Source organism: Cetorhinus maximus, chromosome 5 (assembly GCF_964194155.1).
Source record: "Cetorhinus maximus chromosome 5, sCetMax3.hap1.1, whole genome shotgun sequence".
NCBI classification, from domain to species: domain Eukaryota; kingdom Metazoa; phylum Chordata; class Chondrichthyes; order Lamniformes; family Cetorhinidae; genus Cetorhinus; species Cetorhinus maximus.
In genome coordinates this window covers 16,442,685-16,586,863 of record NC_135883.1, presented here as the reverse complement: position 1 = coordinate 16,586,863, position 144,179 = coordinate 16,442,685, and the positions used below count along the sequence as shown (strand labels likewise).

Genomic DNA, 144,179 nt, shown 5'->3' with positions numbered 1-144,179 from the left:
ACTGTCATGGGCAGATGCATCTGCCACAGCTAGATTGGTGAAAACAAGCTCAAATAGGTGTTTCCCTCTTATTGGTTCCCTTAGCACCTGTCGCAGACCCAGTCTAGCAGCTATACCCTCCAGGACACGACCAGCTCATCAGTAGCAGTACCACCGAGCCACTCTTGGCGATGGACATTGAAGTCCCCCTCCCAAAGTTCCTCCCTTACCACTTTCAGTGCTTCTTCTAATTGGTGTTCAACATAAAGGAGTACTGGTTCATCAGCTGAGGGAGTGGGGGCAGTAGGTTGAAATCAGCAGAAGGTTTCCTTTCCCACACTTAATCTGATGCCACGAGACTTCATGGGGTCTGGAATCAATGTTGAGAACTCCCAGGGCAACTACATCCCAACTGTATACCACTGTGCCACCACCTCTGGTGGGATGGTGATGATAGTGTCTGGGACATTGTCTGTAAGGCTATGATTCGGTGAGTATGACTATGTTATGCTATTGCTTCACTAGTCTGTGAATCAGCTCTCCCAATTTTGGCACAAGCCCCCAGAGGTTAGTAAGGGGGACTCTGCAGGGTCGACAGGGCTGGGTGTACTATTGTCATTTCCAGTTTCTAGGTTGATGTTGGGTGGTCCTACTGATTGCATTACTTTTTGGCTTTTTTGTAGCAGTTTGATACAACTGAGTGGCTTGCTAGACCATTCAAGAGTCAACCATATTGCTGTTGGTCTGGAGTCACATCTAGGTCAGACCAAGTGCAGATGGCAAATTTCCTTCCCTAAAGGGAGTGAGTGAGCCAGATGGGTTTTTGCAACAGTCAACGATAGTTTCATGGTCATGATGATAGTTTCTTTTTAAATTCCAGATTTATGAATTAGTTAAATTTGAATTCCATCTGCCCTTGTGGTCAGACTTGAATCTGTGTCTCCAGAGCATTAGCCTGTGCTGCTGAATTGCTATTCCAGTGATATTACCACTATGCCACTGCCTCCCCATGCATTATAAACTCACCAAAGTAAACAGGGAAATGGAGGCTACTGCATCAGAATACAAGCATGTGCTACTACTGGTGCATCCCAGCACCTGTTAGAGAAGTTGCTGGCTGCATTCTGGGCTATGGGGTATCATGCAAGTGTCTCAAGACACTATAGTCACTAGAGGCTTATTTATATATGCCAAGTGTCTAACAATTGTTTCAGGCACAGGCCCTAGAAACCTTTATTCCCCTATACCAATGTATGTACTTTCAACTTGTAATAACTGTGTGCTTTCTGTCTGCCATATTGGAGATTTACTCACCCACTAATCCCATTTGAAAGTGGGTGCTGTTCCATTGAATTTCTAGGCCAATATGTTAAAGATTGTGCTATGTGAAGCAGTGTTATATCTGAATGGGCTCTGTTGCAATTTGTTCAAAAAGGGTTGTCATACAATATGTCAAAGCATATTAAATCAGACCCTTAAATAAGATATTTATTTCCTAAAACATTTTTATGGACTTTTTAAAAAACAAAATAGAAAATTGAAAGCTACTGTTTCCATATAGCTTGGTTTTCAGATGACAGCAACAAGTGGTCAGTAATATCAAGCCTATCATGGTGCATTTTAGTTTGTGAATGCTGGGCTTTTGCACTATATCAGGAAGCAATTGACCAGAAGGCACCTCACAAAAGAGTTAGACTAGAATCTAATCTTTCCTACAAGGCACTGATAGATTTTGATAAAGATTTCTGTTTACTCAGTAAGAGACAATAATTCATCTACAACATAAATAACTTGATGTTCAAGTTTTCTTCCCCAGTTCCTATGTTATCTCACTACATCTCCAACAGTGGGGTTAATACTAAATGAACCATGGATCCTTGTGCTATTATACACTGTTTTTTTTCTCAAATACAGTTTTCTTTTTTAAAGAACAAATAGGTTTAACAATTCCTATTATATATTTAAAAATTCCTCAGTAATATGAAAAGATAACTCATTCAGCTAAAAATAAGTATTGGAATATTTACAGGACACACTTCATGGTTTAGAAGGCCAATCTCAAGGGGAACTAAAACCTCAATAGCTCAGGTAAATGTGGACCCTCATTTAGGGAGCTACAGTACAAAACAAAAAACATTTTAAATGAAAATGATATAGCTTTTCAAAAACCATTCACTTCACACTCCCAAATTAAACCTGATGCCTTTTAATTGTGTTTTTCTGTATATCAGCCGACAGTGTACAATTTCTGCGGGCATAATTGATCTTTGGTGATAGCCCGTTTTATAATTCACCCGACTTCATCTTTCTATTGAATTTTCACTTGTACCATTGAGTGGAAAACTAAAGGTAAGAGTGAAAAATCGCTCCAGTTGAAACAAAAATCAGATCAGATGTAAATTAGGTGGGTGATTGGATGATGCTTGTTTTGGCTATCACAGAATACCAATTCCACCCTTATAATTAATTCATCATTTACTTTTCATCAATTTTATTTCAGTTGTCTTAATGCATAAATGATTAGTTGTCATTATAGTATGAGGATCTGGCACACATTGGGTTAATGTGCAACTGAGTACTATCCTCACAGTGATGTAAGAAGTCACATGACCCAGACACAGGGGTCAGTAAAGTGTTGAGCAGAGGCATGTGTAGACATAAACATGGAGACAGCTTCTAGCTCGTACCCATTAACTTTACATGTGTAATTGTTCTAGCAATTAATAAAGACTTACAGTTAACCTACGGAAGACTATGGAGACTTTTCTCGGACACACCGATTTGTAACCAACACCCCACAACATGGTGGCAGCAAGGGAATAAAAACCCAAAACTTTGCTAAAATTCTGAGACAAACAGAAATGCTGGAAGGCTGAGAAAAAAAACTCAATAGAGCATTCTGACCTGAAGGAAGCTCCAGAAAAAGTAAAGGTGTAGAGGGAAAATCACCAGGCAAAGCTCCAAAGAAAGGCTTGGAAGCTGAAGGCAAAAATTTAAAATCCCATACTGCAGCATGAATCTCCTTTGGAAGTCCAGCTTCGGATTACAAATCAATAGAACGTGTAAGGTGATTGAAACCTTTTAAAATTCTAGGCTGCAGAAAGCTCTCAGAGGTCTTTAAAGTCATTCAGTGTCAGAATTGCTATTTGAAAGAAGCTTATTGCTAAAACCCGATCTCCGAGTCAGAGCCTGAATGCATGATGTCCAAGCTCATCTGAAACTCAAAAAGAAAGGTTTAATTAGATAGTCCTGAAATGCCTTAGTAAGAAAGAAGGTAGAATCTCCAATTCAACTGACCTAAGAGTCTAAAAAGTGAAACGCTGAACAAAGCAAGTTTGCAGCCAGCCATTGTTAATTTGTTTTTAAGAAGAGCACCATTGCCATTGTGCAGAGCTCACCAACACTGGCAAGCACAGGGATTCCCTTTGTTTCTGAGTGAATGACGATGTCGTGTTGAAATTCAGAAAGCTGAAACAAGGGTCCACAGCCAGCTCCATAGTATATGGCTGAGCTCATTTGAGTGAAAAACAAAAGCTTACAAAGCTGAAGGCAGGGCAAAAAATTGCCATCAAATTGAGTTCAAAAGCTCAGTGGATCAAATCGCTGGTCAAAACTATTAGTTTCGAAGGTTCTGCAGAGAGAATAAGTTTTTAAAAATGGCCTTGTCAGTGCATCAGGAGCCTGCTGAAACCCAACAACCCCGGGAAGAAGACCAGAGGAAAAAATGGTTACTGCATAGCTATTCCTAAAAGGGCAACAACATTTAAAGCTATAACTGGAAAAATATTAAATGATTATGGATCAAAAATCCAACTTACCAGATCACTTTGGACTTATCCAAGGGTCAAATCTAATGGGAAATATTGCATCCTTGAGAAGATGATTTTTGAATTACTGGAGTACATCAGGCCTTGGTAAATAAATCAGAAGAAGTCCAGATTAATACTTTTTTATACCGGTTTGGTGAACTTGCAGATGAAGGAATCCTAACACTTAGCATTGATGAATCCTCAACCAACCTTGTGGAACTATTAACAGCCTTTGATGAGTGTTTTAATCTTCGAGCGGAGGAGTGTGCAGAGCTTAAAAAAACAGATAGGAAACCTCCAGCAAAACGATGCAAGGATTAAAGACAGTACCCAAACAAACCACATGAGGGTGCCAGAGAGGCAGGGAACTTTACAGATGTCCCAAAGGAATACCTTTTCGGCGACCCCACATGTTTCTAGAACCCCACATGTACCATCAGCTGGCGGTGAATGGCAAGGACAAAATCCTGCTGCAGGTGGAGCAAGAAAAAGCAGAAGTGAAGTCAGAGCATGTTTTGTATCAAAGCTAGATTGCAAGATTTGAAACACAAGATTCAAGCTGCGTATAGAACTTTGAGAACGTTTGATAAACTCAAGCTTTCAATGAACCAGACTGTTCAAGATCTGAACAAACAAATTTCTGAGACATCACAAAAATACCAGGGGGAAATAACAATGCTAAATTCCACAGTTGGCAAATAGAAATGGGGGTTGGAAAAACTCAACCAGATATACAGCCAGGCTCAACAAAAGGCAGAAAAGGTACTCAAAGAAGTTGCGGCCTTGACAGATTCTTTGAAGAACTAATACATGCTCCTAGAAAAACAGAAGGAGTTAAGAAATAAGTTGAATGCCACTCTAGAAAAAAGCTACGTTGGAACTATCAGTAGTGACAAATCAATACACTGAAACACAGAGTGAGAAGGCAAGGATGGAACAAAAAAAATATATACAGTTGAAAAAACAGCTAATTGTCCTTCAAGACCAAATTCAAAAACAGTACTCACCCTTCAGCAACATGAAGGAATAAAGACTACCTTGAACAGCAGAATGGCGGAACAGCAGAACAAACTCATTGAGGCCCTGTTAGATTGCAAGGAAACTCAAGATGAAGTAATTGAGCTTCGCAAAGAAAAGGAAAACCTGTTTAAGGATATTCACACGCTACAAGGATCCCTCAGGCCAGAGTTTGTTTCTCTGGAAAATTACAAAGTGAAACAAAATGAATGTGCCGCTCTGAAAGAAGTGAAGAACCAATTGACAGAGAAGGTTCAGAAGTATTCTACATTCTGGAAGGAAGCCAAGTGGTACAAGAAAAAGAGACTGCAGCACTGAAGAAAATGATTGCACATTTGGAAGGAACCTTGGAAAAACATGACATTTCCGAAGAGATATATGAAGAGATGAAAATCAAGAACATAGAATGGCAAGTAAAGGTAGAAGTTATCACTGAAGGGTGTGAGGTGTCTCAAAAACAATTGGCAGAAGTACAATTACAGAACATGAGCTTGAAGGATAGCTCAGAGGAATTATACTCTGCTAAAGAAAAACTGATCAGTGTAGAGAATTAACTTTCATGTACAAAAGATGAATTTGTTAAGGAAAAACTAGAACCGATGAGAACACTGGAGTGTCGCTCACAGGAAGTGGAACACTTGAAAGAGGACTTGAAACACTTAAATGATAAACTTAAGCCAACAAATGCAACAAAGATAAATCTTCAATTAAAACTTGATGAACTCTAAGCATCAGATGTCTCTAGTAAAGATCTTGAAAATGCCTGGAACACGAGAAGAAATTGCTGAAGAATCAGAAAAGCTGCTTGAATGCAGAATTAATAACCAAAACTGATCAAATTGTGGAATTCCGATCCAACCTGAACAACACGATGGACGCATAGTGTGGAAGGCAAAATCCAGACTTTCAAAGCAGAGAAGGAGAATTCGAAGAAGCACATGGAGGATCTAACAACTGAACTGAAGGAGCCGAAACAGCATCAATGACCAGGTAGGAAACATTCGGAACTGATCTGAATGCCCAGGTCCAGTTGTCAAACTTATATAAGAATCCCACAGATAACTCTGAGACAAAGACAACTCAACAGCCAGGTTGTCCATTCTCATTACAGGTCCTGGAACATCCTCAGTGGCCAGACCAGCCAATCAACCAGGAGATAACCACGACTCCCCCAGTGGAAGAAGTAAAAGAGAGTGATCAGCAATCCAAGGAGCCCCTACCTCCGGCCCCGATGATGCATAGTACAACCACTGTGCACGCTTTGGAACAGCCATCTTTCATGCCAAAGCCACAAGGGGAACTGGAACCTGGTAGTGGCCATCCATGGCTGACAATGAAAAGCAGAATGAATGTACCATAAAACTGTATTCTGATCACAGGAACGCTCTTCCTCAGCCACAGAGGACATCAAGATGACCCACACAACAATGGAAAATGCGAAAGAAGCAACAAGGGCACAAGAAGTGGGTTAGAGTAGCAGTAACCACCAATCAACGCAACAGCCGAACCGACTATGTGCGGTTTAACACGACAGAATGGAAGAAAAGAATGAAAGCATCCCCAGATACCAGCTCAATCTCCAGATGAACAGGAAGAACCAGCAATGACACAGCCTACCATGCCTCTGATAGAACAGCAAACAAGATATGGAAGGGTTGTAAGGCCTCCAGACCGTCTGAACCTTTAGATTCAAGGACTTGAAAGGGGTAGATGGAGTGGCGATAATATAGTAATAACAATGGGCAGAATTTTCTGCCTGTTAGGCGGGTGGTGCGGGAGAGGGTGCGGGCAAGTGCAGACCTGATTGCCGCCTGCGACTGGGTCCGTGCCGACATTTTACGCGGGGGGGGGTGGGGGGCGTGGCAATTAAGTCCCGCCCAATGTGAATCGCGGCTCCTGAGGACAGCGGGAGTGGGCAGACGGCGGTGGGACTGCAACGACTGACAGGTCCAATGGCGACCCGACGGCCTGTTTTAAAAAGTTGCTGCAGCCTTTCCAAGGCTGTGAATCATGGCCAGTGGAAGGGCTTCCAGAGCGCTGCTGGTGAGCAGGCCAGGCAGGAGAGTGAATAAGGGGGGCACTTTGCCCCTCATTTTTTGGAAGATTGCCTTGCTGCCCTCCTTGAGGAGGTGGCAGCACAGCGGGATGTCCTTGTATCCCAGGATGGGAGGAGGATGCCCCCCCCAAATGACTAAACCTGCCTGGGAGGAGATGGCGGAGGTGGTGAGCTCCTGCGATGTGGTGCGACGCACCTGGATCCAGTGTCACAAGCGCTTCAATGACCTGTTGCACCCAGGAAGGGTGAGAACCATGTTGACATTGTTCACTTAACCCAGCAGGTAGGCTTTCCCCCTGGTGACCCCCACTCTCCCTCAGTCTGAGTGCAGTGACTGCACTGAATCATTGATGAAGGCATGTGTCCTTTGCTGGGTGGGTCAGCAGATATTGCCCATGCCTAGGTCACCCTGAGAGGGCGGTGAAGAGATGGGTTCTGCACCCGCAGCATGTGGCACACTGAGACCCACATGACTGTTCTGGAGGCAACCTGAAGAATCTGCACCCAGGCGCAGTGCTGGAACTCCAGGACATGTCAAAGTTAGGGTGATGAGATGCTGGGAGGGGAGCTTCAAGGTGACGTGGCACCAATCGATCTGCTCTCCTCTGCGCTCCACGTGCTTGTGCCTCCTTGCTATGGAAGGTTAGACCGTGTGGTGCCTAATGTGATGTAGGCAGCATTTGGCAAAGGGTTGGGGAGGGGGGAGCAGGGACAGGCCTAGCATCTTTGTGTGAGTGTTCGGCAGCAGCGGGTGAGGAGACACTGGAGCCCTGCAATGTCCCACTCTGGTTGGGGTGGGCCGTCCGTGAAGAGAGTCGAGATACAAGTGGCACTGATCAATGCTCTTCTCTCCTTTTCAGGAGAAGAATGCACATAATACAGCCGAGCGGGTGAGGACTGGTGGAGGGCCGGCCCAGGGGGCGATTCTCAGCCACTTCGAGCAGGAGGCCCTAGATTTGGAGAGGCGCCATGTGCCCAGGTCCACTGGTGTCGATGAGGCTAGGGTGCCACGGGCAGGTATGTTTGTCCAGCAGTGAGGTCACCATTGTACTTCCAGCAGCCATGGTAGTGCTGAATGTTCAGTGATTGAAGTTTGCACCATGGCTTGACCATTGCTTATGGAAGGATGAATGCATAATGATCTGGGGGACAGGGATGCAGATTGACATTGTCTCCATGTTAACTAACCCAATGTCCTTGTTCTTCCTTTCAGTATCAGCAGAGCAGGGCTGGGAGGAGGAGCAGCAGAGGTCTCCTCTCACACCTGAGGGCCCTGAAGTCTCACCAATGTCACACCATCTCTGCCAGGCAGGCACCAGCACAGATACTAGCACCTCGGTGGGAATTAGAACATCGGATAGTGTCCTGGGGCACAGCGATGAGGGCACTTCACAGTCGCTGGAGGAGCTGGCAGAGACAGAGAGTGCCCATGGTGCCAGCAGTCAGAGGACTGCAGGGGACCAAGCACATGCTCAGTCAGTGCCTGATGATGTGCCTCTGGAGTCGTCCGCAACGCAGCAGCTGCAGGAAATGCGGCCGGGTGTGCGGGAGCATCTGGGGGAGATACATGAGGCTATGCTTGGCTTGGTCTCCGTGGTGGAGGAGTCTAAGCGGACAATCGCCGATGCAATGAGCCTCATGTCCGAGCGCCATGCGTCCTCCATGGAGAGAGTGGCGACTCTCATGGAGAGGCTCCTCCAGGAGACCAACCAGGGCTTCCTGGGGATGTGCTCAGACCAGCAAGCCCTCACAATGGCATTCTTGTTAAGCTGAAGACTGCAATTGTCCTGCTATTGCCAGCTAAGTATGTGGGGCTTGTGGATGTGGTTGTGACAAACCACTGGGCATGGACAATCCAGCTCCAGTGTCTCTGATCTGCTTGATTAATTCCTTCATCTTGCACAACTTCAATCATGGGAAGTTGCCTTTGTGTTGCTTTAAAAGAACGTCTCTATCAGTAAATTTTAAGCGCCACAAGTCTCTGAAGCTTGTTCTTAGAGGTCCAGAGACTGCTTGCAAGTTTGTATATATGAGACTATGTTTATTTATCTCCATTTTTTATAAGTGCTCCCTGATCTGCTGAAGGCTTATTAATGCCCCATTTGTAATTAGCTGCTTTTCTAGATATTTGTCTATTTTATACATAAATGCTCCCTGTAGGCTCTGGGGGAGAAAGGTTAAAAAAATGAAAGATTAAAAAAAAGTTAAATGAAAGAATTCCATTAATACACATTACATTTTAAATGATACTATAATGTGTGTGCTTTCCATCAAACTCGGAGTCTCCCTTTTATGCCCATTCCAGAGAGCTCACTGTATGATCCTGCTCTAAATTGACAGGGAATCACATTCGACCTTATTTGAATATATTTAAATCGACATTAATATTCAAATTAACCTCTCCCACATTTTGTGCTTGAGCACTTATGCCAGCATAAGTTTTTCAAGAGACGCGACAAAGCATTGTGCAAATACAAGGCTTTTTATTTCTGGGACCACTAAATAGAAATTAGCTGTTTTTATAAAAAGAATAATTCATGTTATAAATAATCGTTTGGTAGTACAGAACTTGAGTATTGCTGGAAAAAGAGTCATTTTTTTTGTCAAATCTTTTCATCTTGCACTCATCAGGACAATTCGCAAGAATACCAAATGTAAAGGGAATAACAACTTACACTGCATGAGAAGAGAGTGCTGATTGGTTGCAGCTGAACTCTTATTGGTAGAGGCATCACCGTGGAGGATGCACCAGTTGGTGGTGACTGACAGTTAACTGCCTAGCATTATTTAAAATTTAAGCCAGGCAGCTTGACTCTGATTGGTCAAGGCATTGCCCTGAGGAATGAACCAGCAAATGGCTGTCACTTATTTCCTGATAAACAAATTAAGTGCCAGCCATTGTTCAAATGACTACGAGCTAAAATTAGGTTTATGCCATTATTCAGGTGCAGGAGTCGCAATTCACAACTTGCCTGAGCCAGTTCTGGTGGTGGTAGACAGCATGCATATTTTGGTGCTGCCACTTCTTTTTTACGATTGTACTATAGGACCGTACATCCATCATACTACTGGATGCCTCTCCATTCAACAGGGAGCCGAGAAATGTTCATTGTTAGCTCATGGTGCAGCCAGCCTTTTGTTCTTAAGGGAAGTTACACTGCATCACAGGAGACTTCTGCTGAATGCTATTGCTGCAATTCTAAACAATTAGAATGGAAAAACAGGGCAGAGACAGGGCTCCAGGACCACACATGTGGCGTTGCAGACTTCAGTGCTGGCTGTGGACAGAAGAGACATCTGCTTTTGTGGGAGGCCAGAAGGACCTCAGAAGGGATTGCGAGCAGATGGCCTGGGAGTCTCAATTCACGACATCTGGCCCAAGAATCTGGCAGCAGTGCATCAAGAAGTTCAATGACATCACACAGGTGGTCAAGGTCAGTGAATTCATCTTCACATGAAAGCTCCTAACCACCTCTCCACCAGCTTCTAATTCTGCTCACCATACCGCATCCCCATCACGCAGCCAACACACATTTCTGGCACTTAGGACTCACAGATAATACCCGGATATTCACCTACCCTCGCACCCAACAAGACTGCAAATCTTATGCTCACCTTTCACTGCCTCCACATATCTCCAGCTATTCAGCAATGGCAGGCATATATCACCCAAACACAGCAGCACACCGTCACTGACATTCTACCCTCTTTCTCACAGAACAAGGTTGCAGACAATAGGATGGAGCAGAACAGAACTGGTGGGGGACAAGTTTGCCTGCACCCTCTGAAAATTATGGTGAAGATGGTTCTCAGCATCCTGGGCCTGGCTGTGGCAGAGCCCATAGAATTCAGCAACACTGAGGCATTCACATTGATGGTGTATTCCTGCCTTATGCCCCTTCTCAACTCCCAGATTCTCAACTCACCATCATCCTGCTACCTACCATGATGTGCAAGATGCAGTTGGTGTCACCTTAGACACCTTGTTCTTATCCCAACCACCCTCCGTCCCTCACCCCAATGTTCTCCCTCTGAAGAAAAATAGGGCAGAGAGAGGGGTCCAGGACCACGCATGTGGTGCTGTCAACTTCAGCAGTGGCTGTGGACAGGAGAGACACCTGCTTTTGTGGGAAGCCAGAAGGTGGCCTTCTGCTTTCCGCTTTCCCTTCTGCTTTCATACACCCAAGTACTGCCACCTTTCCAGCCACAGAAGCCCCAGGAGGAGAGACAGGAACAGCACAACATTGATGAAGAATTCCCATCCCTTGATCTGAAACTTATAGCTACCAGCTCAGAATTGGCACTATACATCACTTAAAGGAAAGCACAGAGTTGACATCAGCACATGGTGTATCACTGGGCACAAGTGGGCAGCAGCTAGGCCAAGGGCAATGGGATGTACCAGCTCATGAGAGCGAGGCCACAGGTACGTTCAGCTACAGGGGGACTCAGCTGAGTACCTCAATGTGGCATCATACAGGATAATGACGATGGGCATGGCCAACGAGATGCTAGATGCTTTGGCTGGAACTCACCACAACACCTCCAAAAACACTTTGCAATATTCGTGTCAGCTGTGGCTCAGTCTTCCATGGTTCAGGTTCCACTCCATATCTTGGGTACACAAATTAAGGCTGACGCTCCAGTACATTACTGTGAATGTGCTGTACTATTGGGTGGTGTTGTCTTTAAGATGAGACATTAAACCGAAACCCAATTTACCTGCAAAAGTTGGATGCAAAAGATCCCATGGCACTATTTTGAAGAAAAGCAAGGAAGATATGCCCGGTCTCTAAACCAATATTTATTACTTATTTAATATCACAAAACCAAAACTAGAACCGGGAAACGGACCACCGACTGCAGTCAGCCACCAACCACGATACCGCGCTAGCTGGCCGATTAATGGCTAGCCAGCATGAAGCGCGCGCTGAAAAGCTCAGCGCTGCCAGGGTGGGGGTGGGAGGACAGCGGGCGATGATGTCAATGTGGGCACGGGCGAGCACTGGCAGAATTCTCCCTGAAGGCAGAGAGCTGCCACGGGGGTGGAGCTGAAGACCCGAAACCCAGGAAATAAAGTTTTTTACAATCAGAAAAAAAAAATGTCCAAGCATCACAATCAGGCACCTGAACATATACATGATTAGAGCGCTGTTTGCATTTTTATTTTATTTAATCACTGAAGCCTCATCCCGCCCTTGGATAAGGTTTCATGAGAAATGGACGATTTGCCCGTCCGCCAGCCATAAGGTTGGACGGGCAGCGTAAAATGACAGACAATTGCGCCACAGTGGGCTTGATTGCCCTCTTAATTGTTGGCAGGCACGCTTCTGGCTTTTACGTGTGCCCGCCGCCCGAAATATTGTGCGAGCGCGGGATGACATCGGGACACTCACCTGATGTCATCTCGTGCGCTTTCACGCCCAATTGATCAGGCGCGTGCCAGGCCAGTGTATAGCTCAGCTCAATAATTACTTTATTGGTTGTAAAGTGCTTTGAAATGTCCAGTGGTCACGAAAGGGCCATATGACTTTTTTTTTTTCTGTTTTATTCATTTACGGGATGTGGGCTTCGCTGGCTGGGCCAGCATTTATTGTCCATCCCTAGTTGCCCTTGAGAAGATGGTGGTGAGCTGCCTTCTTGAACCGCTGCAGTCCATATGGTGTAGGTACACCCACAGTGCTGTTAGGGAGGGAGTATCCCTTTTTATTGACTTTTTAAGCAGTTTGATACAACTGAGTGGCTTGCTAGACTTAAGAGTCAACCACGTTACTGCAGATCTGGGGCGAAATTTTACAGCAACGGGATTTTACGTTCCTGCCGAAGCCAATGAGGTTTAGAATGTCTCGCCGCAATTTATAGCCCCGCCCCTGCCAAAACGGGGCCGTAAAATTCTGCCCTTGGAGTAACATGCTGGGCCTGACCAGGTGAGGACAGCAGATTTCCTTCCCTAAAGTGCATTAGCGAACCAGATGGGTTTTTATGGACAATGGGCAATGGTTTCATGCTCATCATTAGACTTAGAATTCCAGATTTTTTTTATTTTATTGAATGCAAATTCTATCTCCTGTGGTGGGATTGGAACTTGGGTCTCCAGAGCATCACCCTGGGTGTCTGGGCGACCAGTCCGGTAACTTCATCACTGCACCAACGACTCCCACTTTCTTTTTTTTTTCCCCCAGTCACTTTATAATAGCAGAACTTCTTCAAAATGACCTCACCTCCACATTGGGTAGCTGGCCCTTTAAGTGATGCCAGTTTGGCAGCCCCTCTTCCAGCTGAACACCTGATCTTTGGTGCGTGACGTGCAAATTCGTTAAATAGACCACCGCAGGCCATTGTAAAAATTGGCATCCCGCCGTGCGATTTCATGACAGTGCTGCTTCACCTGCCCCCGGTGCTCGCAACAGCCTGGGTGAACACCCTTCTTAAGATGGAGTGGCACATGGGCCTCGTCAGAAGTGGTTAGTGACTAACAGTGAGGGCGATTGATTTCAGTAGCTCCATCTGCATTGGCATTTCGGATCCAAATTTATTGTGCTCCATTCCTTAATTAACATCTTGCTGTTGTCTCACCTAAACTACAGATCCACACAGCTCCACTGCCAAATATATATATATATATTTTTTTAAAAAAGCTACAAATGGAAAATAGTCTGTGAAAGCTGCCATTTAGCCTCCGTTGAGAGAGTGCAGCCTGCAGCTGCAAACTCCCACCCATGGTTCCCAGCCAGCAGTTGGTACAGTGACAGATGTGATTTTCTCCTTCACATTTCCTCATGTCCCTGTTGTTCTCTGTCTCCAGCTGATCTGGACACAGGATTGTGAGAAATGGGACTGAATGCTTTTAAGCGATCAATGGACTACTTGTAAAGCAAAAAATGCGGTTCAATAATACAAAAGGAGGGACGAAAACAAACAAAATAGATTAAAAAGTTGAAAAGAATGAATCCAGCTCCTGTAAACATGAACGCTGTTCTTCCATGCAGGAATGAAGTTCATTTAAAGATGTTCAGAAGAGTTGCAGTCATTTGTTTTTTAAATTTTGTCTCGTATGCGTGGTACTGTAGAAAGTCTTTGACAAGTGTTACCAAGCCCTAAGTAAGTTAAAGGGGTCTGTATTTTGGATGATATTGAAACAGCACAGATAACAATAGTGTTCTTGTTAAACATTGCCTAGGAAAAACTCTGCATTCTCTAAATAGCTTTCCCAGATTTTTTTTTAAAAATTCATTTTACGGGATATGGGCATCGCTGGCTGGGCCAGCATTTATTGCCCATCCATAGTTGCCCTTGAGAAAGTGCTGGTGAGCTGCCTTCTTGAACCGCTGCAGTCCATGTGGTGTAGGTACACCCACAGTGCTGTTAAGGGGGGAGTTCCAGGATTTTGACCCAGTGACAGTGAAGGATGGTGATATATTTCCAAGTCAGGGTGGTGAGTGGCTTGGAGGGGAACATCCAGGTGATGGTGTTCCCATGTATCAGTTGCCCTTGTCCTTCTACATGGTAGCAGTCATGGGTTTAGAAGGTGCTGCCTAAGGAGCCTTGGTGAGTTTCTGCAGTACATCTTGTAGATGGTACACACTGCTGCCATTGTTTGTCGGTGGTGGAGGGAGTGAATGTTTGCGGAAGTTGTGTCAATCAAGTGGGCTGCTTTGTCATGGATGGTGTCAAGCTTCTTGAGTGTTGTTGGAACTGCACTCATAGGGGCAAGTAGAGAGTATTCCATCACACTCCTAACTTGTGACTTATAGATGGTGGGCAGGCTTTGGATAGTCAGGGGGTAAGTTGCTTGCCATAGGATTGCTAGCCCCTGACCTGCTCTTGTAGCCACTGCATTTATATGTCTAGTCCAGTTCAGTTCCTGGTCAATGGTAACCCCTAGAATGTTGATAGTGGGGGATTCAGTGATGGCAATACCATTGAATGGCAAGGGGCGATGGTTAGATTCTCTCTTGTGAGAGAGGTTATCCTTTACTGTGCAGTGTATCCATTTTGTTATATTTTAATCAAGCTGGACTTGATTTGTAATCTTACAACGCACAGATATAAGATTAATTCTATTTTGAAATTCATCTGTTTCTCAATATAAAATGAATGACAAGTGTCCTAATTGTCAAATTTCCACATGCTGTCATTTCCATTCACAATATTATTATTACATTCTTCCTTGCCACTGTTCGTTTACACATGGTGTTATTATAGGGACAAATGAAGTCAATTTTATTCAGGCAGCGCCAGAGGCACAAAAGAGATAAAAATAAATGATTGGAAATTTGAAATAAAACACAGAAAGTTCTATAAGGACACAATTAGAATCTGGAAAGAGAAAAACGCGCATTAATGTTTCAGGGTAGACACCATTCATCTACCTGAAATGTTAATCCATGTTTTCTATTGCAGGTGCTCACTGAAATTCTTTTCTGAATAGAAATGGGAAACTTGGTTACAATGGATAATGCAAAAAAAAAAATCATAGATCAAAAGCTAGCTTAGCACACAGTCATATTCTGCTTTGCTAACAGATACCAGAAGCCTGTGATGCATTGAAGTGTCCAAGCATACACAGTAGGTCACGACTGAAATAGCATAGCAGCCCAGTTATTGTGCATATAGAGCACTTTTTCAATAAAGGGAAGAGATACCCCTACCCAAATTGGTTGAATTGTTCAAGTATCTGCCATTTCCTCTTATGTCATGCACAAAACTTTGATTGCCAGATCATACACATATATGCACATGTTTCAGCGTTATTTTCTTTTTTCCTGCTGGCTGCCCATTTGGTATTACTTGTATTTCTTGTGGCTAGAGGCAGAAGATAGAGTAAAGAAATCTATACAAAATAAATTATTAACTTGGCCATTTCCAAATCAAAATCTAGTAGTCCTTCGTAAAAAAACAAATATTGCGAAGATATCCTGTTCCTCTGCACACTGTTCTTTTAAATATTGGTATTCTGAGGTATAGAAGGATGTATGGAGCAGGGTGGAGAAAGAGGTGATTAATTTAGGAAGAGGCTTGCATGGAATATAGATATTGGTACAGACCAGACGGGTTGAATGGCTTGCTTCCATGCTGCAGGCTCTACACAATATGTAATTCTATGGTTGCAAAGTTTGGTTGCAAAGCGCCTGTATTTTCAACGCTACCGGTGCAGTTATGGTTCCAACGTGGCATCTGTGGCATGCACATACATCTAGTGTGAGCTGCGTTGGATGCCAACATGCTAAGACATTAAAGTGGGTGCAGGGAGCATGCGCCAGAAGTATGCAGAGTAGGCAGATTGCGATGGCAGTTGACGTGTAATGCTGATTTGGTGCTATTAGAAAGTAAAAATATGCTTAGAATAATCATATATCTAGAAGTCAGCCCGAAATAGGTAATGGAATAGGTTAGTGCAGTAAGTTTCATTTTACTAGAAACTGTTCTAGGTTTAGTTTCTCTAGAAACATATCAGTGAAACGGTTAGGTCAGCAGTTTCCAAACTGTGAGTCGCGATCATTTTGGAGCTCAATGCTCTTCTTAACTTCACGCAATTCAACCTGCATTCAGCCGCAGAGGGGCCTTCTACCAGCATTATTTAACTATCAAGTACTTTCAAACAATATTTATTTTTACCATGGACTCCTGGATTTTGATTTGCTAGTTGATTTCTTTTGGCTGTTGCTGAGTTAGTAAAAAAAGTTTGCTGGTTTGTAATGTTGTTTAAGGTTGATGAAGGCTGCAGGGAATGGCTTAGCAAATGCTGAAAGATTTGGTCCTGCTTTCAAGGATTCTGCACAAACCACTTGCTCCCAGGCATGGATGCAGTAGTATGCATCCCCTTGGACCATATGATGGTGACAATGTGCAGAGGAGACACATAGCAGGACAAGCTGCTAGAAAAAGGAAAGAGGAGAGAGGGGCAAAGGGTTGTCAGTAGGAAGCCACATCCAGCCAGGGTCTTCAGGGAGCAACTTTCCCATCTGAACCACATTGATGATCAGTGTGTCAGAAATGCCTCTGCTTCAGTAGGGATGTGCTCACTGAAATCTACTAGCTGCTGAAGCCACAACGATACCCCAGAGCAGGACAGGGACAGCATTGTCAGTGGATGTAAATGTGACTGTGGCCATGAACTTTTATGGGTTTGGCTCCTTCCAAGCTGGACTAGGTAACATTTGCAACCTCTCCCAGTTCACCGTACATTGTTGCTTAAGAGAGGGCACTGTGGTTTTATATTCTAACAGAGTTTAATATGTTTCATTATCTCTTGCCAGATGTCTCTCTGCAGGCACTACATGTCAGTTTTGAGATGTACTGCAAGTGACAAGGATTCCTTTCCTTCAGCATCCAGGTGTAGTGCAGCCATACACAGCATTTCACTAGTTGGTATCATGACAATGGTCATGATGGCTTCATTCTGCATTTGAATCACCAATACAAACCAGAGGGCTGGATATTGGGTGACAAGGGCCATCCTTTGACTGCATAGCTCATGACCCAAGTGCACAACCCAAGCAACATGCATATAGTGAAAGCCATGCTGCAATGTGAAATGTGATTGACTCAAATCATTCGGGTGCTTACACAACGGTTCTGCTGTCTGGACCACTCTGGAGTTGCACTGCAATACTCAGCAGAACAGGTTTGCTGTGCCTGCTACATGCTGTGTAACCTTGCAAGTGCTGGCCACCAGGTGTATGAAGAGCAGCTGAGGAAAAGGAAAGGGAAAATTAGGAGAAGTAGGAAAGAAAGAGGCAACCAACACATCGTACTCCTGGCCAGGCTATCCATAGTTGACTCATCCAACTGCATATTCAAAGAAGACAACCCTAATTCCCCATTCACCTGCAGTCCCAAACCTCGGGGCTGGATTTTACAGTTCCCCGGGATGGGTTAGCACTCCCAAATTGGATGCCACGCCATTGGTGCCATTCCCAGCGCCTGCCTCACCCCCCCCACACCCACTGATATTCTACCAATGATGGGGAAGGTGTCAGGAGGTCCATCTGTCAATGGGCCAATTGAGACCTTTAAGTGGCTAGTACTAGGTGCTGCAGGAGAGAGAGAGAGACACACACACACACACAGGTGAAGTGGAATTTACCCTGCTATGGGCACAGAACATTTCCTCCACCAGGAGCTACATTGCTGTATCCAAGAATCTCTACACCCTCTTCTAGGCCCCTGAATCATCATCAAACATGCTCCTGTGTGCCAGGGAAAGCATTCTACAGCTGCCATGGATGTCAGTACGAGCAGCCCGCGTATATGGCTCCACTGAAACTGCATCTAATCGGCTTTTGAGCGCTAAACTTTCAGGTTTCTGTTTAGCACCTCCAAGCAAGTACAAATTATGATGATCCGCAATTAGGAAAAAATGATGTGTTGAATCTATAGTTTTAAACAGGAGTGTCTTATTAACACTGCATCCATTTAGCACCAGTTTTCACCCGTTGGTCAAAATAACGCCTGCACATTTTCCATGTTTAATATATGAAGCAAAATGATTCTAAAAGAGTGCATTTACATTTTTTCTACAAATGGTGGACCGGGTTTTCTGCACTTCCTATGCTAACTTCTCAGGAGAAGACCAGCAGGGCTGCCTTTCCTTGACCCACTTTTCCATTGCTTTGATTTCCTGTCACAAGTGATGACTGACACATGGTATGTCTGTTCATATACAGCCTTAGCACCATTGGATCCTAGGGATCAGCAGACAGAACATCTAATCTAATGGCCAGAGAAAACCTCCCCATTATGTTTTTTATGGCTAGGTTAGATCTGTTACTATTGCAACGTCAAATCAGTGATGGTGGAGCTTTCAACCACCACAAAGATGCTTTCTGGCACTAGGTGATGTCATGGCCTTGGGGTCAATTACATAACTTTTGTAGGCTCATGGTCTCTACGAGGGAGTCCATCTATGATTTGGGGGGCGAACCAGGGGATTGAAAATGTCTGTAGACTCAATTTGGTCTGACAAAGGGGCTGTTCTGCTGCCAGTTTGAAAGCTTTTTTATTCATTCATGGGATGGCTAGGCCAGCATTTATTGTCCATCCCTAGTTGCCCTTGAGAAGGTAGTAGTGAGCTGCCTTCTTGAACCGCTGCAGCCCATGTGGTGTAGGTACATCCGCAGTGCTGTTAGGGAGGGAGTTCCAGGATTTTGATCCAGCAACAGTGAAGAAACACCGATATTGATATAAGTCAGGATGGTGAGTGGCTTGGAGGGGAACTTCCAGGTTGTGGGTGTTCCCATCTATCTGCTGCCCTTGTCCTTCTAGATGGTATGGTGTGGATTTGGAAGGTGCTGTCTAATGAGGGTTGGTGAGTTGCTGCAGTGCATCTTGTCGATGATACACACTGCTGCCACTGTTCATCGGTGGTGGAAGGAGTGAATGCTTGTGGATGGAGTGTCAATCAAGGGAGCGAATGTTCATGGTTGTTAAAAAGAAATGTAAACATTTTTAAAATCATGCTGAATCCAGTGTAATCATTCACCTTGCATGTCATTACAACAGCCTTCTTAGGTTTGAAATATTAAGTTACTCCATCCTCTCTGCTCCCATAGCAATGGTGTATGGCAGAGGCTATTGGTCAGTCATGTATAGATGCAAATGAGAGGAAATATGTCTGCTGGAAGTCATTCCTCAATAAGAAGAAGCCATCACTTCAGCCCAGGCAAAAGTACACAGAAGTCAACTCACAAGTAGTCCCATTACTCTTACTTCCATGAAACAAAATAACTGTAGTTCTGAAATTCCATAAGACTTCTCCTCGTCTAACTTTGGCAGGGCTCTAGCAGAAACCTCAGAGAGCCATTTACACGATTAGGGGGGTTCTATCAGGCTTCTGTCAGAGTTATGATGGAACAGTGAAATGGTGGAAGAACCCTTGCAAAATTTCATGGGCCAGAATCTTCCATTTGGCATGCGCCGCTCATCATTCTGACCCTCAGTTCGGCGGGTGCGCACCAGAGTCATCTGCGTTCCCGCTGAACTGCCAAAGGCAGTGATTGTCAGGGCTGCCCAACCAACCTTAATGTTGCCGGGCAGGCGGGGTGCCCAGGCGGCCTTTGCATTTATCATGAAACCTCATCCACGGGTGGGATTAGGTGATTTATTAATTAAATAAAATGTCTTCTGAAAATTCGTAGACATGTCCCAGCTCATTTGACAATGTTACAGGAGGGGACATGTCTGAGTAATTTTATTTTTCTTTTTTTCCAATGTTTTATTATTAAATTAATCTCCCTGAGGCAGTTCCGTGCTTCAGGGGGATTTCTGCGCTCCTTCGCGCACATGCATGAAAGAGCGCAGGCCACGACTCTCCCTCCTCCTCCCGCCTGCATAGGTAGCATAGAGCGCTCCTGGGTGCGCGCCACGCTGGGTGGGCCTTAATTGGCCTGCCCACGTAAAATGGCGGCGTGCAGCTGATTGCGGGTGGCGATGGGCTCTGTGCCCACCTGCGCCCGCTCCTGACCAGCCTGCCCAAGGGGAGAAAATTGTCCCCATGTCTAGATATGGACAAATTTTAAAATTCTGTCTTGTCATATCCATACTGTATATAGACAACGAATACAACAATGGATTTTACAGTCAATCCTCATTGCAATACAAATATTTCTGTTTAACACGTTGACCATGTACACCTCCTACAGCCAAGGGCTGTACATTGCAGAGACTCCCTCTGTCTTTATGACTTCAGGGAAGGTATTGAAGCCTCCCTTGGATGAAATTCCATGATTGATCTACTGCTCATGCATTCAACTATGGTGAAGGAGCCAAAGATACCCCTGAAAAGGTACAGACAATACGGGCTGAATTTTCCCCCCCATTGGGGGGAAGTTGATGGACGGGTGCATGCGGGCGTGCTTCCGATCGGTGCCCCCAATCGAAGGTGCGGCGCCATTTTACGTGGGTGGGCCAATTAAGGCCCGCCCAGCGTGACATCCGCAGGGAAGCGCTATGAGCTCCCTGTACGGGTGGGGGGGAATGCCTAAAATCGAGAGTGCGCTCTTTCGCACATGCGCACAAGAGAGCGCACTCACCTCCCTGAGGCTAAGTGCTGCCTCAGGGAGATCGCCTCCACTTTCAAGAATATTAAAAATAGAAAAAAAATAATTTCCCTTACATGTCCCCTCATGTGACAATGTCTGTGGATCCAGGTTTCATATTTTTTCTACTTCCTGCCGGGGTTCCTGGCCTGCCCACCAACCTTAAGGTTGGACGGGCAGGTCCTTTAATTGGTTAAATGATCTCGTCAATGGCCTCAATTGGCCATTGACAGGTTGGCGGGCGCACAGCTGATTTTACGGCGTCCCTGCCTTCCTGAAAATTTAAATGGGGCGGGGTGATGCCAGGAGTTCCACCCGACGTCACCGCGCGTCATTTTACGTGTCGGCGAGCGGGCCCCGCCCCCACTCGCCATCGGTAAAATCCAGACCCACATGTTTTTTTTTCTGTGGTTTCCATGTCTCCTCCATCAGAGTTACATTGGGTGAAAACAAAAGCTCCCCACAGACGTTCAGCCCACATCCCTTGCCTGCCCAGTTACTAACAATATATGGGGTTAAAGGCTCAGGAAGTAACATTTGAATAATATCCTATTTCACAACCTACCATATATTTCATGAGTTGCTGCATTTACAATGGAGCCTCATCCAATTGACCAAATAATCTACAACAAAGGCATTTATATGAGCTCTCAAAAAGGGTCATACGGACTCGAAACGTTAACTTTATTTTTCTCTCTGCACAGATGCTGCTGGACCTGCTGAGTTTTTCCAGCATTTTCTGTTTTTATTACATGTAATAACTCAGTTGTGGCTTTCTCACTTGTGAGTTATTAGATGTTTCTCAATCATGGAACAAATCACTTGATTCGCAGAACCTCATTAGGTACGCTTGGATTTTCATACTTCAATCACTATTACTTTTTGTACATTTGCTGGAATTTTAAAAATAATACCTGAAATGTCGACTGTACTGCTAAATGATACAAGGTACTATAAAACTAAAAGCCTCAAATAATTCACATCAAACTGCAATATATTATTTCTGCTGATATTTGTTCATGGCAAATAAGAGTTTCCGTGAAAAACTGTTTGGCAAACCTGTTTCTTTTATTTACAAAACATGTCACAGTGACTGAAATCTCATTGAAAAACACAACCATGTCACTTGCGGAGATATTGCCCTCCTGAAGAAAATGATGCATGACCCTTCTTTCTTCCAAACAAAAAAAAGGCAAAGAGACAGATCTTCTTTAACACAAAAAGACTCTTGTTACATTTTACTCATCATTAGAGAATGCTGAATGTATTGATGTGTACTGCAGCTGACAGATTCATGCACCCTCCCCATCTGAAGGCTGGTTTTGATTAACCAGGTTAGCCCGGAAAACTCTCGGCGGAATAGAAGCTTTTAGAACTCCTGAAAGTTTAAAGGCTTTTGACACACAAAAAAACATGAACTTGTGAACTTCCCTCCTGCTGCTTTTTCCAACTGATATTCCGAGTTTGCTTCAATCATCAAAGCAATAAAGGAGCACTGTTCTGGAGCCAGCTGGTACACCAAGCAAAACAAGTATTTTTAGCATCTTGACTGACTGTTATTACCAGCGAAAAACTGCTTCCTCCATCATCCATTTATTGATGTTAATTATAACTGTCAGAAAGTTTGTGCCCATTGTTCTCAAGTGTTGGTGTCACCAAGTGACTTGCCAGATCCTCCAGCAACTTGAAGGGTTCAGTTCAGCAGCATCTCAAAGAAAGGACAAATTCAGCACCACAGCTTTACAAGAGCAGACCAACATCATTGAAAGGGGGCCATAACTATCCTATGCAAGGCTAGAGAAACAAACTCTATTACCCTGCTGAGATTTATCACCCGCATCCAACTACAGACAGCTGCAATCAATTACAGTTATGATACATTCAATAGATCACAGGAGTATCCTTAGTTATATAAAAGGGTTGTTTTTAACTTCAGGCCTGAAGCTAGGGTTGTATGGTTTGAAGCTGATGCATTAATAAGACCAGGGAATGGTTTTCATCCGGATTCCTCAATTCCCACTCCCATGCCTACAATGTAAGGAAGCTTCAGGAATTGCCCCATGCCTATATCAGGAGGGGGCTGTAACCCAGCACCATTATAGCTCCTTAATCAAAAAGGCAACCAGAATCTGGTCCCTCTGTGACAGCTGCTTCTTTGAGAGGTAAGTAACCTTGAGCCTCTAAGACTCAATGGAGGCATCTCATACAACCAACCCTGGGCATCATGTCAATCGGAGAATCTGCAAGTAATAGTAGATTAAAAACTTGAGCAAGTAAGTCAGCTGGCACATCTCTGAAATTTGGTAAATAATAAAAGATTTCAGGGGAACGTAGACTAGTGAAGTGGGAGGTATGTAACAGATGAAATTTTTCTTACAGCTAAGGGGAGATATAATAGAGCTGTTGTAATTCATGAAGTGTTTTGATAGAGTAAATAGGGAGAAATTGCGTCCAGTTGCTGAAGGGTAACCAAAGGACACAGGTTTAAAGTAATTGGCAAAACAGCAAAATGGAAAATGAGATCCTTTTTTATTAATTCATGGGATGTGGGTTTCACCAGCAAGGCTAGTATTGATTGCCCTTCCATATTTGCCTTTGAGAAAGTGGTGTGAAAGACCTCACACTCTATATGTTTATAAAATATATACAGATATCCTCATTGCTATTTTGTAAATTTTAAAACTGAACAAGATCATTAAAATGGCTGGACCTATGGGCAGAATTTTCCCCCCGTTGGTGGATGAAGTTGAAGAGCGGGCGCGCAGAGGCTTGCCCCTGATCGGGGCGCGCCACCATTTTATGTGGGCGGGCCAATTAAGGCTCACCCAGCGTGACGTCTGCAAGGAAGCGCTATGCGCTCCCTCTGCGGTCCCTAAGTGCTGCCTCAGGGAGATCGGCTGTACAATAAAAAATATTTAAAATAGAAAAAAAAATTTCCTGACATGTCCCCTCATGTGACACTGTCACAAGAGTTGGGACATGTCCATAGCTTTTAAAAACACTTTAATTAAATTTTAAAAAACCTACATGCAACCTCATCCCGCCCGTGGATGAGGTTTCATGCTTCTTCTAATGCCCGCCAGGGCTCCTGGCCTGCCCGCCAACCTTAAGGTTGGACGGACAGGTCCATTAATTACTTTTACAATTGTCCATTGACAGGTCGGCGGGCGCACAGCTGGGCCCCCGCCTACCTGAAAATTTAAACGGGGCGGGGTGACGTCGGGAGTCCCGTCTGACGTCACCGCGTGTCATTTTTCGCCCCCCTGTTCACCGACGGCAAAACCCTGGCCTATGTCTCTCTGTGACCCCTGAGCAAAAGAAGTCACATTGCAGTTTCCGGGAAGCTCACACCTTATATCACAGTATCACAATATCTTTACAGTGCAGAAGGAGGCCATTCAGCCCATTGAGTCTGCACTGGCTCTCTGAAAGAGCATTCCACTTAGTCCCACTCCCCTGCCTTATCCCCGTAACCTTGTACATTCTCTCTTTTCAGATAGCAATCCAATTCCCTTTTGAATACCTCGATCGAACCTGCCTCCACCACCTTTTCAGATAGCTTGTTCCAGGCTTCAACCAGCCTCTGGGTGAAAATCTTTTTCCTCACATCAGTTTTACTCCTTTTGCCCAATTATTTTGAATCTGTGCCCTCTAGTTCTTGATGTTTTCTTGAGTGGAATCAGTTTCTCACTATTTACCCTGTCCATACCCCTCAGAATCTTGAATACCTCTATCAAGTCACCTCTTAGCCTTCTTTTCTCCAAGGAGAAGAGTCCCAATCTCTCCAATCTATCTTCATAAATAGAGTTCTTTTGCACTGGAATCATTCTTATGAATCTCCTCTGTAATCTCTCCAAAGTCCTTGCATCCTTTCTCAAGCATGGTGCCCAAAACTGAATGCCGTGCTCCAGGTAAGGCCTAACTAGTATCTTATACAAGTTCAACATGACCTCCTTACTCGGACTCAATGCCGCTATTAATAAATCCTGAAATAATATATGCTTTATTAACTGCTCTCTCAACATGCCCTGCCATCTTCAATGAACTATTTTCGTATACACGGAGGTCCCTCGGTTCCTGCACCTCCCTTAGAGGCTCTCCCTTTATTTTATACTGTCTCATCATATTTTTCTGCCAAAATGAATCACTTCACACTTTGCTGCATTGAACTTCATCTGCCACTTGTCTGCCCAATCCACCAACATGTCTATGTCCTTTTGAAGTTCAAGACTATCCTCATCACAGTTGACAACATTTCCAATCTTCGTATCATCTGAAAGTTTTGAAATCATACCCTGCATACCATAGTGTCGGTCATTAATATGTACCAGAAAAAGCAAGGATCCCAACACTGAACCCTGGGGAACTCCACTACAAACCTTCCTGCAATATGAAGAACAACCATTTATCACTACTCTCTGTTTCCTGTCACTCAGCCAATTTCTTATCCAAGTGCCTACTTTCCATTTTATTCCATGACCTAGAATTTTGGTCACAAGTCTGTTGTGTGGCACTGTATCAAATGCCTTTTGAAAATCCATGTACACCACATCAACAGCATTTCCCTTACCAACCTTTCTGTTATCTGCTCAAAAAACTCCAACAAGTTAAATATGATTTCCCCTTAATGAATCCATGCTGGCTTTCCTTAATTATTCTGAACTTGTCTAAGTGATTATTGGTTTTATCCCGTACTATAATTTTCAGAAGTTTCCCTACCACTGAGGTCAAACTGACTGGCCTGTAGTTGCTAACTTTATCCTTGCATCCCCTTTTGAACAAGAATTCATAATTCTACTGTCTTTTGGTTCCTCCCCTGTGTCTAAGGAAGACTGGGAGATTAACACTAGTGCCTCTGCAATTTCCACTCTCACTTCCCTCAGTACCCTTGGATGCATTTCGTCTGGTACTGGTACCTTATTTATTTTAAGTTAAGATAGCCTTTCCAACACCTCCTTCCTCTCGATTATATGTTCTTCTAATGTACCAGTTACCTCCTCTCTTACCTCAGCCTGGGTAGCATCTTCTTCTTCTGTAAAGACAGATACAAAGTATTCATTCAACACCTCAGCTACTTCTTCAGCCTCCACATGCAAGTCCTCTTTTTTGGCCCTAATTGGCCCTACTCTTTCTTTTTCCACCCTTTTATTATTTACATGCTTATAGAAGACCTTGGGATTCTCTTTTATGCTCACTGCCAGCCTCTTTTCATGCTCTCTCCCTGCTTTTCTTATTCATTTCTTCATTTCCCCTCTGGTCCTTCTATATTCAGCCTGATTCTCCATTGTATTTTCTACCTCATATCTGTTGTACCCACACTTCTTCCTTTTCATTTTTACCTCTCGCTCTCTCATCATCCAGGGTGCTCTGGATTTATTTGTCCTATCTTTCCCCTCTAAGGGAATATATCTTGACGTTGCCTGCAATACTTTTTCTTTGAAGGTGGCCCATTGTTCAGCCACTGTCTTTTCTGCCAACATTTGATTCCAACTCACTCGACTCAGATGCATTCTCATCCCATTGAAGTTGGCTTTCCCCCAATCAATTATCCCTGCTGTGGATTGTTCCCTGTCATTTTCCACGATTAACTTAAACCTTATGATACAATGGTCAATGTCTCCAAGAGGCTCTCTCACAGACATTTGGCTCACTTGTCCCTACTCATTCCCCAGAACCAGGTCCAAAAGTGGACGTCCTCTCATTGGACTGGAAGCATACTGCTGCAGAAAATTATCTTGAACATATTCCAGGAACCCTCACCCTTCTTGTCACTTTGTACTATCTCTGAATCAGTCTATATTTGGATAATTGAAGCCCCCCATTATGATTACTCTACAATTCTTGCACCTCCCTGTAATTTCTTTGCAAATTTGTTTCTCCACATCCCTTCAACTAGTTGGTGGTCTATATACTACACCAATCAATGCTATTGCACCTTTTTCATTCCTTACCTCTAGCCAGAGAGATTCTGTCCTTGACCCCTCTGGAACATTCTCTCTCCAGTAATGTAATGCCATCTTCAATCAATATTGCCACTACCCCCTGCCACTTTTCTTCCTTTCCTGTCTCTCCTTAACACCTTGTGCCCAGGAATATTTAACATTCAGTCCTGCCCTTCTTTTAGCCAGGTCTCTGTTATAGCAATAATATCATAATTCCATTTGTCAGCCTGTGTCTGCAGGTCATCAATTTTATTAACCACACTCTGTGCATTCACATACATGCACATTAGCCTTGATTTTGGCTTTTTTACTTTCCCCTTTATTCTGACCCCACCTAATAACTTACTATTGCCTACTCTATCAAACTCTCCAAGAACTCTATCTGCCTTGATACTACTCTCTGATATATCCTCATTATCAGTTGATACTTCACTACATCCCACTGCCAATGTTTCTCCTCTCCACTCTGTATTTCCCCTCAGGTCCCCGTCCCCCTGTCAATCTAGTTTAAACCCTTTCCAACAGCACTAGCAAACTCCCTGTGAGAACATTAGTCCCAGTCCTGTTAAGGTGTAACCCATCCTTCTTGTACAGGTCCCACCTGCCGCAGAACCAATCCCAGTGCCTCAGAAATCAAAAGCCCTTCTTCCTACTCCATTTCTCCAGCCACGTGTTGAACTGCTCAATCTTCCTATTTTTATGCTGACTAGCGTGTGGCATTGGGCGTAATCATGAGATTACTGCTCTTGAGGTCCTGCTTTTTAATTCCCTTCCTAACTCCTTAAAATCTGCTTTCAGGACCTTGTCCCTTTTCCTACCTATGTTACTGGTCCCAATGTTGACCATGACCTCTGGTTGCTTGCCCTCCCACACCTTGTAATCTCTGAGGAGCCACAAATGACCACCTGTGCACTGCACAACTTAACTTCAAAGAAAACTATACAAAGGCCATCGGCATTTAATAACCCAGGCTGGCCAGAAGGACACTGATGGGTCTGCTAAGACAAAAGACCCTGTAACCTGCCTTTCAATTCGTAATGGCTGGGACATTTAGCAATATTCGAAACCCAGCCACATTCCAAACAATAAGCACACATCCTTTGTTGGAGACCAGGTAATGAGGTGGGGGCCATGTGACATAGACCTCTGGCACGCTGAGCTGAAAAACTCAGTCTGCTGTTTAGCATCTGACTAGCAGTGTCACAGGCAAGGAGATCTGCCCAGGTGGAACACTTGGCCCTATCTACACTGCTTCTGATGACAATTCTGTACCATCATCTATAAGGCTGATTCATCTTTTCATGTCTATCTCATCTTGTTAAGTCAGCACCGCCGGAAAAGTGAATTATACAGCATTGGTTTTCGACCTGCCGGCCTCCGTGAAGGAATACCTCATTGGACTTTGATTCTGGACTCTGGAACAATATTTATTTGCTCTTTAATCTCTTTACTTTAAAACTTTCTTCTCTCTATTCTTTTTATTGTATGAATGCAAGAGGGTAATGTTATGACCATCCTTTCCATGTTTTGGGTGTGTACAAATAAACTAACCCTTTGAGTTTATCCTATCTCAAGTTTGCTGTGGGGTTACTAATAGAAAATTGGATCACACCAAAACTGAGGGGTTTGGAAATACCCCACCACTTATAAAGAGGGAAACAAATCAAAACACCTTTCTGTTTATGAATGGCTGGTGGGAGGAGAAATTAGTGCTGTTTAAATTAACCCTCCTCCTGCCCATAACAGAAATTAAGGGCTCATCCACAATCACCCATTTGAATTTGACCAGAGTCCAAGTTTAAGGCACCAACCAAATCTGACATTAAAAAGTGAACTGGAAGCCAAAAGGAAAAAAACTCAGTGGCTAGAATGAATTGTAAAACACAAGTAACCTACCATAGCAAATTACTTTTCCTTAACATTAAGTAAAGGGCAACTTTTGACATCCAGATGTGGGGCAAGCAAGGCAATCTAAACGATGAACCATTAGCATTCCTTATGCCAAAGCAACTGAGAGCTATAGTTAGGGAGGTACAGTTAAAATTACCCGTAAAGTGAAGAGAAGCGAATTGATCCAGTTGTTGGTAGAACATTTGGAATTCACATATCCAACAGAGCAGGTAGAGGAAGAGCCCAACCATATCTCCGAATCCGAATTCCTTAGCCAATTTTGAGATGACAAAACCCAGATTACAGCTAGAAATTAAGGAGCGGGAAAGAGAGAGATAAAGAGTGGCTCAGGAGAAAGAAAGTGAAGCTCTGAAAAGAACAGGAAAGAGAAAGATAATTCCAGCTCCTAAAATTGGAAATGGAGCTAAGAGCTCAAAGGCAGAGAAAGACCAGACAACTGGAAGCTCCCCTTAATTCCCTCCCCCAGAACCACTCTCTGAGGTCATCAAGTATGCTAGATTCATTCCCAATTTAAAGAGAGTGATGTGGAGTCATTATTTGCCACTTTTGAGAAAATAGCAGGACAGCTAAAATGCCGTCAGACATCTAGACATCCTTCATTCAAGGGCAACAGTCAGGGAAGGCCCATGCTGGCTCCTGATGTGCCCATGAATTATGGGCAGACCAAGGCTTCCACCCTAAGTGCCTACGAGTTAGTCCAGGAGGCACATTGCCAGCAATTCCGGAACGCTCGTAAGAAACCCACACATAGCTACATTGAGTTCAAACGGCTGAAGCAAATCACGTTTGATCGATGGGTATTGCCCTTAAAGATCCCACGCACCTATGAGCGATTGTGTGTGTTGATACTGTTAGAGGAATTCAAAAATGGCTTACCCTCCAGCCTGAGGACACACTTGGAAAAGCAGAGAATCCTCACAGCCCGGGATGCAGCAGTCGTAGCAGACAGCTGGGATCGCATCCCTAGGCCTGGAAACGCAGGCAGACCCTTCCCAAACTACTCCCATGACCATTGGAAATTTAAGCGGGGTGACCTAGATAGGAGATGTCCCCAGCCCCACCCAGAAAAGAAAGCACAAAGGAGGGTGCCAGGAGCCCTCCTGCAGCCTGCAAGGAGAACACCCGCAAGCAAGTGTGTTTCCATTGTAATAAAATAGGACATTCCAGACCTGAGTGCAGGAAAGCCTTTAGCCTAATAGGGCTCCACATGATAGCCCACCAAGAGACACCCCAATGGGCGACAAACTCCCAGAGAGCTTCTGGAGTTTTGTCTTTTCAGGAACAGTGTCCCCCCTACCCGTCGCAAATTGTGTGACTGTTTAAGGTTGTGGCTGCCGTGTCAAACAAGAGGGCTGTGTTCCCTTTCTCCTGGCTTGTATAGCAAGTCGTTTGATCTGACTTGCAATGCACTGCCTGAAAAGTCGGTGGGAAAAGATTCAATAATAAATTTCAAAAGAGAGTTGGATAAATGTTTGAAAAATAACCATATACAGGGTTATGGGGAAAGAGCAAGTGAGTTAGAATTGGGCAATTCTTTCAAAGTTCTTGCACAGAGACAATGGGCTGAATGGTCTCCTTCTGTGCTAGCTACATCATGCCTTCTACGTAGCCTTGAAACCTAATTTAGTTTTGTTTTATGGCATTAATCTACCCAAAACCAACAGTAGCTCAGAAGAGAATACAGCCAAAATAATTGTGAAGTTTTGGAACTTAATCTAATGCAGACAATGAACCACAGCTTGTTATGTTTATGGTGTGAAATGAATGTGCATTGTGCAGCAAGGTTGGCTTACAAGAGATTCTCTTATGAAGTTCATTTAAGTCTTTTTGATTGTCAGTGATTTACTAACACAGTTTCTCATTGTACTTTCCCCCAAACAATGGCAAGGTAAGCATTTGGTGGTTTATTTCTCTCATAGATGCATTGTGCTGATTAACCTTTTATTAATTGATTGAGCACAAAATGATTTCCAGGCTATGAAGATACACTCTGCAGCATGCCTATTTGCAGCAGGTACTTGGCATAGTGCTCTTTTTTATTGCAGCCTCACATTAGCTCCTTCATGAGACCAATTTTTTCTTGTATCAAGTCTGCTGGATTCTGGAGCCTGCATTCAGCCTGGTTGATATTTGTTAGTCTTGGATCAGAGGTCACATTCTCACCTCTAAGTCAGAAGGTTGTGGGTTCAAGGCTTACTCCAGAGACTCAAGCACATGATCTAGGCTGACACTCCAGTGCAGTACTGAGAGTATGCTGCCATCTTTCAGGTGAGGCATTAATCCAATGCCCCATTTGTCCTCACAAGCTGATGTAAAACATGGCAGTAGTGTCAGAATGAAGAGCAGAAGTGTTATACCCAGTCTCCTAGCTAACATTTATCCCTCAACCATCAAGCAGATTGTTTCATCATTACCCCCTTAATGACCGTGGGAGCTAGCTGTGCTTAAATTGGCTAAGCATTTCCCTAATTTACAACAGTTACTACACTTCCAAAAATACTTAGTTGACAAAAGTACTTAAAGCGCTTTAGGGTATCTTGAGGTTGTGAAATGTGCTGTATAAAAAACGTTCTTTCTTTGCTCTTCAGCACTTCCAGTGAAATCCCAAACTTATCCAACGTAATTGTATTGAGTCTTGGACACCAGTATTTCATAACAGTATCACTGAATAAGCCCTCTTGCTTTCATAAATGCTGTCAAAAACTGTTCTTCGTTCGTAACCGTTCAGCCACTCCTTCTGTCGACCTGCTTTGCAACAATATCAGGGTTTAATATGCAAGTTTGATTCTCCTACTGCTGCCAACTGCCACTAAGATCGTCTGGATCCCGCATCGTAACTTCAGTAGAAGATTGGCAGAAACCTGAGAGAAATGGGATAAAACATCCATTCACACCGTTTTTTCCACCAAAGTTGCAGCAGGAAGTTGAGGGAAACCCCTGTGGAAATTCTACCTCACAACGGTTACCATGCGAGGTTAAATGAGGAAAAGTAACAAGACATACTATGGTTTCTAAGATATTTATGACCTGAAGTGCTCCTGTGTGACCACTTATATTTATTTTCCTTGACAATGCTCAAATTGTGTGCGACCGCATTCATGCTATTTCTCCCCTCTTTGATATGTAGAAATTTCACTAGTGCACTTTAAAACATGTTAAATGTGGGCATTATGATATTTTCTGACTCCAGATAGGTTTTTCTCATGTCTCACCTAACAGTTCATTTCAATAGGCAAGCCCTTGCACTGAAATGTGACTTTAAGCATGAAGCAACCTGAGGCGATATGCCCTGGGTGAACAAGGGGCCCATTCATTGTTACTGGATAGTACAGACGAATTCCCTGACATCTCACATCACTTCAGGAGGTAATTAACAAGCTGAACAAGCTTATTCAGGTATGGAGTTGTTTACAGCAGCAAGCAATAAAAGCAAAGATGTTGAAATCAATCCTAAAACAGAGGCTGGGAATCAATTCCCAAAGGGTTAAACAGACAAACCAGCTGGATGAGATCATTCGAAATTGCCTTGCAGATCTTGAATAAAACATACCTTTCACTAAGAAATAACAGACTTATTGCTCAGCAAACAAAGACAGTTTTTTGCAGCAATTATGTAGACTTAAGCCCACAAAGCTACATTCTCTCCTATTATTTCAGAGCCATAAAAACTGAACTGTTATTAGAAAATGCTGGAAAACACTCAGCAAGTCAGGCAGCATTAATGGTGAGAGAAATTGAGTTAATGGCCTTGTTTTTAACACTGCCATGATGGGGGAGATGCCTGAACAGGGGGTGGGGGAAGTGATTTAAAAATGTGGAATGTGCACCCCTGCCAATCTGCCACATGCATTTTTTACCACCATTTTACTGCGGTAGATAATGTGTCATGCAAGTTTCCCACTTGGAAAACCCGACAGTTAAAGGGAAACGAGAGCTTCTGGCCCTATAATCAATAAGCTTTTATAGCATTCCTTAGATACCAAGAGAGGGAGGACTGCCCCTCCTGGTCTTCAAGGAAACCTTTGGCCCACCCTCTGCTGATCACCGCCTCTCTGTTACACTTCCTAATCTGTTACACCCCGTCCTCCGCCAACCAGCAAGCTTCAATCTCTCGGTCCATTGCTCCCTCCTTTCCCATTGTCAGGGGCTGCAGGGAAGGGATACGCTGTATGTTGTTGTTTGTGGCTCAGCTTGTAGCATGGTCACTGCTGAATCCAAAACTTCTGGGTTCAGGTTCCATCCTTGAGACTTCAGTGCAAAAAAGCTAGGCTGATTATCTATGACAGTACTGAGGGAGTGCTACACTGTCGGAGGTTTTGTCTCTTGGATGAGATGCTAAACTGAGGCCCAGTCTGCTCTTCCAGGTTGACTTAAAATATCCCATGGCACTATTCTGCTGAAGAGCAGGGTGGAAGTGCAGGGAAGTAATTCTTTGTGTCTTGACCAATATTTATTCATCAATTAACATCACAAAAAAGAACAGATTATTTGGTCATTCATTGTGGTTTGTGGGAGCTGAGATGTAGATCAGCCACAATCTAATTCACCGATGAGATAGGCTCAAGGGAATGAATGGCCTACTCCTACTCCTGTTCCTATCCTGCATGTAAAATAAAATAGTTTTCTGGTTTGTACCTGGACTTTACTAAAATATTTTAGCCATGCGAAGTATTAACCTTCAATTTCATAGAAACATAGAAACTAGGAGCAGGAGTAGGCCATTCGGCCCTACAAGCCTGCTCTGCCATTCAATATGATCATGGCTGATTCTCTGTCTCAATGCTGTACTCCTGCACTCTCCCCATACCCATTGATGACCATAGAGTCCAGAAATCTATCTATCTCCTTCTTAAATATATTCAGTGATTTGGCCTCCATTGCCTTCTATGGTAGAGAATTCCATAGGTTCACTACCCTCTGAGTGAAGATGTTACTCCTCATCCCAGTCCTAAATGGTCTTCCCCATACCCTGAGACTGTGACCCCTTGTTCTAGACCCCCCGGCCAGAGGAAATATCATCCCTGAATCCAGTCTGTCCAGCCCTGTCAGAATTTTAAAGGTTTCAATGAGATCCCCTCTCATTCTTCTAAACTCCAGTGAATACAGGCCTCGTCAGCCCAATCTCTCCTCATACAACAATCCTGCCATCCCAGGAATCAGTCTGGTGAGCTTTTGCTGCACTCCCTCTATGGCAAGTATATCCTTTTTTAGGTAAGGAGATGAAAACAGCACACAATACCCCAGGTGTGGTCTCACCAAGGCCCTGTACAAGTGCAGTAAGACATCCTTGCTCCTGTACTCAAGTCCTCTCGCAATGAAGGCCAACAAACCAATTGCCTTCTTAACTGCTTGCTGCACCTGCATACTTGCTTTCAGTGATTGTTGTACAAGAACACCGAGGTCCCTTTGTACATCAACATTTCCCAATCAATCATGATTTAAATAACACTCTTCCATTCTGTTTTTCCTACTGAAGTGAATAACTTCACACTTATCCATGTTACACTGCATCTGCCACGCAACCTGTCTAAATTGCCTTGATGCCTCTTAATACCCCCCACATCGCTCACATTCCCACCAAGCTTGATGTCATCAGCAAACTTGTAAATATTACATTTGGTTCCCTCATCCAAATCATTGATATATATTGCAAATAGCTGGGGCCCAAGCATTTATCCCTGCGATACCCCACTAGTCACCGCCTGCCACTCCGAAAATGACTCGTTTATCCCTACCAATATATTACCCCCAATCCCATGTGCTTTAATTTTGCGCACAAACCTCTTAAGTGGGACTTTATCAAAAGCTTTCTGAAAATCTAAATACACCACATCCACTAATTCTCCCTTATCTATTCTACTAGTTACGTCCTCAAACATGGTTTCCCTTTCATAAAGTCATGTTTTATTACAATGGAAACACACTTGCTTCCGGGTGTTATCATATAATTTATAATAGGCTCTAGCATTTTCCCTACTGCTAAGGTTAGGCTAACCAGTCTGTAATTCGTCGTTTTCTCTCTCCCTCATTTTGTAAAGTGTGGTTTCATTTGCCATCCTCCAATCTGCCGGAACTGTTCCTGTATCTACAGAATTTTGGAAGATGACAACCAATGCATCCAGTATTTCCATGGCTCCTTCTTTAGTACCCTGGGATGTAGATTATCAGGCCCTGGGATTTATCCGCTTTCAATCCCAATAATTTCTCCAGCACCTTTGTTTTAGTAATTCTAATTTCCTTCAATTTCTCCTTTTCATTAAACCCTTGGTTCCCTAGTGTTTCTGGGAAGTTATTTGTGTCTTCCTCCATGAAGACAGAAGTAAAGTAGTTGTTTAATTGCTTTGCCATTTCCTTGTTCTCTATTATAAATTTTCCGGTTTCAGACTGTAAGGGACCGACATTTCTCTTCAATAATCTTTTTCTTTTTCATGCTTATAAAAGCTTTTACAGTCTGATTTTATGTTCCTTGCAAGTTTACTCTCATACTCTATTTTTCCCCTCCTTTGCTGAATTCTAAACTGCTCCCAATTCTCAGGCTTGCTACTTTTACTAGCAACTTTATATGACTCCTCTTTGAATCTAATACTATCTTTAATTTATTTTGTTAGCCATGGTTGGACCGCTTTTCCTGTTGTGTTTTAGCGCTAGAAAGGCATATATAACTGTTGCAATGTATACATTTGCTCCTTAAATATTAGCCATTGCCTATCTACTGTCATGCCTTTTAATGCCGTTCTCCAATCTATCTTAACCAACTCACACCTCATACATTCGTAGATTCCTTTGTTAAGATTTAGGACCCTAGTTTCAGATCGGACTACTTCACTTTCCACCCTAATGAAGAATTCTATCATGTTATTGTCACTGTTCCTTAAAAGACCCCACACAACAAGATTATTAATTAAACCCTTCTTATTGCACAAAACCAAATCTAGGATTTTCTATTCCCTAATCAGTTCCTCGACATGCTGGCCTAAAAAACCATCTCGTACACACTCCAGGAATTCATCCGCCAAAGTATTATTGCTAATTTGGTTTGCCCAGTCTATATGTAGATTAAAGTCACCCATGATTACTGTAGCACCCTTGTTACACGCAACTCTAGTTCCCTATTTAATGCCGTTCCCTACCTTATCACTACTGTTTGGAGACCTAGAGACAACTCCCACTAATGTTTTCCACCCTTTGTTGCTTCTTGGCTCCATCTGAATCTACATCTAGATTTTCTGACCCAATATCCTCTCTCACTATTACACTGATTTCATCCTTAACTAACAATACCATGCCACCTCCTCTTCCTTTTTGCCTATCCGTCCTAAATATCGAGTACCTTTAGATATTCAATTCCCAGTTTTGGTCACCATGCAGCTGTGTCTCCGTAATCGCAATCATATCGTACCCGTTTACATCTAGTTGCACTGTTAATTCATCTACCTTATTGTGAATGCTCCATGCAATCAGATACAGTGCCTTTAGACATGTCTTTTTAGCATTTTTACACATCTTTTGTACGTACTATGGTTTTAATTGCTGCTAGCCCTTGTTTCCTTGCCTTCCACTTTTACTTTCTACTTTTCTGTCTTTCATTCTTAACTTTGTTTCCCTTTCTTGTGTCTCCCCGCTCAGGGTCCCATCCCCCTGCCAATCTAGTTTAAACCCTCCCCTACAGTAGTAGCGAATACTCCTGTGAAGATATTGGCTCCTGTCCTGCTGGTGTACAACCCATCCAGCTTGTACAGGTCCCATTTTCCCCAGAATTGGTTCCAATGCCTCAGGAATCTAAATCCCTCCCTCTTGCCCCATCTCTCCTGCCACTCATTCATCTGGTCTATTCTCTTATTCCTGATCTCGCTAGCACTTGGCACTGGGAGTAATTCTGAGATTACTACCTTTGAGCCCCTGCTTTTTAGTTAATTTCCTAGCTCCCTATATTCTGCTTTCAAGACTTCCTCCGTCTTTTCGTCTTTTTACCTATGTCTCTGGTACGGATATGGACCATGACCTCTGGCTGTTCACCCTCCCCATTCCGAATGTCCTGCAGCTGCTCAGTGACATCCTTGACCCTAGCACCAGGGAGGCAACATACCATCCTGGTGTCATGTCTGCGGCCACAGAAACGTCTATCTGTTCCCTTACAATAGAATCCCCTATCACTATTGCTCTCCCACTCTTATTCCCCCCACCCCCCCACCCACTCTGCGCAGCTGAGCCACTCGTGGAACCACAGGCTTGGCTCTTGCTGCACTCCCCTAAGAAACCATCACCCCCAGCGGTATCCAAATGGAAAATCTGTTAGAGAGGGAGATGGACCTAGGGGATTCCTGCACTACCTGCTCTCCTGCACTACCTTTACTCTCTCTGGCGGTCACCCATTCCCTTTCTGCCTGTGCACTCTTTACCTGTGTTGTGACCACTTCACTCTATGTGCTATCCACAAAGATGTCATCCTGCGGATGCTCCACAGTGGGTCCAGGTGCAGCTCCACCTCCGAAACATGGATTTTGCGTAGTTGCCGCTGGAGACACTTCCTGCACACATGGGTCGCCCTGGACACTGGAAGTGTCCCTGACTTCCCACATCCCACAGGAGGAGCATTCCACTTGGCTGAGCTGCCCTGCTATGACTTACCCTTACATTTCTCCCTTTACTTTTACTTCTTTTAGTTTAGAGAATATTAAGGACTGAAGAAATATTTACCAGGGCGTCAATTCAGTGTCTGTACTTTTGGCCAAATGAAAATTCAATGATAAAAGGCAAAAAATAGTGAGTTCACTTTTTATAAGTCCTTCATTGTTGTTTCTGTGGCCACAGACGTACCAAGGCTGTGAAAGGATCACCTCCTTCCCTCTTCACCGAACTCCCTCTCTCACCAAACTCCACTGAAGCTCTCTAATGCAGCCCAAAGCAGCACTCCAGTGCAGACAAAAGCAGCACTGTAGATGGCTTGCTTTTATGCTGTCTGAATCTAGCTTCGGAAAACCTGTTTAAGCCAGTTAACTAATTTACTAGCTGCAACTGTAAGCAGAGCCTGTAGAACCCCTGTTTTAAAGCTGGAATAAAACTCACCTTCTCCCAACCAAAAAGCAACTTTTAGTTAGTTGCTAAATTAAAGAAAGGTTAGACTTTAGATAAAAATTAACTCTCAAAAGTCCCTTTCTCACCAGACTCCAATGAAAGCGCTCTAATGCAGCCCAAAGCCGTACTCCACTCCACTCATCAAATATATATGGAACCTCTTTAACAGGACTTATAAAGCAAGGAAATATACTGACTTAAAATGGCTGCTAATTTGTATTTGTGAAAGCCATGGCCAGAATTTTACAGCCCCATCGCAGCGGGAACAGGGCTGTAAAATACGGCGAGCCATTGACTTCGGCGGGACCGTAAAATCCCACTGTTGTAAAATTCTGCCCCACATTCCCTGTTATGGAGTCAAAACAAGTCTGCGGAACCCTCAGAAAGACAATGGCACCTTGGAGGTGTAAAAGCCCCCTTTCCACATTCTCAAGGGGTCAATAGAGCATCTTTTTTATTTATTCATTTACTGGATGTGGGTGTCACTGGCTAGGCCAATGTTTATTACCCATCCTTAATTGCCCTTGTGAAGGTGGTGGTGGGCTGCTTTCTTGAACCGCTGCAGTCCCTTTAGTGTAGGTACACCCATAGTGTTGTTAGGGAGGGAGTCCCAGAATTTTGACCCAGTGACAGTTAAGGAACGGCGATATATTTCCAAGTCAGGATGGTGAGTTACTTAGAGAGGAACTTCCAGGTGGTGGTGTCCCCACGTATCTACTGCCCTTGTCCTTCTACATGGCAGCAGTCATGAGTTTGGAGGGTGCTGCCTAAGGAGCCTTGGTGAGTTTCAAGGAAATTAATATTCAATCACTATGGCTAACAGGATACAAGGAATGAATCATTTGACCTGTTGGAGGCCACTATTGATCTATAAAGCTTCTAACAACAGGTGAGAGAGAATCCCACTGCCAGAGGGGGAAATGACTGTGCAGTTTTGAAGCCAGGCACATGCCAGCGGCCATATTTACTGCCAATTGTAGCAAAGGCTGCACAAGCTGCTGCAAATGGACAAGTAACACCATCTTTCTCCCTGCTGTCTCAAGTTCAGAGCACTGTCTTATTTTTGGAATACATCGCGGAGATAGAGAATTCCAAACGAAAGGATCTCTGCCTGCTTGTATCATGCAGGAAACAACAGAGAGAGAAGTTCCAAAAGACATTCCAAAATCCCAAAACAACATTTCCAGGGGATTAACCAGGACCACTGTTATAAAAATAAAAACTACCTCAGCCACGAACAACAATGAAGGACTTATAAAAAGTGAACTCACTATTTTTTTTGCCTTTTATCATTGAATTTTCATTTGGCCAAAAGTACAGACACTGAATTGACATCCTCATCCTTATAAATTTAAAAAAACCTGAGGAGTGGGAAAGAAAGGGCAATTCTTGGCATGTGTCCTCACCCTTCCATAACATTGACTGCTGGGAGATTGGGAAAATAAACATAAGGTCATATAATAACACAGCCTAGCTCAAATCAAGGCGGTCCTGTTATTACACCCCTGGGTTCACTATCATACCGTTAGATGTCGGACAGAAGGAGCACACTCCTGAAATGGAAGGGATCTGGTCCGTTTATGGTAATGCTGGGCCTTAGGGAATACTTGAAGAAGACCTGGATCTTGCCATTGGTTAATTTGATTACCTGTGATGGGTGGCCTGAACTTACAAAGTCATGCCTGAAAATGGAAAACGCGCTTCAGTCCAAGAACCTCGGTTTGATATTTATAGTGTTACAGCCGGGTGTGGAGGAGTGAGTTGGCTCCCCTTCTGTTCAGCCACCTCAGTGGGTGGCAAAAAACATTTTAAAATTTCCTTTCCCGGTAAGTGCTTTTTCGAATCCAAATATATTTATTTGCTAAGGAGCCAATCAAACCAGGTATCCTTGAGCCAAAGAAAGAGTAGGTTTATTAGTTACTGAACCTGAGAAAAAAATGATAAAGACGTGATGACAAACACACACTGATATCAGAAGTAAGAAAGTTAGAGTCCGACAAAAAGTTTTTAAAAAAATATACAATTACATCCTTTGCTTGGCTTTGAGGTGTAGATTTTTGAATGTTGTGGCCATTTGAAGTTAATTGGTTTCCTGTAAAATTCTAGAGATGACTTGTTTCAGGTCTGCACTTTGGTGAAGCCTCTATTACCACAAATGGAAGTATTTACTAGAAATAGACAGACTACCCTGTTAAATGCTAAACACATGTTCACTTTTGAACGTTTTATGGGTTAACAAGGCCCACTGTATATACATTTTAAATAATAGGCCATGACTTGGGCCTAAGTTTTCACTCCCCGATTGGAAACACAGAGTCGGGATGTTTCCTGACTCTGCAAACAGGACCCAGAAGAAGGTGCCCTGGAAGCTGGGATTTATGTTCTAGGGTGGCGGGGTACCCTGAGAGCCAGGCCAAGTGACCCTGGAACAATTTTGGAGGCTGCTGGGTGTGGAGGTGGGCTGGGTAGAAGGCCTGCTCGGTGCACCAGCACTTTGCCAAAGCGCTAAAACAAAAAATGGCTCTCCAGCCCTCAACCCTCACACTCCCTCACCCACCCCCCATACACTTTCCATGCCCCATCCATGCCAACCCATGTCACCTCATTCCCTCTAGCCATCATTCATGGTCCCTCATATCCTCCATGTCACCTCATGCCCTCAACTGAACCAACATGGCCCCCTGTAACCACCATGACAACCTATGCCCTTCCACCCCCCCCAAGGCCCTTTATAGCAGCAATGCCAACTTATTGGCAACTTATGTGAACCCATGCCCCCCACTTACCAACCTTTGCCCTTACACCTGCCAGGCCAACTCACCTGATATCCACCATGGGCTGACTTCAGTAGCCATGCCAGGATTAAACAAAATGAAGTTCAATGTTTATTGCAGAATTTATTTAAAAAACACACTCTCATTCATAAAAAATGATTCACAACATTTACATTCCTTCAATGCATGATCCCTTATTAGAACAAACATTTCATCCAAGTGCTTAATCGTGTATGAAAAAACAAGCATTGGAATTGTAGTCCCACTTCAAAGAGCATATAAACACTTGGAGCTGTCAATCAAACTGTGAAATGGAAGGCGCTCTGCTGTGATAATGGAAGGTTGTGAAATCAGTCATGCAGCACAAATCCAGTAATGACAACCCTGAGGCTTATGCCAACAGAAGGGGTGAAATAGCAAGCAATGATTTTTTTAACCACGCCACAAAGTTTCTTCAAAAATTTAAGGGACAGGAGTTTTAAATGCCTTGACAGTTTGATAGTTGCTTTTGATAGTTGTTTTTTTATATTTTTGACAGTTCCTCTTGACATCTCTTGACAGTTCCGATGAGTTTATCCACCATTTATACACACTTGTACACACTTGCCCACTTTTAACAATCCCAGAAGACACCTTACTCCCCCAGTGGTGACCAAAGACCATATCCTAAGGATTTCCCACCTCTTCAAAGGAGTCTTCAAAGTTTAGACCCTTCCTACCAGCTCTAATCTGATCACATCATGTTTTCCACTCCTGATTAATGAAAATCAGAAATGACAAGGGCCAGCTGCTGTTGTATATGGGTAGCTGCCTCTGCGAAATGTGCATGCACAAATCCTGACCTGTGAGGCTCTCCATCATGGGAAAATTCAGGCCTTGCTGTCAAATGATGCAGGAACTTCAGGCGGGGGACAGATGTGAGGTTAAATTCAAAAACTGCTGCTCAAGCTGTGCTGCTTCACCATTAGCTACACAAACACACCATCTCAATGTCTGGTTCATCACAGGAATGCATCGAATGGCATGAAGATATTGTATTTGTGTGATAGGTATGAACTATCCTAACCACAGAAAGTTAAAAAGTGTCAATTTCAGTCTAATGACAAGTGTTAATAACTGTCAAACAACTTCTCAATTACTGAAAATTAACTAAGATAAATATGGAGTGCCATTTGTTCAGATTTTAAATGTTGTGAGTAATTTTAAGTATATAAAACTTAAAATTTTAAACTATAGATTTTATTTTTCCTGTCCAAACTTTACTTCCCTCTCCTTATTTCTCTAATTTACATTTCCTTTTCAGTCCTTGCATTCTTAATTCCGTAATCTTTCGATCTGATTGATTAAGGAGATATGCAGTTATTCCCCCTGTTCACTCAAGCCCCAGATGTCCGACTTTCCTCACTGCAAGAGGTGTCAGCTGTGGCTCAGTTCATAGCACCCTCGCCTTTGAATCAGAGGGTTGTGGGTTCATGTCCCACTCCCGGAAACCAAGAACTGTGAATGTACTCGAAAGAGTTACATTCTGTGACTGTTGATAACTCGAAAGAGTTTCCCGGAAACCAAGAACTGTGAATGTACTCGAAAGAGTTACATGCGATCTGTTGATAACTCGAAAGAGTTTCCTCACTGCAACACTTTTAGGTTGCACTTTCAGCAACTTGCTACTCAGAAACTTTGAGCAGGGCTCACTGGATAATTGTCAGAAGGAAGAGCCTTGATCAGTTTTTACCTACTGTTCTGGGAGATACAAAATTCCCGATGCATGTTCTCTGCTGGAAACAAAGGAGGACAGGTGCTCCTGGGACGTCACTGTTGCTTTCCACCTGTGCTTTGGATAAACAATAATAGGAAGGGCTGGTGATGCTTCTCCTGTGAATATCTCTAGATACTAAATATTGAGGAGGCGAACGAGCTTGTAGTGAATGCTTTAGATAGTGTGAGGGTGCTTTTAACTGGTCAAAGGCAGGCAGGAGTTAAACCCACCTGATGTCATCAATTTGATGTCAGGGATTTTTCAATTCCTGCAAATTGTCATCCAAGATGGAGGAGCAAAGACAACATTGGGGTGAAAGGATGAAACTTTATTGGTACTTTACCAAGGGAGAAATTGATCTTGTTTACATTTCAAAAAGAAACATAGACAGACATTAACAATATTGACCGTAAGTTTTCTACACATTTTCAGATGGCAAGAGATACAGACTGCCCAGGGGACTTAAAGGAGCAAAGCTGCATTTGATACTGTGAAATCTTATTTCAATGTTTGCCAGAGAGCCTTATCCCTTCCCATGATGGCTGCTAAATTTGTCTAGTAGTTTGACACTTACACCATCCTGCAAACAATATTTGCCTTACAGCTCAGGAACATCACAAATCAATTGTATTTTGAGTCACTAGAAATGAAGAAGTAACTTTGAATGTTATTGTGGTTAAGACACCATTCCTGTCAGAGATTGATCCTGTGGAGGATCTTATGCTACAAACAAGCTAAGTGCTAACCATTTTTAAAATGGGTAAAAATTAAAATATTAGGCGAGACTTTCCTTTCAAAATACTCTTGAGGCTAATGGAACCTGCCATTGTTTATAACACAACAGCTTTAGGTGAGACAGGTACATGGTTAAACTCAAATATCCAAAAGGTTCTATCCAAGTTGTGCCCCTCTTGTGAAAGTGACATCTTCATTTCTGCCTCACTATTGAAATTTATTGACTGATGAGAAGTTACTGTAACTCCCTCTCCACCTCCCTTCCTCTGTTTCCTCCTTTAAGATGCTCCTTAAATTATACCTCTCTCAAAAACTGTTTGGTCATCTGTCCAAATGTACCATACATTTTGTTTGCCAACACTCCTTTCAATGTTTCACCATGTTAAAGGCATTAAAAACAGGGTTACCCAATTTTAAGTAATAGATACATTCCTTGAAACCACAAAACTACTTATATCAAAGCAACTTTTCCCATTTAAATGTATGTAATGTCAGGAGATGCGTTCCCAACCCCAAATTTTCAGCCCCATATGTAACATAAACATGAAATAAACAAAACACATTTGTAGTAATTATGGTTTTATTTAGTGTTTAATGTACCTTTAAGAATAATACTTGATAGGAAAGATGATATGATCTGTAGTAACCAATAGAAGAGTAGCACGGGCTACTTCATCAGTCAAAGTTAGAGTTGGAGTTGAAAGCACACACGTAGTTGATGCTGAGTATATTGTAAATAAACTTAATGTTACACCCAAGAAGTGTCTGCAGATCAACTCTATCATTAATAGCTACATTTAATTTTTTGGCCACCCTACAGCAAACTGGCGATGAGGATAAAACAGGATTGAACCAAAGAAATCAAGTTAAAAAGGAAATCGGCACTGTACCTCGCCCAGTGATTGTAAGTAGCAAGCTGCATTAGAATTAAAGAAGTTATCCCCTCACAAAATCCACAATTTTGGAGAATTGGTCCATTTGAACCTGTCACAGACGACTGACTTCAATATATAGAACACCTCATGTCCCTTTTTCAAGCGAACGAGATTACTGGGGAAGAGAAGAGGCAAATGACCCTCTTGTGTACTTGTGGGAGCAAAACCTATAGCTTGATTCAAAGTTTGATGGCACTCAATATCCCAGATTTGAAAAATTTCGATGAATTGGTGGACCTCTTGAAGGGTCATTTTCAACCAAAGCCATCAGTCATGATGCAGAGGCTCAGGTTTAATTCACGAAATAGAACACTGGGTGAGACAATTGCATGTTACGTGGCAAATTTGAAGCAGCTAACTGAAGCAGGGTGTGCAAATCGGTGCCATCCTCCACATTGGGCAGGAAACCTCAGCCGAAAGAGGCACGATAAAGCGAGACTCCGCCGAGAAGCAGGAAACAGCCCCTGCTGAAAAATAAAGAATAATAACTTAGCAGCGAAATCAAAGAATAATTTTAATTATTAATAGAGGTGGAAACAATCAGTCTTTTAGTGATTGGCAGTTTTAAAAAAATCGAATGCTACTATTGTCACAGAAATGGACATATGATGAGACAGTGCAAGGAAAGATTCAAACAGGCTTGTAGACAAAAGAAGAAGCCCAATGAAATCTACAATGTAGAAGAGCCTGAAACAACAAATCCAGACATTTACTCGTTGTTTAATCTGAAAGTTGGAAAGACAGAGCCAAAATTTGTCACAGTGAAAGTGAATGGCAAACCTGTTAGAATGGAAGTGGACACAGGAGATTCCACTACAGTAATTGGGGAACATACCTTCAGATATTTGAATAATGGTGAACATTAATTAAGTTTAGAAGGAACAGATGCCAAGCCAAAAATATATACAGGTGAAGACATTCAAGTAAAAGGCATAAGCAAAACAACTGCCCACTATGGAAACCAATCAGCAATCCACCCGTGATGATGGTGGCAGGTGAAGGGCCAAGCCTCCTGGGGCGAAATTGATTAAAGGAGGTTAAGTTAGAATGGACTGGAATTTTCCAGTTGAGAGCAAGTGTGCTAGCAGGGCTACTTAGAAAGTACACCACCATCTTCAAGAACAAGCTGGGGAGAATCCAGGGCCTGCAGGCCAAGATTCATGTGGATCCAGAAGCAAAACTTCGCTTCATGAAGGCAAGACTGGTGCCATATGCCCAGTGAGAAAAAGTCAGCATTGAACTGGACAGTCTAGTGAAACTGGGCGTTATACAACATGTTCAGTTCCCAGATAGGGCAGCGCCCATAATCCCCGTCCTTAAACCTGACCAAAGCATTCAAATTTGTACAATAAAGTAGCTAAGCTAGACAGGCATCCCATTCCAAAAATCGAAGACCTGTATGCCAAGCTGGCAGGAGGGACAACGTACACAAAGCTTGACATGAGTCATGCTTATCAACAACTAGAGTTGGATAATGCCTCCCGGGAATTTGTCACAATTAATACCCACAAAAAGTTGTGCCAATATACAGGATTGCCTTTCAGTGTCTCCTCTGCTTGTGCCTTTCAGAGAACAATGGAAAGCTTACTGCAGGGACTGCCCCAGGTTGTAGCCTATTTCGACGACGTATTGGTGACAGGGTTCACTGAAAAAGAACATTTGGCAAACTTGAAAGAAGTCTTAAAATGTTTCTTGCAAGATGAAGGGCATTTAAAAAAACATAAGTGCATGTTCCAAATGAGGGAGGTAATCTATTTGGGTCACCGGGTAGATTCACAGGGCCTCCACCCGGATGAGGGGAAAGTAAGAGCCGTGAGAGAGGCACCTGCACCAAAGAACCCCTCAGAGCTCAAATCCTTCCTAGGAATGATCAACTATTATGGGCGGTTCTTACCCAATTTGTCTACGGTGCTGGCCCTGTGCATTCTCTACTCAAAAAGAACCAATGTTGGTTTTGGGAGGCACTACAGAAAGAAGCTTTCATAAATGTGAAACAATTGTTGCACTCATCCAATCTATTAGTGCATTATGACCAGACAAAAGAATTGGTGCTAACATGTGATGCATCTCCCTACGGAGTGGGAGCAGTGCTCTCTCATTGGATGGATGAAGGCACGGAACAGCCAGTAGGTTACATATCAAGACCGCTCACCACAGTGGAAAAGGGATACTCGCAGATAGAAAAAGAAGGTCTGTCCATCATCTTTGGTGTCAAGAAAGAGCACAGGCCCCAACTCAGCCTACACCCACCGCCTGCACGGGGAGCACTCAGCTCCTGCCCATGTAAAATGGCGGTGCGCAGCAGATCCTGAGAGGTGATCAGCTCTGCACCCGCCCGCGCCCGCTCCCGACCAGCCCACCTGACGAGGAGAAAATTCTCCCCCTTGACTAGTGAAGGAAAGAGACCCTGTCTAAGAAATAGCAGTAGGCAGAGACTTAGGTTGGCCTTGACCTCTCTACCTGACACTACCAGGCTTGTGCGACAGGGCTCGGCTGTTGCACCTTGACTTGAGTAGAACAAGAGAAATACGCTATGGTGAATATAAAACAACAGCAAATCAATTTTCCTAAACCTCCAGACTCTTTTCTTCAGTGGAATTAAAAAGGATTATCAGCCATTGCATCATTTCAAGTCTTCACTCCAGGGAAAAGCAAGTGTAACAGAGAACTCTTAAAATCCTAAGATCTAAATGCATGTTACTTCTGTAATCACTATCATTTCCTGACTGTGTGTGTGGATCTGTATGAGTGTGAGCGTAGTCACATGTATATTCAGGTGTTGAATAATAAACATTTCTTTTTTTTAAATTTATGGGAAAAGGTGTCATTTGTCTGTTCCTGGCAGTTACAGCACTCAGGGGTTAAAACGCTTTTCAAAAACAAACTGTCTTTGGTCAATCAAGAGGTAAAAAAAGGGGCGGAGCCATCTCTATCATCTCTCCCCCATCCGTTCCACTAAGACAAAAGTTCTACAGATCGTGGAAACAGCCCTTTCATTGATTCACCCGGCCAGTAACTATGCAGACAGTTACAAATACATTTTTGCACCCTTTCACAACTATTTTATAATGGGGTAGGTAGTTCTGGAAACAAATAAATGGGTTGTAAATTTTAACTGCTTAATAACTGAACTACCCTACTTTGGACTACTTAAAAATGGGGTATAGCTGTAAATGCAAAGTCTTTCTTATTTGCTTATAGGCTGTGGGCATTAATGGCAAGGCCAGCATTTATTGTCCATCCCTAGTTGACTTTGAGAAGGACTCCCAGGATTTTGACCCAGCAATGATGAAGAGACAGCGATATATTTCCATTTCTGAATGGTGTGTGACTTGGAGTGGAACTTGCAGGTGATGGTGTTTCCAAGCGTCGGCTGCCTTGCCCGGTAGAGGTTGCCGGTTTAGAAGGTGCTATCGAAGGAGCCTTGGTGAGTGCAGTGCAGCTTGTAGATGGTGCATGCTGCTGCCACTGTGCACTAGTGTTGGTGGAAGTGAATGTTTGAGGTGATGGATGGGTGCCAGTCAAGAGATCTACTTTGTCCTGGATGGTGTTGAACCTCTTGAGTGTAGTTTGAGTTGCACTCACCCAGGCAAGTAAAGCATATCCCATCCCACCCCGGTAACATTTGAAAAGTGTAAATTCGAGTGGATAAATTCAATGTCAAATCTGGCGCAGAAAGAGAAAATGGAGAAATGGAAAGAAAGATTTGATTAAGAGAGAGAAAAGAAAGGAGAAAGAAAAAGTAAAAAAAAATTGAAAATTTTACAGTTATAATATTTCCAACAACACTTAGAGCCTGAATGAATGAGACACCAAACTTTGTTAATTTTCGGTGCCACTATCAGTGCACCATGGCTGCAGTGTGTACCATCTGCAAGAGGCACTGCAACAACTCAGCAATACTGCCATTCCTTCATTGTCAATGGGTCAAAACCCTGGAACCCCCTCTTGAACTGGACACTTCTTCACCAGACTGCATCAGTTCAAGAACATTCAATGAATGTTGTCCTTGCCAGCGATCCCCACACCTCAAGAATGAATAAAAAAACACACTCCCTTCTCAATCCTTCCACTGTTTATTTCTCAGTTCTTCGCTCTGATTGGTTAAGTAGATACACTCATGTTTTCCCTGTTTACCCATGCTCCAGATACTTGATTTCCCTCATTTCTGTCAGTTGATACTTATAGGAACTTGCATGAAAGATAAGTCTAATTAATGGCAGGCACCATTAGAGTCACTCCTACAGAAAATGATGGTCCAAGCCTTTAAAATCAAAAAGAGTTGCTAATATTGTAAGTAATTATATAAAGTCTTGGACCATCATTTGCTGTAAAAGTGACTATCGGTGTATGCCATTAATTAGACTTATCTTGCATTATAATTGGCTGTAACTTCCACTGGTTGGCAACTGAGTCGAATTGCCACTCTGCTCATAGCTCCTTATCCAGACGCTCTGATCTCACCCGACCTCCCGACTCAGGCTGGGTGAGACCTGCGCGGTGCATCAGGTTCTCACAGCCTTCTGTCCAGAACTGCGGCATCGGAAGTAAGGAGCACATGCCCCATTTTTTACAACATTATTTGCCATAAAGCAGGTAAGTTTAAAGGTCCAGCAACTGAGAAGCCAAGGAGAAGGTAAGTTTTATAAAGTAAATGGGCAGGATTGGTGGAGGGGTGCGGGGAGGGGGTGGGCGGGGTGATGGGTGGGGTGGTGGGGTAGGATAGGTCGGATAGTTTGCTTTGCTTAGTTTGTGGGGGTGGGGGAGTGTTGGGTGGCTATGGTGGGGGACTGGTCGGGTGGCCACTGACGGACGGTTGGGTGGTCAGTGGAGGGGGGCAGTGAGAAGGGGTTATGGACAGTAGGGGCATGGTCAGTGGGAAGGGGCTGGTAGTCAGTGGGTGTGTCAGGTGGTCAGTGGATGGGGTGGTCAGACGAGGGGGTGGTCAGGTGAGGGGGTGCACAGTTGGGGGGTGGTCAGTTGGAGGGTGGTCAGTGGGGAGAGAGCAGTAAGGGGGTGAAGAGGCAGTCAGGGGGCGGGGGCAGTGTAGTTGGGGAATGGAGAGGGCTTTTGGGGGCTGAGGGTGTAGTTGGGTAGTGGGAAGGGCAATCAGAGGATAGGGGTGTAGTCGGGGGGAGGGGAGAGCAGTCAGCGATTTGGGATCTAAGTGGAGGGATGGGGAGCACAAGGTTGGGGGTATAGTCAGGTGTCCCATTGGGCATCGGGGGTAGTTGAGTGGTGGGGAGGGCACAGGTTGGGGTCTTGGGGTGAAGTCCGGGTGTCAGGGAGGTAGGTGCGGATGTCCCGCAGTGGGTTGGGGTGTAATTGGGTGATGGGGATGGCAGTTGGGGGGGTGGGGTGTAGTCAGGGGGTCCCTTGGGACGGTCAGGGTATGGGGGTCAGGGAGGTGCTCAAAGGGGTGAGGGGTAGTGTGTGGAGTCCCCTAGCCTGTGAAGGGTCAGGGGGTGTGGGGAGTCCCGTGGGGCTTGGGGTTGGGCAGTACTATAGTTACCCAGAAGCCAGAAGTGGTTTTAGTTCTTCTAACTTCTCCTGGGTAACTATTACTGCCGTGACAGTCGGAACCATCCGAAGTTTGCGGTTTATATCACATTATCAAATGGTTCCTAGTGCAGGGCAATTACCCAGTGGAAGTTTGAACTTTCCGGGCAATTGCAATGTAATTCTTATCTGGGAGCGTCCAGCATGGTGGTGGCAGGGGGTTCCCCAACACAACTTTTGTGTTCCGCCAGGGCCGCTCAGCTCTTGACTTCATTACAGCCTTAGTCCAAACATGGACAAAGAGCTGAACTCCAGAGGTGAGGTGAGAGTGACTGCTCTTGACATCAAGGCCGCATTTGACCGATCAAGGAGCCCTAGCAAAACTGGAGTCAATGGGAATCAGGGGGAAAGCACTCTCTGGTTGGAGTCATACCGAGCTCAAAGGAAGATGGTTGTGATTGTTGGAGGTCAGTCATCTCAGCTGCAGGACATCACTGCAGGAGTTCCTCAGGGTAGTGTCCTAGGCCCAAACATCTTCAGCTGCTTCATCAATGACCTTCCTTCCAACATAAGGTCAGAAAGAAGTGGGGATGTTCACTGATGATTGCACAATGTTCAACACTGTTCATGGCTCCTCAGATACTGAAGCAGTCCGTGCCCATATGTAGCAAGACCTGGACAATATCCAGGCTTGGGCTGATAAGTGGCAAGTAACATTCATGCCACACAGGTACCAGGCAATGAGCATCTCCAACAAAAGAGAATCCAACCATCTCCCCTTGACATTCAATGTCATTACCATCACCGAAGTCCCCACTGTTAACATTCTGGGGGTTAACATTGACCATAAACTGAACTGGACCGGCTTTAGCTACAAAAGCAGATCAGAGGTTGGAAATTCTGCAGACAGAAACTCACCCCCAATGCCTGTCCATCTTTTACAAGGCACAAACCAGGAGTGTGATGGAATACTCCCCACTTGCCTGGATGAGTACGGTTCCAACACTCAAGAAGCTAGATGCAAACCAGGACAAAGCAGCCTGCTTGATTGGCACCCCATCCACCACCTTCAACATCCACTCACTCTACCACCGACGCGCAGTGGCGGCATTATATACCATCTACAAGATGCACTGCTGAAACTCACCAAGGCTCCTTCAACAGCACCTTCCAAATCCAAGACCTCTATCACCTAGAAGGAGAAGGGCAGCAGATGTATAAGAACATCACCACCTGCAAGTCCCCTCCAAGCTACGAACCATCCTGACTTGGAAATGTTTCACCGTTCCTTCACTGTCGCTGGGTCAAAATCCTGAAATTCCAACCTTAACAGCATTGTGTGTGCACCTACACTACATGGACTGCAGTGGTTCAAGAAGGCAGCTCACCATCACCTTCTCAAGGGCAATTAGGAATGGGCAATAAATGCTGGCCTAACCAGCAATGCCAACGTCTCATGAAATGAGTTTTAAAAAATCTTTGGGGCACCCCCACATACATTGCCTTGGAGCTCGGAAGTTATAGACCAAAATTTACATGGCAGCAATTACAGGAGCAACAGGAATAATGGAATCTGTAAGAGGGCTCACAGAATATCAATTCAAAAAGTGCTGTTAATACAACATGTAATTATTTTTCAGGAAAATACAGACAGGACTATTGTCTAGAAATTCCTCTGCCAATATTGATGGGCCACTGTTAAATAGCTCAGTATGTCTCTTCATTGTTTGCTATTTTAGCAGAGGTGTTAACTCATTAAAAATAGGGGACAAAGAAATACATAAACCTGACCTGCCCATATCAAAAACAGTTATTTCTGGATATAATATTTGCAGAAGATCTTAAAATGGCACCCAGAATTCAACTGCAAAATATAATACTTCGGCAACTAATATTCATAAACCTTCTTATTGACTCAATTTATTTAAAATATACCATTTTAAAAACATGCTTAAAAATTGTGGCCTAATTTCATTTTGTTCATTCAGTTCATGTCCTTTGCCATTGTCCATTCTGATCTTGAGAAGGCTGCTGAGGGTACAATTGATAATTTCCTACTTATAAAGTGCCGCTTAAAACCTGCCTTAATCCACAACACAGATTATGACTATGTGCTAATAGTGCTCAGAATAGATTTCATTTCCAAACATCAATTTTCAGATTGAATGGTAATGGGATAAAATCCTACAGATTAGACAAATGCACTAAAACACATTTGAAACAGGTCATAGTTAACATTGCATTTGTTTGCCAATGCTTAAACTGAAATGCCTACAAATTTTGTTTTCATTTTATTTTAACTGTACTTTTCTTTTTGAAACTGTGTTCACCAAGTGTTCTACTGCTGTTTCAAGTCACTTTGTTAACTTATTATTTTAGGGTAACAAATTTGACTTTCCAACCCCTTGATTGGTTGACAGTTCCCATCACTGAGAGATCCTTCCAGTAATGTTGCTGTTTGCAGCATTGAGTGTTCCTCTCGAGCCAGATCCAGTGTGCATTCAATCGTGGCTCTCAAAAGGGATATGGATAAGCACCTAAAGAGAAAAAAAAATGCAGGGTCACTTTAGCATCCAAATTTAATAATTTACCTTTAAGTAAGAAATGATTCCAGTTCTCAACATGTTTCACATTGATGAATTTAGCAATTTGCTTTTAATTAAAAGTATATTTTTTTGAATAGTACTGAGGCTTTCAAATCTGAATTCGTGAGATTATTAAATAACTATTGGATGAAGCAAAGTGTGTCCTCCAAACTATTTGCAAAATGAGAGCTCGCCAATAAAAAATTACTGGACTGGCAGTAGTTTGACAAGGGTGGCTGCCATAGTTGCTGCACTCCACACTCACCAACAGGAGCTGAATTCAGACCATACTATTTAAATATAGGAGAGGTGTATGCTCTTGCCTACCACACAGAGCCCAATGTTGCCTTAGAGTCAATTAAAACTGAACTGAACAAAATGGCAAACAACCTGAAGAAAATTTCTGAAACTAAGCAGCCTCTGAGCACCGCACTGTCAGCCCACAATCAACACATGATGAAGGCACAATTGAGCATCTAAAACGTGAAATCACTTGATGACAATTCATGGAACCACTTGACAACCCTGTATACCCAGTTAGTGCTTTGATATGGCGTAATCTAACTATTTTTATAACAGCTATATGTATCCTGACTGATCTGCCTGTTAAAGAACCTTGGCTTTCATCTTCCAACAACAATCACCTGTATTTATATAATAACTTTAATATAGAAAACCATCCCAAGGTACTTCACAGAGGGAAACGGGAAAATAAAAAGATAAAATAAAAAAGAAGAAAGATTAGGAGCGGTGTCCTGGTGCTTAATCAAAGGCATTGGTTTTAAAGAAGTTCTTCAAGGATGAGAGGGATGTGGATATGTAAAGAGATTTATGGAGGCAATTTCATGGTTGTCAGTAGTGAGACAAAGAGAGGGCTGCTACACAAGAGCCTGCATGTAGCTCATTTTGTCTGTACTGCCTGGACATTAAGCATTACCTGGTCGGAGACGAGAGGAAAATCAGATGAGGAGAGTCACAGGCCCGAGACAGAGGGCAGAATTTTCCACCTCAGTGCATGCCCGACCCCATGGGGCGTGAAATCGTGCAAGATGACGTCGGGCGAGCGTCCCAACATCATCGCGCACTCGCGCGCTGTTTTGCTTGGCAGGTGCGCGTAAAAGTCGGGAGCGCGCCTGCCAATAATTAAGAGGGCAATTAAGCCCATTAATGGTGCAATTGGCTGCAATTTTTAGTGCCCCATCCAGCCTTAAGGTTGGCAGATGGGCGAGTCGGCCGGGCGGCCTTTGCATTTATCATCAAACCTCATCCAAGGGCAGTATGAAATCTCCCATTAGGGAATGAAATAAAAATAATTATCTGGGGACAGCATTTTTATGAGGCATGGTTTCAGGTGCTTGATTGTGATGCATGGACATTTTTTTTTCAGCTTTTTACATCTTTGTTTTATTATTTTCAGGTCGGCAGTTCCCTGAGGCAGCTGTCTGCCTTCAAGGGAGCTCTCTCGCAGCGCTCACCTGACGTCAGCGTCTGTCCTCTTTCCACCCCATCAGCGCTAAGCATTTCAACACACGTTTTACAATGAAATCGCGGTTGGGGTCCAATCGTGGTCAGCAGACCGTTTCCCGGCTGCTCCCGGGCCCACCGGTCACGTGTACCCAACAAAGGTAAAATTCAAGCCGGAGTTTGCCAGATTGTCCTCATCATTAATTTAAATAGAAGGGATATTGAACGGGCTTTGTTATTGCAATGTGATCCTCTCTGCCAGCCTTTCTTCTCTGCTTAGGCAATATTTAATACCCAGATGGAAAAGACGAAAATTTACCTCAGTAACACTTGGCAAGCCAAATTATGGATCCTTTAATTGAAGATTCTAGAGTTAAAAAAAAATATTGAGCGTTCAACCCAGAGAATTTACTGTACATCCCAAGCTACATGAACAATCGAGACTAAAGGAGCAGAAATTGAGCAGGGTGTTTAGGGTGTCTGATGTGTTCCCTTCAGTTTTCTACCACTATGGACATAAAGAAATCCCCTGGTTCTGTCAAATCAAAGACAAAAAACAGAATGAAGTGGAGAAAATGGAAGTGACTAGGAATGCTTAAAATAATATCCTTTCTGTTCTATGGGCTGGGGCTTTTTTAAACCCACAGTGATGTCCTATGTACTGGCTGTAAAGGCTTAAGTAATTTAAATGTAGGTATTTCATTCTGCTTCCTGGTGGTGTTAGTTCTCAGCACAAGACTAATTATCCAAAACGATTTGGCACTAAAAAGTGTTGAAAAAGTGCTGAATGAACAAATAATATGACCCAAAGTTTTTAATTCAAGCAAGCTAACAAATTCAGAATATTTTTTTGGCATTCTGCTTCCCATTTGCTTCCTACAATATCATTATCATCAACATGGAGAGTAGGACTGATTGAATCTGAAGAAACCTCCAGCCATCACTGATGCAGTTCCTTAGTTAATCTGCTGGGAGATGTGGCTGTATGCTGCAGGAAATAATTTTCTCCCTTCCATGTAGAAGAAGAAAGAATGCACTATTAACAGAGGTTATTAAACCTTGCAATTGCACGAAATCAAATACATTGGGTCGCCAACTGGCATCTTCCCTGCTATAGCTTACTAATCTATTTGCACATTAATGATGCCATACATCATTAAGACACTATTATTTCTTCAGCAAAAACAGCCCCATTAGATTGTTACATGTGCAATCTCATCTTATTTCATACACAGCCTTCTTTTAATATGTGTAAACAGCAATAATGAAATGCAGTCAGTATTTAATCTCCAACATGCTATGGATAATTTATGTGCATTTTGAAGTCATAATTATTGAAAGCAGCAAAAGGTGCAAGAGGAAATGCTATTAAAATTCATGTGAGAAAAACATCAAAACAAAATGCACGGCAAGAGAAGAGCTTGGGCAAATGGTGCTTTGATTATTTTGAATAGGTATGAATACACATGAAATTGTGCAGTGATTTTGACGGCAGAACAGTCAATGATTTGATAAAATGAAGAGATGATCCTATTGATGACTAAGATGAATACGCAGCTTGCTCCATGTTTTTGTTCATTATCCTGATGTCACTTGCCTTGTCTTCAAGAATAGCTTGGGATGAAGTTGTACCTCTAAACAGTGATGCTTTTGACAGGTGTCTACCAGTAAATTGTGTTAAACTGACTTTATTCACTAAAGCATCGAGCTATTAGATGCGATAGATGTCAGTCTGACGTGTATACAGCCATGCAGAAAATTTTCAAGAGTCCACCCAGAAAGCCATCATAGGTGATTTGTGACATTTTCGATGCGGCATTATTAATTTTCCATCGCAATATTAATTGCCCATCGACCTTGGACATACGTCCAAATCAATGCCCTCCCTGAGGAATACAAAATGTTGCTCAATTTATGGATTAATTATGATTCTCTCTATGCTTGTTATGGATACTATAGGGGCTTTCCTGGGAAGTCCAATGTCCAGCGGCAGAGGTTCCTCAAGTTTATTAAATAACTTCAATTACTTTAAATAAGAATATCACCCCAGACAAATACTGCAAATTAGAGCTCGCTATATTGAGACCCTTTTTTTGATATAGTGACATGAGTGACTTGGTAAGTGGATCCCACATTCCTTATATTCTAGGGCTGACTTGCACTGCCCAATACTCAGCTATGTAATAGCGCAACCTAGGGGAAGCAAAAATGTGGCCCCTTAAACTATGTAGTGATTGGAAGTAAAACCTTTCATTCCGTTTTGGGGGTCATGTGACTGTAAAGACAGTTCAGCACTGAGCGCAGAAAATCTTAGGGGTGAAGCTTTCAAGTCGTGGACCTGTTTCAAGCCATGCAGCTTCTTCAGGAGCTCTGTAAATAAAGATACTGTTTCTAACAGGAAACCTGTCCTGTACACCAAGGGCGGAATTTTCCCAAATTTGCACAAAGTGCGGTAGTGGGTGGGCAAAATGGCATTCCACCTGCCGATGGTGATGGCGTATTTTCACGCCACATCGTCCTGAGCCCATCACCTTACTTATGCAGTCCCAGGAAACACGCCATTTCCATGGTAGGCGGGCTCTCATTCGCCTGCCAGCCATGAACCCGTCGTTGCATCACACCAGCCACCATCTTTAAAAGGCAGCCACCAGCACAGCGCTCATAGCTACCAGCTCACCACCGCTGCCCAGGAGACATGGCCAGCAAAGGGAAATAGACCACAGCCTCCCGGTTTAATGACGGGTCCCTCGAGTGACTGCTGGATGCCGTGGAGGCCCGCTGGGATGTCCTGTACCCTCGCTCTGGCCGCAGGATGGACAACAATGTGAGCAATCCAGCTTGGGAGGCGGTGGCAGCGCTGGTCAGTCCCAATGCCCTTCAGAAGAGGATAACCACCCAGTGCTGCAAGAGGATGAATTATCTGTTCCGTTCCGTCAGGGTAAGTCACTCTTCTTAACACCTCAACTCACACATTCACAAACCCGTCACACATCCACAGGGATCTCACTCACTGCCAGTTCAAGAGTCATCACCATTCACTTTCTCACACTAACCGTTGTTGTCCTCATCCCATCCATGGAACCACTCACCACCCACACAGGCCAGGCGTATTGATCATCTGGCCCGGCAGGCGTCCTGCTTACACTCTTTCTGTCTCTATTCATGAAGGACAAGCTGGCACACAAAAAAAGTGAGAGGTGGCAGACCGATGGCAGAATGGCTAAAATCAAGGTCCTTACGGACTTTGAAAACAAAGCCATCCAACTGGCCGGCGAGGATCTGGACCATTCCTGTGCTGACGGTGAGGTCGGTGCTGCTCTACCAAGTGAGGGTCCAGCAGTGTAATATTCATCAGATAACCATGCAGACAGTGATGTGTCCTGTTTCACAGCCCCCTGCCCTGCACTAATTATCTCTCTTTGCTTTCACAGGCACATCTGCCAAACAGCCGACAGAGTCAATGACCCAGGGCCTCCAATCAAACCCTGAAGAAACTTCTGAAGAGGAATCCGGAGGCATCTTCCCGGAAGTCCTGTCACAGCGCTCACCCACACCCTCCACCAGCGCAGAGGCACACGCCTCGGTGGGACCTAGCGGTAGAGTAGCCCTGAGATCACAATCTGGTGAGTACCTCGCACTTTCTGATCCATAGCAGATGGCGGCAGGGACTTTCCAGGTTCCCAGCACTCGGAGGCCTGCTGGAGGCCAGAGCGTTGCTGAGTCCGAGTCAGATGACAAACCTCTGGACTTTGTCATGTCACAGTTGCTGGAGCTGCAAAGGCAAACTCGGGAACATCAGGAAGGGATGTCCCCTGCACTCCTCAGATTGCAAGGCACGATGGAGGAGTCTGTCCGCCTTCAGGCTGAGGTGATAGTGCCGGCATGCCAATGCGCCGAGGTCAACACTGGTAGGGTGGCGGCCGCCATGGAGACCTTGGTCCAGGACTTAGCTCTTGCACTGCTGCATGGGCTCAACTCCGTCGCTGATGCCATAGTTAGTCGCCAACAATGTGTACGCAAGAGGGATGCTGGGCAGCTCAATCTCACTCCAGCTACCCCTGCTCCTCAAGGAGTCAGCCTGGGGCCCTAGGGCACCCATTAGGAGGAGGATCAGCGAATGCGCACTCCGGGCCCATCCATCTAGGTGACTCTGAGAGTGTCCGACCCATCCAAATCCCCTCCTGCATATCCATGACAGGAGGATTATCACAGAGGCTATTTGTGCTGCCATAAGCCAGACTGGAGTCAAACGTTCACAGATGCAATGTGAGGATCTATGGTGTCACCTCACTGCATGTCATCATCATCCTCCATAAATCTAGAAGCTATGAGGGCCTCCCTAGCGCGCCTGCCTCATCTAGCCAGTGCGAGGGTCTCAGCCCTGTCATCGTCGCCTCTGAGGACCTCCTCACCCTCATCGCCATTGATGTCCTCCTCATCAGAGGCAACATCAGACTCTTCCATCTCCTCCTCAGCGAGCTCGTCTCCCCACTGCAGTGCCAGGTTGTAAAGGATGCAGCAGACAATGACAAAGCATGACACCATCTGCAGACTGTATTGCAGGGCTCCACCAGACCGGTCCAGGCACCAGAACCTCATTTTCAGCACCCTGATGGTTTGCTCCACCAAGTTGCGAGCTGCTTCATGAGCCTCATTATAACTTCACTGTGCTGCAGTCTGAGGCCGCCGCATGGGTGTCATCAGCCACGGCCATGTGGGTAGCCCTTGTCCCCAAGGAGCTTTCCCTGCAGCTTCTGTGGACCCTGGAAGACTCCAGGGATCTGTGACTGACTGAGGATGTAGGCGCCGTGCACACTCCCTGGAAACTGTGCACACACCTGCGTTTCTGGTGGTTGCATACCAGCTGCATATTCAGTGAGTGGAAGCCCTTGCGTTTGATGAAGTTCACTGAGCGTAGTGATGGAGACCTGAGTGCCACATGAGTGCAGTCAATTACACCCTGCACCTGTGGGAATCCCGAGATTAGGGTGAATCCAATGGCCCTTGCATCCTGGCTGTCCCGGTCCTGGGTGAAATGCACAAAGTTGTGTGCCATGGAGAAAATGGCATCCGTGACCTCATGGGTGCATTTGTGGGTGGTGGCTTATGATATCTCACAGAGGTCACCTGTGGAGCCCTGAAAAGAGCCACTGGCATAGAAATTGAGCATCATGGTCACTTTCACAGCCACTGGCAGTGGATGCTCTTCATGTCCCCTTGGCGCCAAGTCCTGCAGTAAGTGGCAGATGTGAGCTGCCAGGTCCCTAGACATGCGCAGTCTTCGGTGACACTGGTTCTCGGTCATCAGGCGGCATCTATAGACACGGGGTGTCTTTAGGCACTGACCAGCCACAGCTCACTGTTGCTCCTAGGCAGTGTATACAGGAGACCCAGCTCTTCCTGAGGTTGCTGCTCCTGCCTTTTCACGACCAGAAGCCTCAGTCACTCCCTCCTCCATCTTTTCCGCTCTCTGTGGACCATCAGGCATACAGCTAGGTCACCAGGCTCCATGCCCCTGATGTGGTCCTCCTGCGGCATGAAAGAGAGGGAGATGTGGTTAGCATGGGTTCACTTTGCACCTTTCCTGGCCCCTTAATGCTTCCCAGAGACTGCAGGCCACCCCTCGAATGGTCAGAGCATGGCTGCCCTGTCAGCCTGTGACATGGGGGAAGACAGCTCCTAACCAGGTTGCTGAGATTGCAAGGGGCTGTGAACGCCTCCAGCAGTGACTGCTACATGGCCAGCATTGGCGAGGAGATTGTACAACGTGTGCAGTCCGACTGCTCCATGGCCCAGTAAAGCAGCTGCGGACTCGCAGTCTGTGCCGGGGATGGGGTGTGTGGTGGGAGGGTTAAGGTCTGGAGTACTTGGTGGCACTTTGGTGACTTCATGTTGCTTGCATGGGTGGGCAGGCTAGGAGCCCGACCCCAATCACATCACTGTGGCTGCGCCTGAACTGACTCAGTTGCAGAGGAACTGGCCCTGGCGAGCTCTGCAGAATGATGCTGTTCACTCACTTCCACCTCCCCCAAAGTGAAGGCCTCCAAGTGCACGTCTCCTGTGTGCCGTTGCGAAACACGTCAATGTGCTTCCCTGCCGATATGGACAGACAATCCGGCGGGGGGTCCATGAGCCTGGTAGGATGGCCTTTTAATGATACGCTGATGTATTACAATGAGCTCCCCAACGACCACCGGTGGGAAACGCAGCCCGCTGTCGGCGGGCTGAGCTTACGATCGCGACCTGCCTTCCTGCTGCCATGAAACAAATCGCGCCATCTTGTTCGCGCATGCCACCTAACACGCCTGCTGCCAGCGGGCACGGAAAATTCCGCCCCAAGTTTAATACAAAATACAAACTGGTTATCACAGGATAGAAATTGGATCTGTTATCCTTATATCATTGTTATAAAACAGTTCCAATGGGTGGTCCAATTGCAGAGACTGACCTATTATGCTCCAAGCTTGTCTGAAATACAGTCCAATTTTGGGTTAGGCTATTTTACAGGCGCCAAAATGGCCACCCAAAACAAATGTAAGGCCCTTTACTTATGCAAATGAGCATCCTGATATCTGCTTAAGGCCCCTTTTGTGAAGCTGTAATCCAATGAATGGGCCAAGACTCCAAGACTGTTGCCTTTCTATCTCCTACGCTGGGGCTTACCTTAACTCAAACAGTCTTAAATTCATTTAGTAAAATATGTTGGTTACCAAAAGTGCAAACATGACATGCAGGCAGCAGCAGATCATCCAGATTGTTTAGCTGAGGCCCAAGCACCATTTCAGACTAACCTTCCGCTTCAGGTGCATGTTGCTGCTGCATTGCCATCCACACACCCAAAACTGTGGGTGGAATCATCCCAGAATTGCACAAAGTGCAGTAGCTGGAGTGGAGAAAGATGTTTTACCTGCCGGCCGGTGGTGGGTTTTCGCGCCGTACCTTCTGCTTCCCGCTTCATTAATCATGCAGCCACATGAAACGCTGTCTCGCTGTCAAGCAGCCTCTGAATCGCCCACCACGCCATTACCTCATCGTTTCTTTACTCCGGGTGCCATATCTAAACTACAGCCATGCACACAGTTCGCAATACTTGCAGCCCAGGACTGCTCCGGTGAAGACATGGCGTTCAGTGACCTGTCACTGGAATGTCTTTTGGAGGCCCGCCATGATGTCCTCCATACCCGCTCAGGCCGCAGGACATTCAGCAATCTCACCATTCCAGCGTGGGAGGTGGTGGCAGTGGTGGTCAGTGCCAACACTGCGCAGAAGAGGTTGGTCATCCAGTGCAGAAAGAGGATGAATGATCTCATCCATGCAGCCAGGGTAAGGCAACCATCTCATCACTCTAAACTCACACACCCAAGCCCATCACACATTCATTGGCATCTCACTCACTGCCAGCTCAAGGGACATCACCGCTCACTCTCCCACACACACACCCTCACATCTCCATCTGGCCTCATCTCCTCTGGAGACTGCCTCCTCAGCCCTCACCATCTTGAGGTCATTTGCACAGATCAACATGCGCTCCCACACACACCCTGGGATAGCCCCTTTCTCCAGTACAGCCCTAGCCCTGCAGCCTCTTCCCTTGCCTGAGGCCACTTCTTCCCCTTCCCCAAGCAAGCCCTAGCCCTGCAGCCATTGAAAAGCCACCCCCGCCTTAAGGCGGGTCTGGTAGGCAGAGAACTGCCCGTGAGCCCCTCTAAAAGTGATGTGGTGCTACCTGTGAAGCCTGGCAGTGATGACCCCGAGTGCTGCCCAAAGCAAGGTAGGCAAACAAACCTCGAAGTCCTGAGTGAAATGCAGCCCACCGGGTGCACATTGCTTAGGTACAGTTGTGAACTACGTCGCCGTGCAGTCACGACTATGTGCCCAGTTGATCCAGCTTTGGGGGGGTGGGGGGTGATTCCTCCCAGGGCTCATAATGAGACGCTAAAGTATTGAAATTAAGTTCTCGATGTGCAGTGGTGGGAAACGTAACCTGCCATTGATGGCTGGAGCGAGATGATCGCAAACTGGTTTCACGACGGCAAAAAAACCTACTTTTGACCTTCTCTGCAATATGTCTAATCATGCTACCAAACATACCCATCGCTGACGGGAGTGGAACATTCTGCCCTGTGTGTCTAGGAATTGCAAACCTTCATGGCTCCAAACCTTCAGCAGGCCTTGGTGGAACAAGGCTAGAGGTGAAAGATTTATAGTTTTACTTCTTAGCCTGCAAGTAAGCAATGCCTATGACAAGATCATTTAATTCAATCAGTACAACTTGCATTTTCATCATAAAAAAGTTAGTGCACTATGCTCCCCAAGTCACTCTGCTCTTGCCTGACTTAAACAAAATGGAGGAGATCATAGATCATAACTTTGTGCATTAATGCTTTATTAGATAATGGCAAGCTATTTTACATCTCTCTTGATTTTTATTTGGATTGCAATGTCAATCAAGCGAGTTAGCAAACACCATTTATCAAAATAAAGGGCTGAGTGGATGGAACAGATCTTTACTGGTTTAGCTGAGGCTAACAGCAAGAGCAGCACAGATTTGCCAGCATTCTATGACACTACATAGCTTATGGCAGAACTCATTTCCTCCGATATTTCCTGGAGCTTTTCAGATATAATCATTTTCAGCTTTGACCCAAAATGGGATATCAGGGGGGTAAAGGAAGGGTAGCACCTCTCACATGCCAGCTCACCACGCTCTTTGGACTGGCTCATCTTCTGTTGGCCCTTGCCTTCACCCAGCTCTCATCTGTGACAGCGACCATAGCCAGGTAAACCGCTTCGATGGGTGGGTGAAGCCAAGTGAGGGCTGCTGTCGGGTTTCCTACCAATAGGTTTAAGGATCTTTTTACCCTAGGCATGCAATGACTGATTCTGGCGGACAGGGATGAGGCCAATCTAACGTCCAATGGTCTTGAAGTGGGTCAGCACCATGTTGTGGACCATGCAGAGCTCGACAAGACACAGAAGACACCCTGGTCACCCACTGTGTCTGGACCTATCTCCGTCTGCCAAGAGTCAACTTGCCATTGAACCACGATAGGTCAGAACAAGAGAGTGAGGCTGACATGCGCAACTCTCCCTCACTATGGCCTGAATTTTAACCTTGGTGGGTGGCTGTGATCGGCGGGCTCGCGATCAGTCAGGAAATGGGCCACTACTCACGATTGGCCCCTGACCGCGATTTAATGCTGGCATGAAAAGCGTCTTCCCAATGGGCGGGGAGGGGTGGGCGGGGATTGGGGCCTGTCAGTCGCCATGTCCAATGGTAACCCGGCAACCGGTTTAACAATGTTAACAATGGCACAGGCAGCTCCTTGAAGGATTCCAGGGAAGAACATATTGCAGCGTTGTGAACAACAAAGTTATGGCATCAAGTGCGGCTGGAGACGCCAGATGGGTGGGCAGGTCAGGTGGGCACTCACTACCCTCACCCCCCCCCCCCCATTTCTGATGAATGCCTCGTGGTCCTCCTGGAGGAGGTGGCTGCCAGGAGGGACATCCTTTTCCCCAGGGATGGAAGGAGGAGGCCACTGCACCTTACAAAAAGAGCTTGGGAGGAGGTGGCAGTGCTGGGTGCAGTGCTGCAAAAGGTTTAACAACCTGCTGCGCTCAGGATGCGTGAGTATCAACTTGGCATAGATCCGGGTGGGCAAGTCTTAAGGTCCGGCCGTCCCCCTGTAGAGCTCAGAGGTGTTAGTATCTGAGTGCCAACTGTCAATGATACCAGAGCTGGCCAAGGGGGTGAGCTCCGGCTGCTTGGACTGAGTGCCTTGCAGCTCGAGGGCCACAACTTGGATGTGCCCTGCGAGGTGTTCCTCAGGTAGGGTTGGCCAGGCTGCAATGGTGCTGCAGGTAGAGAGTGGATTAATCAATGCTCCTCTGTCCTTTCAGGAGAAGACTGCCCATAACAATATTAAGAGGTCACGGACAGGTGCCAATATCAGTGACACGTGCTCGGGTGGTGGGGGGGCGGGTATTGTAGTGCTCCCCCTGAATGGTCCAGGCATCAGAAGCGAATCTTCAGAAGACCTATGGTCCTCTCTATCACCCCCCTTGTGGAGGCATGACTCCTATTATAACACTGCTCTGCCTCTGTTCTTGGATGATGGAGAGGCGTCATAAGCCACCTTTTCAATGGATAGCCCTTGTCACCCAGCAGCCATCCATCCAGTTGTGTTGGAGCCATGAAGATCCTCAACAACTGGGAGTGTCTGAGGATGTAGGCGTCATGGGAGCTGCCAGGATACCTTGCACAGACTTGCAAAATCTGCATCCTGTGATCACACACTATCTGCACGTTCATGGAGTGGAATCCCTTCCAGTTGACAAAGGCACCCGGCTGACCCGCTGGCGCCATGATGGCCACATGTGTGCAGTCGGTGGCACCCTGGACGCGGGGGGAAGCCAGCTATCGCTGCAAGCCCTCTGGCTTGCTCAGCCTGGCTGGCCTCGTCTGCACGGAAATGAATAAAGGTCAGTACCTGCCTGAACAGAACTTCTGTCACCAGCTTGATGCAAATGTTTGCAGCTGTTTGAGAGACTCCACACAGATCCCCCACTGACCCCTGGAAAGAGCTGGAGGCATAGAAGTTGAGGGGCCGCTGTGACCTTCAGAATCACTGGCATTGGGTATCCGCCCATGCAGTTGGAGATGATCTCAGGCCCAATCATCTGACAATTGGAGGTCAGGGTCTCCCTGGAGAGGTGGAACCTCCTTTGGCTTTACACCTCAGACATACTGAGGTAGCTGCATCGCTGCCTGTAAACCCTGGCAGCAGGAAAGTGGCATCTCCTGCGGCCCCTTCCGCTTTGGACTACCTGCTGCCCCTGCGTCTCTTGTGCCTGCGCCTCTCCTCCCACAGGTCGCTCCCCTGGAATCTCCATTGGGTCACCTGGTCTCCTCTCCCTTCTGCCCCTCTCTCCCTACTCAGTGGAGATGCCATCAGCAGAGACCACAATCCCCATTACCAGGGTAACGGAAGGCTGTCTGATACCCGGAAGAGTCCACACTGTCAAAATCCTTCGGGAGCCTTGGAGACACCAGAGTCCTGAAATAAAGCCTAGAAAAGCTGAGACTGAAGCTCAGAACAGAGATGAAGCTGTCAAATAAACAACCAGCTGCAAACTATTGCCTAAACTCCTCACTACTCACACTGGCAATGCTGTTAAACCTTTTGATCCCGTCCTTGAATAAGGTTTTGTGAAATGTGGATTCTCTGATTGCCCATTTTGCCCGTGCGATTTCGTGCTCATCACACGGGCAACGTAAAATCGGCTTCAATTGGGTTTTTGATGACCTTAAGCGGCCTTTAATTGATGGCAGGCGTGGCTCCACCTCCCGCGCCTGCCCGCCGACCTGAAGGTTGTGCACGCGCTGGGTGACGTCGGGACACTCGCCAGACGTTTCCCGCGCTATTTTACGCTTGATCTGGTCTGGCGCATGCCCAGCCGCGAGGCGTAAAGTTCTGTCCTCTAATCCAATTTACAGGCAAGCCATGTTCATCACCTTTCATCGTTGGAAATGGGTGTGAATTCAGCAAAGTGGCCACACCACCCAGAAAGATTGTACTTGGTTTGTATACAACCGGTGCGCTGTGAGCAGAAAGTGGGCGGTTACATTGACCTTATCACTTGGAACAAGTGGGCAGATCTTCCACAGTGCAAGTTTCAACAGAATAGAACCATGATTTGCATATTTAAGCAGCCTGCCTAAAGCAGACAGACACGCTGCTCAGCCAATTGCGGGCGTGCCTGCAATACAGTTGATAGTTACTTTCGAGCTCCCAGCAACTGCCGATTTTCAATTCTCGCCTTATGTTTTCCAGGGGAGAAACGGGGGGACAGTATTTTAATATCACCCCTAAGTCTCCATCTCCTCCTGCAGTCATGGCTTGATTTGAAAAGGTATTGCAGATTAACTTGATCTATTTCACTCAGTGTCAATTAAAGCCCCGGTGATCATTTCCTTTCAAGGCTGAAAATTTCAAGTTTCTCTATTCTTTCCTCATAACTCAATCAGGATCGGCGCTGTAGCCCTTGTCTGCAGCTGCTCCAGGGAATCTTTGTTATATGCTTTGGTCAGAACTGAATGCAGTGTAACCTGATCAAAGCATTATCCTGCTTCAGCGTGAAGAATTGAAACTTACTGTACTGATTTGCTGAAAATGTCCAGCATTATGTTTGCGTTTTTGATTGCTACATTATAATGGCTGGGTAGTGTGGGTCTATTATCAGCACAAATCACTTTTGGACTTTCCCTTAGCAATTCAATGCTATTCATTAAGAACGTCCTCCATTATTTCTTTCAATGTATAAGAGTTTGCACTCATTGAACTTCATCTAGCAAAGCTCCACCCAATTGCAAATGTTGTCTTCTGTAGCTTCTTGGTTGCTTCATTAGACCCACCTGCTCCCCTACCCTTCACCAAGGAATTTACCAAGGCTCCTTAGACAGCACCTTCCAAACCCATGACCACTACAATCTAGAAGCACAAGGGCAGCAGACACATGAGAACACCACCACCTGGAACTTCCCCTCCAAGTCACTCACCATCCTGACTTGGAAATATATCGCCGTTCCTTCACTGTCACTGGGTCAAAATCCTGGAACTCCCTTCCTAACAGCACTGTGGGTGTACCTACACCACAAGAACTGCAGCGGTTCAAGAAGGCAGCTCACCACCGCCTTCTCAAGCGCAACTAGGGGTGGGCAATGAATGTTGGCCCAGACAGAAAAGCCCACATCCCGTGAATGAATAGAAAAAAATACTTAGGAATATCAGTCGTTTTTTGAACTTTGTTTTTATTTCTAGATTTGGTCCTGAATTAAATTACAAACAGAACACTGCTTGGTATTTTTCCCCAGCTTACATCTATTTCCAAACTATACCCATCATTTCTTTCCGCTAATTATTTTCACGCTTCTTGATTTAAGCTTGCGTCACAGCTTTCCGTCTGGTACTTTAGCAAAGGCTACCTGGAAGTCCAGACACACAATAGTGTCAATTACTTGTAAGAGCACATACATATTGTCCTGAATCTTCCAATCATCGTTGGCTTGCAGCTCCGCTCGAATATCCCCTCACTTGATGCTGATCTGCATTTCTTCCAGGACATTCCCAGCCCAGCTTTTCCTCGGAGAGCTCCATCGAAGCAGAGTAGAGTTGGGAGAAGACAAGACACACCCCCTTTTTATGACACTATCTGCCTTATGATAAATTTAAATGCCCAGTGTGAATGTTAGTGAATGGGTGAGTGGATGAATGAGTGAATAGGTAGGGTGATAGTGTGGGTAGGTGGGTGAGGTAAGTTGGTAAGGTGGATGAGGAGCAGGTGGGTAGGGTGGTAGGAGGGTGAGGTGGTATGTGGGTGAGGTGGTACATAGGTGAGGTATTAAGGTCAATAGGGTGTGTGAGGCAGTAGGCAGGTGAGGTGGCAGGTGGGTGAGGTGGTCGTCGGGTCTGGGGGGCTGGGGAGTAATGGGATAGGGTCAGGGGCATAGTCGGGTCAGGTTCGGAGGATAGTCGGATCAGGTGCCTGGTGGTCGGGAATGTAGTTGGGTCGGGTCAGACGGGTGGTCGGGGGTTGGGGGAAGTCAGTGTGAGTGACTGAGGGTGTGGCTTGGGGGACTCAATTGTGTAATTATCCAGGGGGTAGACTAGGTTCTAATTTGTCAAACATTTCCTGGGTAACTATTCAGGTAAATACCGCTGAACTGTCCCTAGTCTCTGACTCTAACTCAGAGTTGGAGACATTCGCGGAGGATCCCAGGGAGCAGGAGAATTACTGATTGGAAGTTGAACATTCCCGGGCAATTTTCATGTGGGTGTGCATGCGAGGACTTGTACAGGGTTCTGACATGTATCTTCAGTTATATGCCTGGTCGCCAACAATTCAGAGGCCAGAAAATTTGGGCTGGTATTTTAACGCAGATTTGTTAGATATTCCAGAGATGCCAAAAAGTCAGTGTTTATTTCCTGCGGTGCACATATCCTCTTGTCTCACACCCTCTCACATCATCGTGTCACTTAAGGAGGAGGTCCCATGGAGTAATGGAGCTTCATCATTCTACTCTCCATCCTCCCTGGATGGCATGATTTCTGTTGCTTCCTTAACAGTGGATTCTGTATTTATCATAGGTCATTTCTTCAGGCAGATAGCTGAATGTAACAGGGCAGGGCAAAGGTGACTATTCTGTGCAGATAAAAAAATAGAGTCTCCATTTATCAAAGTTTTTCCACGCGCATTGAAGGCAAACTGCTGCAAGTGCTGTATGGCATGGGTCAAGTTCAGCTGTGGAAAACGTACAAAGTACTTCCTTCATGTAGACTGGAGGATCAAAAACTGATATTGGCATTCTGTTGAGATAATTCCTAAGCACTTATCAACTCTGTTTGCTGCTTTGGAAGGTTTTATTAGCAAAAATAGATACTTACCAGATTTCTGATATTATGAAAATGGATTTTCTCCTTTATAGACTAAATGAATATTCCCTACATCTATATAAGCGCTTTTTATTTGCAGTGACTGAGTTTCCTCAGTGCATTTTGAAACTTTGCACAATCTTCTTCCTTACTACCTTCTTGAAGTTACACACTTCCTGCTACCCTGCGATATTTGTTGAGTTTCAGCTGTTTTATTGATTTTTTTCTTTCTCCAAAATCATGCTCTGTGTATAAATAAATCCTGATGGGGCCCTGATCGATATCATGTCAGTGCAAACTAGGTGCAGAGAACAGCTCTAGTGCAGGGAAAATCCTCCAGCCAGAATAGAGAGGTTGGAAACCTGGTTGGAATTAGGCTGTGGGCATTATTTAAATTCGAGTGTGAGTTGCGGATAGCTGCTGTACACCCACAGGCAGCTGCTTCCAAACGGGTCATTAATTTTGCACCACCATTCCTCAGCTCCACATTCAGTTCTGATTTTTTTAAGAAAAATACCTTTTTGGTGGTACCTGATTAGGTTGCACATAAACCTTCTTTTGCTGAAAGCAGCAGGCCTGCTGTAATTTTGGAAAGGGGTTCTAGAAGGGTTAAGTCTCTCACTGGCATATGTAAAACGGTCTAACTTCCACTTTAGGCAGGCTTCAGAGATCTGACCCAGTATGGCGGCATCGGATATATGCCAGGTATTTCCAGGCATGGGATGTACCGCTCATTAAATTGGTCCTCTTCGCACTCATTTTCTGCCTGGAAAGCAATGCAGAAAGGCTCAGGTTTCTAGGCTCAAAACCACAACTTTGAATATTCTGAACTATGGGCAGGACTTTTTTCACGCGGCGTGCCTGACAACGCCCGAGCGTAAAATAGTGCGTGATGATGTTGGGCAAGCATCTCGACATCATCACGCACTTGGGCGATATTTCAGTCGGTGGGCGCGCGTGAGAGTGGGTAGCACACCCGCCGACAATTAAGAGGCCTATTCAAGGCCATTAATGTATTAATTAACCTGGATTCTTCGCTGCCCGCCCAACATTACAGTTGGCAGGTGGGTGAATCGGCCAGTCGGCCTTTTGGATTTTTGAGGAAACCTTACCCAAGGGCGGGGTGAGGTTTCCGATATTAATTTGAAAAAACGTGCTTGGGCATAATTTTCATAATCGATATGTTTCGGTGAGTGAGTCTGATTTGTGGACATTGTTTCTCTACGCTTTAAAATCTTTATTTGGTGGTTTTAAATTCTTCAGCTCTCTGAGGCGGCTATTGCCTTCAGGGCGCTCTCATTGCCTGGTCCCCCACACTCACGCTGACTTCAGCAGTCACCTCACCCTCGCCCCCCACCCCCACCCACACCCCCACCCCCACCCCACCCCCACCCCCACCCCGGCAGTGCTGAGCCTTTCAGTGCACCTTGCGCGATGGCTGGCTGTTAATTGGCCAGCCAGCATGAAATCGCGGTCTGGGGCCGATGGCGGGCGATGGGCTATGTCCCAGCCACTCCCGGGCCCACCGCTTGCGCCTGCCCAACGGCATCAAAATTCCGCCCTCTGTGTTAAGATGCCCAACTCATATTCTAAAGCATGTGGCCCCCCTGCATCTGAAATTCAATTTCAGTGTTGTTATGACGCCGCATTAAGTCACTGAAAAACAACATCTAAGTATAGTGAGCAACTGATCCACCTCCATCCCGTTTGTAATGCCCCTGAGGCTGAATTTCAACTCCCGTACCCCCATCCACCCACCCCCCATGTCATATTCAGCTGTTTTGTGCCTCTATCATCTTTATTGCCATGTAATCTCACCAATCATTTGCATTTAGTAGCATGTCTTAACATATATTAGCATATGTAATAAGGCAGTAAATTTGAATAATTGCATGTCTTATCATCTTTGATTCATGGAGATATTCTTTATAGGTATTTGCAGCATTCCTCTTGGGTGGTCAGTGAAGACACTTACCACTGCATAAGTCTCTTAACACCCACAAGTCACAATATCACCTCCTGCAAATATATATTTTAATTAATTGAAGCTTGCTAAATAGATACTGATCAATGCTTATGGGAAGTATAATTGGAATTATACATTGACAAATCTACATGCAAAATTGGTACTGTGGATGTAAATTGTAAATGCCTGCAGTTTACAGGAATCAGGATGAGGAGACAGGGAAGGCTTCTGATCCACCCGATGGCTCCGAGGCTTCTTCCCGGTGACAGGCCTGGGTTAAAGGGAAGAGGCTGTGGAGCTGGAGATTCGGAACCTGCCGGGAGGCCGCGCACTGACTGCCTGCCCCCCACCTCGCCGTAGCTCAGGAGCTGGGTGAATGGCTTCAGCATCTGAATAAGATCTAAACAGAAGAAGCCCCAGAGCCGCAAACGTGGGATATGGAAGTTGTAATCCGGAATTGCGGCTGTCACCGGGTGGATCAGAAGCCATCCCGATTCCCAGCTCCATTCCTCCCCTATACCCCATCGACTCCGAGAAGGTGAGGCAGTGTCTTTAATAGCTCTGCTCTTGGCTACTGCCTACTCCGTCACTCACAACGACCTCATGGAGCAAAACAATACAACTGTGCATGCATGGCATTGGCAGCAAATGCAACCATTGTCAACACAGAACCCCTACTACGATAATCCTTTTATGAGTCTGGCAGTCAAGAATTTTTCAGGTGGCGGGCGGGCTCAGCAGGGCGGGGTGCATTCGCGGAGCCGATTAAGGCTCACTCAGCATAAGATGTGAGCCATAGTGCTCAGTGCTACCTGTGAGGGCGAGGGGGGTGGGGGGCGAGGAGGGAGATTCGGGGCCAGCGCTCTTTCGTGTATACACGCGAAAGAGCGCGTCAATCTCCCTGAGGCAGCTCCATGCCTCAGGGAGGTTGAATCGATATTGAAATAATTAAATAAATGGTTTAAAAATGTATTTAAACAGGTCCAGTCACGTGAGATGGGACATGTTTTTATATTTGTGAAACTTTTTAAATTTAATTAATAAAAGCGTTAGGAAACCTTATCCTGATCGTGGATGAGGTTTCCTAAAAAACGCAAAGCTGCTTGGCCTTTTCGCCTGCCCGCCAACCTTAAGTTTTACAATTATCTTAATCAGTTCCTTAATGGCCTGAATAGGCCATTTTACATATCGGCGGGTGCACAGCCGACTCCGGCACACACCCACCGAACGAAACATTACGAGACATCACATTGATGTCGGAATGATCGCCCGAGGTCATCACGCGACATTTTACCCATTGGCGTGTTGGGCCTGGCCCCGCATGTGGACTGAAAAATCCTGCCCAGGAAAAGGTATGAGGACTTATTCAGTAGAATTGGATGAACCCATTATGCGTGCAATAGGGTAACACAGCAAGCTGGCAGCACAAGAATCTTTAATGACCAGGATGGGAGGGTAGCACAGTTTATCTAGCCCCACTACTCTGCTGCTCTCACCATTACTTTCAAAGTTTAATTCACTCACCAAAATGGCTAATTATTTGCCTTTGCTACTGTTAGACCCAGAATAAAATAAACTTTAACTAGGCTTCTTTCAATAAGCTGAGAATGGTTGATTTATTATAAAACAAAGCTTCTTTTTAAAAGCAAGTTGCAAGAACGGGTTAATACACGATTGTGTTCAGGGAGTATTACTATCTATCCATCCCTTTTAAAAATACCCCAACACACACACGCACACACACACAAACAAATAAAGGACAAACATGGAGGCTGTCTGCAGAGATGGGCTTTGGAGGATAGGCTTTATCAAATAAAGGATAAAGTTCGCAGGGTTTCAACGCTTTTGAGCTGGAGCTCCTTCATGTGAAGACTGATCGCTAGTCACCGTAGTCGTCAGGATGTTCTTTCCAAAGGAACCACGGCGTGAATGAATACAGGGCCGGATCAATCTTTCTGGTCTCAACTTTTCAGCTTTCCAAATGCAGAAGGTTATTCGCAGATGAGGATTCTCTGGCTGATCACCACACACGGAATTTCAAGCAAGGCAGGGAGTGAGCCAGTTAGGGAAGTCATCCTTCTAAGCTCATTTCCCAAAAGGTTGAGTTCAAAAGCCACATGGTCAAAACCTAAAGCTGGTCTCTATCATGTGACATCCAGTAAATCTTGAAATCTTGAAAAAGGCTTGCTTGTTGCCAATTCCAAGGTGGACTTCTGACCTTTTAAAAAAAAATTCCAGGTCAGCATCCAAATTTCCAGGTAATGCAACATCTTTGCATATTTTTAAAGAAAAATATAGTTTTGAAAGTTATCATTCTAATTCATGCTCACAGAGAGCAGTGTGGAAACAGTGCCCCTTTTTTGTGGCACTAGCTGCCATCAGGTAAGATTTAATGTCCAGCGTGAATGTTAGTGAATGGGTGATGATGAATGTTAGTGAATGGGTGAATGAGTGAATGGTTAGGATCGTAGGTGGGTGAGATAAGTGGGAAGGTTGGCAGGTGGGTGAGGTGGTAGGATGGAGGGTGGGTGGTGTGGTAGAGTGGCAGGTAGATAGGGTGGCAGATGGGTAGGGTGGCAGTGGGTGAGGTTGTTGGCTGCGTGAGGTCGTAATGTGGCAGGTGGGTGAGGTGACAAATGGGTGAGGTGGCAGTGTGGCAGGTGGGTAGGTTGGTGGTTTTGAGGTGGCAGGGTGGCAGGTAAGAAGAATGGCAGATGGGTGGGGTGGCAGGCAGGTGAGGTGGTAGGGTGGCAGGTGGGTAGGGAGGCAGGTGGTTGAGGTGGCAGGTGGATAGCAGCTGGGTGAGGTGGTAGGTGGGTGAGGTGGTAGGGTGGCAGGTTGATAGGGTGGTAGATGGATTAGGGTGGGGCGGCAGGTGAGTGAGGTGGTAGCGTAGCAGCTGGATGAGGTGGTAGGTGGGTGAGGTGGTAGGGTGGCAGGTTAATAGGGTGGTAGATGGATTAGGGTGGGGTGGTAGGTGAGTGAGGTGGTAGGGTGGCAAGTGGGTAAGGTAGCTGGCTGGGTGAGCTGATAGGATGGCAGGTGGATGAGTTGGTAGGGTGACAGTGCGTAAGGGGGGCTGGGGGACAAGTGCGTAGTGTGAAAGTTGGGTGAGGTGTTAGGTGGATGAGGTGGTAGATTGGCAGGTGGGTGAGGTGGCAGGTGGATAGGGTGGCAGGTGTGTGAGGTAGCAGGGCGGAATATGGGTGAGGTGGTAGGGGTGGCAAATGGGCAAGGAGACAGGTGGTTGACGTGACAGATGAGAGGGGTGATAGGGTAGTAGCTGGGTGAGTTGGTAGGGTGGCAGGTGGATGAGGTGGTAGGGTGACATGTGGGCAGGGTGGCATGTGAGTAAAGTGGTAGGTGGGTATGGTGGCTGGACTGATGAGGTAAGAGTGTGGCAGGTGGGTGAGATAGTAGGTGGGTAAGGTGGTAGAGTGGTAGGTGGTTGGGGTGGCAGATGGGTGAAATGGTGGGGTTCCAGTTGGCTAGGGTGTTAGATGGGTAGCTTGGGAGGTGGGTGAGATGAGTGAGGAGGTAGGTGGGTTGCGGGCCAGTTGGGTTGGGTCAGGAGGTGTTATCGGATCGGGGGCTAGTCAGCTCAGGTTGCGGGGAGATGGGGTTTCAAGGGGATTCAGAAGGTTTGTGGGGATAGTCAGGTGGTCAGAGCTAGTCGGGTTGTGTCGGGAGAGAGTCAGGGGGTCAGTGGAGTGAGTCATGGTTTCAGTGAGGAGTCGGGAAGTGGGGGCTAGTCAAGTGGGATTGGGGTAGTCGGGGGTCAGGGGAAGTCGGGGCGGGGGGTCAGATGGTAGTCAGGAAGTGGAAGCTAGTCAGGTCAGGACAGGAGAGTCAGGGGTGGGGTCAGGGCGGGAGTCAAGGGGTGAAGGGGGATGTCAGGTAGGGGTGAGGGGTCAGTGTGAGTGCTTAGGGGGTCAGTTGTATAGTTACCCAGGAGTTAGAAAATGATTTTTTTCCCGTCTAATATTTCTATTTACTAAGTAAATCAGAACTGTCCGAAGTCTCTGACTCTAACTCAGCATCGGGGACCTCGTCGGTGGGCCCCGGGGAGTAGTGGAATTGGCCGTCGGAAGTTCAAACTTTCTGGGCAGTTCCCATGGAATCAGTGCGTCCGGACATTTTCAGGGTCCTGAAGCACACCTTGAGGGATGCGCCCAGTCGCTGGTGATCCAGAGACCAGAACTCCCGGGCCTATATTTGCAGTTGAAATATTGAAGTATTTCTTACCATTATGCAGAACAGAATGGATAGCTAGCTGGCTGCAAATCAGAAAACAAAGAGTAGGGGCTAAGGGTAACAACTCAGAGTGGCAAATGGTAGAAAGTGGTGTTCACCACTGTGCTATTGGGACTTAAAAAATTTATGAACAACACCAAATTGGGGAGTTTAGTTAATACTGGGGAGGAATGTAACAAAATACATGAAGACACTAACAAACTTGCAGAAAAGATGTATAACTGGTGAAATAATTTCATTATAGGTAGTGTAAGGTTATACATTTTGGTAAGAAACTAAGGGGTCACATACAGCTTGGAGAATAAGATTCTAAATGGGTTAAAGGAGTAAAGGGATCCAGGGGTAGAGCTGCACCAATCAATCTAACTGTAACACAGGATGATAAGGCCATAAGAAGAGCAAATTAAATATTAGTTAACAAAGATGTCTGATTTGGCCGTGACAAAGGCACATCCAGCTTTGTTGGATCTGCAAAATCCTCCTCGCTAACATCTGGAGGCTTGTGTCAAAATTGGGTGAGCCATCCCATAGAAGTTAACCAATAGCCTGATACAGTCATTCTCACAAATTTATACCTTTCAGCCAACATCCTAGAATCCTGCATTACCTGTCCTGTCCCAATGGCAGGACAGACCCACCAAAGATGGCAGCACACTGATATACAGTTGGAAGGGAAGGGAGCTCTTCAAATTTGTTGCTGGATACCATGAAATCCCATGGCATCAGATCAAACAGCTGCAAGGAAACCTTCTGCTAATATCACCTACCACCTCTCTCAGTTGATGAATCAGCACTCCCCAGTGTTGAACACCACTTGGAAGGTACGCTGAGGCTAACAAGGGTACAGAAAGTACTCTGAGTGGGGGACTTTAATGCCCATCACCAAAAGTGACTCAGTAGCACTACTGCTGACTGAGCTGACTGAGTTCTGAAGGACATATCTGCCAGCCTTGGCATGCAGCATTTGGTGAGAGAACCAATTCAAGAAGGAAACGTACTCAACCTCGTTCTCATTAACTTACCTGCTGAAGGTGCATCTATCCATCACAGTATTTATAGGAGCGACAGTCCTTTTGCAACAATGTCCCATCTTCACAATAAGAACACCCTCCATCATATTATGTGACACAACCACTGTGCTAAATTGGATAGATTCAGAACAGATCTAGCAGCTTGAAATTGAGCACTGTGGGCCATCAGTAGCAGCAGGATTGTACTTTTAAAAAATTCATTCATGCGATGTGGACGTTGCTGAGCAGGCCAGAATTTATTGCCCATTCCTAATTGCCCTTGACAAGGTGGTGGTGAGCCGCCTTCTTGAACCACTGAAGTCCATGTGGTGTAGGTACACCCACAGTGCTGTTAGGGAGAGAAATCCAAGATCTTCACCCGGTGATAGTGAAGGAACGGCAATATATTTCCAAGTCAGGATGTTTTGTGGCTTGGAAGGGAACTTACAGAGGATGGTGTTCCCATGTGTCTGCTGCTCTTGTCCTTCTAGATGGTAGTGGCTATGGGTTTGGAACGCGCTGTCTAAAGAGGATTGGTGAGTTCCTGCAGTGCATCTTGTAGTTGGCACACACTGCTGCCACTGTGCATCAGTGGTGGAGGGAGTGAATGTTTGTGGATGGGGTGCCAATTAAGCTACTCTTTCCTGGATGGTGTCAAGCTTCTTGAGTGTTGTGGGAGCTGCACTCACCCAGGCAAGTGGAGAGTATTCCATCACACTCCTGACTTGTGCCTTGTAGATAATGGATAGCCTTTGGGGAATCAGGAGGTGAGTTATTCGTCGTAGGATTTCTAACCTTTGACCTGCTCTTGTAACCATAGTATTTATATGGCTAGTGCAGTTCAGTTTCAGGTCAATGGTAATCCCCAGGTTGTTGATTGTGGGAGATTCAGCGATGGTGACGCCATTGAATGTTAAGGGGGCATAGTTAGATTCTCTCATGTTGGAGATGGCTATTGCCTGACAATTGAGTAGTGTGAATGTTATTTGCTACTTATCAGCCCAAGCCTGAATTTGTCCAGGTCTTGCTGCATATGGACATGGTCCACTTCAGTATTTGAGGCATCACAATGGCGTTGAACATTGTGAAATTATCTGCTAACATCCCCACTTCTGACCTTATGATGGAGGGAAGGTCATTGATGAAGCAGCTGATTGGTTGGTCTTAGGACATTAAAGGAACTCTAGCGGCGATGTCCTAGGGCTGAGATGGTTGACCTCCAACAACCACAACCATCTTCCTTTGTGCTAGGTATGACTCCAACCAGTGGAGAGTTTCCCACTGATTACCATTGACTCCGGTTTCGCTAGGGCTCCTTGATGCCACACTCCATCAAATGCAGCCTTGTTGTCAAGGGCAGTCACTCACCTCACCTTTGGAGTTCAGCCCTTTTGTCCATGCTTGATCCAAGGCTGTAATGAGGTCAGGAACTGGGTGGCTCTGGCAGAACCCAAGCTGAGCATCAACCACAATCTATAACCTCATGGCTTGTCATATCCCTCACTCTATCATTACCATCCAACCAGGGAACCAATCATAGTTCAATAAGGGTTGCAGAATAGCATTCCAGGAGCAACATCAACTTAAAAAAAGTGCCAACTTGATGATGATAGAACGCAGGATTGCATGCTTACTAAACAGCCATAGCAGCATATACTAAACAGAGTTAAGCAATCCCACAACCAACAGATTAATCAAAGTTCTGCAGTTCTGCCACATCCAGTTGCGATGGTGGTGGACATCTGAACAACTAATGGGAGGAGGAAGCACATCCCTTTCTCAATGATAGTGGAGTGCCGCATGTCAGTGCTAAAAAACAAGGCTGAAGCACTTGCAATCACCTTCATCCAGAAGTGCCGAATGGATGACCCATCTCTTGAGATCCTCACCATCACATATGTCAGTCTACAGCCAACTTGATTCTGTCAACATGATGTCAATTAATATCTGAATCAATTGGATACATCAATCCTGCCTTCAGTGTTGAAGATTTGTTCGCCAAACTAACTGCATCTCTAACTGAACAGTGCAGCTATAATATACAACACTAGCATCTGCATGACAAAGTGAACAATTGTCCAGTTATTGCCTGTCCACAAAAAGCAGGATGAATCCAATCCCACTAATTACTGCCCCATAGTCTACTGTCAATCAGCAGCAATGTAATGAATGGGGTCATCAACAGTGCTATCAAGTGGCCTTACTCAGCAATAACCTGTTCACTGAAGCTTAGTTTGGGTTCTGACAGGACCACTCAGCTCCAGACCTCACTCTTGTGAATCTTTTTTTTTTGCACCATCTCTGTTGCCTCTAAATCCTCTTTATAACATGGAGACCAGAACTATGCTCAATACTCCAAATGTGATTTTAACCAAGGTTCTATACAAGTGTAACATAATTTCTTTACTGTTCAATTATATCCCCCTAGAAATGAACCCTAGTTTTTTTTTCATTCATTAGTGGGATATGGGCTTCCAGAACTCTTAAGAGCCTTGGTCCAAGCATGGACAAAAGAGCTGAATTAGTGAGAGTGACATCAAAGCAGCATTTGGCCAACTGTGACATCATGCCTAGCGCAAAATAAGTTGGTTGTGGTTGTTCGAGGATAATCATCTCAACCCTAAGACATCACTGTAGGAACTCCTCAGAACTGTTTCCAAGGGGCTTGACTGTTTTCAGCTACTTCATCAATAAGTTTCCCTCCATCATAAGATCAGAAGTGAGTATGTTCTCTGATGATTGGATAACGTTCAGTCCCATTTGCAACATCTCAGACAATGGCACAGTCAGTGTCCATACGCAGCAAGACCTGGACAATATTCAAGCTTGGACTGATAAGTAGCTAGTAACATTTGTGTTCTACAAGTGCCAGGCAATGACCATCTCCAATAAGAGGGAGTCAATCACCTCCCCTTGATATTCAACATCATTGAATACTCCACCATCAATAACCTGAGGGTTTCATTAACCAGAAACCTAATTGGACCAGCCACTGTGGCTACAAGCCATCCAGAAGCTGAATACTCTGCGGCAAGTAATTTGCCTCCTGAGTTCCAAAAGCTTTCCCACCATCTACTAAACTTGTCAGGAGTGATGGAATATCCTCCACTTTCCTGGACAAGTGCAGCTCCAACAACAATAAGAAGCTCGACACCATCCAGAACAAAGCAGCCTGCTTGATCAGTACCCCATTCAATACCTTAAACAGTCATACCCTCCACTACAAGTGCACAATGACTGCAGTGTGTATCAGGTGCACTGCAACAATTTGCCAAAGCTTCTTTGACAGCAGCATCCAAACCCATGACCTCTCCAACCTAGAAGGACAAGGGCATCAGGCACATGGTAACATCACCATCTCCAATCTCCCTCCAAGTCACATGCCTTCCTGATTTGAAAATATATTATTGCTTCAGCACTGCTGGGACAAAATCCAGTACTTTGGGAGCATTTTCACCACATGAACAGCAACGGTTCAAGGGGTGGCTTACCAACACCTTCTCAAGGCCAATTAGGGATGGGGAATAATGTTGGCCTTTCCAGCAATGCCCACATCTTATGAATCAATTAAAACAAATCTAGGGTTCATGTCTAATGGGATAGTATTGAAAAGAAGGGAAACTATTCTAAACTTGTTTGAAACTTTGGTTAAACGACATGTGGCATATCAAGCACACATCTGGCCTCCACATTATAAAAAAAGGAATAAAAGCAACGGAGACCATGCAATAAAAGTTCACGTGAACAATACTGGAACTGAGAGGATACGCCTAAACAGGCTGAGGGGTGACCTGATAGAGGCTTATAAGATTAGGGAAGAGTTTGAAAGGGAGAATATGTAGTAAATGTTTCTACTTGTGTGGGAATCCAAAACCAGAGGCATGAATGTAAGATAATCACTAATACATCCAATAGGGAATGCAGGAGACAATTTTTTTACCCAATGAGTGCTAAGAATATGGAACAAGGAGTTTTTAGGGTGAATAGCAACGATGTATTTAAGGGGAGTTTAGATACGCACATGAGGGAGAAAGAAATAGAAGGATATGCGAATAGTGTTAGAGGAAGAGGGGTGGGAGGAGAACTGTACAAAGCATAAACTCCAGCATTGAGCAGCTGGGCCGAGTGGCCAGTTACTGTGCTGTTGGCTCGATTCAGTTCCATCTAATGCAGCAACTTGTTTCAACTAAGACAGCCTTGAATTGAGAGTGACTTGAACTGACAGGGAAGTATAGTGTCATTAACCTGAGCTAAACTAAGATAAATACTAATGGAAAAATAATGCCAAACAACATCCTGAGAAAAATTTCAATTTCATTTATAATTATCTAGTTGCAGTTCAAAAGTAATTCATTGCTTGTGATACACAGAGAATGTGATAAGGAGATTTAAAAATGCAATTTTCTTTTTTAACATGCTGGTCTTGAAATTATGCCATGAGATACTAGAATGATTTTTATTAGTTCATGGAATGTGGGCCTTACTGGCTGGGTCAGCACTTATTGCCCATCCCTAATTGCCTTTCAGAGCTGAATGGCTTGCTAGGCCATTTCAGTCTCAATCACATTGCTGCGGGCCAGACCAGGTAAGGATAACAGATTTCCTTCCCTAAAAGGACATTGGCGAACCAAATGGGGTTTTTTATGTCAATGGTTTCATGGCCACAATGAAACTTTTACTTCCATATTTTTCATTGAATTCAAATTTCACCATCTGTGGTGGTGGGATTCAAGCCCTGGTCCACAGAGCATTACCCTGGGCATCCAGAGCACTAGTCCAGCGACAATACCACCATGCCACCACCTCCCCCTAATATAGAATATGAAAATATGGCATGTTCATCTGAAATTCAGCTCTCTGGCATTTTAAGGGTGAAACTAACCTGTTTAAAGTAAATTGATTAAACTTCCACATACATCTATCTCACAGCATGATTTGAACATTACCCTCTGTTTATGGTGAAAATGCAAAATAGGACAGTTTAGCCATTGTAATATTGTTCCATTTAAACTCCACCTAAAAGTTACAAATGCGGCTTTTCACAGCCTTCGTGTTCATTCCTTACATAAGCATTTTCACTTTGATAGAATCTATTTACATTCATACCAAAGCCCAAAGTTTGTGAAATTTTGCTAGTGGCACTGCGCCCTGTTGGAGTGAATACAAATAATTAAATCTAACTTGGAAGTGTAAAGTTGTGCCAGCATTTGTGATAACCTTTAGCTAACTTTTTACAAAATATGCTTACGATGCAAATAATGTTGTTTGGTCTTCTCTCCACCGAAGCCCCTGACCTAAGCATCAGTGTCCCTAAGTGATACGAGAGAAAAGCAGCTGAACCAACATGATTCGCTCAGAACATTTAACAATTGCAAACTATATGGAGGGAAGTCAATTGCAGATAGTGCTAAGGAACCACTCGGAGTATTCCTGCTTCTCTCAGCTCCACATTAAGGTAAGCATTAGTGGCAGCTTCCAGCGGTCCCTTTGAGGACTCTTGGTTCCACATAGACCAAGTAATCCTGAGCAGAGCACTGACCACTCAGGGCAGACACATTTTAAGTATAGGTTCTAAAACAGAATAGGCTCCTTGCAAATATTTAAAAAAAAAGACCTAATGGCTGTTTTAGGAAACTTCCAGGGAAATATGAAAAATAATCAGGTATCCTTGGGGTACAGGAGAGAGCCCAAAGAAATGGTCTTTTTAGCCCCTTTTTTCTGCCCGGAAATTAGGTATAATGAGGCCCAATTTCTCCCCCAAATACTTATCACACTATTTGTATATCACTTTTGTACTATTTGTAAATGTTTTGTTTGTTGCAATATACCCATGGTTAAAACTGTGATATGCAATGATGAATCTAGGGTCTTAAAAGAAGTAACTAGTGAGGTAGTTGATGCATTGGTTTTAATTTTCCAAAATTCCCAAGATTCAGAAACGTTCCATTAGATTGGAAAATAGCCAATGCAACTCCTGTATTCACAAGGGAGGGAGACAGAAAGCAGGCAACTACAGGCCAGTCAGCTTAACATCTGTCATAGGAAAGTCATTATAGCACTGCACTTAGATAAATTCAAGATAAATTCAAAGTAATCAGACAGAGTCAACATTGTTTCGTGAGAGGAAATCATGTTTAACCAACTTATTGGAATCCTTTGAAGAAGTAACATGTGCTGTGGATAAAGGTGGATGTACTGTACATAGATTTCCAGAAGGCATTTGATAACGGGCCACATCAAAGGTTGTTGCAGAAAATAAAAGCTCATGGTGTAGCAGGTGACATAAATAGCATGGATAGAAGATTGGCTAGCTAACAGGAAACAGAGTAGATAAAAATGAGTCATTTTCTGTTTAGCGAGATGTAACAAGTGGAGTACCACAGGGATCAGTGGTGGGGCCTCAACTTTTTACAATTTATATAAATGACTTTGATGAAGGGATCGAAGGTGTGGTTGCTAAATTTGCTGATGACGCAAAGATAGGTAGGAGAGTAAGTTGTGCGGAGGACATAAGGGGGCTACAGAGGGATATAGATAGGTTAAGTCAGTGGGCAAAGATTTGGCAAATGGAGTATAATGTGGGAAAATGTGAAATTGTCCATTTTGGCAGGAAGAATAAAAAAGAAGCATATTATTTGAATGGTGACAGATTGCAGAGCTCTGAGATGCAGAGGGATCTAGATGTCCTCATGCATGAATTGCAAGAGGTTCGTATGCAGGTTCTATGAGGAAAGGTTGGACAGGCTAGGCTTGTATCCGCTACAGTTTAGAAGAGTAAGAGGTGACTTGATTGAAACATATAAGATCCTGAGGGGTCTTAACAGGGCTGATATGAAAGGGATGTTTCTTCTTGTGGGAAAATCTAGAACTAGGGGTCACCCATTTAAGACAGAGAAGAGGAGAATTTTTTTCTCTTAGAGGGTCGTGAGCCTTTGGAACTCTCTTCCTCAAAAGACAGTGGAAGCAGAGTCTTTGAATATTTGTAAGTCAGAGCTAAATAGATTCTTGATAAGCAAGGGGGTAAAAGGTTATCAGGGATAGGCGGGAATGTGGAGTTGAGTTTACAATCAGATCAGCCATGATCTTCTTGAATGACAGAGGAGGCTCGAAGGGCCGAGTGGCCTATACCTGCTCCTTAATAATAATTTTGTAAGTTTGCATCTCTCTTCCTCATAGACACACAGAATATCAATATATGATGTAGATTGTTCTGGCACTTGCTGGATTTTGCAGCTCTGTAGCAGCTGGGTGAACAATGCATCTTCCTCTTCCACACACTCATGCCCCAGTGTGCAAAACCTGGGCAGCTCACACATTGAAAGTGCAGATTGTTGGGTCACTTGCCCAAAAGCAAGTCAGAAAAAGGTTGGCTAGGGCAGCAGAGGAAGGGAGCAATAGTGATGATTGTGGAGTTGATGATTATAGGGGCTACTAAAGAATTCGGAACAGGCAGACCTATTCTGCTCATTGTAAGCACATTTTCCAGATGGACTCTTCAACTACTGTTAGGCCTCCCATCAACATAGGTAAGGAGCCTGTTATGATAAAGCAGAGTTATTTAAAAATCCCAGAGAGACTTTAAACAAGTGTCATAACCTATAATTTTAAGTGCTTGAGATGCGACTCTAAATTCAGGAATCAGACCATCAGTTCTTAAGGTTTTACATTTAACTAATTGAAACATTTTATTAATTTACACAAGTTAAATATGTATATATACACATGGCTACAAGTTATTACAATCATAACTTTTAACAAGTTCCCAAACTAATCTCCATTAAGGCAAAGGCAACCCATCGACTTAACCCAACACCAGGCAAAGCATTTTAACCTTACAGATTCAAAATGAGGTTATTTTCACTGTGGAGTCAGTTGGAGGCTTACAGCTGCCTTTTGATCTTACATTGCCTCTGCTCTGCACACCCGGAAACTACTGAAGTTATACCTACCACCACTAATTGGATTCAAATTCTCATTGTCTCACCAGTTTCTTTCAACTTCAACTTTTAACAATGAAACCCCATTCATTGTACCAATTTTATTCGTAATATAAACATATTGCTTGGTAGCTGCTAGAAAGGTGTCAAGTTTTCACCCCATTTCTTGAACGCTTTATTCAAAAAATGCAAATGCACGCTATCTCTGTTCCATATCAATTAAAACTGGTACATATCAAAGCACCAGACGAGCTGGCTTTAATCCAGTTAAGGGAGCACCTGGAGAGATGTCGAGGTGCCCCATTTCTCTCTCGTGTTGCCACTGTGGGAACTCACCCACGGCTCCCACCATGGAGTGCAGGTCTGCACACATCTCCGCGTTCTGTTGGACCAGGGTCTCCATGGTGTCCTCCATCCTCCCCATGCAGACATCCATATGCTCACATGTGGGAACCACTTCATCAGAAAGTAGGCAGACGCACTCTTCTGACTGACGTACAACTCTGTTGAGGGCTTCCAACAGCCCTGCACAATGTTCCCATGCCTTCTGCTGGCTCTTCAGGGTGAGTTGGAAGGCCAAATCCAAAGGCTCGTCATCTGACTCTGACCTCACAGCAACGGCTGTGACTCTGACCTCGGCTGAACCTGCCTCATCCTGCTGCAGACATGTGTCCATACGGTGACCATCAGATTGTGAACCCGAGCCTGCTCGAGAGCTGGGTCCCTTAGAGGTGTGTGTCTCTGTACTGGCGCAGGGTGTGGGTAAGCACTGTGACAGGTCTTCCAGGCTGCTTATTTCAAGCTCTTTAATGGAAGAAGCGTCCTTTTGGCTGGAAGTGTGTATATGGATGGAGCTGAGGGACTGGCTGGCTGAGGGTGTCAGTCACATAGAGAGCTCCCTGTGAACCAAAGTAGAGATAATTAGAGCATGGCAGCAGAGTCATAAGCAGGAGAGAGAGAGCACTCTCATTTGCGTTGAGAGAGGGATGATGTGGTGCAGGGCCCTCACAAGGGTGTTCATCGCCGACCTTAGTGTCACTGCAAGCATGGTCCATGTCCTCACCAGTCAGTGCGATGGCACACTCCTCAAAGTGAGTGAGGGGCCTAATGTGAGCCAGTCCACCCCCTCCGCCAACCCCACCCTCCCCCCACCCATGTCTGGGACCTCTCCCTGCTGATGTGAGCACGCTTCTCCTGTGTGGAAACAGATGGTGAGAGTGTGAGCAGGACACATGGCACTGCATGGAATGTTTGTGTGGTGAGCGGAGCCATGGACAGGATGAGGATGCGGGCTCAAGAGGATATGAGCCTGATGGAGATGTGAGGGTGTATGTGAGAGTTAGTGGTGTTGTCCCTTGAGCTGTGAGATCCCTGTGGATGTGTGATGGGTTTGTGAGTGTGTGAGTTAAGAGTGATGAGAGGGGTGAGTTACCCTGGCATAACAGATGAGAGCATTCATCCTGTCGTGGCACTGGGTGGCTGTCCCCTTTGTGCAAGGCATTGGCACTGACCACTGCTGCCGCCGCCTCCCATGCAGCTACCCATCCTGCGGTCAGAGCGGGGCTAGAGGACATCACTGTGTGCCCCCACGGCATTGAAAAGGTGCTCGAAAGATGCATCACTAAAGTGGGTGCAGGATGCGCTGCAATCTTTTTGCCTTTTGGGGCCATCCTCTCTTCCGTGCAGCAGTTGTAGCTGGGAGCACTGAGATATGGTGCACACAGCTGCACTTTGAATATGGTACCCGGCGTGATGAAGCGGCGAGATGATGACGTGGCAGGTGAATGAGACCCCGCCCACCATTGAAACTACATGTTTCCTAGAAATGCATATTTAATGTGGCAGGTTTGGGATGATATGGTCTGAGAAGCCGCCATTGCGCCCTACAGGTAAAACATCATTTCACCTGTCCGCAACTGCACTTAAAGCAAATCTGGAACCATTCTGCCCACAGTCCCCCACATTAGATGTGATTCTGTGATTGGACAACATTTGCTAAATAATCCTCAATTTGCTAAGAATCACAATGACAACTAATTTAAGATTGTCAGTTGGGCTCGCAGTGTGGTGCATTTGCATGTACTGAAAACTATATATATTACCATACCGTGCCCTGTTCTTTGGAGACAGAAAGAACATGCACACACATTGCGCCTGTTTCAGCTAAGCAAAATAAGGGACAGCCATTCACTGATTCATTCCTCAGGGCAATGCCTTAACCACTCAAAGTTAAGCTGCCTGGTTTAACTTTCAAACAATATCTGGCAGTTAGCTGTCAGTCACCATCAACTGGTGTATTCTCCATGGCCATGCCTCTACCAATCGGTCAACTTGCCAACCAATCAGCATTCTCTTCTCATACAGTAGAAATTGTTGTTCCCTTTCCTTTTGTTATTCTTGCGTGGTGTGTACAAGATGGAAAGCTTTGACAAAAATTATTTTTTTCTGCAATCACTGGGCCCTGAGGCAATTTACTTAATACCTTTCTCCAGCATGATGCTGTGCCTCACAAATGTACACTCTGTGTCCTATTTCTGTATCCTGTCTTTTAAGCTGTTCCATTAACACCTTCTGCCAAGTCCTCTGAATTGCTGGTATGGAATTTATTCCTTTTGTAATGAAATGACCCTGAATTTCCATTGATTCAAGTTTAATTTGTATTCTGTTTCTCATTCCCAGGAATGAAAGCACATTTTAAGGAATGGCACATTTCACATTTCAAAATGGCACGCTCTTGAATTTTCATCATTAACCCATATATTATTTTCCCTCTAACAGAAGAAAATATAGACCACGATCACTAGCTTGAAATTAAAGCAGCATGTATTGACCCTGTTATTCAGTTTTGCAATCATCTCAGTCATGCCTCTTAGCTCTTAAAACATGTATTACAGTGTTTCATTATTGAATGCAATATTGTACTTGGCTTCATCTCAAAGTTTAGGTGGTAAAGATGAACCTTTTGAGTTATAAAGGCCTTTGGAGACAACTCTTGCCATGACACACTGGTGTGAATTGTAGACCAGCTAATAAAGACTTATGGCAGAATAGTTGGCAGATCTAGAGTTTTAGCTCACCACTACAAAGTATTTCACTGAACCTGAACTACTTTTTGAATCCTGGGTGAATCAAGGCATTCTGCAAAAAGGGTGTATTAAATAGGGAACATCAAAAATGTATTGATTTAAACTTCCACAAGGTCAAAATGTCTGCGCTTTCCTCTAAGTTTCACTTCTTGAACTGTTATTGACAGTACATTTGTGTGCGGGGAATTTGTAACAAAGTAACAAAGTTTATTGGAATTTCAATAAACAGTTTAAAGGGAAAAAGCCATGCCAGCAATGTTAACTTCTTTTGATTTTCTCAGTGAAATCTTCAAGTGAATAGTTTAAGGACTTAAAGTTAATGTCTGGTCTATGTTAAACAAAATGAATCCTTGGGCTGAATTTCATCAACCCTCTGGAATTGGGCTGGGAGGCACTTGGGCCCAAAAAGGGAAGACAAGGGGGTGGAAAGCCTGTTGCCGTCTTCGCGCTGCCATACCATCATGCCAGCGTGGGGAAGGTGGTGGCAGCCCTCATGCCCAGAGGCCAATTGAGCCGCTTAAGTTACCAATTAAGGGCATCTTCCTGCCATTGTTGGAATTTACCAGCTGTGGATGGGTTCTCTGCCATGTGGGAAAACTGCTGGGTAAACCTTGGTTGCCTCCCTGGGCTCTGGTAGCAGCCCCCCCCTAGTTGGGCACTTCTTGGACCAGGGAGGGGCTACCCAGAAGCCCCCATGACAATGGTACCCCCTGCCCTCACCAACCTACCTCCCCACAACTTTCACTGGGACCTGCCTGACTGAAGCATCCTCAAACCCCACTTACTCGGCAGGGGTGTGGGGGCGTCATCCTTCCATGGCATCCTCTTCTTCCAGGTGCAGTCCCATGAGTGACCATCACTTCCGGTAGCGCTGCTGAGACCGCTAAGTTGCTGGCCTTCCAATTGGCCGACAGCTAACGGATCAGGCAATCTTCACTGAGAGGAACAGCCATCTTGGTGGAAGCCAGTTAGTTGCCTCCACCTGACAAGGTATGGTCCTGGGTCCCCTCCTCCCCATCTTAAGGCCCTTCGTCAGGACCCCAGCAGTGAGAACAAAATTTAGCCCCTCCTGTCAAAAACTGAAAACTTTGTCCTGAGTTTTGCAGCACAGGGTCCTGTAATTGGTTTGAGAAATCAGGGGGACCATTTTGAGACGAAAGGTTTTTAAGGTAGTTTAGATGATAACTATGGCAGCTGTGTATGGTTATAAGCTGGCTTGTTTCCCTCCACTTATAGCTGTATTGTATTTTATATTTCTTTGGTGACCCAGTCATTGTAGATTAGCAGTAATTGTTGGAAAAAAACCCTGGTCAGCAGGGGTAAATATAAAATATGGGCTAGGATTTTCTGGCCCAGCGTGGGAGATTTGGCAGCCTAACCAAAAGTTCATTGACTTTCGGCGGGGCCGGATGATCCAGGGGGCAGGGCTGGAAAATCTCGCCCATGGCCCCTATAAGAAACAAGGGTGAGCTAATCTTAATTCACATTGTAATGTGTTACTTACCATAAAGGTTGCAGCGATAATTTTCCGCTAATTCTTTGTAAAAGTTGTAAAAAGTAAATTACAACTGTCCTGGTGTAAGGCTGTATTTAAACCAATTGGGAAAGCCCCAATTTTAACTTGTGGCAAGTGACAGGTTAGCCTTGCCTCTCTGACATGAGGCATGGGAAAATTTACTACTGGGTCTCATTTAAATGGTTCCTGTTTGAACCCATGTTTATGGCATCAGGCCAAAAGGTTGGAGCGGGCAAGTGGGCAGGACACCATGGCTGGGGACCCATGGAAATGTCTAACTTGTGCAGGTTTTAGGTCAAGAACTGACACAGCAGTAATGTAGGGGGAATATCTGGGCTCTTCTGGAGTCTGTGGAGACATGGGGCCGGATGTTCCTATTAATTAGCGCCTGCATCCATGTGGTTGATGGATAAAATATGGCAATATGACTTACTAGCAGCATTCCAATCCACAAAGGTAGCAGCAAAATTATACTCAGTAAAATCTGCCAGTCTGAAGTACTGGCTGCTCATCTGCCCTGTCACTTGTAAAACAAAGCAAGTAGGCACACACAGGTCTCCATGCTATTTCCCAATGGTACTGCCCCAAATCCAAATTCTGAGTTGTTGTAATATGCCTTTAAGAGATAGCAGCATCCCATCACAAGAAGGAAAGTGTGCCATGTGACCCAGTCTCAGTTTCACTTTGGCCTGCGAGCAGAACACAGCACACACGGCTCTGCTGCTGGTATCTTCAAGTTTTCTATCCATGTATGAATGTTCTTATGTGCCTAGTTTAAATAAATGAACCCACAACGTGTTTACACAATCCCTTATGAAGGATTGGTGTAATGTCATTATAAAAACACGACAAGATGCTCACCATTGGTGAAACAGCCTGGCAGCAAAATTAAAAACAGGTGCAACATGGTGAACAGCTTTAGATCATGTTACATGATAAGTCTAAAGGCACTGTATCTGAGTGCATGGAGCATTCGCTATAAGGTAGATGACTTAACAGCGCAAATAGATGTAAATGGGTATGATATGATTGCGATTACAGAGACATGGCTGCAGGGTGACCAAGGCTGGGAACTGAATATCCAAGGGTATTCGATATTTAGGGCGGACAGAGAAAAAGGAAAAGGAGGTGGCATGGCATGTTAGTTAAGGATGAAATCAGTGCAATAATGAGAGAGGATATTGGCTCATGAAATCGAGAATTAGATTCAGCCTGGGTGGAGCTAAGAAATCGAGAATTAGATTCAGCCTGGGTGGAGCTAAGAAGCAACAAAGGGCGGAAAACATGAGTGGCCTCCAAACAGCAGTGATAAGGTAGGGGACGACATTAAACAGGAAATTAGAGATGCATGTAACAAGGGTGCTACAGTGATCATGGGTGACTTTAATCTACATATATACTGGAAAAAAAACAAATTATCAATAATACAGTGACGGATGAATTCTTGGAGTGCGTACTAGATGATTTTTTAGACCAGCACATTGAGGAATCAACTAGGGAACAGGCTATCTTAGATTTGGTTTTGTGCAATAAGAAGGGGTTAATTAATAATTTTGTTGTGTGGGGTTCTTTAGGGAACAGTGACCATAACATGATAGAATTCTTCATTAGGTTGGAAAGTGAAATAGTCTAATCCGAAACTAGGGTTCTAAATCTAAACAATGAAAACTACGAAGGTATGAGTTGGCTAAGATAGATTGGGGAACTTCATTAAAAGGCATGATGGTAGATAGGCAATGGTTAATATTTAAGAAGTGAATGTATGCATTGCAACAGTTATATATTCATTTCTGGCCCAAAAACACAACAGGACAAACGGCCCAACCAATTGCTAACAAAATACTTTTTTTTAAATTCATTCAAGGGATGAGGGCTTCTCTGGCTGGGCCAGCATTTATTGCCTGTCCCTAGTTGCCTTGAGAAGGTGGTGGTTAGCTGCCTTCTTGAGCCGCTGTAGTCCATGTGGTGTAGGTACATCCACAGTGCTGTTAGGAAGGGAGTTCTAGGGTTTTGACCCAGCGACATTGAAAGAACGTCAATATATTCCCAAGTCAGGATGGTGAGTGACTTGGAGGGGAACTTCCAGGTGGTGGTGTTCCCATCTATCTGCTGCCCTTGTCCTTCTATATGGTAGTGGTCGTGGGTTTTGAAGGTGCTGTCGAAGGAACCTTGGTGAATTCCTGCAATGCATCTTGTAGATGGTACACACTGCTGCTACTGTGCATCGGTGGTGGAGGGAGCAAATATTTGTGCATGTGGTGCCAATCAAGCGGGCTGCTTTGTCCTGGATGCTATCAAGCTTCTTGAATGTTGTGGGAGCTGCACTCAACCAGGCAAGTGGGAAGAATTCCATCACAATACACCTTGTGCTTTGTGGATAGCCTTTGGGGAGTCAGGAGGTGAGTTACTTGTCGCACAATTCCTAGCCTCTGGCCTGCTCTCGTAGTCACAGTATTTATATGGCTTGTCCAGTTCAATTTCTGGTCAATGGTAACTCCCAGAATGTTGATATTGGGGGATTCAGTGATGGTAATGTCATTGAACATCAAGGGGCGATGGTTGGGTCCCCTCTTTTTTAAAATTCGTTCATGGGATGTGGGCGTCACTGGCTAGGCCATCATTTATTGCTCATACCTAATTGCCCTTGTTCAGAGGGCATTTAAGAGTCAACCACATTCCTGTAAGTCACATGTAGGCCAAACCAGGTAAGTACAGCAGATTTCCTTCCCTAGAGGATGTTAGTGAACCAGATGGGTTTTTACAACAATCGACAATGGTTTCAAGGTCGTCATCAGACTTTTAATTCCAGATTTTTATTGAATTCAAATTTCACCAACTGCAATGGTGGAATTCGAACCCGGGTCCCCAGAGCCTTACCGTGGGTCTCTGGAATATTAGTCCAGTGACAAAAACACTATACCATTAAACAGGAAATTAGAGGTACATGTAACAAGGGTGCTACAGTATTTATGGGTGACTTTAATCTACATATAGACTGGAAAAAACAAATTAGCAATAATACTGTGGTGGATGAATTCCTGGAGTGTGTACAAGATGACTTTTTAGAACAGTACATTGAGGAACCAACTAGGAAACAAGCTATCCTAGATTTGGCTTTGTGCAATGAGAAGGGGTTAATTAATAGTCTTGTTGTGTGGGGTCCTTTAGGAAATAGTGACCATAACATGATAGAATTCTTCCTTCCCCTGCTTGTTGGAGATGGTCATTACCTGGCACTTGTGTGGCGCAAATGTTACTCGCCCCTTGTCAGCCCAAGTCTGGATATTGTCCAGGTCTTGCTGCATTTGGACATGGGCTGCTTCAGAATCTAAGGAGTTGCAAATGGTGCTGAACATTGTGCAATCATCAGCGAACATCCCCACTTCTGACCTTATGGTGGAAGGAAAGTCATTGATGAAGCAGCTGAAAATGGTTGGGACAAGGACACTACCCTGAGGAATGCCTGCAGTGATGTCCTGGAACTGAGATGCCTGGCCTCCAACAATCACAACCATCTTCCTTTGTGCTAGATATGACTCAAACCAAAGGAGAGATTCCTCCTAATTCCCATTGACTCCAGTTTTGCGAGGGCTCCTTGATGCCATACTCTGTCAAATGCTGCCTTGATGTCAAAGGCAGTCACTCTCACCTCACCTCAGGAGTTCAGCTCTTTTGTCCATGTTTGAACCAAGGCTGTAATAAGGTCAGGAGCTGAGCGGCCCTGGCAGAACCCAAACTGGGCACCAGTGAGCAGGTTATTGCTAAGCAAGTGCTGCTTGATAGCACTGTTGATGACCCTTTCCATCACTTTTCTGATGATGGAGAGTGGACTGATGGGGTGGTAATTGGCCGGTTTAGGTTTGTCCTGCTTTTTGTGTACAGGACACACCTGGGAGCAATTTTCCACATTGCCAGGTAGATGCCAATGTTGTAGCTGTATGGGAACATCTTGGCTAGGGGCGCAACAAGTTCTGGAGCACAAGTCTTTAGTACTGTTGCTGGAATATTGTCAGGGCCCATAGCCTTTGGAGTATCCAGTGCCTTCAGCCATTTCTTGATATCACGTGGAGTGAATCAAATTGGCTGAAGACTGACATCTGTGATGCTGGGGCCCTCCAGAGTAGGCCAAGAGGGATCGTCCAATTGGCACTTCTGGCTGAAGATTTTAGCAAATGCTTCAGCCTTGTCTTTTGCACTGATGTGCTGGGCTCCTCCATCATTGAGGATGGGGGTATTTGTGGAGCCTCCTCCTCCAGTGAGCTGTTTAACTGTCCACCACCATTCATGACTGGATGTGGCAGGACTGCAGAGCTTAGATCTGCACCGTTGGTTGTGGAATTGCTTAGCCCTGTCTATCATTTGCTTCTTATGCTGTTTGGCACCCAAGTAATCCTGTGTTATAACTTCACCAGGTTGACACCTCATTTTTAGACATGCCAGGTGCTGCACATTTAGCACAGTGGTAGTACCACACAACACGATGGAGGGTATCCTCAATGTGAAGGTGGGTCTTTGCCTCCACAATGACTATGCAGTGGTCACTCCCACTGACACTGTCATGGACAGATGCATCTGCAGCAGGCAGGTTGGTGAGGATGAGGTCAAGTATGTTTTTCCCTCTTGTTGGTCCCCTCCCCACCTGCTGCAGACCCAGTCTAGCAGCTATGTCTTTTAGGACTCGGCCAACTAGGTCAGTAGTGGTGCTACCGAGCCACTCTTGGTGATGGGCATTGAAGTCCCCCACCCAGAGTACATTCTGTGCCCTTGCCACGCTCAGTGCTTCCTCCAAATGATGTTCAACATGGAGGAGCACTGATTTTCAGCTGAGGGAGGGTGTTAATCAGCAGGAGGTTTCCTTGCCCATGTTTGACCTGATGCCATGAGACATCATGGGGTCCGGAGTCAATGTTGAGGACTCCCAGGTAACTCCCTCCCGACTGTATACCACTGTGCCGCCACCTCTGCTGGGCCTGTCCTGCCGGTGGAACAGGACATACCCAGGGATGGTGATGGTGGTGTCTGGGACATTATCTGTAAGGTATGATTCCATGAGGATGACTATGTCAGGCTGTTGCTTGACTAGTCCGTGAGACAACTCTCCCAATTTTGGCACCAGCCCCCAGACGTTAGTAAGAAGGACTTTTGAGGTTCGACAGGGGTGAGTTTGCTGTTGTCGTTTCCTGTGCCTATGTCGATGCCGGGTGGTCCGTCTGGTTTCATTCCTTTTTTGTGACTTTGTACCAATTTGTTACAACTGAGTGGCTTGCTGGGCCATTTCAGAGGGCAGTTAAGAGGGTCTGTGGGTCTGGAGCCATGTGTAGGCCAGACCAGGTAAGGACGACAGGGTAGTATTAGATCCGAAGAGGAGTCATATAAAGTTGCTTGAAAAAGTAGTAAGGATGAGGATTGTGAGCAGTTTAGAAATCAACAAAGGAGAACCAAGAGATTGAATAAGAGGAGAAAAAAAGAGTATGAGAGTAAATCTTAAAGGAGCATAAAAGAGGACTGTAAATGCTTTTATAACTATGTAAGAAGAAAAGGATTTGTGAAGACAAATGTAGGTCCCCTACAGTCCGAAACAGGAGAATTTATAAGAACAATTAAATAACTAGGTTACGAAGACACAAATAACTTCCCAGAAATATTGGGGAACCAACGGTCCAGTGAGAAGGAGGAATTGAAGGAAATTACTATTACTAAGAAACAGTACTGGAGATATTAATGGGACTGAAAGCCAATAAATCCCCACGGTCTGATAATCTACATCCCAGGGTACTAAAGTAGGTGGCCACGGAATTTTCCAAGATTCTGTAGATTCTGGAACAGTTCCAGCAGATTGGAGGTTGGAAAATGTAACCTCACTGTTTAAAAAAGGAGGGAGGGAAAAAGCAGGGAATTACAGACCAGTTAGCTTAATGTCAGTGGTAGGGAAAATGCTTGAGTCTATTATAAAGGGTGTGATAACAGGACATTTAGAAAATATCAACGGGATGAGACAAAGTCAACATGGATTTATGAAAGGGAAATCATTTTTGACAAACCTACTGCAGACCTTTGAGGATGTAACTAGCAGAATAAATAAGGAAGAGCCAGTGGATGTGGTGTGTTTGGATTTTCAGAAAGCTTTTGATAAAGTCCCACATAAGAGGTTAGTGTGTAAAATTAAAGCACATGGGATTGAGGGTAATATATTGGCATGGTTTGGGAATTAGTTAACAGATAGGAATCAGAGAGTAGGAACAAATGGGTCTTGTTCAGAATGGCAGGCGGTGACTAGTGGGGTACCGTAGGGATCAGTGTTTGGGCCTCAGCTATTTGCAATATATATCAATGATTTGGGCGAGGGAACCAAATATAACATTTCCAAGTTTGCTGATGACACAAAACCTGGTGAAAATGTGAGTTGTTAAGAGGCTTCAAGGTGATTTAGACAAAATGATTTAGACAAGGTGAGTGAGTGGGTAGACACATGGAAGATAAGGCATAATGTGGATAAGTTTGAAGTTATCCACTTTGGTAGGAAAAACAGAATTGCAGAGTATTATTTAAATGGTGATAAATTAGGAAATGTTGATGTATAAAGGGACCTGGGTGTCCTTGCACACGAACTATTGAAAGCAAGCATGCAAGTGCAGTAAGCAGTTAAGAAGGCAAATGGCAAATAATATTTCTGGGAAGTTATTTGTGTCTTCCTCCATGAAGACAGAAATAAAATAGTCGTCTAATTGCTCTTCTAAATTCGTCTGTTTTGGACTGTAAGGGACCTACATTTGTCTTTACTAATCCTTTTCTACTTGCATAGTTATAGAAACTTTTACAGTCCTCTTTTATGTTCCTTTAAAGTTGGCCTTCATTGTAAGAGGACCTGAGTACAGGAGAAAGGATGTCTTACTGTAGCTATACAGGGCCTTGATGAGACAACACCTGGAGTATTGTGGGTAGTTTTGGTCTCCTTACTTAAGAAAGGATTTACTTTCCATAGATGGAGTGCAGCGAAGGTTCACCAGACTGATTCCTGGGATGGCAAGATTGTTATATGAGGAGAGATTGGACTGACTAGGCTTGTATTCACTTGAATTTAGAAGAGAGAGGGGATCTCATTGAAACCTATAAAACCCTGACAGGGCTGGACAGGCTGGATGCAGGGATGATATTTCCTCTGGCTGGGGTCTAAAACAAGGGATTACAATCTCAGGATATGGGGTAGGCCATTAGGGACTGAGATGAGGAGAAGCCTTCGCTCAGAGGGTGGTGAACCTATGGAATTCTCTACTGTTGTTGAGGCCAAGCCACTGAATATATTTAAGAAGGAAATAGATAGATTCCTACACTCCTAAAGGCATCAGGGATATGGGGAGAGCGCGGGAGTATGGCGTTGAGATGGAGGATCAGCCACGATCATATTGAATGGCGGAGCAGGCTCGAAGGGCCGAATGACCTACTCCTGCTCCTATTTTACTATGTTTCTACATGGCAGAATTTTAACTGCCGAGGAAAAATGGGTTTGGGTGCGTGAGGTGAGGGATTACAGACCCCAAGGAGAGACGTCATGTTGGAAACTGAATATGATCCCGGCCACTTCCGGGTTTGGGCTGGGAAGGGGTGAAGGCGAGTGGGGGACTGCTAATGAGCTGTTGGGTAAGTCATTAAAATATGCAAAGCGGCAGTTAACTCTGATTTAACTCTACACTCTGCCTTTAAAAGCCTGTGCACGAGTTTCTAGAACTGCGTAGACCCCTCCCAGATCAGCAGGGTAAGAGCACAGCAAGGGGTACAACTTCAGTGAAACTGAGAGGCTGGGAAGCTTTCAAATAGTGACACGGAATCACTGCAACCCTGCCCAGGTCAGAGGCTGGTGCTTACAGCGTTTCTTCTGAGGTGTTTAGAAATAAGAAACAGGAGCATGTGGCTCTTTTAACCTGCACTGCCATTCAATACGATCATAGCTGATCTTCAGCTTCAACTCTACTTTCCTGCCCATTCCGCAAATACCTTGTTTCTGAGAGCACAGGAATCTCAGCTTTGAATATATTCAACGATGGAGCATCCAGAACCCTCTGGGGTAGAGAATTCCAATGACCTATAATCCTTTGAATGAAGAAGTTTCTCTTCATTTCAATCCTAAATGATCAGCCCCTTATCTTGAGACTGTGTCATCTTGTTCTAGATTCCCAGTCAGGGGAAACAATGGGCGGAACTTTCCCAGAATTGCACTGAGTGCGGTGGCGGGCGGGTAAAATGGAGTCCTACCCGCCGACGAGAAAGGTAGGTTTTCACGCCGTATCGGCCCAATCCCGCCTCATTATTTATTTGCTCCCACGAAACACGCCATTTCCATGGTGAGCGGGCTTTCATTCACCCACCTGCCATTAACTCCGCTGTTGCATCACACCGGCCGCCATCTTTAAAAGGCAGCCGCCAGCAAAGCGCTCATCGCCACCAGCTCACCACTGGTGCCTGGGAGGCATGGCCAGCAAAGGATAAAAGACTGCAGCCCCACTGCGCGCCCCCCCCGTCAACGCCGGGTCCCTCAAGCGACTGCTGGATGCCATGGAGGATCACCGGGATTTGCTCTACCCCCCACTCTGGCCGCAGGATGGGCAGCAAAGTCACCAACCCGGCTTGGTAAGCTGTGGCAGTGGTGGTCAGTGCGAATGCCCTGCAGAGGAGGACAGCCACCCAGTGCCGCAAAAGGATGAAGGATCTCCTCCATTCTGCCAGGGTAATTCACTCTTCTCATCACTCCCAAAGCACACACTCACAAACCCACCACACACCCACAGGGCCCTCACTCACTGCCAGTGCAAGGGACATCACCATTCACTCTCTCATACTCACCATCATTGTCCTCATCCCGTCCATGGGACCACTCACCACCCACACAGGCCAGGCATCCTTATCATCTGGCCTGGCAAGCGTCCTGATACACACTCCCCATCTCTATCCATGCAGGGCAAACTGGCTCACAACAGGAGGGAAAGGTTGCAGACAGGTAGAGGGATGCTGGAATTCAAAGTTCTGACAGCATTTGAAAACAGAGCCATCCAGCTGGCCGGCGATGACCGGGACTGGTTCTGTGCTGACGCTGCTCAACCAAGTGAAGATCCAGCAGTGCAACATCCATCAGACAACCATGGCATGAGTGATGTGTCCTGTTTCACAGGCCACTGCCCAGCACTAATTATCTCCCCTTGCTTTCACAGGCACATCTGGGAAGCAGCCGACAGAGTCAATGACCCAGGGCCTCCAATCAAGAAACCTCTGAAGAAGAATCTGGGGGCACCCTCCCTGAACACTTGTCACAGCGCTCACCCACACCCTCCACCAGCGCAGAGACATACACCTCGGTGTGACCTAGCTTTAGAGTAGCCTTGGGATCACATTCTGGTGAACACATCGCACTGTCTGATCCACAGCAGACGGAGGCAGGGAATTCCCAGGTCCCCGGCACTCAGAGCACTGCTGGAGGCCGGAATAGTGCTGAGTCCGAGTCAGATGATGAGCCTCTGGACTTGGTCATGTCACAGTTGCTGGAGCTGCAAAGGCAAGCTCGGGAACATCAGGAAGGGATGTCCGCTGCACTCCTCAGATTGCAAGGCAGGATGGAGGAGTCCGTCTGTTCTCAGGCTGAGGTGCTAGTACCGGCATTGCAATGCACCGAGGTCAACACTGGCAGGATGGCGGCCACCATGGAGACCTTGGTCCAGGTCATCACTCCTGCGCTGCTGTGCGGGCTTAACTCTATCGCTGATGCCATAGTTGGCTTCCAACAGTGTGTACGCGAGAGGGGTGCTGGGCAGCTCGATCTCACTCTTCCACTCACAGTCAGCCAGGGGCCCTCAGGCACCTATAGGGAGGAGGATCAGCAGGTGCACGCTACATCCAGGTAACTCTGGGAGTGACCGGCCCACCCGAATCCCCACTTCCTGTGACCTCCGCAGATCCAGCTTCACAGGCCGAGGAGGGTGCCACTGCCACACAGCAGGACCCCGAAAGCAGGACGGGGCTCACCAAGTCTCAGCCCTCCAGAGGATGCCTGCCAAAGCCACCACAGACAGGGCATCACAGTCAGCAGGCTGCCTCCACCTCTGCTGTGAATATCCGGGGAACACCAAGACGTAGCGGCAGGGTTAGGAAAGTTAGGTAAAAGTAGTTGCACAGCCTGGGCCCGGGTGTTGATCACTTGTACATACTGTTCACTATTGTCAATGAAGTCCTAAGAATGTCTCCCTGCCAGTGACTCCTTGTTCTGATGAGCAGTGTTCTTGTCACTCAGATGTGAAACCTTTCTGCACAAGATAAAAGGCAGGTGTCTCAGTCCAGGGCCTCTTCCCTGTGCTCTGTGCAACCTTCAGACCAAAGTGATGGTCCAGCCTCACACTCCCTGGAAACATTACTGATACCTGCACCTCGGCGGTTCTGGTCATTGCTGCCACAATGTAGTGGGCAGGTATCACAGAGTTCTCTCATTCTCTCTGTGTGCTCTCAGCACCTTTAAGGTGGGGCTGGCTCCCATCACACCAGCATCTGTGACCAGTGACGCTGTGCATCAGCTCCTGAAGGGCTGAGGTGTTGAAGGCGGACACAGCATCAGATGCATCTAAAGTTTCATTGCTGCATCTCTGAGGTGGCCCTGATCATGGAGCGCAAGCGAGCTGCCCTCGGCCAGACAGGAGTCAGACATTCTCAGAGGCTATGTAAAGATCTATGGAGTATCCTCACTGCATGTCATCGATCCCCTGCAATTGAGAATTATTAGGGCCTCCACTGCATCTTCATGACAGGAGCACTCTCACAGAGGGTGTTGGCGCTGAGATAAGCCAGACTGGAGTCAAAATTTCACAACTGTGATGTAAGTATCTATGGGGTTGCTTCACTGCATGTCGTCATCATCCTCCACAAATCTACCAGCTACATGTGCCTCCCAAGCGCGCCTGCCTCATCTAACCAGTGTGAGAGTCACAACCCCGTCACCATCACCACCAAGGACCCCCTCACCCTCATGCCCGTCAGTGTATCTCATTAGGGTTAGGGTTAGGGTTAGGGTTAGGGTTAGGGTTAGGAGACATGCAGCTCTTCCATCTCCTCCTCAGCTAGCTCCTCCCCTCATTGCAGCGCCAGGTTGTAAAGGGCGCAGCAGGTGATGACGATGCATGACACCCTCTGCGGACTGTATTGCAGGGCTCCACCGGACAGGTCCAGGCACCAGAATCTCATTTTCAGCATCCCAATGGTTTGCTCCACCAAGTTGCGAGCTGCAGCATCAGCCTCGTTATAGCGTCGCTCTGCTGCAGTCTGAGGCCACCGCACGGGTGTCATCAGCCACAGCCTCTGTGCGTAGCCCTGTCCCCAAGGAGCCAACACTGCAGCTTCTGTGGACCCTAGAAGACTGCAGGGATCTGCGAATGATTCAGGATGTAGACGTTGCACACACTCCCTGGAAACCGTGCGCATACCTGCAGGATGTGTTTCTGCTGGTCGTACACCAGCTGCACATTCAGTGAGTGGAAGCCACCGTGTGTTGCGACAGAGACCTGAGCGCCACATGGGTTCAGTCAATCACATCTAGTACCTGTGGGAATCCTGAGATCAGGGCCATTGTATCCTGGCTGTCCGGGTCCCAGGCGAAATGTACAATGTTCCATGTGTGCCATGAAGAAGATGGTATCTGTATCCTCATGGATGCATTTGTTGTTGGAAGATTGTGAAATCTCACAGAGTCATCTGCGGAGCACTAAAAGGAGCCACTGGCACAGAAATTGAGCGATGTGGTCACTTTCACAGTCACTGGCAGTGGATGCCCTCCATGTCCCCTTGGTGCCAAGTCCTGCAGTAAGTGGCAGATATGAGCCACCAGGTCGCTAGACATGCACTGTCATCGATGACACTGGTTCCTAGTCATCTGCAAAGATGGCAGGTGGCGTCTTTAGACCCTGGGTGTCGCTAGGCGCAGACCAGCCACAGCTCACTATTGCTCCTGGCCAGCGTGTCTGGGAGCCACTGCTGCCCCTTCTTCATGAGGTTGCTGCTCCTGCCTTTGCATGGTAAAGTGCCTCAGTCACTCCCTCCTCTGTCTTCTACAGTCTCTGTAGGCCATCAGGCATACAGCCAAGTCACCAGGATCCATGATCCTCCTGCAGCATGAAAGAGAGAGACGTGGTTATCATGGGTGTACTTAGCACCTTTCCTGGTCCTGTGTGACCGCCCCTTAATGCTTCCCTTTAGAGTGCTGGTCACCCCTCGGATGGCCAGAGATGAGTGCGCTGCATGGCTGCCCTGTCAACCTGCGACATGGGGAACATTGGTCCAAACCAGGATGTTGAGATTGGAAGGGGCTGTAAGCACCTCCAGCAGTGGCTGCTACATGGCCAGTGTTGGCAAGGAGTTGGTACAATGTGTGCAGTCCAACTGCTCCGCGGTCCAGTAAAGCGGTGGTGGACTCAAAGTCTGTGCCGGGGGGTAGTGGTGTGCGCTGTTGTGAAACACGTCGGGGTGCTTTCCCGCCGACATGGATGGACATGGATATGGTGGGGTTCCAAGAGCCTGGTGGGATGGCCTTTTAATTAAATGCCGATATGTTATAACTAGCGCCCCATTGACTTATGGCGGGAAACACGGCCCACTGTCAGGTATGGAGCATTTGGTGGTCCTTTGGTGCCTCCCTGTTGCTTGCATGGGTGGGCAGGCTAGGAGCCTGACCCCAATCATATCACTGTGGCTGCGCCTGATCTGTCTCAGTTGCAGAGGCCTGGTCAGTTTATAATTATATGCCGATATGTTATAACTAGCGCCACACCGACTGATGGTGGGAAACACGGCCCACTGTCAGTGGGATGAGCGGAAGATGGCGAGCTGCCTTCCCGCCGACGTGAAGCAGGTCCCGCCATATTTTCCACGCACACCACCTATCACGCCCTCTACCAACGGGCTCGGAAAATTCCTCCTAACGTCTCAGTATCTCTCCTGTCAAAACCCTTCATCCTGAATGTTTCCCGGTATGTGTGATTTCACTGCTTGACAGGCGATCTCCAATTTCTTGGAAGTCAGTTCGTCTGTCCTTGACTTCAGTCACCTTGTCTGCACTTCCCTGCTGTCAGCCTTCACTGCTGCAGCCTGTCCTCAGCTCCTGCCGCTCCACCTTGTGCTTGTGATAAGGAACAAGAGGAGCAACAACACCAACACCAACAGCACAGCAACGGGAGCATTACCAGCAGCAGCAGCAGCTGCCTTCTCCTCAGTCACTTGCCCTCCCACAGGGAAGAGGGGGTGGACACCGAGAACTGGAAGGAGGTGAGACCCCCGCCCCCCCACCAACACAGGATCTACAGGCAGAGGGTCGGCTCTCTCGATGTCTGTGCATCAGTGCCTCAGGGTTCTCAGCCTCTCGCAACAGGTCACTATGGACATTTGCAGCCTCCTGGAAGGAAACCTCTTTCCTGGTGGAGCTGGTGGACGTGCATTGCTCTTGATTGTCAGGGTGGCTGTTGCTGGAGGACCACCCCACGGATCCCCACCCCACCCTGCTCTCTGATTCTCTCTGCGCTTGTGCACTCTCTCCTCCTGCAAGGGAAAAGGAGCCAAGAGTTATGAGTGTGAGAAATGTGTTGAGGTGAGGGAAGGACATTTATAGAGGGTGAGTTTGAGGCATTGGTGTGTGAAGGCGTAACAATGAATGTGAGTGTGGGCTGTTCAGATGGGAGGGGCCTGGAGATAGAGAAATTAATGGAGCCGTAAAGTGCGTTAGCCTGAGGTTGCTGTGCAGGGGAATTCTGGGAAAGTCAGAGTGGGTGGTTTGGTATCTGAAAGTGTTATCCCCCCACTCACCTTTCCTGTGTTGCTGAGGTCCTTGGAACTCTCGGTGTCCTGATTCTAGGTTCAAGTGGCCACACTCCTGATGGTTACTTCCTCTTGTTTGGTTAGAAAGGCTGGCCTCTTCCTCCCATCCTTGGGAAACATCACTTCATTTCTGTCTCTTAGATTCTTAAGCAGAACCTCCAGATAAGAGTAAGAAACCTGGGACAGCCTCCCCAGGTCGACTTTCCATTCCTGTAGCTGCTACATAGAAGCTACAGGAATAAATGCACAGTTCAGCCATTCTGACCACTACCAGGCCCCCTTTAACCAGAAGTCTTTTCTTTGACAGATCTGGCCAGTCACCCCACGCACCCTCTCTGATTGTTGGTGAAGCAGGACGCTAATGTCATGGTTGAGTTAAAGAGTCACAGCAAATTCTGCTTCAGTTACAAATGAGCTTCTGACCTGCTACCAGCTTCCCCACTGCACTCGGGGCTGTTTACATAAGATCTGGCCTTTTGCTTACTTGCTGCACAGCGTACTCCCTGAAGGAATCTCCTGCCAGCTATTGAGAGCACTGGAGAAAATTACTTTTGGATTGATGAATTCATATCCTCAAATTTCTTGGCCTTCCATTAACTGAATGGAGACCAGGCGGAAAATATATCTCATGTTGCTCATGCTGCTGTTGTTTCTGCTTGGGTTAGGAATGGGGGGCCACAAGCAGTTCCTGTAATCTCAATTCCAGCCAATTCCAGTAACATTTTGCAAACCTTTGTTATATATTTCAGCCTTGGTTGGACTGTTAGCACTCTTGCCTTTAAGCCAGAAACTTGTGGGTTTAAGTCCAGAGACGTAAGCACATAGTCCAGACTCACTGTTTAATGAAGAAGTCATGCACCATTGGAACTTTTGTGACATTAAACTGAAGCCATATCTGTTCTCTTAGCCAAAATCATTAGAGCAGATTATCTGCTGATTTATCTCATATTATCTGTGTGATATTACTGTATTGTTGAAAAAAAGAGACATGTCAAAGCTCTTCATCTTTCACTCACAGGACACTTGCAAAAATACTAATTCTTAGGTACCAACGTGGACCACAGCCTCTGTCTGATCACCCTCCCCCAGAAGAGTGTCCTGCAGCCACTCCCTGACATCCTTGACCCTGGCACCAGGGAGGCAACACCCAATCCCGCATGCAAGTGCAAGGTGAAAAGCTTCAACATGTCTCTTTTTTCAGCAATGCTCAAGTTCGGTGCTACCAAATGACTATTTGGACCTTGCTGTACACAATTTGGCTGTTGCCTTTCCCTGCATTACCACTGTAATTGTTCTCCTAGCTTACAATCCTTTCCTTTTAAAACTGCTGGTTCATTGTTTCCATCACTGGACTTACTGAGCTCTTCAGTAATGGAGTAGAAGACAAGCTGACAGTTACAAAAGTTTTTTCTGGTTTTGTTGTTGAAAGGCTGCAGAATATGATCCCATGGCTACATCACCTCTCCAGTACCTCATCTAAGTGACCATGTTTCATGTTGGTGAACTGGATTGGTGAATGCTGCAAGGCTATTGGACTATGAAGAAAATCACCAGCAAGCAGAGAAAAAAAATCCTGTTATTGAGGGTCTGATATTTACTCAGGATCATGAAGAGAGCGGGTCAGGGTTGGGTGGCAGATTAATGGTATGGTTTCCAGACAGGAAACCTGGCAAGGTAGGTTTTCCGGAAGTCCTATGTCCAAAACAGTCTAAGAGAGAGCGAGGTGGGGGGAATCAGAGGGAAAATCAGAGATCGGACTGAAGCAGTCAAAGATTGGGGTGAGAGGTCAGGGATCTTGGGGACACAGAGGTAAGCTGTTGGGCCTAGGGGAATCACTTCTGTTCCTCTTGGCACATGAACAGCGCTGTAAATACACCTACCTTATGGTTCCAGCCCTTCACACTTCCTTTTGCCGATCGTGATTCCTAAGCCCTGAGAATTCCCACCGATATTGGTTAAAAATAAATACATTTATGAAGTAGAGGGACCCAGCCACTTTGTCAGGCACTGACCAGCCTCCTGACAGGAGATTAGTTACCTGTCTCTTGTTCCCCAGTTCAAACAGTAAGTGGGTGATTTGGAGGCAGGGCAGGGTGGGGGTTTGAAATGTAAAACATTTTTACTTTGCACCCAAACCAAACACACTCATTTTACAAGATTTGAGCGCACAATCTAGGACACAGAGGATGATCTTGCCAGAGGTGCCAAACTTTACATGAAAAATTAAACCTAAAGCACTTGGTGTCTGCTGCTTCTGATACTTCAATTGGACCTAAAGATCGCTTGACAGTATTCAAAGAACAAAAAGAGGACACAGAGTGTCCTGAACAACAATAGATACTAAAATAGCTCCATTGGTCATTCAACTCATCAATAGAATCATCTGGGCATTAAATAGCTGCTGCATAATGGATGTAACTCAAAAGTAATTTACTATTGTGTGTGAAGCATTTTCATGTTGTTGAGAGATGTGCAAAGTAGCTATATAAATATATGTCTCCCTCTTTTCAGGGTTAAAACATAAAATGTGAGACAAACCCCTGAACAAAATATGACAGAGAAAGTTCCTGCAATAATAATAACCTGAAAGGAAAATAGATTGCAAATTTATGCTTATTCTTAAATGCAATCAAACATCTTGTGCTCGTTGAAAATCACTTGGTGTTATAATGACAGATGTTCCATTTAGTGTTGATGTGGCAAGGATGAAATGATGAAAATGATAGATCTTCAATTGCACTAAATTGAAGGGCCTCTGTGGAGACAGACAATGAAGCCCATCAGCAAACACCCTCCACATCAAATGGGCACGTATTTTGTGGTTGCAATGTAGCTCTCACAATACCGTGAGAAGTAAAAGTATGATAGCTATTCTTTCATGCAAGAACGTTTGATTAATATCTTTTGTGAAAAAAAGGAAAGCAAGAGTGAATTTCCAAAGGGATTTTTCCACTTATCAGCAGTTCTTCTAATGAAGTTATAGCAGGCAAGCTGAACTTTACATGCCATCTGGATCTCTGACATCTATCCGCATAATAAATTGAAGTCCTATGTGCTAGCTCTGGTGTTTTCCGGACATTAAAGATCCTAGGGTATAATTTAGACGTTTGGTAGTACAGAACTTGAGTAATGTTGAGAAAAAGAGACATGTCAAAACTTTTCGTCTTGCACTCATCAGAGCACTTCACAAGAGATCTAATATAAGGGAAAAGAACAATTTTTGCTGAGCGAGGAGAGAGTGCTGATTGGTTGGCAAATGGACTCTGATTGGTAGAGGCATTGCCATGGAAAATGCATCACTGATGGTGACTGACAGGTAAATGCCAAATCATTGTTATAAATTTAAACCAGGTAGCTTGACCCTGATTGGTCAGAGCATTGTCCTGAGGAATGAATCAACAAAGGACAATCATTTATTTTGTTTAGCTGAAACAGACACAATGTGTACACATCAAAAACAAAATTACCTGGAAAAACTCAGCAGGTCTGGCAGCATCGGCGGAGAAGAAAAGAGTTGACGTTTCGAGTCCTCATGACCCTTCAGCAGAACTGAGTGAAGTTAGGAGAGGGGTGAAATATAAGCTGGTTTAAGGTCGGGGGGTGGTGGGGGGTGGGGAGAAGTTGGGGGGGTGATGGTTGTAGGGACAAGCAAGCAGTGATACAAATGATCAAAAGATGTTACAGACAAAGGAACAGGGAGGTGTTAAAGGTGGTGATATTATTGAAAGCGGGTTTTAGTAAACACCTTGTCAAACACCAGGAGAGAAATGGAAAGCAATGAAGGTGAACAAGGCAGAAGAGACAGGCAGAAATCCTGTCCGAGAACAGAGCAATACTTCTTCAAGGAAGGCATTTCTTGAAGAGGAGTGGCAGTCAATTAAACACAGATATAAAAACAAAAAACTACTGCGGATGCTGGAAATCCAAAACTAAAACAAAATGTTCTTTCTGTCTGCAAAGAACAAGGGCCTGTGTATTAATATAGGTAGCATCCAGTACACGGAAATGTGCCACACCGCAAGCCCGGCTGATACAAAGGGCCCTGTTCTCTGCAGAAAGAAAGAACATGTACACATATTGTGCCTGTTTCAGCTAAGCAAAATAAATGATAGCCATTTTCTGACTCATTCTCAGGGCAATGCCTTGGCCAATCCGAATCAAGCTGCCTGGTTTGAATTTCAAACAACGCTTGGCGGTTAACTGTCAGTCGCCATCAATTGGTACATTCTCCATAGCAACGCCTCTACCAATCAGAGTCCACTTGCCAACCAATCAGCACTCTATTCTCATACAGTATAAATTGTTGTTTCCTCTTATATCGGTATTCTTGTGAAGTGTCCTGATGGTTACAAGATGAATAGCTTCAATATGTCTCTTTTTTCAGAGTGTAATTTGAAGATCTTGGTGTTCTCTACATGCCCTTCATGTTCCTCCCTCGGCCAGACCAATTGGTTACTCATCACCTTGTTTGTGAGATTTTGATATGTGTATAAGGTCTGCTTTATTTTGCTGGCTTAACAACAGTCTCTGTACCTTAAAATCATTGGTTGCATGAAGTGGTTTGAAATACATGTGAGAACAAGCTCCACATATCACGGAAGTCAATGAAATAGAAATGGATAAACATCTGAACAGTTAATTCATGCACTGGACCTGTTAAGTTAATGAACTATTATGTTGCTCTCAGATAAAAAGCAAAAGAAGCAAATGGTGTTTGCAAAAGAAATTTTTAAAGTCAGAGGAACTGGAGCAAATGAAAACACAATTTAGGGATAATTCTCTGAGGACATGCTGACATCAAGGAATCTCGTTTGGTGGTAGCACAGACAAGTATCCCCTTTGTCATTCATTTAAAAGGACAGTGAGGAATACTGGATGTCCAACATTTTAAAAATACATACAAAATAGCCTAGAGGATAGTCAGCCAGGAGCAGTACGGTTGCTGCCTGGACAGTTGATGCCAAGTCCCCAGTACAAGCCCTATCCTAATTATCCTAACCATTATCACTAAATTCACTGGAAAGCTCGCTCAGAGAACAGCAAGAGGCCCAACATGGAAAATGGAGGAAATATCATGGGGAGCACTGCTCTGAGGGCAGGTCAGAGTAAAAATCTGAATCCGACTGAGCTGTAGCAAACTTGAGAGCGCTTGATGCTGATCCTCAATGCTGTAAATAGAATAAAGACCCTCACCAGATTGAGTACACACTTCAATAAAAATAACTCTTAACAAAGGAGAATTTGGGTATTGCTGGAAAAAGAGACGTGTCAAAGCTTTTCATCTTGCACTCATCAGGACAGTTTGGAAGAATACCAATACAAGGGGAAAACAACAATTTATACTCTATGAGAAGAGAGTGCTGATTGGTTGACAAGTGGACTCTAATGGGTATAACTCTCCTCACACAGTATGAATTGTTGTTTTCCCCTTGTATTAATATTCTTGCAAAGCGTCCTGATGAGTGCAAGACAAAAAGCTCTGGCATGTCTCTTTTTTCAGCAATATTCAAGTTCTGTACTGCCCAACGACTATTTGTAAAGGAGAATTTAATTTGAAACACTGCCACCCACTCCCCCATAGAAAATGCTAAAAGATACGCAGCAGCTCAATCAACAGTTGCTGGAGAATAGAAGAAAGCACTTCAAAAGTAATCTGTCATCTAAATTTTAATTATTCCTCTTTTAACAAAAAAAAAATGTGATTAGAATATTCATCATAATTTACCACCGGCTGCAGAAGCTGCAAGTGGCTTCGGGATAAAGTATTCCTGAGGACGTGGTTTCTTTCGTGAGATTAAAAAAAAATAACAACACTCACAATGCAATTCTGAACCCGTGCTTCAATCATCAATTGGCTGATGAAATGTCAAAATCTTCATTGATCCAGCTGTGCCACAATTGCTTCCTGTGGTAAATAGTTTGATAACAATACAGAAAATATCAGCTCACTGATTTGAATAACAATGCCTTCCATGTATGCCATCCATAAAATGCAATACTCACACAGTTATATTCATTATGTTGCTCTACAATGGCTACCATCGTCCTTAGCAAGGTGAAATGTTTTCCTGAAAATAGCCATTTGCTCTATTCATCTTTAAATAACAACTGGCTTTAATCTAATCACTTAAAGTACTTAAAACTATTGAGATACATTTGGATTGCTGGACATTAAGATGGATTTGTCAGTTCTGTAGCCACAAGCAGCAAACATTGCATGTTGCAGCAAATGGAATGTTAATTCACTGCCAGCAGTCAATCAGATATTAGTTGACATTATTCATGTTTACCACTTACATTTTACTGTGTTGCTCTACAAATACACTCAAAGTTCAAGTATTTACCCATAAATAACAATTTGCTTTCATGTAATGGCCGGAAACTCGGTTTGAGGAGATAAAGTTGCTGACTTATATTAAAACTAGATTTGGCATCAATTTTCTGTCTATTTTCAGATGTTTTTCGAGGACTTTGTTGTATATTTTCAAATTATTTCTTGAAAACTAAAATGCTTCCCTGGTATAAAACAAAGGCTGGACCATGATTGCACAGAATGGTCAACAAAATGTCTAAAAACCACTAACTGCCCAACATTGCTCTGAAAGTGTCAATAGCACAGAAGGCATTGCAAAGATGAAAGTGGAATATACTTTTTTAAAATGGTCCGCATCATGAAAAGAAGCTACAAGGTCGTTATGATCCTTGACCAGATCCCAAGATTTTGGTAAGATTCAGTAGGGAGCAACAACATTTTGCTTAAAGTAGGCAAAGTTTGAGATTTAATAAACTTGTTCAGTGAATAAAGCCACACGATTCCAGGGATATTGAACAAAATTAAACTTTCCTATACAAAATCAGGAAGATAAAACAATTTACAATATCTATCTTATACTCCAACATTCAGGGTAAATATGAGATATAAGCCAACTGTGTTCAAACACACCACACTACACACTAAATGGCAAATGCAACCAGGACAGAGTCCAGAGATTTTTCAACAGCCCAGACATCAGTAACACTGTGTGTCAACCAATCTCACTAAAACTCTGTCTCTCTCATGAGGGAGTCCAGTCTTCAACTTTGAAGATCTCGCCTTGGAATTCTCTCCATAAGTCGCTCCCACTCGGACGGCATCAATTATGGCCCACCTCACAGGGTTTCAATTTTGTCTCCAGAGATTCTGTTCCCCTGGAATCCTGAGTATACACTCAAGTGCTGACTCAAAAGCACAACTTTAGCTCTTCAGTCACACCGAGCAGAACACTATTGCTCCAAAGGGGTACCTTTGCCCCAGTGACCCACAGCAAGGAGTCACCAACTTCAACTTGGGTCTTCAGGACTTCTTCTGAGCCCCCTTCAATTAACAACTTGGACAGCATCAAGATGGCCCACCCTGCAGGGATCCAATCTCATCTCCCGACATTCTGTTCCCTTGGATTCCTGAGTATGCACTTAAGCACCAACTCGTAAACACAACCTCAACTCTTCAGCTGCACTGAGCAGAATGCTACTGCTCCAAAGAGGTACCTTTGCCCCAATGGCCCGCGGCACAGAGTCATCAACTTTCAGCTGCATTCTTCACTTAAAGCCTGCTGCCCACAGCACTTTCCCTTTTTGGAGCTATTTCTCTGCTCCTCTCTCTTTAACTGAGCTGGGACCTTTTCCCGTCCCTGACCCCTTTCTAGGGCCCTTCTTTTGGGACCTCTCCCTGTCCCCCATCTAAAACACTAGTCTTCCATCACATTCCGCTCCCGGTCACCTAACCCTGGGTTTTCCTGCCAATTTTTCTTCATGCAGAGGTGCGCTGGGTTCAAAGAACGTAAAATTTACAGAACTGCGCATGTGCCTCCTCCCAGTTTGCGCATGCACAAAAGTTTCGAGATCCGTTGGGAATTGAAGTTCCCACTTCTGCTCTTCCGTGAGGTAAATATAGCTTTCATTACTTACTTAATGTAAACATATGATTACTAAAACTCCAAACTTGCTGAAAAGCGAGACAAGGGCCTAGATATTTGGGAGTTCCCTCTTTTGGGGTGTTAAACTTTCCTATACAAAATCAGAAAGATAAAACAATTTAAAATATCTATCTTATACTCCAACATTCAGGGTAAATATGAGATATAAGCCAACTGTGTTCAAACACACCGCACAACACAATAAATGGCACATGCAACCAGGACAGAGTCCATAGATTTCTCAACAGCCCACCCAGACATCAGTAACACTGTGTGTCAACCAATCTCACTGAAACTCAGAGGGGGGCGTCAACGATCACAGAACCAGGGAGTTGGGAGAAGTGTCAATCAGAAGTGAGGTTTATTGTGGGATCAAAAATAGTATTCGAAGCTCGACGTTCAAGTGGGTAACTTAGATTTTAGCTGCAGGCATTCTGCATTCCATAATGGTGCTGGCCACCTCAGTGCAGACCAATCTTGCAGCAGGGACATTAAGCAAGGGCTCGAACCCTTGTTTGAATATATAAAGGGTATTACGTCTGCATCAGGCTTGGACCAAAGGATGCTTCTTCATAGAATCATAGAATGATTCAGTGCAGGATGAGCACATTTAGTGCATTGTGGAGTGCACTGGCACTGAGTGGAACTACTGCAAGTTTGGTGAGAAGGAAGTGAAATGTTAATTTTAAAGTTAATCTTTTATAAAATCTAGTACTGCTTGCTTGCAATTTAGCATTTTACTTAAATTTACTGTTTTTAAGTTTTAAGTTTCTTAGAGCAAATCAAAATCTCTACTGGAGAGCAGGTGAGACCAGCAAATTAAGTCACTGGCCTAACCTGGTTTTGTAACTGCCAGCTTTATCTGAATCTCAGTTATATAAATAAGAGAGATTCAGTGCACTCTCACGCAGTGCACTGGCACAGAGTGAATTACTATGAGTTTGGTGAGAAGGGTGTTTGGTGAGGAGGGGAGGGAGGTGCTCTTTTCTTTTCCTCAGCCCCCAGGTGACCAGGATTTCAAAAGCTGCACAGGAGGACCGAGTTTTGAAAACAGCCAGGAGTGATATCAAAGCAGAAAGATAAGTTCATCGGTTGGTGAGAAACTGCAGTTCGGGAGGGTCTTCAGCTGAAAATTAGAAAAACACATTCTCTTTAAAAGAAGGAGCTGCTTAGATTTCAGTAAGAAACACAAGCAATAGGGAAGTTAAGTTAAGACCATGTAAAATAAAGTAGTATAAGTAAACCAAAGTAAAATAAAGTTAAAATAAGGGAAGTAAATTGAAGCTGTGGCAGGACAGCCCAGTTGTGTGGAATGCATGTCCTGTAATATGTGGGAAGTCCTGGACACTACCACTGTCCTAGATGACTACATGTTCAGGAAGTGTCACCAGCTGCAGAACACAGAGCTCTGGGTTTCAGAGTTTGAGCGGCAGTTGGAGTTGCTGTGGCATATCTATGAGGGTGAGAGCTACGTGGATAGCATGTTCAGAGGGGTGGTCACACTGCAGCTTGGGAGCCTGGAGGCAGAAAGGGAATTGGTGACAACCAGGCCCCCAAAAAGAACTTGGCAGCTAGTGCAAGAGTCCCCTGGGATCCCATTCACCAATCGGTTTTCCGTTTTGGATACTGGCGAGGGTTTTGGTTCCTCAGAGGAGCGCAGTCAGAGTCAGGTTTGTGGCACCACAGGCAGCTCTGCTGTATAGGAGGGGAAGAAGAAGAGGAGAAGGGCAGTAGTGTCAGGGGATTTGTTAGCTAGGGGAACAGACAAAGTGTTTCTGTGGCCATAGGCGTGACTCCATGATGGTATGTTGCCTCCCTGGTGCCCGGGTCAAGCATGTCAGGAAGCATTCTTCTCGGGGAGGGTGATCAGCCAGAGGTCGTGGTCCACGTTGGTACCAATGACTTCAGTAGGAAAGGGGATGAAATCCTGGAAGCAGATTTTAGTGAGCTAGAAAGGAGATTGAAAAGCAGGAACTCTAAAGCAGTAATCTTAGGGTTACGCCGAGTCCCACGTGCAAGTGAGTAGAGAAATAGAAAAATCGAGCAATTGAACACATGGCTGAAAAGTTGGTGTAGGAGGGAGGGCATCAGATTTCTGAGGCATTAGGACCGGTTCTGGGGAAGGTGGGACTTGTACAAGCCAGACCGCCTACACCTGAACAAGACTGGGACGAATATCCTCGAGGGAGATTTGCTAATGCTATTGGGGAGGGGGAGGGGGAGGGGGAGGCAGAAGGGGGGTTGGTGGAGGGGGTCCGGTTTAAACTAACCCCCACTCTGGTCGCAGGATGGCAGGGGGCTGGGAAACTGGGGGCAAATTCAGAGCAGGGAATGGGAGATGGAGAATTAGTGAGTAACTCTGAAAGACAGAAGAAGCACAGGTTAAAAAGTGGACCGCACAGGAATGTGGCAGTGTTAAAGGGTGTATATGTAAATGCAGGGATCATAGTAAATAAAGCCGATGAGCTGAGGGCACAGATAGACACAGGGCAGCATGATATCAAAGCCATACCGGAAACTTGGCTTAAAGAGGGGCAAAAATGGCAGCTCAACATCCTTAGATATAAAGTTTTCAGGCAGGATAAGAGCGGGATAAAAAAGGTGGGGGGCGTAGTACTATTGGTTAAATAATCCAATACAGCTGTGAGGAGGGATAACATACTAAATGAAGCATCAAACGAGGCCATATGGGTTAAGCTCAGAAATAAAGAAGGGACAGCCACACTGCTGGGAGTGTACTATCGACCCCCAAATAGTGGAAGGGAAAATGTAGGCAAAATTCTGAGTGCAAAAACAATATGGCGGTAATAGTTGGATATGTCAACAACCCGAGTATCAATTGGGATACGACCCGTGTGAAGAGCAAAAAGGGCACAAAAGTCTTAAACTGCTTACAAGGGGACTTTTCCAGCCAGTGCATAGTAAGCCCAATGAGACGGGCTCAATTCTAGATTTGGGGTGGAAAAGTCCCTTCATTTGCAGCATGTGCGGTAATGGGTGGGTAAAATGACGGTGTACCCGCTGGTCACAGTGGTGGCTTTTCACCCCGCATCGTCCCAAACCTGCCAAATTAATTATGCATTCCCGGGAAACATGGCAGGCGAGTTCTCATTCGACGGCCACACCATCACCTCGCTGCTTCATCAGCCGGGCGCCATATTTAAAATGCAGCCACATGCACAACTCTCAGTGTTTCCAGCCCATGACTGCTGCACAGGAGACAGGATGTCCCCAAAAGGCAAGAAGACTGCAGCCCCCAGGTTCAATAATGTGCCCCTCAAGTGCCCTTTGGACCCAGTGGAGGTCCATCATGATACCCTCTACCCCTACTCTGGTCGCAGGATGGGCAGCAACATCACTAATGTGGCTTGGGAGCTGGTAGCAGTGGTGGTCAGCACAACTGCCCTACAAAAGCGAACTGCCACCCAGTGCCGCTACAGGATGAATGATCTCCTCCGTTCCGCCTGGATGTCACTCTTCTCATCACTCCCAACTCACACACACACAAACCCATCACACATCCCCAGGGCCCTCACTCACTGCCAGTTCAAGGGACATCACCATTCACTCTCTCAGACAAACTACTTCATTGTCCTCAACAAATCCATGAGACCACTCCCCACCCACACATACTTTTCATCTGGCCTGGCAGGCATCCTGCTTACACTCGCTCCATCTCTTTTCATGCAGGACAAGCTGGGGCACAATAAGAGGGAGAGGTCACAGACTGAGGATATCCAGGTCCTCACGGACTTTGAAAACATCCAGCTGGCCACTGCACTCCTCAGATTGCAAGGCACGATGCAGGAGCCTGCCCGCCTTCAGGCTGAGATGATAGCGCCGGCATGCCAACGCACCGAGGTCATGGAAACCTTGGTCCAGGACTTCGCTCCTGCACTGCTGTGCGGGCTGAACTCCATCGCTGATGCCATAGTTGGACTCCAACAGTGCGTACACAAGAGGGGTGTAGGGCAGCCCAATCTCATTCCCACTACCCCTTCTCCTCAAGGAATCAGCCAGGGGATCTTGGACACCCATATGGAGGAGGATCAGCAGGTGCCCACCCTGGGGCTATCCATCCAGGTGACTCTGGGAGTGTCTGGCCCATCCGATTCCTTTCTTCCTGGGAGCTCAGCAGCTCCAGCTCCACAGGCCGAGGAGGATGCCACTGCCACACAGCAGGACCCCGAGGCTCTCCAGGTCACAGCTCTCCAGAGGTTGCCCGCCAAGGTCATCTCAGACAGGGCGTAGCAGTCAGCTGCCTGCCCCCACCTCTGGTGTGGATGTCGGGGGAGCACCAAAACATAGCGGCAGCGTTAGGAAGGTTAAGAAGCTGTAATTGCACAGCCTGGGCAAGGGTGTTAATCACTTGTACATAATGTTCACTATTGTAAATAAACTCCCAAGAATGTCCCCCTGCCAATGGCTCCTTGTTCTGATGAGCAGTGTTCGTGTCACTCAGATGTGAAACCTTTCTGCACAAGGTAAAGGCAGGTGTCTCAGTCCAGGACCTCTTCCCTGTGCTCTGTGCAGCCTTAAGACCAAAGTGATGGTCCAGCCTCACACTCCCTGGACACATTACTGATGCCTGCACCTCGATGGTGCTTGTCATTGCTGCCAGAATGTTGTGGGCAGGCGTCACAGAGTTCTGTCATTCTGACCTCAGCACCCTTAAGGTGTGGCTGGCCCCCATCTCTTCAGCAACTGTGACCAGTGACGCTGAGCTCCTGAAGGGCTCAGATGTTGAAGCCAGACAAAGCATCAGATGCTTTTAAAGTTTCATGGCTGCATCTCCATGATATAACCCATGATATAACTGATTTCTTTCAGTTCCTCCCTCTCACTAAACCCTGTATTCCCCAACAGTTCTGGTATGTTATTTGTGTCCTCCTTTGTGAAGACAGAGCCAAAGTATGTATTTGCCTGTCATCTCTGCAGGCTCCTCTCAGGGAGCTCCGGATGAGGGCAGCTGCTCCTCCGCCCCTCTGCCAGTGACTGTAGCATCTGGAGAGGCTGCAACGACTGGGGAGATGCCAGCTGTGAACTGGCAGCTCCCTCCCAGGCGGGGCCAGCACAGGCTCCACGGGCCAGAGGACGACTGCCAAGGTCATCAAGGCCAACAGAACAGCAGAGCCAGCAGGCTGTCTCAGATACCACTCCCAGCGAGGGGTCAGAACCAAGACGTAGCATCTGAAAACGTAAACATAAGGCACCTCACGCACACTGTTTTAGCATTGGTGCTTTTGTGTTGGCCTGCAATGAGTCCTTTATGAGTTGCTGTGATTCTTAAAACCTTTTTCATTTTGTTTCATTAAGTTTCTTTGGTTGCAATATTAAATTCAAACATGTCACCATGGCTTTTGTGCTGCAGGTGGGTGGTTTCCAATAATGCAATGTGTGCTTTGTGGGACATTCAGATTTATTAACAAGGGCCTTAGTTAATGTTCCTAACCAAGCAGATTTTGCACTTAGGTCCCGAATATAGAACATACAGCCCAAGCTTGTCCTGGAGGTCCATATGTGGTGTGCTAGCTGAAGGTTCATTGGATTAAAGCCTCCCGGGTGTTCCTGCCTCCTTGGAGTATGTCTGGGTCAGTGTCTACCCCCTCAGCATTTCCCTGTGCATGCTCATCCTCGGACTCACTGCTGAACTCATCGTGTGCAGCCACAGCCACTGTGTCTACGTCTTCATCATCCACTGCGTACCCCCCTTTCCAGCGCAAGATTGTGGAGAGCGCAGCATGCAACCACTATCAGTGACACACACTCTGGGGGGTATAGGAGTGCGCCCCCTGTGTGGTCCAGGCATCGGAAGCACACCTTGAGAAGACCAATGGATCTCTCCACCACAGCCCTTGTGGAGGTGTGGCTCCTATTGTACCACTGCTCAGCTTCTGTTCTTGGATGGCGGAGAGGCATCATGAGCCACCTTCTGAGGGGATAGCCCTTGTCACCCAGCAGCCATCCATCCAGCCGGGCTGGAGCACTGAAGAGCCCCGGCACCTGGGAGTGTCTGAGGATGTAGATGTCGTGGGAGCTGCCTGGGTACCTTGCACAGACTTGTAGAATCAGCATCCTGTGATCACACACTATCTGCACGTTCATGAAGTGGAATCCCTTCCGGTTGACGAAGGTACCGGGCTCACCCGCTGGTGCCTTGATGGCCACATGTGTACAGTCAATTGCACCCTGGACGTGGCGGAAGCCAGCAATGGCCGCGAAGCCTCTGGCTCACTGTGTCTGGCTGGCCTAATCCCAGCTGTGCCCTTTGGACTCACTGGCATGGGGTGCCCACCCACACAGTTAGCGGAGATCTCAGGCCCAATCACCTGACAGATATAGTTGACTGTCTCCCTTGACAGTCAGAGCCTCCTTCGGCACTGCACCTCAGTCATATTGAGGTAACTGCTGCGCTGCCTGTAAACCCTGGCAGCAGGATAGTGGCGCTTTTTTCTGCGACTTTTTCGCCTTGGACTACCTCTCAGCCCTACACCCCTTGTGCCTGTGCCTGACCTCCAAAAGGTGGCTCCCCCGGAGGCTGAATGTGCACCCCTGGCCTCCTCCCCCTTTTAGCCCTCCCTTCCTCCTCAGAGTAGGTTCCTCAAGTGGAGAGTTCAGCTCCCATTCCCAGGCTAAGGGAAGGCTTCCTGAAACATGCAGGCCCAAAAAAGATTCCTCACTGCAGAGTGCTGACCTGAAGGTTGTGGGTCCAGACCAAGCAGCTGGTATGTGTTTTGGAGTATTGCAGATTACACAGGTAAGTATCAGTAACTTTGAAACACCAATATTTGACAGAGCACAGTCGTGACCTCACTGAGCCCTCTTCTCCTGCCCGTGGATGAGGTTTATACAAATGTGTCCTACCCGCCTGCCCGTTGCACCCATGCGCCGACCTGAAGATTGCACGGGCGCCAAAATATTGTGGTTAATTGGCGCCTCAAGGGCCTTAAATGGCCAGGTAATTAATGACGGGCGTGCATCGCAGACCATCACTCGCCCGCCCAACGAAATATCGAGATGGCACGCTGTGACGTCAGGATGCTCGCCCAACCTCCCCGCGCATCATTTTACACTCATGCGTGCGGGGCCCGCCCCCACATGCCAACAGGAAAATTCTGCTCATTCTGTCTTGTAAATTCTGCCTGGTGTTAATAAGGGTATTCTGACCTTTTGGAATTCAGTCTTTTGGTGTTACAGAGTGATTTTCAATGCGCAGCATGAGTTAATTTAATTTCACCCAAATTCCTAATATTAGACTTGATTAATATTTATAATCCTCCAGCATAGAACATTGACTGCTTTGATAAATTTTGTATCAGAATTGGTGAACCAATATTAGGAACATTGGAATTGTAAGAGGATGAAAGATTGAAGTCCTTCTAGTTTACCCTCTATGATCCAAAAAAGTCAGATGATACAATGATAATAGAGTTGTTGACTAATTTTAGCAATTGATCTCTATTAATTAGTCTACAACAAGCCCAGGTATGATCGAAAGAAAAGACCTGTGGCAGAGAACTTTGGGAACCATTTTTAAAAATGTATTCTTTAATGGGATGTGGGCATCACTAGCAAAGCCAATATTGGTTACCCACCCCTAATTATCCTTGAACTGAGCGACTTGCTCAGTCGTTTCAGAGGGTAGTTAAGAGTCAGCCATATTGTTGTGGATCCAGAGTGATATGAAGGCCAGACCAGATTTCCTTCCCTCAAGTACATTGTGAACAAGTTGAGTTTTCAGGACAATCAATAATAGCTTCATGGTCACTATTACAGAGATTAGTTTTCAATTCCTGATTTTTTATTAATTGTCATTGTGAGATTTAAAATCATGTTCACAGCCAATTTGCCTAGGTATCTAGATTGTTAGTCTAGTGATATTACCGCTACACCACTGTGCCCAACCACACCATGCTCTGTCCAAAGTTACCTCTTCTTCCCAAAAATGCTAAATTTACACTATATCATAGCTCAAATTACTCATATACTATATCCCAAAATGTTAATTGCTGAAAGGAAGTTATTAAATTTACATTTGAATGAATTAACATTTACTGTTTCCATCATCTACCTAGTTCCATATCAGGCATTAACACTAGCAACACAATCTTAATAGTGAAATGGACAATTGATAACCTGAGTACATAAGCCCTAATTACTTTAAATTATTAATTTAATTCATAAGCAGATTAAATGTCATCTCAATAAAAGTATTGTATGTGAATGATTGATTTGTGTTTTCATTCTATATTTTCAGTTCCAGGTTTGCGAATTTTTGATTTCCTGCCAACCTGAACACAATCAGTGACTATAGGAAAATGCAAGTATTATGTGTGTGTTTTCTCGCTCCTCGATATTGTCCCAAATCTTCCAATCAGAGTCAAAACCAACAAAAAATTACCCACTTACCTTCCTCCGATTTTTCGGGCCAATTTTCCAATGGAGGATCCTGCAGAACCCAGTGCCGGAAACCTTGGAGAGAGCAGCAGAGAGAATCTGTGCCAAAGCCACACCCCTCTTTAAGGCACCAGCTGCTATATTCAGGTAAGTCAGAGTTTAATTGTCCCAAATCTTCTCAGTGTGTTAATGAATGAGTGTATGGGTGAATGTGTAGGTGTGTAAGGAGATAGAGTGGATGAGGTAAATGGGTAAGAGGGTAGGGTAGCAGTTGGGTAGGGTGGTAGATGGGTAGGCTCGTAGGTGGGTAGGGTGTTTGCTGGATAGGGTGATGAGGTTGGGTTAGGTCGGTTTGGAGGGGGAGTTGGCGGAGTCAGGGAGAGGGTGGGTCGGGGGGTAGTAGGGCAGTGGGGCTAGTCAGATCAGGCCGGGGGGAGTCGGAAGGTCAGGGAGGGTTGGGGGCACATGGGGGACTGGTGGAGGGTAGTCAGGTCAAGTTGGGGTGAGTCGGGGGTTTGGGGGTTGTCAGAGGTCATGGGGAGTTGGGTGGTGAGAGCTAATCATGTCGGGTTGGGGGAGGAGTGGGGTGGCGGGGGCGAGTCGAGTGGTGGGGTCTAGTCAGGTTGAGTCAAATGATCAGGTGGGTGAGTTGGGGCAGTATGGAAGGAGTCAGGTGGTAGTTAGGGGTTCAAGGGGGGAGTCAGGGGGGTCAATTGTATAGTTACCAAGATGTTCGGCTAGGATTTTTCTGCGTAACATTTCCTGGGTAACTGTTCAGGTAAGTAAATCAGAACTGTCTGAAGTCTGATTCTAACTCAAGAGTTGGAGACTTTTCGGAGGGTCCCGGGGAGCAGGGGAATTGCCCATCAGAAGTTCACACTTTCCAGGCAATTCCCACAGAGCCAGTGCGTTGGGACTGCCAAGGGTTCCCGTAGCGCATTTTGAGGAGTACATCCGGTCTTCAACTATCTAGAGGTTGGAAGTTCTGGGCCATTATGTGAAATAACAAAGATAGAAACTACAATTTATTCAGGTTTTTGTGGCATGTATCACACGTACATGACTCCACTGGATATGTATGTCATTGCATAGAACTACACTAAACCCCTACTGGTGAACTAATTGGACTTAATACTGTTCTCTAATGTTCATGTGATGACTACTGCTGTGTGTACTGAACTGTGATGGTGAAGAGAAGAAAGATGAAAGATTAATTCAAGCAGTGCAATGGTTTATGATTATTACCTTGTGTTCCTGCAGAACTAACAACAGGAGTGGTTGATATTGTTCCGGATTATTAAGACAATTCATTTAATGCCCAGACAAGTGAAAACTCAAGTTAAGCACAAGAACGACACCCAGTCAAGAACAGATTACTTAATGATGAGCACAGTTCATAACATTTGAGAATAAATTGAACTTTACTGTGCCATGGTTTCTCACTGCTGATGCAACAATAACTGTACATACAAAATATAAAGAGGCCTTTCAAGTATTGGCAATTGCAAGTAGTCTTTCACATATGTGAGGAGACATTTATAAATATACTCAGGCTTAATAAACTCAACCGCATGCTTGTAAAATAGTTATTCATACAAACGGCCTCTTTCAAATAGTTCATGGATTCGTCTGTGCTCATAGTACGAGGTTCATCAGCATGGTAGCATGAAATATTTTTCTTCTGGGACAATATCCAATGCTGTGTGCTTAGGTTAAGAATGGTGTAGCCTTGTGACAATTCTGGGCACCCTATGTATTAGTTCATAAATGCAATCTAAAATCCAACCTCTGAGAAATGACTTTACATGGCACCAGATGATGTTGTCATTCTCAACGCTTCCAACACAGATCTGTTGAGCAGCTTTAACATATTGAAAAGCACTCTGTTCAAGAATTGAAAAAGAGGGGCATCGGTTCAAAAGACTTATTTTAATGGAAAGATCAAAACTTCCTGTTCTTTAAGCTGAATTTTTCACAAGCTGTTTGCATTCATTTCAACCACCGTCAGTCAAAACAGAACATCGTTTGTCAAACAGAACATCATTTGTCATCGTGAAAAATATAACCTTTCAGCTTTTTTGTTAACCATGTAAGTGACAGCATTTCCGGGAAATCTGTCCACTGAGGCAGCTGTAGTATATAACAAGTTATGACAAACATGAGGACCAGTTTTAACTCCTGGCAGGCGTTCAAACAAGCAGAGAGGAATTGGGAGACACGGCATCCAGACCTCCACAAATCGGGCTTTGGAAATTGTAAATCCATAAAGGCCCTATCAGTCTCCCAGCTAACCTGATGGGAAGCAACAACTGGTCAGTGGGTGGGAGCCATACTTTGGGCAGCAGTGGAACACCTTGGGGGACTTTTGTTCTAGCTGTTGTTCGCAACAGGCAAGGTAAAGACTGTACCCATCTAGCCCGTGCTTGCAAAACTCAAAACACAGTGTCCAACATTAGATGTGATTCCGCGATTGGACAACATTTGTTAAATAACCCTCAGTGTGCTAAAAATTACGCTGACAGCCAATTTAAGATTGTCAGTCAGGCTCACAATGTGGCACATTTGCAAGTACTGGAAGCTACATATATTAATACACAGGGCCCTGTTCTTTGCAGACAGAAAGAATATTTAAATACATTGTGTCTGTTTCAGCTAAACAAAGTAAGTGACAGCCATTCACTGGTTCATTTCTCAGGGCAATGCTTTGACCAATCAGGGTCAAGCTGCCTGGTTTAAATTTCAAACAATGCTTGGCAGTTAACTGTCAGTCACCATCAATTGGTGCATTCTCCATGGCAATGCCTCTACCAATCAGAGTCCATTTGCCAACCAATCTACACTCTCTTCTCATACAGTATAAATTGTTGTTTCCTCTTATATTGGTATTCTTGCAAATTGTTCTCTTGAGCACCAGATGAAAAGCTTTGACGTGTCTCTTTTCTCAGGGTATAATTTTCAGAGTATAATTTGGGGTTCTCTACATGTCTTTCATACTCCTTCCTCGACCAGCTCAATTGGTTGCTCAACATCTTGTTTGTGAGATTTTAATGTGTGTAAAAGGTCTGCTTTATTTGGTGGCTTAACAGCAGTCATTGAACCTCAAAGTAATTGGCTGCACGAAGTGGCTTGAGATGTACCTGAGAACCAGGATAAGGTGCAATCTCAATGCCAGTCTTACATTTTAGTTCTTGGCCACTGAAAGAGATAACGATAGATATTGTTTGATGATTATATTGGAAAAAGAACAATGTCAAAAATAAAACCTGATGTTCGTACAAGCTCCACATATCATGGAAGCCAATGAAATAGAAATGGATAAACATCTGAACAGTTAATTCATGCACTGGACCTGTTAAAGTTAATGAACTATTATGCTGCTCTCAGATAAAAAGCAAAAGAAGCAAATGGTGTTTGCAAAAGAAATTTTTAAAGTCAGAAGAACTGGAGCAAATGAAAACACAATTTAGGGATAATTCTCTGAGGACATGCTGACATCAAAGAATCTCGTTTGGTGGTAGCACAGGCAAGTACCCGCTTTGTCATTCATTTAATAGGACAGTGAGGAATACTGGATGTCCAACATTTTAAAAATACATACAAAGTAGCCTAGAGGATATGCAGCCAGGAGCAGTACAGTTGCTGCCTGGACAGTTGATGCCAGGTCCCCAGTATGAGCCCTCTCCTAATGTAACAACCATTATCACTAAATTCACTGGAAAGCTCGCTCAGAGATTGGCAAGAGGCCCAACGTGGAAAATGGAGGAAATGTCATGGGGAGCACTGCTCTGAGGGCAGGTCAGAGTAAAAACCTGAATCTGACTGAGCTGGAGCATGCTTGAGAGCGCTTGATGCTGATCATCAATGCTGTAAATAGAATAAAGCCCCTCACCAGATTGAGTACAATCTGCAATAAACATAATTCTTAACAAAGGAGAATTTGTGTATTGCTGGAAAAAGAAACGTGTCAAAGCTTTTCATCTTGCACTCATCAGGACAGTTCGCAAGGATACCAATACAAGGGGGAAGCAACAATTTATACTGTATGAGAAGAGAGTGCTATCAATCAGAATCCACTTGCCAACCAATCAGCATTCTCTCTCATACAGTATAAATTGTTGTTTTCCCCTTATATTGGTATTCTTGCAAAGTGTCCTGATGAGTGCAAGATAAAAAGCTTCAACATGTCTCTATGTTCAGCAATACCCATATTTAATTAGTTGTTCATTGGACACATGATACTATCTGTAGCCCAAAAGTCGCATGATTTGCTTCTGCCATCTTAACAGCTTGTTTATGTTGGATTTTCAAAAGTATTGAATCAAAGTTCATAATATGAGATGTCTGCACCAGTCAAGAAGCACATAATAGGGTAGATCTCACAAATGCTTCCTTCAATCCAGAGCTTTGTGTATCAGCAAATCAGGCCGAGGTGTCAGTAGGCACATAGGATTTTCCATCCATTAGTCTTAATGAAAATAAAATCCTGGGCCTTCTAAGCTCTACACTCGTATTTTGTGCATACATGTAGCACATGGAGCTGTGAAATGAGTGTGAGATCTGGTAAGTCTACACTATTAATAGATTAATAAAGTTGCTGAAATGCTAGGAGTCACTTTATTAGTATGAAATGTGTGTTTAAAATAATACAGTGCTAACATCAATGATTACAATTTTTGCTTCCCTGTTCTCCCTTCTTTTTATGTATCCCAATTTTTATTTTCTATTAGTCTCATCCATATTTACTAATCCTACTTTCTATTGCTTTCTCAAGTCTCTCATTCAGCTTTATAGCCTGGGCTGTCATAAATAATCAATTAATCAATCAAACAAAAAATAAAACATTCATGAATAATATCAAAAAATAAAAGTAAAAATTCAGGCCTTTGATAAGGTGGGCAATCCTTATTATATTCCTTGGAGAACAGAACAGTGCGTTGTAGTATTCTTCCTTGAAGATTAACACTATCCAAATGGTTTCTTATCAGAGCTCAAGGAAGCATGGATTCAGAAAACGTTATCCTTTCTGTCAAAGCAATTGCTTCCAAGGACCATGTACAAATCGTTTTGTATACTGGTTATGCGGTCTATCTTATCTAGAGTAACTGTGGTCAGATAGTTACTTCAAACTGGTTTATTTGCACTGTATACACTATACATGATGAGCTACTAGGAAGACACAATCTCTTGGGTAAAAACTATTCCATCTGCTGCACAGAGTTGCTAGCACATGACTGCTGATGTCACTGTTACATCATGATCTACATCGCTAACTCACTACATAACTATTAACTCATTATACTACGCCTTCTCCCAAGTTTGCTATCACTTCTTTAATAACGATGTTAATCTATTTTTAGACTGCTAACATTGCATTTGCCGACCATCTCCTCTCCCCAAAGTCTACCGATCACAGGTTAAGCCTTTGTGGTGTCATCACAACACTCCCTGATTTGTTGTTATGACCGCTGAGTGGAGGTGGTAGACTTGCACTAGGTCTTTGGGTAGATCAGTATTCTGCCAGTTGCTCAATGTATCTTAGGGACCTTCATCCCAAATCACGTGATAATTGAAGACATGAGTTTTCATAGGCACCAGTGAGATCAGAGCTCTCCTGCTGTGCCTGAAAGTGCTTGATGGAGTTTGGACCAGGTAAGAATGTGGCTGCTCCATGGTTTGAAGGACAGTACCTTCAGATTTACGACCCCAAATCCAGTGTTTACGGGGCTGGAGTTTTGACCCTATGCCCGGGGACGTAGGCCTCGCTGGCTAGGCCAGCATTTATTGCTCATCCCTTATTGCCCTTGAGGAGGTGGTGGTGAGCTGCCTTCTTAAACCTCTGCAGCCCACACGATGTGGGTACACCCACAGTGCTGTTAGGGAGGGGGTTCCAGGATTTTACGTTGACTAGTTCTTCTGCTTCTCACATAGGCCAGTCTCCACGTTCCCCACCCTTTTGTGGCCCGGTGCTGTAACATTAGGTTGCAAGTTCTGTGGCAGCAAAGGGAATTGTGTCTTCAGCTGTCAGCCCGTGAGCAGTTCTGCTGATGAAAAACCATTAATGGAGTGACTCTGTAGTGCAGCCGGCCTGAATTCCAATCAAAATTCTTGGTCATTAATATCTTGATGGTCTTCACAGCTCTTTCAGCCTCTCCATTGGTTTGTGGATGGAGGAGCGAGCTGGTGACATGGGTAACTCTATTGTCATTGGTAGATTTTCTAAAGTGGTCATTGAGGAATTGTGTCCCGTTACCTGAGACAATTTCTGAAAACCCATGTGTATAGAACATGGTCTGCAGCATCTTGATCACAGACTCAGCTGTAGTGGTGTGAAGTCTGGTCACTTCCAACCACCTGGAGTAGTAGTCAACAACAAGGGCTTTGCCTCAAAAGTTGAAAATGTTGAGTCCCAGTTTCTGCAAAGGTCTACCTTTTTTTAAAATTCATTCACGGGATGTGGGCTTTGCTGGCTGGGTGAACATTTATTGCCCATCCCTAGTTGCCCTTGAGAAGGTGGTGGTGAGCTGCCTTCTTGAACCGCTGCAGGCCATGTGGTGTAGGTACACCCACAGCGCTGTGAGGAAGGGAGTTCCAGGATTTTAACCCAGCGACAGTGAAGGAACAGCGATATATTTCCAAGTCAGGATGGTGAGTGACTTGGAGGGTAACCTCCAGTTGGTGGTGTTCCCATTTATCTGCTGCCCTTGTCCTTCTAGGTGGTGGTGGTTTTGGGTTTGGAAGGTGCTGTCTAAGGTGCCTTGGTGAATTCCAGCAGTGCATCTTGTAGATGGTACACACTGATGGTGGACAGGCTTAGGCAAGTCAAGAGGTGAGTTACTCGTCGCACAATTCCTAGCCTGCTCTTGTAGCCACAGTATTTATGTGGTGAGTCCAGTTCAGTTTCTGGTCAATGGTAACACCAAGGATGTTGATAGTAGGGGATTCATTGATGGTAATGCTATTGAACATCAAGGAGCAATGGTTGGATTCTCTCTTGTTGAAAATGGTCATTGCCTGACACTTGTGTGGCACGAATGTTACTTGCCACTTGTCAGCCCAAGCCTGGATATTGTCCAGGTCTTGCTGCATTTGGGTATGGACTGCTTCAGTATCTGAGGAGTTGCAAATGGTGCTGAACATTGTGCAATCAGCAGTGAACATCCCAACTTCTGACCTTATGATGGAAGGAAGGTCAGTGATGAAGCAGCTGAAGATGGTTGGGCCGAGGATACTACCCTGAGGAACTCTTGCAGTGATGTCCTGGAGCTGAGATGACTGATCTTCAACAACCACAATCACCTTCCTTTGTTCTAGGTATGACACCAGCCAGTGGAGAGTTTTCTCCCTGATTCCCGTTGACTCCAGTTTTGCTAGGGCTCCTTGATGCCACACTCGGTCAGATGCTGCCTTGATGTCAAGGGCAGTCACTCTCAGTTCACCTCGGCAGTTCAGCTCTTTTGTCCATGTTTGAACCAAGGCTGTAATGAGGTTAGGAGCTGAGTGGTCCTGGTGGAACCCAAACTGGGCATCAGTGAACAGGTTATTGCTAAGCAAGTGCCATTTGATAGCACAGTTGATGAAGCCTTCCATTAATTTACTGATGATCGAGAGTAGACTGATGGGACAGTAATTGGCCGGGTTGGATTTGTCCTGATTTTTGTGTACAGGACATACCTGGGCAATTTTCCACATTGCCAGGTAGATGCCAGTGTTGTAGATGTACTGGAACAGCTTGGCTAAGGGCACGGCAAGTTCTGGAGCACAAGTCTTTAGTACTATTGCCGGAATATTGTCAGGGCCCATAGCCTTTGCAGCATCCAGTGCCTTCAGCTATTTCTTGATATCACGCTGAGTGAATTGAATTTGCTGAAGACTGGCACCTGTGATACTGGGGACCTCTGGAGGAGGCCGAGGTGGATCGTCTACTCAGCACTTCTGGCTGAAGATTGTTGCAAATGCTTCAGCCTTATCTTTTGCACTGATGTGCTGGGCTCCTCCATCATTGAGGATGGGGATATTTGTGGAGCCTCTTCTTCCAGTGAGTTGTTTAATTGTCCACCACCATTCACAACTGGATGTAGCAGGACTGCAGAGCTTAGATCTGATCTGTTGATTGTGGAATTGCTTAGCTCTGTCTATCACTTGCTGCTTGTGCTGTTTGGCACGCAAGTAGCCCAGTGTTATAGCTTCACCAGGTTGACACCTCATTTTTAGGTATGCCTAGTGCTGGTCCTGGCATGCCCTCCTGCACTGTTTATTGAAACAGGGTTGATCCCCTGACTTAATGGTAGTGGTAGAGTGGGGGATATGCCAAGCCATGAAGTTACCGATTATGTTTGAGTACAATTCTGCTACTGCTAATGGCCCACAGCACCTCATGGATGCCCAGTCTTGAGCTGCTAGACCTGAAATCTAGCAACTTGAAATCTATCCCACTTAGCACAGTGGTAGTGCCAGACAACACAATGGAGGGTATCCTCAATGTGAAGGCGGGACTTCATCTCCACAATGACTGTGAGGTGGCCACTCCTACCAATACTGTCATGGACACATTAATCTGCGGCAAGCAGGTTGGGGTCAAGTATGTTTTTCCCTCTTGTTGGTTGCCTCAGACCCAGTCTAGCAGCTATGCCATTTAGGACCCGACCAGCAGTGATGCTAAAGAGCCACCCTCGGTGATGGGCATTGAAATCCCCCATCTGGAGTACATTCTGCACCTTTGCCACCCTCAGTGCTTCCTCCAAGTGATGCTCAAAATGGAGGAGCACTGATCTATCAGCTGATGGAGGGTGGTATGTGGTAATAAGCAGGAGGTTTCCTTGCCCATGTTTGACTTGGTGCCATGGGACTTCATGGGGGTCCAGAGTCAATGTTGAGGACTCCCAGGGCAACTCCCTCCCGACTGTATACCACTGTGCCGCCACCTCTGCTGGGTCTGCCCTGCTAGTTAGTGGGACAGGACATACCCAGGGATGGTGATGTCTGGGACATTATCTGTCAGGTATGATTCCATGAGGATGGCAATGTCAGGCTGTTGCTTGACTAATTTGTGAGACAGCTCTCCCAATTTCGGCACAAGCCCCCCCCCAACCAGATGTTAGTAAGGGTTAGCAGGGTCGATAGGGCTGCAATTGCCATTGTTGGTTCCAGTGCCTAGGTCAATGTTGGGTGGTCCCTCCAGTGTCATTCCTTTTTTGTGGCTTTGTAGCAGTTTTTATGTTACAACTGAGTGGTGGCCTGCTAGGCCATTTCAGAGTCAACCACGCTGCTGTGAGGTCTAGAGTTACATGAAGGCCAGACCAAGTAAGGACGACAGATTTCCTTTCTTGAAGGATATTAGTGAACAAGATGAGTTTTTTTTTACAACAGTAGACAATGATTTCATTGTCATCATTAGACTTTTTATTTCAGATTTTTATTGAATTCAAATTCAAATTCCACCATCTGCCATGGCGGGATTCAAACCTGGTTCCCCAGAGCATTACTCTTGGTCTCTGGATTATTAGTCCAGTGACAATACCACTATGCCATCACCTCCCTTAAACCTGAGAAGTGGGGTGGTACTAGAGGCTCTGTGGGTAGCTAGCTATTAATTTCACAGGTGTGGCAGGATGAGACAAAATCTTGAATAGATTTTGAAATGCCTGGCCTCCATATAGATTGCTACGCGCATGCTCTGCACTCCCCAATCCCCAGATGACCCCCAAGGAAGCAATGGAGAATCTCTGGCTCATTGTCTTGGGAATGACCAGATGATGGTTGAAGACCAGAAGATCATCCATTAGTATTAGGTGCTTGCATTGTTCATAATATTTTCACTGGAGCTGGTCAGTGCGACTGCATTTGGATAAACATTGGCAGCAAAATTCTCAGACTTTGACACACTCCAGGTTCTCCTTCTCTGCTCTTCAGACCTCTTGAAACTTTTCTGCATGACTGGTAGGGACTTTGTTCTGATTGATGATAATGCTTCCACCTTGGAAACAAGTATGAAGTCCTGGGTAGTGTCCTGGTCCACCATAGCTCTGCATAGGGCAACAGCCGTGGTCTGTGATTTTCCTGATACATACACAACCATGTACTGGCAACGCATCAACCGAAGCCTGAACCTTGAAAGCACAGGGCTATTTTGATGATCTCCATGGAATTCAAGAGAGTGATTAATGGTTTATAGTTAATTTCGATTTCGAAAGGGAGCCAAGTAGTCAGGGAATCTCTCTACTGCCCATGTTGCTGCCCATGCTTCCTTCCCTATGGCTGCATAGCGTTGCTATGTTTCTGTCAAGCTCTGAAGGCAAAGTATGCAGTTGCCATTCTCCTGGACTTGGATAAGTACAGCTCCAAAGCCTGTTAAGGATGCAGTGGCAGCCACCACTGTGCGCAATATTGGATTGTGACGTGCCAGCACAAATGAAGAGATGAGCCTTTCCTTGAGACGTTGAAATACATTAGTTTGCTCAATGCCCCAGAACCACTTTTGGGCCTTTTGTAAAAAGATCACGTAAAGGTTTAGTAATTGCAGCTAGTTTAGAACAAATTTGCCAACCTGATTGACCATTCTGAGGAAATTCTGGACACCCGTAACACACTTTGGCTGTGGAAAGATCTGATAGCTTTTGTTTTTTGAGGGTCTACCCTGACACCCTGCCTCTGAATGATGTGCCCCACAAATTTGATAGTGTCTTTGGTGAATTTACACTTCTCATTTAAGGTGCGGCCTACCTCTGCAGGGCTTTGAGAACCTCCCGAATACTCCTATCTTGTGGCTCCATAAATAAGGATGTCATCCATGTGACAAATGACTCTTTGTTTACCTTCTGGGATATTGGTTCGCTGAATATCTCTGGAGCTGATGATGTCCCAAAGTGAGGGCGGTTAAAACGAAAGCATCTGAATTGTGTGATAAATGTTGTTAACAGCTGGACTCCCGGTCGAGAGGTATTTGTCAAAACCCATTATTAGCATCGAGTTTAGTGAAGAGCACGCTGTTGACAAATTTTGCCAAGCTCTTATCCACTGAGGACATAGGATGGATTCTTTGACTTTTGGCAGCAGTGGATGAGGCTACTCCCGGGGGTAAATTGGCATACCAACATAGCACCTGGAAGCAATATAATACGGTATTCTTGTTTGAGTTTGCCAAGTCCCTGGAAGAACTGAGGCAATTCTTGGGCAGAATTCAGTTCTGTTGTCTGCTTGTAGGACTTCCTCCTCTTTATGTAAAATGCCCAGTTGGATGCATGTATTCCTGCTGTGTAAAGAGATGCTTTATTGCACAAAATATAGGAACATGGGAGCAGGAGTAGGCCATTTAGCCCTTCGAGCCTGCTCCACCTTTCAATAAGATCATGGCTGACCTGGTTGTAGAGTCAAATCCACTTTGCCATCTGACCCCATAGCCCTTGCCTTCCTTGTCTATCAAAAATCTGTCTAACTCTGCCTTGAATAAATACAATGTCCCAGCCTCTACTTATTTCTGGGGAAAAGAATTTCACATACTAGTGACTCCTTATCATGAAGCTATTAATGTATATAATGTTATTGGAAATTATTTTTATTAAAAAAAGAGGTTTAGTCTGTGGGTGTGTCTCTGTGTGTGTTTAATTGGATTAAAGCCAGCTAGTCTGGGTGTTTGATGTATAGTATTTTTGAGATCTAAACAATAAGGTAGAGTGCATTTGCATTCTGTTGAATAAAGCATTCAAGAAGGGGAGTGAAATCTTGCACCTAGCTAGGAGACACCAAGCAATATGTTTATATTACCAATAAAATTGGTACTATGAAAGGAGTCCAAAGCGTCTGGTGATACAATGAGAATTTACATTCAAAGAAAAGTGCTGGGTATAACAGAAAGCAGTTTTGTGTGTGCAGAGCAGACGCATGTAACACCAAAGTAGCTGTAAGCCTACAACTGTCTGCAAAGGAACCAAACTGAAAGGAACCTCATTTTGAATTCATAAGGTGAAAATGCTTTGCCTGGTGTCTGCTTAACGTCTATGGGTTGTTGTTGCCTTAGTGGAGATTAATTTGGGAATTTGTTTAAGAGTTATGATAGTAATCATTTGTAGCCATGTGGATATGTTTAATTTGTGTAAGTTAATAAGTGTCTCATGTAGTTTGATATAAAAAACCTTTTGCGAACTGATGGTCTTATTCCTGAATTTAGAGCTGTAACTCAAAACATACCAATTGAAAATATAGGTTACGACAGTCATTTAAAGTTTCCCTCTGGGATTTAAAATAACCCAGCCTTTAAAAACTGCTGTGTCATAACACTCCTTGAGAGAAAAAAAATCTCCTTTTCTCTGTCTTAAACTGTATATCTCTTATTCTTAAACTGTGTCCCCTGCTTCTAATCTTCCCCACAAGTGGACACAACCTTCTGGTACCTACCCTATCAAATCCCCTCAAGATCCTATATGTTTCACTAAGATCACCTCCCATTCTTCTAAATTCTCATCGTTATTGGCCTGTTCAACCTTTCTTCAGCAGGTAAGCCCCTTAGCCAAGGAATGAGTCAAGTGAACCTTCTCTGAACTGCTTCTAATACAATTATGCCTTTTTTCCAATAAGGAGACCAAAACTGTACATAGTATTCCAGATGTAGTCTCACCAAGGCCCTGTGCAGGTGCAGTAAAACTTCCATACTTTTATATTCCATACCCCTTGCCATAGATGCCAATACTCCATTTGCCTTCCTACTCACTTGCTGTACTGCATACTAACTTTTTTGTGATTTGTGTACTTGGACACCCAAATCCCACTGTACCACTGAGTTCTGCAATTTCTCTCCATTTAAATGGTATACCGCTTCTCTATTCTTCTTGCCAAAGTGGGGAAATTCGCATTTTCCCACATCATACTCAAACTGCCAAATTTTTGCCCTCTCACTTGACCTGTTCATATTCCTTTGCAGAATCTCTACCTCATCTGAAAAACTCACTTTCCTACCTACCTTAGTGTCACCAGGAAATTTAACTACCACATATTTGGTCCATTCGCACAAATCATTGCTGTAGATTGTAAATAGTTGAGGCTCCAACACTGATCCCTGTGGAATTCCACTAGTACAGCTTGCCAACCCAAAGAAGACCCATTTATCCCTACTGTCTGCTTCCTGTTAGCTAACCAATCCTTTATCCATGCTAATATGCTACTCCCTGCACCATGTGATCTTATTTTGTGTAGTAACTTTTGATGTGGCACCTTATCAAATGCCTTTTGGAAATACATGTATACCATATCTACAGGTTCCCCTTTATCCATCTTGCTTGTGACTTCCTCAAAAGCTCTAATAAATTAGTTAAACACGATTTCCCTTTCACAAACAGATGTTGACTCTGCCTGATCAAATTATGATTTTCTAAGTATCTTGCATAACCTCTTTAATAATGGATTCTAGCAATTTCCCTGTGACAGATGTTGAGTTAACTGACCTGTAGTTTCCTGCTTTCTGCCTCCCTCCTTCCTTGAACACTGACTACATCAACTATTTTCCAATCCACTGGGACCTTTCCAGAATCTAAGGAATTTTGGAAGATTACAACCAATTACCTCTGCTGCCACTTCTTTTCAGACCCTAGGATGCAGGCGATCTGGTCCTGGGGACTTGTCAATATTGTGTCTAATAGTTTTCCCAGCACCTTTTCCCTGGTGATGGTGACTTTTAATTCCTCCCTTCCATTTACCTCTTGGTTTTCAAGTATCATTGAGAAGTTTTCTAAGTCTTCGAAATGAAGAAAGACACAAAATACCTTCAGTTCTGCCGAAGGGTCATGAGGACTCGAAACGTCAACTCTTTTCTTCTCCGCCGATGCTGCCAGACCTGCTGAGTTTTTCCAGGTAATTCTGTTTTTGACACAAAATACCTGTTTGACGCCTCTGCCATTTCCTTGTTTTCTATTATCAATTCCCCAGACACATTCTCTAGAGGACCAACGCTAGCTTTAGTTACTCTTTTCCTATTTAAATACCTATAGAAACTCTTACCATCTGCTTTTATATTACTAGCCAGCTTTCACTCTTATTCTTCTTTCTCCTTTATTGTTCTTTTAGTCATTCTTTACTGGTTCTTAAAATTTGACTAATTGTCTGACCTGTCACTAATCTAGCAGATTTGTACAGTGCTTCTTTCAATTTGATACTATCCTTAACTTCCTTATTCAGCCACGGATGATGCATCCTTCTCAAAGAGTCTCACTTTCTCCCTGGGATAAATCTTTGCTGAGAGTTATTAAATGTCTTCTTAAACGTCTGCCACTGCATCTCTACTGTCCTACCTTTTAACCTAGTTTCCTCAATTCACTTTCACTAGATCTGTTTTCATACCCTTATCATTATCTTTATTCAGGCTTGAAACACTAATCTTAGACTCACCCTTCTCTCCTTAAAACTGAACATGGGGGGGTGGATTTTTCTCCCCAATGGTGGGGCTGAGCGGGAGCAGGCATGGGTGGGTGCGCTGCCGATTGCCAATTAAGGCCCGCCTTAAGCTGTGCGCTCCCTGTGCGGGCGGGGGGAGTAGGCTGAGTCGGGGCCTGCGCTCTTTCACGCATACGCATGAAAGAGTGCAGAAATCTCCCTGAGGCACAGAGCTGCCTCAGAGAGATTAGTTTGATTATCAAAAATTTTGATAAAGGAAAAAACCCTCATGTGACAGTGTCACATGAGCTGGGACATGTCAATGAACTTTAATAAAAGTGTTTATTCAATTTATAAACACTCCATGAAATCTCATCCCGCCCGTGGATGAGGTTTCATGATAAATGCGAAGGCCGCCTGGGCTCTTTGTCTGCCCCCCAACCTTAAGGTTGGACGGGCAGCTCCGTTCAGTGTTTTAATTAGTTTTTAAATGGCCTTAATAGGCCTTTGACAGTTCGGCGGGTGCACAGCTGACTCCGGTACCCGCCTGCCGAAGTGAAAATCGGAATGGCTTGTGGTGACGTCAGGACCCACGCCCGATGTCACCGCATGTCATTTTACCCGTCGGCGAGCGGGGCCTGTCCTCGCATGCCGACCCGAAGATTCTGGCCATGAAATTCTGTCATATTATGATCGCTGTCATCCAAGGGTTCCTTTACTATGAGGTTATTGATTAATCCCATCTCAATGTTCGTTACCAGGTCCAGACTAGTCTGCTCCCTGGTTGCCTGTAGAACATGCTGCTCTAAGAAATTTTCCCAAATCCACTCCATGAACTCATATTCCAGCATACTTTTTTCAATCTGATTCGCCCAATCTATATGTAGATTAAAGTCATCCATGATTATTGCAGTACATTTCTTACACATCTCATTTATTTTTCCTGTATACCCTGTCCTACCATGTAGCTACTATTAGGGGGGCCTATAGACTACTTCCACAAGTGACCTCTTACCGTTACTATTTCTTATCTCTACCCAAACGTATTCTACATGTTTCTCTGCTGAACCATGGTCATCTCTCACTAGTCTACTCATGACATCCTGAATTAATAAAGCCACCCCACCAACTCTTCCTAGCCTTCTATCTTTTCAAAATGTCAGATACTCCGCAATATGTAGGTCCTAGACTTGATCACCCTGAAATTATGGGCAGAATTTTACACTGATCAGGTGGGCACGCGCCCGAGCGGATCGGACGCGAAATCGTGCGAGATGACGTCAGGCGAGCGTCCTGAAGTCAACCCGCGCTTGCGTGATATTTCGTTCAGTGGGCGTGCCCAAAAGTCGGAAGCTCGCCCTCCAGCAATTAAGAGGCTAATTAAGGTTTTTAAAGGCGCAATTGTCTCTGATTTTTCATGGTCTGCCCAACCTCACGGTTGGCGGATGAGGCGAATTGGCCGGGCGGACTGTGCATTTTTCATGAAACCTCATCCAAGGATGGGTTAAATGAAAGAAAGAGAAAATTCTATGAACAGCATTTTTATCATGTTTATGTTCAGGTGGCTGATTGTGATGCCTGGACATTATTTTCCTGATTTTAAGAAACTTTATTTAATGCTTTTCAGGTCTTTAGCTCCCTGAGACAGCTCGCCCGCGCCCACACTGGTGTCAGCGCCCACCCCCACTCCAGCAGTGCTGAGCTTCTCAGCAAGTGCTTCACGCTGGCTGGCCGTTAATTGGTCAGCCAGCATGAAATCACAGTCGGAGGCCGTTTGCGGCTGGCAGTCCGTTTTCCGGCTGATCCCAGACCTACCGATTGCATCCGTCCACCGACCTAAAAATTCTGCCCCATGTCTCTGTGATGACTATCAGGTCGAACGTATTTAGTTCTATCTGTGTTAACATTTCATCCATTTTGTTATGAATGCTGCACGTATTCAGATACAGGGCCTTTAACTTTGCCTTTTTACATTTTTACACTCTCCGGCCTTATCTGCTGGTGCACTCTTAAATTTGTACTCTCTATCTCTTCTATGCCACATTCTGGTTATCCTTACTCAATTGTTACTCTGCTTTATTACCTCATTGTTTTCCTATGATTTACTACATTTCCTCTGGCATGATCCCTTCCCCTCACTATTTAGTTTAAAGCCCTCTCTACCACCCTAGTTATACAACTCACCAGGAAACTGGTCCCAGGACAGTTCAGATGAAGACAGTGCCACCAGTACAGCTCCATTTTACCACGTAGTTGTGCCAGTGCCCCATGAATTGAAACTCATTTTCCCATGCCTCGCATTCATCTCTATAATCGTATTTACCCTATGCCAATTTTTTATGGCTCAGGTAGTAATCCAGGTACTTTGAGTTTGCTTTTTAATTTGATTCCTAACTGCTTATAATCCCTAAGCGGAACCTCTTTCCTAGTCCTATCTATGACATTGGTACCAACATGGGCGACAGCAACTGCATCCTTCCCCTCCCAGTGGATGTTCCTCTCCAACCCTGAGCAGATGTCCTGAACCCTGGCACCAGGGAGGCAACACAGCCACCTGGACTCACACTCTTGGCTGTAGGGTGTAGTATAAGAGCCTGGCATATAGGGTTAATGTGGGATTGAGTACACACAGTGTTGTAAGAGAACACATCACCCACACCTAAGGTTCAGTCTCGTGTTGGACAGAGCCGTGTGCACAAGCAAGCATGGAGGCAGCTCCCAGCTTGAACTCTTTACTGTATGTATGTACATAGTCCTTGTAGTTAATAAACACATATTGTAAGCTACTTAAGAGTATGCAAACTTCACTAAGATCTACTGAAGAGTATCCAATACCCTGTCACATGGCGTCAGCTAATGGAAAAATTCAAAACCTCGGAAAAAAAAATGCAGAGAGAAAATAAAATCCTGCAAGACTAAAGAAAAATTCAAAGAAGCATTCTGACCTGAAGAAAAGCTCGAGAAGTAGATCCATAGAGGAAATTCGCCAGTGGAAAGCACCGAAGAAAGAACGTTTCAAATTCCTCACTGCAGCTGAAGATTCCAGAGGATCATTTGGAAGTCCAGTTTCAATTCCCAGTGTGCAGAGTCAGCAGGCCTAGCAGGAGTGAAATAAAGCTTTTAAATTCCAGGATAAAGCAAGTCCCGGGACATTTTTAAATAGTTCAGTGGTCAGATGTTGCTGTTTAGAGCCTTTGTGGGACAAACCAGATTCCCAAGTTGGCACCTGAACACATGATGTCCGAGCTTGATCCGAAAAGGAAAACAAAATTTGGAGGAATCGCGACTGAAGAATCAGTTTTAAAGACCAGCACAAAGGCCAGGATTCAACACTTTTGCGACGCTAAGGCATCGTGCTGACATGGAGAAGCCTGCAGCCAGTTGATCCAAGCAGCCATTGTTTAAAATGCTTTTCAAGAATTAGCGCCAGCACCATTTCAGCGGGAACCCTTCCAAAACTGGCAAGCGTGGGTAATCCCTTTGTCTTCAAATGAATGGCAGCTGGCAGCACCATCTTGAAATTTGAGTAATTTCTTAAAGCTGAATCTACATTTTAAAACTTTTTAACCATGGATGAAAAAAACCAGTTTACCAGTTTGGACTCATCCAATGGCCAAGCCTCTCAGGAAATTGGGTGTGCTGGAGTAGAGAATTTTTAAACCACCAGAGTGCGTCAGGTCTCAGTAGAAAGTCAGAAAAAGCTCAGATTAATGCCTTTTTATATATGTTTGGTGAACTTGCTGATGAAGTAATCCTAATGCAGTGCACTGATGAATCCTTCACCAGCTTCGATGAAATATTAAAAAGCCTTTGATAAGCGTTTTAATCTTCAAGTTGTGGAGGGCACAAAGTTTTTAAAAAGATACAGAAAGCCCCCAGTAAAGCACCAAAAGGGTAAACAGTACTCAAGTAAACCACCTGAGGGCATCAGAGCAGCAGGGCAATTTCCAGAAGTCTCAAAAATATATCTTTATGGAAACCCTGACAGATTACCTGAACTGCAGCAGCAGGTGACATTGCAGAGCAGGCAGCTGACTATGAATGAAGGAAAGCTATCTGATGAAACACAAAATAAACAACTCCTGCAAAAGGAAAAATAAATAAGTTTGGTAAATATTTGCATCATTTCTAAATTGGAACAATTGAATCTCAAGATTCAAGGTTAGTACATACCCTTGAAAACGCGTGAAACACTAAAGTCATCAATGAACCAAACTGTTCAAGATCAGCACAAACACAATTTTGAGGTGTCACAGAGGTACAAGGAAGAAACTATAGAACTGAAGAAAATGGTTGGACATTTGGATGAAAACTTAGAAAAACATTACATTTCCAATGAGATATATGTAGAGAGGAAAATCAAGAACCTAGAGTGGCACGAGGAAGTAGAAGTTCTCACGAAAGGGCATGAGGAGTCTCAAAAACAATTAGCAGAATCACAATTACAGAATGTGAGCTTGAATGATGGCAAAGAGGAATTGTACTCTGCCATGGGAAAACTGATCAGTGCAGAGAATCAACTTTCACTTATGAAAGATGCATTTGATAAGGAAAACGAGAACTAATGAGAACACTGGAATGTCGCTCACAGGAAGTAGAACACTTGAAAGATGATTTGAAGCACTTAAGTGATGAACTTGTAGAAACAAATTAAACAAAAATGGATCTTCAATTAAAACGTGATGAACCTCAAGCATCAGAAGTCTCTAGTGAGCATCGTACAAAACCCCAGGAACAGGAGGAGTAATTGCTGAGGAATTCTGCTTGAAAGCAGAATTAACAACCAAAACTGATGAAATTCTTGAACTCCTATCCATTCTGAAGAACATGAAAGATGAGATGCACAGCATGGAGGAGCAAACCCAGTCTTTAAAAGCAGAAAAGATGAATTCTATGGAAACAGATTGATCTGATGAATGAATTGAAAGAATCTAAGGAGTAGTCAGTGATTCCGAAAAGAACAGAATACCCAGGTGAAATTTTTTAACTCATTCAAGAGTTCCGCAGATAACTCTGAAACAAAAAAACAACTCAGTTTACCAGAGCTGTTGCTAAGCTGAATGAAAAGATTCATAGGGCAAAAAGTTTAGCTCGGCGGGTGGGCCAATCGGCAGGTTTGGGATCAGCCGGGGAATGGACCGCCGACCGCGATCGCCCCCCCGACTGCGATTTCACATGGCTGGCCAATTAAGGGCCAGCCAGAGTAAAGCGCGCGCTGAGAAGGTCAGCGCTGATGGGTGGGGGCGGGAGGAGGTCAGGCGCTGACATCAGCAGGGGAGCAGGCGCACATGACAGAAAACTCCCTGAAGGCAGAGAGCTGCCTCAGGGAGCTGGAGACCTGAAAAGAGTTAAATAAAGTTTCTAAAATCAGAAAGTCTCGCCTCTCTCTCCCCTCTCGTTCCTCTTTATGAAGCCTTGCTGCTCTCTTGCCCTCGCACCTCTTTATGAAGTCTCATAGCTCTCTCTGCTCTCATGCCACTTTATGATGCCTCACTCCTCTCTCCCCTCTCATGCCCCCTATGAAGTCTCACCACTCTCTCTCCCTTCTTGCACCTCTTTATAAAGTCTTGCCTCTCCCTCCCCCTTGTGCCTCTTTATGAAGTCTCACTGCTCTCTCCCCTCTCGTACTCCCTTATGAACTCTTGCCTCTCTTCCCTCTTGCGCTTCTTTATGAAGTGTCGCTGCTATCTTCTCTCTCATGCCTCTTTATAAAGTTTCACCTCTCTCTCCCCTCTTGTGTCTTTTTATAAAGTTTTGCTCCTCTCTCCCCTCTTGCATCACTTTAGTCTCACCGCATTCTGCCTCATGCACTTGTTTATGTAATCTCACTGATCACTCCACCTCTCGCCTCTTAATGTAGTCTTGCCTCTCTCTTCCCTCTTGTTGAACTTTTATGAAGTCTCACCACTCACTCCTCCTCACGCCTCTTTATGAAGCCTCGCCTCTCTCTCTCCCTCTTGCACCTCTTCATGAACTTTTTCCTCTCTCTCCCCTCTCGCACCTCTTTATGAAGTCCCGCCCCTCTCTCCCCACCCATGTCTCATTATGAAGTCCACATTCCTCACCCTCTGAAAGAGAGGGTTGATTCTCTGAGAAGCCGACTGTGGCAGAAAGCCATTTAAAAAATGTTATTTAAAAAAAAATTGTCACAATCCCTCAGACCACAACCTGAATCCTTCCTATGTGAGGCCATGTGTCCTTTTAGAAGTTAACAAATCCAATTTCGCTTGAAATACCAGCCTCCAACTATACCTTGAGGTTCATTGAGGCTGAGGAACTGGGAACTCCCAGCTTAGGGAGTACCTATCCACAAGTCCGACTCCTCCATATTAGTGACCTTGCTTGGAGTTTGGAGGCTTAGCTCTCAAACAAGACAATTAAATTCCTATGAAAGGCTGGGCCCTGACAACCCTAGAGCTCAGTTGGATTTTTGACCCACTGCCAGAATTAAATGGGCGTCTGACAGACTGGCTGAAGAACTCCAAGCCCCTTGTTGTTTTTAAAATCTATATAATATAGTTTGATATGAGAGCCCAGAACCTATGAACAAATATATCCCATTGTTATAGGTAAAAAAAATTATAGAATTAGGAGGGACTGAATTTCTGGGGAGGTGTTTTGGTTTTTGTCGGTGGAGCTAAGGCAGAAAGGAGCATTCCAGATTTCTGAGTGAGGGACAGACCATTTATGTTGCAACTATTGACGCTTACCTCAGATAGGAGGGGAGTGGGACTGGATTTTTTTTTCTCTTGAGCAGAGCCAAAACATAACTGGGTTGGCAACAACAGCTGAAGATGTCTAAACAATTCAGAACTCTGGCTGTTTTGCTGAAGGTTGGTTTTCACAAAAGCAACCGAGCACTCTGTGATTGATTTCTTTAGGAAACAGTCCTCTTAATTATTCATTTTAAATATTCCTCTTGCGGCCCTTAGCAACAATGGGCATCAAGGATTCATAGGCGCCTCTTTTCCCCTTACATTTTTAAGATTGTGCAAAATATCTCCCTTATATGCCTAGTACCATAATATGCACATTTTTCTCTTAGCTGATTATTCAAGTCCCAAGGGTTGATTAATCTGAGCCAATAATTTGGAATGATCGAGTGAGCAAAGTACTTGGCTTAGTTCACTCCAGTATCCCTAGAAAAAAAGAACTGTCCTTCTGAGCATATAGCTTTTTGTGACTTAGGCCAGGGTTATTCTCTCGCTGGGCAGGCTCAGCGGAGGTGGGTGGGAGTGGTCAGGGCTGGACCGCGATTTCATGTAGGCAGGCCAATTAAGGCCCACCCAGTGTGAAACATGTGCGGCAGTTCTTAGTGCTGCCTGTGTTGGGGCGGAGGAGGGAGGAGGGCGAGCATGAAAATTCATGCATGCATGCAAGTGGGAGCAGGAAAAGCTCCCTGAGGCATAGAGCTGCATCAGGCAGATGAAGAGTTTTGAAAATTAAAAATAAAGATTTTTTAAAATGTTAAAAAACATGTCCCCTTATGTGAGCCTGTCACATGAGCAGGGACACGTTAGAAATTCGGATGAAATTTTTAGATATTTATTTTAAACGACGGATCGAAATCTCATCCCGCCCGTGGATGAGGTTTCGCAAAAAATGCAAAGGCCACTTGGCCTTTTCGCCTGCCCGCCAGCTGTAAAGTTGGACAGGCAGTGAAAACTTTAATTCGATTACCTTGTCAATGGCCTGTTAATTGTTGGTGGGCACACTGCCGACTCCCGCGCACTCATCGACTGAAATATCGCTCGAGTGCGTGGTGACATCAGGATGCTCGCCAGACGTCATCACACGTCACTTTACGCTCGAGCTGGGTCGGGCAGGTACCCACCCGTTCAGCGAAAAATCCTGGCCATAATCACTTATTGCTAATGAGTGAATGACAGACTAGGATATAAAGAAAGGAAGGGAGATGGCTCTGCATAAATCCTGAGCTGAGGTAGTTCTCCTCCAGCATCCTTGGTGGCCTTTCTGTGTTTATGTGGCTTCAAGTGAAGGTAGAAGATGAATGTTATAACGTCGTCCTTCTTTATACATTTTTTTGGTTATGGACTGTTTTCTCTTGTAGTCAGAGTAGAATAAATAATAGGTTCCAACTGTCATGATGATATACAGTGATAGCCAAGTGTCAGCATGTAACTCATAGTGGGTGTGATGAAATATACATGCATCATACCGCTACAGGAGAATGGTTACTATTTTGGTTTGAGTGACAGGACACCCTCCAGGATGAAGGCTGGGGGTGTAAATTATATCCTGCTGCCTAATATGTATGCAAAAAAAGCAGTGAAAATAGTTTAAGACTGTAAATGTTTTTGTCTTTGTTTTAGATGACAGTTGTAAGTTCCCCCATTTCTCAGCATAGGTTATCAACCAATATCCACTATAGCCTATTAACTCCTACAGTTACCCTGACTACACTCCCTCTCATTCTGCTTCCTATAAGGACTATATTCCATTCTCCTAGTTTCTCTGTCCCAATAACATCTGTTCTGATGATGTATCCTTCCATAATAGTGCTTCTGATATTTCTTCCTTTTCCCTCAATTGAAGATTTGCACCCTGTTGCACTACAACTCCCCCCTCCCCCACCCCTGCTGCTAATGGTGGCTAATAGGGTCTTCGACCATGTCCATTCCATTTCACATACTTATCACCACTTCCCCTCCCTCCCAGAATCATGATAGGATTTCCCTTTTCCTCACCGTTCCTCCACCAGTCTCCATATTCAATGGATTATCCCCTGCCATTTCTACCAGGCAGGCTTAATAAATGATCTCAGAGTAAAGGATCCCCTAGGAAGCAGTGACCATAATATGGGAGAATTTAGCATTCAGTTTGAGAGTGAGAAATTTGGATCGGAAACAACTGTGCTAAACTTAAATAAGGGTAATTACAAAGGAATGTGGACAGAGTTGGCTGGAGTGGACTGGGAAAGCAGTTTAGCAGAAAAGACAGTTGATGAACAATGGCAGACATTTAAGAAAATAGTTCATGACTCTCAATAAAGATATATCTCAGTGAGGAAGAAGGGTTCAAGGAAGGGCATAAACCCTCCATGGTTAACCAAGGAAGTTAAGGATAGTATCAAATTGAAAGAAAAAGCATACAATGTGGCAAAGATTAGTGGTAAACCAGAGGATTGGGAAAGTTTTAAAAACCAACAAAAGATGACCAAAAAATAATAAAGAGGGAGAAAATAAATTTTGAGGGTAAACTAGCAAGTAATATAAAACGGACAGTAAGAGTTCCTTTAAATATATAAAAAGGAAGTGAGACGCTAAAGTGAACATAGGCCCCTTAGAGAATGAGGCTGGGGAAATAATAATGGGGAACCAGGAAATGGCAGAGGAGATGAATAAATACTTTGCATCAGTCTCCACAGTAAAAGATATTAATAACATTCCTAAAATACTAAATAATTAAGGGGCAAAAGGTGGGGGAGGAAATAAGTGCAATAACTATCACTAGAGAAAAAGTACTAGTGAAGCTAATGGGGCTAAAGGCCGATAAGTCCCCTGGACCTGATGGGCTGCATCCTAGGATATGAAAGGAAGTAATTACAGAGATATTGGATGCACTGGTAGTAAACTTCCAAGAATCCTTAGATTCTGGATAAGTCCCAGAGGATTGGAAAACTGCCAATGTAATGCCCTTATTGAAAAAGGGAGGGTTACAAAAAAAACAGGCCAGTTAGCTCTCTGCGGGCTCCTCTCAGGACGCACCGGATGAGGGCGGCAGCTCCTCCGCCCCTCTGCCAGCAACCGTAGCATCCGGAGAGGCTGCGACGACTGGGGAGATGCCAGCTGTGGAACTGGCCGCTCCCTCCCAGGCGGGGCCAGCACAGGCTCCAGGGGCCAGAGGATGACCGCAAAGGTCATCAAGGCCAACAGGACAGCAGAGTCAGCAGGCTGTCTCAGATACCACTCCCAGTGATGGGGCAGCACCAAGACGTAGCACCTGGAAATGTAAACATAAGGCACCTTAGGCACACCACGGGTTTCTCACTGGTGCTTTTGTGTTGGCTCGAGGTGAGGTCTTTATGATTGGCTTTGATTTGGAACACGGTTGTCATTTTGTTTCATTAAGTTTCTTTGCCTGTGATATCAAATTCAGACCGGTCACCATGGCTGAAGGTGCCTCTTTTCTTCTGCATGTGTATGGTTTCTAAAAATGTTAGGAGTGCTTTGTGGGACATTCAGCTTTATTAACAAGGACCTTAGTTCCTTAGTTAATGTTCTTAACCAGGCAGATTTTGCACTTGGGTATCGAGTATGGAGCCTACAGCCCAGGCTTGTCCTGGAGGTCTATCTGTGGTGTGCTAGCTGAAGGTTCATTGGATTAAAGCCTCATGGGTGTCTCTGCCTCCCTGGAGTATGCCCGGGTCAGTGTCTACCCCCTTAGCATTTCCCTGTGCATGTTCATCCTCGGACTCACTGCTGGAGTCATCGTGTGCAGCTGCAGCCACTGTGCCTACATCTTCATCATTCACTGCATCTCCCCCTTTCCAGTGCATGATTGTGGAGAGCGCAGCATGCAACCACTAAGGTCTGGGGCGTATTGGAGTGCGCCCCCTGAACGGTCCAGGCATCGGAAGCGCAACTTGAGAAGACCAATTGTTCTCTCCACCACAGCCCTTGTGGAGCCGTGGCTCCTATTGTACCGCTGCTCAGCTTCTGTTCTTGGATGGCGGAGAGGCGTCATGAGCCACCTTCTGAGGGGATAGCCCTTGTCACCCAGCAGCCATCCATCCAGCCGAGCCAGAGCACTGAAGAGCCCCGGCACCTGGGAGTGTCTGAGGATGTAAGCATCGTGGGTGCTGCCTGGGTACCTTGCACATACTTGTAGAATCAGCATCCTGTGATCACACACTATCTGCACGTTCATGGAGTGGAAGCCCTTCCTGTTGACGAAGGCACCGGGCTCACCTATTGGCGCCTTGATGGCCACATGTGTACAGTCTATTGCACCCTGGACACGGGGGAAGCCAGCAATGGCCGCGAAGCCTCTGGCTCACTCTGTCTGTCTGGCCTCATCCCAGCAGTAGTGGATGAAGGTCAATGCACGCCTGAACAGAGCGTCTGTAACCTGCTTGACACAAGTGTGAACAGCTGATTGGGAGACACCACAAAGATCACCCACCGACCCCTGGAAGGAGCCAGAGGCATAGAAGTTGAGGGCAGCTGTGACCTTCAGAGCCACTGGCACGGGGTGTCCACCCACAGAGTTAGGGAAGATCTCAGGGCCAATCATCTGACATATAGAGTTGACTGTCTCACTTGAGAGACGGAGCCTCCTTCGGTGCTGCTCCTCAGGCATATTGAGGTAGCTGCTTCTCAGCCTGTAAACCCTGGCAGCAGGATAATGACGTCATCTGCGGCCCCTACTGCCTTGGTCTACCTCTTGGCCCTGCACCCCTTGTACCTGCGCCTGACCTCCCAAAGGTGGCTCCCCTGGAGGCTGAATGTGCATTCCTGACATCCTCCCCCTTCTAGCCCTCCCTTCCTCCTCAGAGGAGGTGCCTCCAGTGGAGAGTTCAGCTCCCACTCCCAGGCTATGGGAAAGCTTTCAGAAACCTGCAGGCCCAAAAAAGATTCCTCACTGCAGAGTGCTGACCTGAGGGTTAAGCGTCCAGACAAAGCAGCTGGTACGCTTTTTGAAGTATTGCAGATCACACAGGCAAGTTTCAAAAACTATGAAAAATCAATACATGAGAGAGCACATTCGCGACCTCAGTGACCTTCTTATCCCGCCTGTGGATGAGGTTTATACAAATGTGTCCTACCCGCCTGCTCGTTGTGCCCTTGCTCCGACCCGAAGATTGCACGGGCACCGAAAAGTTGGCGTTAA

At 45.1% G+C, this 144,179-nt stretch overlaps 1 long non-coding RNA gene across 1 annotated transcript; it reads left to right on the top strand.

Moving 5' to 3' along the window:
- The first annotated feature begins 53,687 nt into the window (after positions 1–53,687).
- Positions 53,688–119,438, top strand: LOC144680277 (uncharacterized). The gene is made up of 4 exons (XR_013576516.1): positions 53,688–53,737; positions 80,528–80,696; positions 117,829–118,115; positions 119,229–119,438. It is a non-coding gene; the product is annotated as an uncharacterized LOC144680277 (long non-coding RNA).
- Positions 119,439–144,179: the final 24,741 nt, after the last annotated feature.